We start from the raw sequence: 144,179 nt of genomic DNA on the forward strand, positions 1-144,179 counted from the left end.
GTATATTGGATAAAGCAGAGACCATTCAAAAGTGACTTAAATGTTTCTTCAACAGCTGCATGGATAGAGGTATTTTATTTTGAGATGCAGAGATTAAAAAATAGTAGTGGAAGACCATTTTAGGTATGCTAAATCTGAACTGCTTCTCTCAAGTGGGGATAAATGACAGGTAAACAGTTGACTTGTCTATGTCTGTATGAGACTGTAGCTCTGTTAATCAATATTGAGTAATTACCAGGTATCAAATACTGAACAAGGAATGGTTGAGGAAAGTAGAATTTTTAATGTGCAGTGGACTGGGATGGGAAAGGAGGGTATGATATCTGAATGATTACCAAGTGCAGAAGTTGCAGTCTAATGTGTCTCTACAGAAGGCAGACTCTAGAACAGAAATTGGAGAGATTATGATTATAATTAGACAGATTGTAATTTAGTGTAAAGCTTTCCAATAATTAAAACTATTTAAGTGATATACATTAGTTTTAAATTCAGAGTTAGTCACAAAAGAGTAAATTCCCTTCCTTAGATCCCTTCAAGTGCAAGACTCTGGGATGTAGTATTTGCATTAGTAGAGAGGCAAAAGAGATCCACATTTCCTTGCAAATCTCTGTGTCTGTAATTATGTGTTTTAAACAGCAGGATTGTGAAGAAAAGGAGTAATTTTACTCTTTATCAAAAATGTACTAAACATTTATAGGCACTGTCATAGTCCTTTCCAGTTGCTTGTAATTATATAATGAACACGTGAGAGAGGATAATTGATAACAGAAAGATATTTATTTTGGATCATGGTTCTGAAGGTTGGAATTCCAAGATCATAGCATCAACATCTGTTGGCTTCTGGGGAGGGACTCATGATGTTTCAACTCATGACAAAAAATGGATAAAAAGCCAGGTGCATGTAGAAGAGAAGCAAGAGAAAATCAAAGAAGCTGAACTCATTTTTTTTTTTTTTCAACAAACTACACTCCTGGTAATTAATCCAGACCCTCAAGAGCAGGAACTCACTCACCTGAGAAAAGCATTAATCAGTTTGTGAGGGCTCCACCTCCATGACCCAAATAATTCTCATCAGGCCCTACCTCTCAACATTACTGCACTTGGGACCAAGCTTGAGTGTTTATTGTCTAATCATTCTTATATCAATTCTCTGAAGTACAATTGTTCAAGTTTTATAGATGATGATTGTACATAAAACAACTAAGCAATACCTACAGTATTCAGGTAGAAATCTAAACATCTGTAAGCTCTTATGCAGTTTCTTCTATATTAGAGACTATGAATTCTTCCCAGGGCCAAAAGCATTTTTCAATACTTCCATCAAGATCTCACTGACATCTAGAAAATCCACCCAAAAGAGAGTCTAATTCTGCAAGCAGACACTTATCTGGACATAAATAAAGGGGAAATCTTACTTTTTGAGCCAAATGGGCTCCAGAAGCAGTGAGAGAGGATGATGGGTCTCCAGATCTGCCTTTATAACACGTGCTTAGGGGCCACTGCTGTGGCGTAGCAGGTGGAGCCTCCGCCTGTGGTGCCGGCATCCCATATGGGCGCCAGTTGGAGTCCTGGCTGCTCCACTTCCCATTCAACTCTCTGCTATGGCCTAGGAAAGTAGTAGAAGATGGCCCAAGTCCTTGGGGCCCTGTATCCGTGTGGGAAACCAGAAGGAAGTGTCTGGGTCCTAGCTTCAGATGGGTGCAGCTCCGGCTGTTGCAGCCAATTGGGGAGTGAACCATTGGATGGAAGACCTCACTCTCTGCCTCTCCTCTCTCTGTGTAACTCTGACTTTCAAATAAATAAATAAATCTTTTAAAAAAAAAAGAACATGTGCTTAATGCATGAATGTAGGGACAGAACAGAGTACATCCTGCCCCTAAAATAAACAATACCAATGGCTCTATCTGGTAATGATCAGATAAAATAACTCCTATTTTATAGAAAAGAGTGAGCAAAGGAGGAAGAGAGGCCACAAGTGTTAGTCTTGGAGCCATCCCTTAAAGGAAATATAGGAGTGATTGTCTCTGAATATTGGGATTTCCTTTTCCCTGTTTTTCTAAAAAAAAATATGTATTTATTTATTTATTTGAAAGGGCAGAGTTACAGAGAAAGGAACACATACACATACAGAGAGAGAAAGAGAGAGAGAGAGAGAGAGAGAGAGAGAGAGATATCTCCAACAGCTGGTTCGCTCCCCAAATAGCTGTAGGGCTAGTGTTGGGCCAGGCCAAAGCCAGGAGCCAGGAGCTCCTTCTGGATCTCCCATGTGGATGGCCGGGGCCCAAGCACTTGGGCCATCTCCTGCTACTCTTCCCAGGCCATTAGCAGGGAGCCAGGTTGTATATGAAGCATTCAGGACTCAAACCAGTTCTCATATGGGACACCAGTGTCACGGGCATCTGCTTTACCTGCTACTCCGCAATGCTGGCCCTGAATGCATTTTCCTGTATGCATATGTCTAACTATTAAAGTGGACAATAGTATCATGCTTGTATTTTGTCTTTCAACATCTTTTTGTGTGTTCTTTCTTCTGCTTAGAAAATCTGTTATGTCCCTGTCCACCTAGCTACCACAAAGCACCAATATTTATAATTCAGACCTTAACTGAACTAGCACATTATCTTACCCTAGCTTCACCTCAGATTTTATGCTTCTATTGACACCATGGGGCTCAATCCTTGACTGTGTACTTTCAGAGAGGATAGAGCCTCTCTGGCGCTGCTTCTTCGCCTTCTTGTTCTCTTCATGCTTGTTGAGCCAGGGACATGTGGCGTGAGTCTTCTTGGGCTGCAGGTCCATGGGCTTGTGCTTCTTGCCCTTGTAGAATTTCCTGAGGTCTTCTTTCTGGGTGTGTTTAATAATGGTAAGAACATGGGAGATAAATTTGAAGCCAATTTACATCTTGAAGAGCCTGGACACACCTCCTGTTACTTGGTGATATGCAGCTGGGACAATTCCATCTTCAGGTTGTCCAGCTGTTTCAGCAGCTCCTCTTTCTTCTTGCCAGGAAGCTCCTGAGCCTTGAGCTTGGCCAAGACTGTGCAAGTCATGCTGCCTGCCGCTCCTCAGCTGTTACTTGGGGCTGGTACTGTGGCAAAGCAGGTAAAGCCGACGCCTGCAGTGCCAGCATCTCGTATGGGTGCTGGTTCGAGACCTGGCTGCTTCACTTCCAATCCAGCTCTCTGCTATGGCCTGGAAAAGTAGAAGATGGCCCAAGTCCTTGGGCCCCTGCACTGCCTGGGAGACCTGGTACAAACTCCTGGCTCCTGACTTTGGATAGGCACAGCTCCAGCCATTGTGGCCAACTGGGGAGTGAACCAGCGGAGGGAAGACCTCTCCTCTCTGCCTCTCCCCTCTCTGTGTAACTCTTTCAAATGAATAAATAAATCTTTAAAAAAATTATACCCTACTTCCCATAAAGCTATAACTGTATCTACTATACTAATTGCCTATTTATGTATACAGTAAAATTCACCTTGTTAGAGGACTTGGTCTCCTTCATTTTGTATCTGAAGAACACAAATAGTGCCAGGACACAGTAGTAATTCAACATATTTCTATTGAATTTGATCGACTGTTGTTCCCAGGCACGTGCCAATGGGTTGATGAGCAAGGAAGTGAGCCACATCATGGACTCAAGACTCATCTAATCCCACAATGCTTTGGCCCAGTGCCATGACAAATACTGTTGATTCAAATGGCTTTCCTTTTACTCGAATTTGGAGAAAGGCACCATCCTAAACATTTCCAGGAACTACTAGATAACTGTTGGTTCAGAGAACAGAACTTGTCTCCTGATGAAACTTTACTATGACTTTTCCTTCTAGTCTTTGTCTTTCAAACAAAGCTTCTTTCAAGACACAACTCTCTGCTCTCTGAAAGTGTAGAGGCAAGGGCACTCCCTTCTGTGTTGGTGTACTTTTTAATTAGAGCATTGCGATATATACTTTTCCTACACTAAATCACCCAACAGGGCTAAGAGTTTCACATTCTCTTCTTAACTTAGAAGTGCACCTTCTTAATACTTCAGTAAAATTTTATTTGGTCACTTTAAAGGGAAAACTTCTTGTTAAATAGTTGCAGGTTGCTTGCCTCTTTTGGTAAAGAGCATGGTTTTTATTAAAGATTTATTTATTTTTGAAAGAGAGGGAAAGATAGAGAGAGAGAGGTTTTCCATCGGGTGGTTCACTTTTCAAATGACTGCAATGACCAGGGCTTGTTCAGACGGAAGCCAGGAACCAGAAGTTTCTTCCTGGTATCTCACAAATGTGCAGGGCCCAAGGACAAGGACTGTCCTCTGCTGCTTTTCCCAGGCCATTAGCAGGGAGCTGAATAGAAGTGGAGCAACCAGGACAAGAACCTGTGCCCATATTGGATGCCAGAGTCAAGATGGCAGCCTTACCTGCCATGCCACAATGCCAGTCACAAACAGCATGTTTTTGAGGAGGTAGTATGCCTTCTGGGTTTTTAGATATTGAGACATAGCCAAATTTCCCAATAGGAGGTCTGGTTTCTGATTGTGAGCTGTGTTGCCTAATTGTGAGCAAGTTGTTTGATCCCTCTGACACTCGCTTCATTCATCTGTAAAATAAACCCATCTAATATCCTTACAGTGGGATTAACTATTAAGTATTTTAAAAAGCAATTGAGAATAAAATTAAATCAGTTATCAACAGAAAGTAGGTCCTTCTCAGTGTCTGTGTTTCTGTCTTTATAAAGCTATCATGATTGAATCATGGGGTTCCACCTTCACAACCTAATCCAATCCAGTCACTTCCCCAAAAGCGCTGCCTTCAGACACCAGGTTTGGATCAAGCCTCTGCCTTAATCCACCAACCATTTGCTTTAATCCACTAACTGTTAACATAAAACTTTGGGGTTTAAACATCGACATGAGTTTTGGTAGTCAAACTTTGTTTAGTCCATTATAATGGGAATATTCATTCTCAATACCACCAAGAGTTATCATGAGAACCATAGATGCAGATGCCAGTGTTGACAAACAACTGATTTGAGACTGGACAGAACTGATTTTTTTCATAGAATATTTATCAGTTTAAAGAAACACATCATTTAAAATGTTATATGATGATTGTCATGGGACTGAGGAGAACCATGATCTATTGAGTGTGTAGTTATCAACTCTGTACCTTCATTCTCCAGGTCTGTGTGCTGAATCCACAATGAAGCATCTGCTGCTATGAGGAATTGCCTTTAAATTTTGAAATTCTGGGACTTTACATACATGGATCATTCTGATAATGACCTGTCCCTTCAGTCTTTACTTGGTATTCATTCTTTGGGACCACATAAAGTAGTATCTCTGGAGTCTCTTTGCCAGACTCCTTGGGCGAACTGGGCTCTTCTATTGTGTCCCATATGCTGGTTATTAGACGGTCTCATCTTTACTTGAGATGCACCTGTTTCTATTATTGAGTAGAGAATACTTTGATGATTAAATATCCAATTTAATTTGCCTTAGAATTCTCAGTACCTAGGATTCTCTGCAACTTAGAATGTGTTTAAATTATGTTTGCTGAAGAGAGAGAGAGAGAGAAGGACAGAGGGGAAGATAGAAAGATTGGGAGAGGGAAGGAGAAAGAGGAATTCTCAAAACTTAAAGTCATTTTTGAGATACATTCATTTTGCCATTATGAGTAAGAGCATGAATATTGGAGCTAAATGCACGACTGGAACGCCAGCTCAATTCCCTCTTAGTTGTAAACCCTGAACTAGATGCTTGCCTTTGCTGTTCCGAAGACTCCTCATCTGTAAAATAAATATGTTACTAGCTACTTCTTAGGGTTTTATGTTAAATGCATAAGTTGTTCATACAAGCAACTTAGAACATTGCCTAGACTGTAGTGATCACTCAATAAATGTTAGCTGGGACAAGGCTTATGGCACAGCAGGTCAAGTCATCACCTGTGGCACTGGCATCTTGTATGAGCAGCAGTTTGAATGCCAGCTGTTTCTGCTTCCAGTCCAACTTCCTGCTGATGTGCCTAGGAATGCAGTGGAAGACACCCCAAGTGCTTGGGCCCCTACTAACCTATGGGAGACCTGGCTTTCACCTGGTCCAGCCCTGGCTATTGGGGAGTGGTCCAGTGAGTGGAAGATCGATCTCTCTCTCTGCCTATCCTTCCCTCTTTGTAACAATGTCTTGAAAATAAATAAATAAACACACAAATAATTTAAAAAATAAATTTTAGCCATTGATATTAATATTAATACATCTCTCAGATTCCAAAACAAATAATAATGGCTAATTACAATTTCAGAGGCTATTGATTTGTCAGTGGGCATCTTTGAAGTATTTCTCATTCATGTCTTTTTTTTAACTTTTATTTAATAAATATAAATTTCCAAAATACAACTTTTGGATTATAGAGGCTTTTTCTTCCCATAATCTCCCTCCCACCCACAACCATCCCATCTCCCGCTCCCACTCCCATCCCATTCATATCAAGATTCATTTTCAATTATCTTTATATATAGAGGATCAATTTAGTATATACTAAGTGAATATTTCAACAGTTTGCACCCACACAGAAACACAAAGTATAAAGTACTGTTTGAGTACTAGTTATACCATTAATTCACATTGTACAACACATTAAGGACAGAGATCCTACATGGGGAGTAAGTGCATAGTGACTCCTGTTGTTGATTTAACAATTGACACTCTTATTTATGGTGTCAGTAATCACCCTAGGCTCTTGTCATGAGCTGCCAAGGCTATGGAAGCCTCTTGAATTTGCCAACTCTTATCTTATTTAGACAAGGTCATAGTCAAAGTGGAAGTTCTCTTCTCCCTTCAGAGAAAGGTACCTCCTTCTTTGATGGCCCATTCTTTCCACTGGGATCTCACTCACAGATATCTTACATTTAGGTCTTTCTTTTCTTTTCTTTTTTTTTTTTTTTTTTGCCAGAGTGTCTTGGCTTTCCATGCCTGAAATACTCTCATGGGAATTTTAGCTGGATCCAAATGCCTTAAGGGCTGATTCTGAGGCCAGAATGCTGTTTAGGACTTCTGCCATTCTGAGTCTGCTGTGTATCCCGCTTCCCATGTTGGATCGTTCTATCCTTTTTAATTCTATCAGTTAGTATTAGCAGACACTAGTCTTGTATATGTGATCCCTTTGACTCTTAATCATATTGTTATGATCAATTATGAACTGAAACTGATCACTGGGACTAGTGAGATGGCATTGGTTCATGCCACCTTGATGGGATTGAATTGGAATCCCCTGGCACATTTCTAACTCTACCGTTAGGGGCAAGTCCGATTGAGCATGTGCCGAACTGTACATTTCCTCCCTCTCTTATTCCCACTCTTATATTTAACAGGGATCACTTTTCAGTTAAATTTAAACACCTAAGAGTAATTGTGTGTTAATTACAGAGTTCAACCAATAGTATTAAGTAGAACTAAAAAATACTAAAAGGAATAAAATAGTAAGTTGTTCCTCGACAGTCAGGAAAAGGGCTGATCAACTCATTGTTTCTCATAGTGTCCATTTCACTTCAACAGGTTTCCTCTTGGGTGCTCGCTTAGTTGTCACCGATCAGGGAGAGCATATGATATTTGTCCCTTTGGGACTGGCTTAATTCACTCAGCATAATGTTTTCCAGATTCCTCCATTTTGTTGCAAATGACTGGATTTCTTTTTTTTTTTTTTTACTGCTGTATAGTATTCTATAGAGTACATATCCCATTATTTCTTTATCTAGTCTACTGTTGATGGGCATTTAGGTTAATTCCAGGTCTTAGCTATTGTGAATTGAGCTGCAATAAACATTGAGACGCAGACAGCTCTTTTATTTGTCAATTTAATTTCCTTTGGGTAAATTCCAAGGAGTGATATGGCTGGGTTGTATGGTAGGGTTATATTCAGGTTTCTGAGGAATCTCCAAACTGTCATGTCTATTTTGATCAGTTAGCAAGTCAAAAGAAAGTTGTAGAGAATATGACCATGAATTTTTGGAAAGGGCTCCTATGTAGATAATTTATTAGTGCCTATCACTGAATCAGGTGTTCCAAGTTTACTTTCATTTTTGCTATGGGTTATAATCTCTTGGAAAATATAACTTTCTGGAATGAAAACAGCAAGATGGGAAAGCAAAATCTCCCCATTTTTACCAAGATTTCTTGGGGATCACTGTATCAGTACATATAATACCAAACTATGAGTCAGATATTTAGTTTGCCTAAATCCTTCTGATAGTAAAATTTAATGAAATTTCCAGGATTTACCAAATCCACAAGAATATATAGAGTCCTAGAACACAGGACCCTAGATTCTTAGGTTCTCAATACCAAATTAAATAGGTCAGTTGCCAATATTGCATTTTTCCTTCTAGTACCGAACTATTATCAATTCACTACTTTTTAAGGTTTATTTTTTTGAAAAGCAGAATGATAGGGACACACACATACAGAATAAGAGAGAGAGAGAGAGGAGAGAGATCTTCTATCCACTGATTCAGTCTCCGTCATCCCCTGCCTTCCCAGGCACTTTAGCATGGAGCTAGATTAGAGGCAGAGCAGCTGGGACTCGAACCAGTACTGCAATGTCAGATGCCAGCCTCACAAACAGTGGCTTAACCTACTGTGACACAATGCCAACCTCTCACTTTACTACAAAATATACTCTGTTTCAGTTTCAGGCAAAATATTTTGAATACTCAATTTAAAGTTAAAGGAAATTTAAAAATTAGATGTCACATTGAATCTATTTTATTTTGATTCCTGTCTATTTTCTCCCAGGCACAGGATAACTCACAGACTGATGTCCGAGGATACTTAAGTTTTGTTTTAAGAAGCAATGCTGGGGGCCAGTGCTGTGGTGTAGCAGGTGAAGTTACCGCCTGCAGTGCTAGCATCCCTTATGGGCACCAGTTCAAGTCCGGGCTACTCCACTTCCCATCCAACTCTCTGCTATGGCCTGAGAAAACAGTAGAAGAGGGCCCAAATCCTTGGGCCCCTGCACCCATGTGGGAGATTCAGAAGAGGCTCCTAGCTCTTGTTTTTGGATAGGCTTAACTCCAGCCATTGTGGCGGTCTGGGGAGTGAACCAGTGGATACAAAACATTCTGTCTCTCATATGCCTCTGCCTCTCTGTAACTCTTTCAAATAAATAAAATAAATAAATCTTAAAAAAAAAGCAATGCTGCTCTCTCACTACTGCAATCTTGATGTCATATCAGAAAGCTGTATCACTGAATTTTAACTAGCTGTAAATGTTCATCTTCCAATTGGTCTGGCATTGACTTGTGATCTTGTCGCCATAAGTCTGTCATCCCCTGATGGATATTCCAGGCTGCTCAGATTCCACATGGGGACCTGAGGTAGAAGGTAAAATGTGCTCCATGACACTGTGACATTGTCTGCAGAAGGATGTGCATTCTTTGTGAACATTCCCACGGAGAAACCTGACCTCTGTTCATCACAAACAGGAACTTATTTTTTTTTTAAACCGGAAGGTAAAGTGAGAGAGGAAACATTGTTGGTTTCTGGGAGAAATGGTATTGGAAGTCCCATTTGCTGGCTCTGGGAACAATTATGGGAAGCCCCACAGAGCATGTCCTTTTTACTCTGAATAATAGAAAGCACTTCCACTCCTCTGCGGAAACAGCAGTTCAAAGACAGGACACAGAGTCCCTGAGCTCTGCTGAGCTCTGGCAGTTTTGAAATAGTGTTGTGGGTGGGATTTTTGTTGTTTTTCTGTTTTTTTTTTTTTTTCCCCTTCTAGAAACTGAAAGAGGACTTTCCATGTAGGTGAATTGTGAGATGTGGGTCTCATTCATTTCCCACGTGCTAACTGCCTTTGTAGTTCACCCATTGGTCTATCTGGTAGACACTCTGTCTGCACTGAGCTGGGCAGTGCAGACATAAAAACAAGTGAGACACTTTCCCTGCCTTCAAGAAATGCATAATCCAGACAAATATGTGAATCAAAAAGCAGACCATTCTGGAGAGCAATTTGGCAATATGAGCAAGCAATCTTTCTCCTGGTATTATGCCAGAGAAATTCTCCCTCACCTAAGTTCTTCAGGGTGCAAGTACTGAGGCCTTTAGCTCTGCTATTAAGTTTGCAACGTGTTGGAGACAATATACAGTCTGTTGTCCTGGAAGCACACTGTATAATGCTGTGCCACACTTAAAATAACTTGAATGTATTTTAAATATACATAGTACTGAGCAAATTAAAAAGAAGAGGGGTGAGTATTTGGCCTAGCCATTAAGACCTCCATGCTCCATAATGGACAGAGCACCTGAGTCCAAGTCTTGGTTCAACCTGCCATTCACAGGTTCCTGCCAATGTAGACCCTCGGAGGCAGCAGTGATGGATCAAGTGGCTGGATCCCTACCACCCAGCTGGTTTGAGTTCCTGGATCCAGCTCCCGGCTTTGGGAGACTGTCTCTGTCTCTCTTTCCTTCTCTCTCTCCCAGCCCTCCCTCCCTCCTTATTTATCAAATGAATTAATTTTAATTAATAAAATTAAGAATAATCTAGAATACCATATAAATACTATATAATAATATGTAATATTGATAACCTATAACAATACCATATACCACTAGTATATAAATTAAAATGTATGCACACAAAGAAACAATGCCCAAGTATCATAAAAATAAAAGAATGCATGGAAACACATTAAAATGACATCCTAGTGTATGAAGGGTCATGGGAGTGGAGACTGTTCATAAAAACAATTAGATAAATAAAGAAGATGAGAGAAGGATCTGTGTAGATCACTGATGATTACATGACACAATCTGAAGAATGGGGGTCATTCAATTCTCAACCAAATTCCTAACATGGATAACGGGAGCTAATTACGGTATATGTCTGTGAACATGAATTCAACACTATTGCTAATAAATTTATCTCTAGTAATTTAAAAAGTCATCTTCCTCAATAATGTTGGTGACAACTCTTTTTATTCATTCTAAAGTAGAGTAAGGTACTATTGCAGATTAGAAAACAGAAACTCAAAGAGTAGCTGCCCTTAAATTTCCAGCAGGATTTACAGAGCTGAGACACAGCACACCATAACCAGTCTCCTTATACCATGGTAGCTCCTGTCTCAGTCAGAGATTTATACTCTAAGGTATAAATCCATCCTGATCACCCCTTTATGATTTTGTGCCCTAGCATCAGCACATAAACTTGCACTGTTTTGTCTTTATTCATTTGTCTATAAGACACTACCTTGTATTTTCCTTCTAACGGTTAAATCCCTAGGTTACACCCCAGGGTCTAGCCACATGAAACCCACTACTTCATTTCTTTGTCTCTCTGAAATTGTATACTACCTGGTTCTAACCAGAAGTCTTAGGAACTGGAATGTTGCCATGTGCCTAATGCTGTACCTTGGAGAGATCCACCTATTCTGTTTCGCTAGACTGCTCTCTCACTTGCCCTCTTATCTTTTAGCACTGACCAAAAGGATGCCTTCTTTCACAATTGTCCTGAGAGGTTTCTCTGCCAGTCTGGCCGCTACTTGGTACTGTAATGTTGGAAATGCCCCTAGTGTACCTGATGCAGGCTGGTTGGAGTGGGTTATAAAGCCCTTGGTTTCAAATTATGATGTTCAATTCACTCACTGCAGAAGCATAAGCAGGTTGTCTAACTTCAGTGCTTGTGGGATGGGGAGGGAAATATTATAATCTTAAAATTTAAGGATTTTATAAACATGTAAAGGACTTAGATGTGCAAGTCTTTATAGCAATAACTGGTGTAAAGCAAGTGTTCTAGTAATACCATCCATGCTGTTACTTTCAGCAGGCTTTAACCTCTCTCCATCCCAGGCTGCTTGTCTCATTCCTAACAGTTCTGAGCCTGGGAACTACCACCATGGATGGAAAAGTATCTCTCTCTCATTCGCTCTCTCTCTCATTCTCTCTCTCATTCTCTTTCTCTCCTAAAAAGAATTGTTTTGTAGTGACAAAAAGTAGTGTAATGGAAACAGTCCAGAATCTGATGCCAGATGACCTGGGTCAGTGTCACAGCTGTCCCTTCCTCACTATGTGGTGCTGGGAAGTTTATCTGTCTTGGCTCATTTCCCTTTTTAGGGAATGGAAATAATAATGACCTCTGCATCCCAGGAGAGTTGTGAGCATTCAGCACCAGGTAAAACTTGTGAAAACCCTTTTCAAAATCGTATTAGCCTAATATTTGTCACTGTTATCATTTCTGTCTATCATTTGTTTCATGTCATTTGGAATAATTGCCGAGTTAATGAGTGATAACCTCAGCTCAATATTCTAGGAATGAATTTGATCTATTATGATGGTTAAGTCTTATGTCTTGAATTAACTAGTACAATTCAATATGAACCTAGAGGAAAAAAGTCAGTGTGTAAAGTTAGGTCCATCACTAATACATATAATGTTTTAAATATATGAAGCAAGTACTATATACCCTCACAAATTTCATGTTCAATTACAACTGATTTCACCAGTTTGTAGAATCAAATAACATATCAATTCAGAAAAATCATGACATTTGTAGAATACACCAGCTACATCATTTCATGATTACAATAATCCTGGGAATTGAGTGCCACAGTATTTTTTTAAACTTTTATTTAATGAATATAAATTTCCAAAGTACAGCTTTATGTATTACAATGGCTTCCCCCCCATAACGTCCCTCCCACCCGCAACCCTCCCCTTTCCCACTCCCTCTCCCCTTCCATTCACATCTAGATTCATTTTTGATTCTCTTTATATACAGAAGATCAGTTTAGCATATATTAAGTAAAGATTTCAACAGTTTGCACCCACATAGAAACACAAAGTGAAAAATACTGTTTGAGTACTAGTTATAGCCTGTAGGATCTCTGTCCTTAATGTGCTGTACATTGTGACACAGTATTTTATCTTTTTTAGATAAGAATAAGAAGAGTTGAGAATTTCTATCACTGTCATCTGATGAATGTTGGATTGAGGGCTACAACCCAAGCATCTAGACTTTTATTTCATACTGAGAAGACACCCTAGAATTCTTTTTACATAAAAATAAAAGAACATTTATTATCCAATATCTTTCTTTTCAAAAATTTATCTCCCTTTTATTTGAAAAGCAGAGAGAAAGATGGACAGAGAGAATGAATGAGAGAGAGAGAGGGAGATGAAATGAAGCCAGGTAGGAATCCTAAATGAAAGATGGCAACTTCCAAGAGATAATGATATCTAAAGAGATAATGATAGCTAAAGAGAACAGGAACAGTAACTCTTAAAGTCCTTTCCATTTGCTAATTTTTCTCACTAAAGAAGCACTCTTTTAACCTTGTTCTTGCTTTTAACTTTATAAGCTCTAGGTGGATTACTTCCCACTGCATCAATTCCTATAAATTTATAGAATTGAGTATGTCATTAACATTTTGCAAACCCAGAGTCATAGTGATCTGGATCATAGTAGAAGTTTGAAAGGACCCACATGTATACCTGTGTGTCTCTGTGTTTTAAATTTAAAAAAAAAAAAAAGTGCCACTTTCAGTTCTTAAGCTAACTGGTCACATCTTTCTGGAGAAGTATCTTAATTTTTCTTAGTTCTTTAAAGTGAGATTATGTCAGAGATTCTTTCACATTCTAAAATTTTATTATATTATGAAAGTGAAATAAAAATATTTGTAAACATACTGAGGCTAAAAGTGCTGTATGGGGTTAAATAAGTGCAAATGTCTTTTTGTGTAGATAAACCAGTATTAACATGTTCCAAGTACACAAATCAATCTAACACAAAATGGAGATTTCTACTTTAATATATTTTATTTTAAAAATTTGAAAATCCCATTAACTTATTCATAAATATACTAAAAGGAAGTATTAATGAAGGAACAACAGAACAATATTGGCAAGTGGAGAGGCTGTGAGCATGGAGAGCGATTCGAGTGCTCTTTTCCTATATTTATTTGAAGGACAACTGTATTTTCATTAGAGTGAAACTTGCACTTGGAAAGGGAGGTTTAGGGATACTGAGCTTCCACATTTTTTAGGGTACAGTCATTAATTTAATAGGATATCAGGAAAAATGATCCCTAAAACACCTAGGCTTGATAACTATCTTCTTTCGGAAGAGGCTACAAATACCAAAGAATGCATAACATTTTTTGTTTATCTTTAACAGAAAGGAGATAAATTGTAGGAGTTATAAAATTCTCTGATAAAAATAAATGAAGTTTCCACTAGACTTTCCAATTAAGATAGGGTTCATCACAAAAAAAATGGGTTTTCGCCAAACCACAATGAAATTTCAGATGTAAAAAATGTTTGTCTTATTTTATGATCAAGTCCAAAAAATATATTAATGATTATTCAATTTGATACATTATTGTTAGCTATTGTTACCCTCAAACCAAAAGCAACCTACTTCAGAGGAACAAAGTTGAGTTAAAGGTATTTGTTTGTATTTTCAAAGTATTACACTAATGACATTGAAGAATACTAAAGAACTTGGAGACAAGGTCTTTGATGCCAAAGAGGACACATAGACAGCAAACAGACAACATTAGCAAGGCCATGATAACATACCTTTCACCTTTCTGCAAGTGCCAAGGAATACAAAGCTGGGGGTGGTCTCAGAGAAGTCGGTCTGGGAAATCATTTAGAATAGGAGCCTTCAGCAAGATCTTGGAGGAAGTAAGCTCAGGTCATACAGCTGAGGAATGAAGGCCTTCCAGGCAGAGCAGTAACCTAGAAAAATATACCCAGAAATAGTGTTGAGCCAGATGTGTGCAAAAAGTGGTAGCAGCTTGATTAAAGTGAAGGGACTCTGAGATGTGATTTGGCAAAAGATGGGAATGGCAGGCATTCATTTGGAAAGATCCTTGTATAGTGTTAGCATTTAGTTCAAGCAGTGAGTGAGAGCCAGAGTCAATACAATAAACTTTTCATATCTGTACTCTCATACTCAGGAATGTATAATGAGTTCCCAAATGGATTTTATTGCAAATTTCTATTCCTTAGTTTAGCCTTAAAAGTTCCCCAGGAGTCTTAACTCCTATTCTAGCATGCAAGACCCTTACCAATATGGTTCCAACTTATTGTTCCAGTTCAATGCCCTTCTCTCCTGTATAAACTTCCTGAATAGCCATATTGAAATCGGATGTGACTGGGGATATTTTTTCATATTCTTTCACACAAGAGAGGATGCTTTTTAATAATTTCTATCATTGCTTCCAATTTTCATTTCTGCCTATAATAACTTCCTCACTCCTATCACTCTGGGTCCCCAAAGTACTTCATGATCTACCTGTATCTTCCAGGAAGTCTTCCCAACATCTCTAAACCACAATGGTTCCTCCACTGAATACATTATTTATTGTGATTATTTTATTTTTTAAAATATTTTTATTCATGTACTTATTTGCGAGGTAGAATTACAGACAGTGAGAGCAAGAGACAGAGAGAAAGGTCTTCCATTGGTGGTTCACTCCCAAAGTGGCTGCAATGGCTGAGCTGGGCCTATCTGAAACCAGGAGCCAGGAGTTTCTTCTGGGTCTCCTAGGTGGTGCAAGGGCCCAAGCACTTGGGCCATCTTCTACTGCTTCTCCCAGGCCATAGCAGAGAGCTGGATCAGAAGAGGAACAGCCCAGACTAGAACCAGTGCCCATATGGGATTCTGGTGCCGCAAGGATTAAGCTACTGCACCACAGCACTGGCCCCATGCTTATTGTTTGTAACATCCATTTACCACTGAAATGTTGACTTGTATATAGTTCTCTTTACATATACAATTTATGTTTACAGTCATATTTATAACTATAAATAGCTAATAACCAACTGAAGTATACAGATTTTTCTTACATTTTTCATATTTCAACAATTCCTCGTACATTTTAAGTGTTCAGTGAAAATTAATATGTTGACTTCTTAGAGCACACGAGGGAAGAATTCTTCCTGTCTTTTAGTATTGTATTCTATACTTTGTTAAGGTCCTAATATGTTATATTTTCATTCCACATAAATAGTTTGCATGAACAAATGGTAATAGAGTAAAATGGAAGAAGTCTATGTCCAAATCTAGCTGTGGCCTCTACAAGTTGTGTGACAACCTTGGCCATATTCTCATCCTCCCTGAACTTTATTTTCCTCCACTACCAATGATGTAATAAGTATCTAACCTGCAATATTGTTGTAATATAGCATATGTAAATCTCAGGCATTCAATTCATGCTACCTATTATTAAAATATTTCACATGAAATTTCATATAGCCCTTTCTAAGAAATCAAGACATCTTTTTTTTTCCTTCTTCTGTTCATTTATTTATTTATAGGGCAGAGAGAGAAAGACTGAAAGAGAGAGCTCTTTTCTGCTGGTTCCTTCTCCCAAATAGAGGGAGCCAAACTGGAAAACAAAACTGAAATCCCAGAACTCAATCCAGAGCTCCCATCTGGATCACAGAGACCCATGATGTGAACCATTACCACCATCCCCCAGAATCTGCATTAGCAAGAAACTGTAGTCAGCACTGAGACTTGACACAAAGGTTCATCTTCTTCCCCAGTGAATAAATTAATGGACAAGTCTCTAAGTATTAAAAACAATTAACACCAAGTGACAAATTTTTAGAACAAGATGATACTAATTCATCAGGATTTAAATGATTTCAGAAATTCCTCTCAGATTTTCATTTAAAAGACAGTTCTTAAGTGTTTATCATCAGAAAACCATGTCCTTGTTTCCCCTTAGCCATTTATGGAAGAGAAATTTTAGATTTTTGCTTTTGTTGTTCATAGCAATAATGTGTGTGTATGTGTTGTGTGTATAGCTCACATGAACAGATGCTTTACAATAAATCCTCCCACTTTAGATTTTTAGTTGGCTTTTATGGGATGTATACTGACAAACTATAAGAGTTTGACTCTTTCACAGAGTAGCTCTCTGGAAAACCACGGAAATTCACTTTGTTTTTAGCTACTGATACTATAATAGTGCTAAAGTATCTGCTTTGATTAATATGCTCCCCAGAAGAGAAATATCTTTCATTCACTGGTTCACTCTCCAAATGGCTGCAAGGGCAGGAGCTGGGCCAATCTGAAGGCAGCAGCCAGGAGCTTCTTCCAGGTCAACTAAATGGTGCAAGGGTCCATCATCTGCTGCTTGTCCCAGGCCATTAGCAAGGACCTGAATGGGAACTGGAGCCAGTTGGGATACGAACTGGTGTCTATATGGGATGTTGGCATTGCAGGTGGAGGCTTTACCCACTAGGCCACAATTCTAGCCCCCCAAAAGTTGGATTTTCTGACTTAACTTAACTTAACTTAACTTAACTTAACTAACTTAAAATTTCTTGGGATATTGAAAAGCCAAGGTTAGACATCAATATTCAAGGGCCAACGCTGTAATGTAGCAGGTAAAGTCACCGCTTCCAGCACAAGCATCCCATATGGGCATCGGTTCCTGTCCCAGCTGTTCCACTTTATATTCAGTTCCCTGCTAATGTGCCAAGGAAAGCAGCAGAGGATGGCTCTAGTGCTTGGGCCCTTGCATCCACATGGGAGACCTGGAAGACATTTCAGGCTCATGGCTTGGGCCTGGCCCAGCCCTGGTCATTGTGGCCATTTGGGGAGCAAACTAATGTATGGAAGACTCTCTCTCTCTCTCTGACTTCATATAAATAAGTAAATATTTTAAAAAAATAAATATTCAATTATCAGAAACATATCATGGAAATAAGTTCAGGGTTGAGGGTTTGACTACTAAAAAGAAGTAAAATTGTCTCTTTCTGTCTTTCTGCCTCATTTCCTCTTCCTTTGCAACTTTTTTTAAAAAAAAGTTTATTCATTGATTTTTATATACTTTAAAGACAGACAAATATGCACACACACACACACACACACACAGATCTTCTATCAGATGGTTCACTCCTCAAATGCCAGAACAACCAGGATTGGACCAGTTCAAAGACAGGAGCCCAGAACCTCATCTGTGTCTCTCCAGCGTGAACTAGCAGGGGCCCAAGCTCTTGAGGCATTATCTTCTGTCTCCTGCGATGCAGTAGCTGACATGGAAGAGGAGCAGCTGGGACTCAAATCAGCACTCTAATATGGAGTGGAGGTATCACAAGCAGTGGTATAACCCTCTGCGCCAAAACACCCACCCCCTTCCCACCTCTTAATGTAAATATCAATTCTTTCCTCAGATTTAAAAACCAGGTCACAGTCATGTGAGAATACCCATGCTAGCCCATGCTCTCAGTGAGTAAAAGGGGTTAATGGAAACATTAAAGCACTTTGGTGAAGATACTCAGTGGCAAAAAGTTTTTCCCGTCCTTTTAAATGTGGAAATATATTTTGACACATCCATATTCCTTTATAAAGTTCAGCTAAACCATATTGCCTCACAATTACTGAAAAGTGCATACAGTGTATCTATTTTGACAGACTAAGGTATTTTCTTGCCTACAAATACATACCATCACTAAAATTTCACATGTTTATAAGACATCAATTATGCCCTTGAAGACTTCAGAGCTACCATGCTTAGGAAGAGAGAAAATATATCCAAGAAGAGAAATAGTAACACAAGATGAAGCAGTGTTGTGGGATGATGAGGATAATCTCAGTCTTGCCAGTGCTGGTTCTTTTATACAGAAAGTGGCTCTCTCTGATTGGCCCCTTTCTAAACAGTGAGTACAGATTTAACCAATCAGGAGGCCAGAATAACAAGCACTCAGCAAAGCAGGGATTAGTAAGAATGTTTTAGCCTGTCTTCACTCAGCCCTCCTACAATCCTGGATGGGCTCCCAGATAAGTATAATAATAATAAAAATAAAATAATAAAAATAAATAAATAAATAATAAATAAATAAAATAAATAAAAAATAATAAAAATAAAAGTATATATAATTGCCAGTTATGGAGACAGTGTTGCAAGGTCTTTTCTCTGGAAGATGTGGCAGATTCTTGCCAGATTCTTCCGGGGCAGCACAGCTCTCACTTTACAACTCTCCATGTTATATCTTTGTGCTGTAGCTTTCCGTGCTACAGCTGTCTCCTCTCTGCTGCATCGCAGTTTCTCTTCCCTGCCGCCACTACCTGGATTACAGCTTCTCTTCTCTGCCGATTCTCTTGAGGAGTGCTGCCGCTTTCTGGGTTGCTGCTTCTCTCCTGTCCTGGGTTCGTTGTCTCTTGACCACAAAGAATGAAGCACACAGACAAGAAAGGAGTAAGTGAAGCTCTCCAGCAGCAGCAACTAGGAGGGCCTTCCCCAAAGGACTGAATGCCCTACAGGGCTGCCTGGGCTGGGCTGCTTCTCAAGCCTGCCTGACTCAGACTTTTGTATGTTTCTAAAGCAGAGAGTTCTCCCTGTTTGGTAAATGTGTATGCTAATGAGGCACGCTATGTGAACCAATCAGGAAACTGAGGTTATGGTAGCCTGTCTTGGACAGAAGTGTGCAGAGTGCTCACTCAGTCAAATCTTTTCAGCAGGCTCAGCAGCGTTTGACGATTCTATCGCACGTTTTTCTCCCATCTCCTGCTCCCTCAAGGCTCATGGAGAGTTATGAGTTTTTTCTTTCCTATGTTTTTCTTTCTTTTCCAGAAGCCCCTAAAGTCTCTGTCAGTGTGATACAGACTCCTTACCAACAGTGTGTCATACAGGCTGTGGAGTGAGCATTGATAACTAGGTGGTAATATATACACATACTGGGGCTGGAGCTGTGGCGTAGTGGGTAAAGTCGCTGCCTGCATTGGAGCATCCCATATGGGCACAGTCCCGGCTGCTCCGCTTCCAATCCAGCTCTCTGATATGGCCTGGGATAGCAGTAGAAGATGGCTGAAGTCCTTGGGCCCCTGTACCTGCGTGGGAGACCTGGAAAATGTATATCATAAGGAACTATGGATTTTGAAAAATATTTTGCAACAAAATAACATACTTTGAATTCTATCTTTTAAGTTCTTATGGATCACATAATCTACATATCATGTTTATAATGTATGCAATATATGATGTGTTTTACATCAATTCTAATTAACAAAATTTTATCAAGGGGCCTAGTTGAATGCTGAGTTTATAAGTTCATTTTCATGAAGATCTAGTACATAGCCTTTCTTTAAAAATTCTATAACTACCCTGAGCCCAGGGTGCATGAATATGAAAATGGAAATGCAGCCTTTCTTCAAGAAATTTGTTTAAAATTTTCCCATCAATACATTAATGGAAATTTATTTCATTTAGCTTATAGAAGGAAAAGAACATTTCAGGAAACAGTCTGTAAGTCATGTGTAAGTTTCTGTGAGGAATAAAACAGTTTTCAGAAAAAAATATTCAGTTAGTTAGGTCTCTTGAGTATATGTACACATCTAAGGTCTTGATTTTGTATAAAATGCATGAGGATGCTAAGCCTCAAATTTATCATCTCCGGGTACTTAGAAACAAAGTTATTTTCATTTCAAGGTCACTCTGTTCATTCAGCACTGCTGTACTTTGGACTAATTTTTAATTAGATGAGAACCTCTCAACTTGTTCCCAAAAGGTATTGAATTTGTTGGAATGATACAGTGTTTGACATTTAAGCTTCCTCATATAAATCCACATGGCAGGGCTGGTGTTGTGGCACAGCAGGTTAAGCCTCTACCTTCAGCATTGGCATCCCATAATGTATGCAGCTCAAGTTCCAGCTGCTCCTCTTCCAATCCAGCTCCAGACTAATGCACCTGGGAAACAGAAGATGGCCCAAGTGCTTCATCCCCTGAACCCACATAGGAGATCTGGAAGAAGCTCCTGGCTTCTGGCTTTGACCTTGCCCAACCACAGCCATTGTGACCATTTCGGGAATGAACCAATAGATGGAAGACCTCTCTCTGTCTCTCTCTGTAATTATGACTTTCAAATAAATAAAACTTAAAAAAATACATAAAATTAGAAAAAAAAGGAAGACAAAATCCACATGTCAAAGTGGTGCTTGCTTATTTCAAGTAATCAGATTGCCTGTAACAACTCTGGAAACAACCAATTATTAATACTAATGAATCCTCAGTTCCAGCCTTGTGAATCCATCTTTGTGTGTCATATTCCTGATGAATTGTCATCTTCATTCTTTTTTAAAGAAATTTTTACTCATTTGAAAAGCGGAGATACCTTGGGGAATAGACAGACAAGTTTCTTTCATCTTCTAGTTCACTCTCCAAATGCTCAAAAAGCCATGGCTGGGTAAGGCCGAAGCCAGGAGCCACAAATCAGTTTATGTCCACCGTGCAGGTATCAGGAATCCAAGGACTTGACGCATCACCTGTTGCCTCTCAGTGTGCACAGTAGCAGGAAGTAGGAATTGGGAGCGAGTCAGGACTTGAACACAGGCACTCTGATATGGGACATGATTGTCCCAAGTGGCATCTTAACTCTGTGCCAAATGCCCAACCCGTGCATTCATTCTGGTATTCTTCAAAATGCATTTTAACCTAGACCAGACTAGATGGAGCTGCTCCTCATTCTCCCTGTTTATTCTACTTCCAGAAAAATTGCTTAATTTTCATATTCAAGATAAACACTTACAACAGTGTTAGGCAACCCAGACAGATGCTGTTATTTGGCTTAAATGAAAAATTATTCCATTTTTAGTCATCCAAAATCCCTTGTACACCTGCTTAGTGTTTTGCTTTAAAATCTCTTCTGAAGACAAAAGGGCCTAAATCTTCCTTCACATCTAACTAAAGGCAGCACAAATTACAGTTCCCATCAAGGAGGATGTAAATGGAGATGGCTCCTTACTCAGTCTTTCTTTGTGGATGTTACCACAGAAATCTCCCAGGGCCAAATTTAAAGCACATTTATTTTCCTGTTGCCAAGTTGAGTATTATTTTGCACTTTTAGTGCTTTTTTATTTCTATGTAAAAGTGTTTTTTCTGTCTTCACTCTGCTCCTCAAAGCCTTTTTCTTCTTTCTGTCTCTAATATCTATTTTCAGCAAATCTGTCTTTTTTTTAAAAAAAAAAAAAAAAGGGAATTTGAAGTGGTTCTGCTTTTGTTTGGAAAACATTATGATTCTTTCGGTAAAAACTAATCAAAAGTTTCCTGTGTTGTTACCCATATTACCCTATTTTTATGGACATAGTATATATTGTTTATGGAACTATTGTAACCATCCTGAAAAATGAATCAAATAATAATTGGTGGTTGGAAACACATTTCCCTCCATGTTTATGTGAAGTGAATACAGTAATTTTGCACTTGCTGACCCAGCACTATCCAAAATCTGTCATTAAAGACAACATAACACTCCTTTGGGATTATATTGTCTCCTCAAAGGATTAGTAGTGCTTTCATATTTATTGCTTCATTTCATTAATTGGATTCTTTATTTAAAAGACCAGCAAATGTAAAATACTCTTAAATATATAGGACACACCCTGTAGCCTGGCCCAGTGAATGCTGGAGTCAAGTGACTTACACTCCTGAACACACAAGTGGGGGATGCCAGTGTGCCAGCAACCTGAAAGTACACACTTTCATGTTAAAATGCATTTCATATCAGACCTCAGGAATTCTTAGCCCTGGTCCAGGAAGTTTTGCTCAAGTGAAGTCTATCAGAGCGCACTGTGCAAAAGATGATCAATGATCCATGCCTGGAATAAAGGCTCACCCAACAGTTTCATTTATAAAATTTCTTTAGCAACTCATGCAAAGAAAATCTGACAGCTGTCATCAAGCTATGATCAAATTCTCAGAACGATGTTCCCCATCCATGTATACAAGTAAAAATGATAGGAAATCTATGATTTTGTTATGACAGTGGCTTCATATAAACTGTTAACAATGGCCTAGTATTATGCTGAGATCTTCGCATATGTTGTTTCCTTTGACTATCTCAACAGCTCTGAGTGGTGAGTGTTGCAGTCCCTATCTCACAGGTTTTAGAGACCTTATGGGAAGGTTTAATATGGTTTTTTTTCACACATTCCATCATGTTCACAAAGAGTTCACAAATTCTTCTTAAAGTTTTTCTCACCTAGGCAACGGAGAAAATAATACTACCTTACAAATTTTAGAATAGTGTTCCTATCTGTCAGGAAACATTAACCCAAAGATTGGCATAGAAGAGGCCAAAAGAAAATGGGAATACTGCTGGCGCCGCCGCTCACTAGGCTAATCCTCCACCTTGCGGCGCCAGCACACCGGGTTCTAGTCCTGGTTGGGGCACCGGATTCTGTCCCGGTTGCCCCTCTTCCAGGCCAGCTCTCTGCTGTGGCCAGGGAAGGCAGTGGAGGATGGCCCAAGTGCTTGGGCCCTGCACCCCATGGGAGACCAGGAGAAGTACCTGGCTCCTGCCATCGGATCAGCGTGGTGTGCCGGCCGCAGCGCGCCGACCGCGGCGGCCATTGGAGGGTAAACCAACGGCAAAGGAAGACCTTTCTCTCTGTCTCTCTCTCTCTCACTGTCCACTCTGCCTGTCAAAAAAAAAAAAAATGGGAATACAAGTCAGGTTTTTTCATGGCTTTATAGAAATTTATTTCAGCATATCAGCATATAAATTAAGCCATGTATTTTAAAACAGGATATTATTGTCCAAGCTATTCTTTAAGATCAAGCCTTATTATTGCCTTTCAGATTATTTTTTACAGCATTTAACAAACATCAGATTCCCATTTAAAATGTTTTCTCTGTTTAGTGAACTTGCATAGTTCATATCAACGCCACCATACTATAAAGGCTCATTCTGGAGGAACCAAAGGGTTGACAGATAGAAAAAAAAATCCTGCAAGAAATCACTGACAGGAAAGCATGCTCATCATGACCATCGGATTACATACTCATCCTCATCATGGCCTTAATCACTCAGTCTACTCAGTACTTGAGCCACCCCCTGCTGCCTCTCAGTGTGCACAGTAGCAGGAAGTAGGAATTGGGAGCAAGTCAGGACCTGAAATGAACCCAGACACTCTGATATGGGACATGAGTGTCGTAAGTGGCATCTTAACTCTGTGCCAAATGTCCAACCCATGCATTCATTGTGGTATTCCGCAAAACCCATTTTAACCTGGACCAGACTAAGTGGAGCTGCTCGTCATTCTCCCTGCTTATTCCACTATTCTTCACCTGAAAAACTGACAGGTATCTGTTCTGTCAGAAAGTTACTGACTTGAAGATGCTACTCAGAATTTCTTCAAGTTGTCTAAGTAATTTGGAGAACTGATGGGAGAGAACGTAACAGCCAGCCCACAGTGGTGAGCAGCAGTGTCATGGAGGAAGATGCTCAGTACAGAAATAAAGCCTGTGCACATGGTTTAAAAGCCTTGGTGTGGAACCTCAAAGTGACAGGGAGGAACGCATTTCAGGCTTTTCAGTTCTATTTGTGCCCTTAAGTAGTAACATCTTGAGGAGTAATACTTTGGAATTCTTACGAGGAGTAGGAAAGGATTATTTGTTATCGTAAAGAAAATATTCAAGAAAAAAAAAGTACATTGTCCTCATTTTTTTAAAATCAATGTTTAACAGTATCTTTGGTAAAGGGAAAATTCTGAATAACGTGGTATGCAGCTGTGTGGAAAAACTAAAAATGGGACTGTAATTGGATCTTAAATTAGAAACACATCTGAGTTTTGTTAACAATTTGAGAGTGATATTAATTCATTTTTTCTTCTCAAATATGTGTATCTGTGTCAGAAAGAGAAGAGGGGGGAAGAAAGGATGAGAAGAGGAGGAAGAAAAGAAGAGGGAGAATGTATAAAAGAGAGGAGGGATTAAGAGAGAGAGAAAATATATGAACATTAAACACAGATAGGAGAATATCACAGTTCTTGTGTGGATTTCATTCTAAGTACAGTTAGGCTCTTTCCTAGAAAAAGTGAATCACTGAAGTCTTTTAAATGCAACTGAAAAGGCAGCATGTTGGAAGAAATCTGTGACTTCTTGGTTGAATGAGTAATGTAATAGTGCTCTTGTCCTGCTGCTGTTTGCAGTCACCGGCAGACAAATACGCCCAATGGAAATGATTAGAATGTCCTGTGAGATAAACCACTTGGAAACTGTACTTGGATGAACTGTATAACCTAACGGTGTAGAATGGACATATTCTTATTACCTGAGCTCCAAAAATGATTACTGAATGGCCATAAGTGCTTCTCATCTACACTGTACTGATCAGTTTCCCATGCCAATTCATAGACATTCAACATAAGTCAATTTCACCATGATAATCTAAATGATTATCGTTATCACATTCTCTGGGATACATTTATTGGCACTTAGGTCACACAAATCCTGAAAGTAAGAAATCAAGGAATACACTGACCTTTGTCAAATTTTAGATATTATCAATGTGACTCTTAAATGACTTCCAAAGTCCTGAGGATTTCAAGCTGACTCATTTTTGTTACACATCTGAATTGCAGGATTGTGTTACAGTAAATTTCTAGCATTAGTCTGCATAAGAATAACTCAGGAGACTGTCCACAAGGATAGGTCCTTACCCTTATCCATATGATTCTTATTTTTTTAATGAATATAAATTTCCAAAGTACAGCTTATGGATTACAATGGCTTCCCCCCCCATAACGTCCCTCCCACCCGCAACCCTCCCCTTTCCCACTCCCTCTCCCCTTCCATTCACATCTAGATTCATTTTCGATTCTCTTTATATACAGAAGATCAGTTTAGCATACATTAAGTAAAGATTTCAACAGTTTGCTCCCACACAGAAACATAATTCAGTAGATCTGAGCTGACATTCAGGAATATGTATTTTTAATGAGTGCTCTAGAGCCTAGAATGTAGAAAAGGTCATAGAATACATTGCTAGAAATGCTGTCTGCTTCATTTCTAAGGTTCCTTCTAGCTATACAATGTTTAGGCCCTGCAGAATAGAAAGTGGTAAAGAGAGGATAGAATGTGAATGAAAATGTAAAGAATGGACACATTATAACGATAAGTTATCATTCACCTACATATATACCAATGTATGTAGACATAGCCACATGTACATATACATACACTATATGTAACTGATAACGAGGAATGACAGGAAGCTCCTACTTTGCTGAAGGTAATAGAGTAACAACTAATTATGACAGTAACGCAAATGCAATAATGTAAATGTGTCCTTATAGAGGGGGAGAACTGAGACGTGATCGGCTCCATCAGGGAGCAAAAATAGGTAGGATTTAAAAAGGATGAGGATGAAAGTGGATCTAAAAGAGCTGGTGTTTTGGCATGGTGGGTTAAGCCACCATTTGTGATGTTAGCATCCTATATCAGTGTGCTGGTTCGAAACCTTGATGCTCTACTTCTGATCAAGGTTCCTGCTAATGTGCCTAAGTACCTGGCCCCTTCCACCCATGTGAGAGACTAGGATGAAGCTCCTGGCTTCTGGCTTCAGCTTGGCCCAGTCCTACCCATTAAGACCATTTAGGAAGTAAACAAGCAAATGAAAAATAACACACTCTCTCTGTCACTTTCTCTCTGTCATTCAGCCTTTTAAAAAAAAAAGTGAATTTTTTTTAAGAAAGGATGTAGACTAAAAAATAGGGAAATAGAGAAAGGAAAAATAGAAACAGCAGATAGAATAAAAAATGGAAAAGCAGGAAGACAACCTGGAAACCAATAGATTCCATGAGAAACTGACAAATACTGAATTTTGCTCCAGTTCTATCAATTCAATGAGCCTCTAAGGCTTTCATCTGTTTTTTGCCTTTGTTTCAATCTTTTTCCTATCAAAATTTCTACCAGTTTCTACTTGTGTTCTTTAGACTAATGGACATGTATTCCATTTTGTTAAGCTAGATTACTAGTGTGTCTAGGTGACTAAATCATTATATTTCTAGCACACTTTTCTGTACTTATTGGCTCCAAATGTTGAAATTTATTGGTCAGTCTGAATTCTTTGGAATCTGTTTACTATTTTCATTGTTATTTTCTTGTTAGATGCTCGAAAACAGAATTTTTTGGACAGTTGCTGAACCCTTGAAAATTACTTCAACGGGCTCCACTCATTTTTCCTGCAAACTAAATTTAAAGCAAAATTGGGCCCTTAGTATAGAGTATGTATAGGAGGTGAACATGTATGGGTATGTGTTTGTAAAGCAATTGCAAAAGGTTCAAGGATAAATGGAATTAAAAGATTTATTTTGCAAAAAATTTGTTTAAATGTATGCATGTCTTCGGAATAATACACATTTTTCCTAAACGTTCCATGGACTGCTCATGTATATGTGTATTTGTGTGTTTTTTTTTTTTTGTGGGTTTGAAAAGGGTAGGTGATTATTATATCCATACATGGGAGCAGTTTAATGTCCTAAAATTTGTAATAACTTTGGAATAAAAATGCTGCTTGATTGTTGAAAATTTTGCTTCAGCTGCTCTTGTTTTTATCGTTCTTTCTCCAAAGAAAAGTAACACTTCAGTTCTATTAACCAAATTTAGAAGAAGAATCTTATGAAAAAGTAAGAGGAATTTTCTTTTTCTTTGTAATTTTAAATTTAATTTCTTTTTAGATGATTCAAACTTATGTAGCTTAAATATCTGTGTCTACATAGATGGACAAACATGATCACATCCATGTTTATTTTTAAATGAATATACTTTTATTTTTGTATCTTTTAGGTTTCCCTTTCCCACTTTCCTCTTCCTTATTAGATTACTGTATTGCAATATTTCCCTCTTTGATGACCCATTTCAAAGTCTAGCATCATTGCCCATGGATTTTTTCTTAGTCATAGACTTTTATGAGTATATAACCACATTGACAGACATACACATCAATGTGTTTTTTTCATTATCATATTGCAGCAAACAAACTCCAATGTGGTCCCCATTGCTCACTTCTTATCATATTGTGGCCCCATCTCCTGATATTTTCATCATTATATAATTCCTTCACTTTGAATAGGAATAGGGTCTGTGACTTGCTTCTGATAAACTGAGTGAAGCAAAGATAATTTCTCACATGATTCAATGTATGTGCTTATGTTTTTTGTAAGATTGCAATGCCCATCTTGCTGAAAGATTTTCCTTGCTTTGTTGCTTTGGGGAAGCAAGTGGTTTGTGGGAAACATCCACATGACCTGAGGACAAGCCCCAGCTGACAGCAAGCAAGAAAGTTCTATCTTCAGTCCAACAACTCACAAGAAACAGAATGCTTCCAGCAATTGCAAATTTGCAAGAGCATACTTTCCCAGTTAACCCCCAGTGAACATCTTTATTGCAGCATGGAGAGGCTCTGAAGAGAAGACCCAGTACACCTCATTCACAGCAACTGTGAAATAATAGTGTGATGTTTTAAGCATCTACACTTTTGAGATATTGTTATATAGAAATAAATAACTAATGTACATGTAAAATGGGCTTATATAAAGCACACTAAAAGGTAACACTGTTTAATTTTGCCTGAGGCATGATTACTATATCATAAGACAGAATATGCAAAGTAGAAGTTTGATAATGAAATTTCATACCATTTCCTAAATGGGATGTATAAGTGTGGAGATTTACAAGGCCAGAATTGAAGACTGGAGAGAGAATTTCACTGGGGAGAGGCATTAAAAACTCAAGAATGCCAACCATTGTTTCTGTGGGAGATGAAGTGGGAAAGCTTATTTCTTACCTCAGGGCAGTGAAGGAGACTTTCAAAAATACCAGTTATAGAGTCTGATGGATGGCCCCAGGGCTGATAGGGTAACAGGTGAGAAAATTGCTGAAGGAGACTGGGTCAGAAGAATACAGGTTTGTTGTTGGGAATAAACAATGGTCTGTCAACAGGGGACACAAGGGTTATCCTTCCTGCTGACAAGATACAGGCCATAGAAGAGACAGTTGCCTTGTATTTGGAGATCCTGTCCCAGGAGTGGTGGAGGGGCCACAGGGATGCTGGAGAGCCCTGGAAGATGCCTAGAGAATGAGAAGAAATTAGAAACCACCAGACAAGAGTTGCTTCAGCTCAGGTCAAGTAAACTGTAGGGATGCATGGCCAATAATGGGAAGTTCTCTGAAGAACCTGTGAACCACCCATTAGAGAAGAGTCAGCTTTAAACATTTGCTAAACATGGAAGGTGTCTCAGAATCCATGGTTAGTCAGTGATAGGAGGAAGGGTAAGAATGCACTCAGGCAGACAATCTTCCCTTCAATATAGACCAGAGCTAGGGAGAGGGGAAGCTTTGATTTTGAGTGAAGCCTTTAGTCATTACACTGACTGGACATATTAATTACCAAACTGGGACTTTCTAAAGCCAAAATGTTTGAAAGATGTTTTATTGTCTAATAGCAAGCAGAAATTATGAGTTTGCCCCAGATTTTATCCAACTGCAAAAGTTCTAGAACTCCACAAAATAGCTTTATAGAAATAGTTGTGTTGATGAACTGCAGATTATGATTGCATCCTATAAATGCTGTGTTTTCATTGTTTTGTGCACTTTTCTCACTCAAATTAGCATATGATAAACCCTTATGAGTTATTTTATATAACTCTAATAACATTCATTCATAATTGTTTGAATGCATAATAATACATTTGACTTGTTGGGCATATTATTTACCCTCAATGGATTTTGCATTCTGCTCCTATGAATCACATTTTCATATGAAACATGCAACAGTTAACATCCATGTAACATGGTTTTAAATATGGATGCATTGTAATTCTGTGACACATTGTCCAGAGTGAAATTTTGTGACTGAAAGATATTGATACATACATGTATTTATTAATCACTAAATACATAATTATACACATATGCACAATGTGTATAAGCATACTTTTGTTTATTTATTAATCCCTCAATTAATGAATGAGAGTGATTTTCTAACATTTTACTACTGTCTCAGCCAGCAGTATAGGTTAAAGCCTTTCTCAATTTTTTGCCAGTCAGATAGGTGTAAATTAATAATCACTGCTAGAGTGATGTGTATTTTTTTAAAGAACAATGAATTACATACTTACTTATCTGATTACTTGAGTGGCTGTGAGACAGAAGACATGGAAAAACAAGCAACAAGAGTAGGATATCTCACTGTGGTTTATATTTGTATTTCCATGATTAAGATGTTGTATATTTTTTCCTACACTTACTGGCCATATGTATGTCTTAAAGAAATGTCTATTCACATCAGCCCATTTTTTCAATCAAGTTATTTGTGTTCTTGCTATTGAGTTGTTTGAATTCCTTACATACGTTGTATATTAATTCTTTATATAAAGGCCAGCATTTTGGTACAGGGGGTTAAGCCACTTCCTAAGACACCAGAATTCCTTGTGGGTGCCAGTTTGAGTCTTGGTTGCTCAGCATGCAGCTCCCTACTAATGCATCTGGGAAGGTAGCAAATAATGGCTTGCGCCCCTGGGAGATCCAGATGGAGTTCCAAGCTCCTTGCTTTGGCCTGAACCATCATTGGTCATTGTGGCCATTAAGAGGAGTGAACAGGAAGATTGAATATGTGTTTCTCTCTATATATTTCTTGCTCTCTATGTAATGCTGCCTTTCAAAGAAGTAAAATAATTCTCTTTAAAAAAATCCTAAATCAGCAGCCAACATTGTAGCATAGTGAGTAAAGTTGCCACCTCCAATGCTGGCGTCCACTATAGGTGTCAGTTTGTGACCTGGTTGCTTCACTTCCAAGCCAACAACCTGCTAATGGCCTGGGAAAAAGCAGCAGAAGATAGCCCAAGTGTTTGGGACCCTACTACTCACATGGGAGACCTAGAAGAAGCTCCTGGCCCTGGTATCTAGCTTCAACTTTGTCCAGTTCCAGCCTTTGCAGCCATCTGCAGAGGGAACCAGCAGATGGAAGACTTTCTCTCTCTCTCTCTCTGACTTTCAAATAAAGAAATTAAAAAACATAATAATAATAATAATTCTACATCAAAAAATTAAAAAAGCAGGGTGAGAATTTGATGAAGTACTTAAAACACTGTTTGGGACATCCCATATCAGAACGTCTGTGTTCAAGTACTGGTTCAATTTCTGATTTCATCTTCCAGGTAATGTGCACCCTAGGAAGTAGCAGGTGATGGCTTAAGTAATTGATCCCCTGCTACTGCCATGAGATAACTAGACTGAGTTTTCAGCTCCTGGCTTCTGCTTGATCTAGTCCCAGCTGTTACAGACATTTGAGGAGTGAACCATTTGAGGAGTGAACTGGTAGATGGAAGATCTATCTGTCTGTCTCACTCTCTGTTTCTCTCTCTCTCTCTATTTTTCTATGTGTGTATGTGTGTCTTTCAAATACACATTTTAAATTTAAAAGCAAATTTAAAATTATCTCAAATAAAACCATAACATTGGATCTCAAACAACTAGAACAACAAGAACAAACTCAACTCAAAATTAGTAGAAGGAAAGAAATAACAAAAACAAAGCAAAAATAAATAAAATATAGACAAGAAAAATAATACAAGGAACAACGAAACAAATAGTTGGTTTTTTGAAGGAAAAAAATAAGCTTTTAGCTAAATTAAGAAAATAAGAGAAGACCCAAATAAACAAAACCAAAAATGAAAAGGGAAATATTACAATCACAGAATACAAAAAAGATCACAAGAAACCATTATGCACTATTATACACCAATACATTGGATAAACTGGAAGAATTGATTAAATTCCTGGACATACAACCCCCAAGATTGAATCATGAAGAAATAGGAAATCTGACAAAATAATAATGACTAGTAAGATCAAATCCACTAAAAAGTAACAAAAAGTCTACCATCAAAGAAAAGTCCAGGATCTGATGACTTCACTGCTGAATTATACCAAAAATTTAAAGAAAAGCTGACATCAATTCTTTTCAAATTATTCTGAAAAGTGAAATGGTGTGGAATACTTCCAAACTCCTTCTGTGAAGCCAACATTACCCTGATACCAAAACCAGACAGACACAACAACTACAAAAATGAAAACCTTCAACAAAACACTAGTAAACCAAATTCAGCAGCACATTGAAAAGAACATCCACTGAGATCAAGTGGGATTTATCCCAGAAATGCAAAGATGTTTCCAAATATGCAGAGCAATAAATGTGATACAGCATGAAGGACAAAGTACATGTGATAATTTAAATGGATGCAGAAAAAGCATTTGACAAAATTCAACATCCCTTCATGATAAAGACACTCAACAAATTAGATATAGAAAGAATGTACCTCAACAAAATAATAGGCGTTCATGACAACCCCACAGCTAATATGGTACTAAATAGGGAGAAGCTCAAACCCTTTCCTTTAAGATCTGAAACCAGACAAGCAGGCCCACTTTCTCCACTTCTATTCAACCTAGCACTGGAAGTCCTAGTTGTAAGAATTAGGCAAGAGAAAGAGAGAAAAACAAACAAGGTGATTTTTGGTAGAAAATAATCTATATCAAATATTGGAATGCAATAACACAAATGGGGTTAGTGTTAGGATATTAAATGACCCACAAAATAAGAACAAATTGTTTGCCCTTAAAACATCTTTAGAAGAATTACATTCACTCAGTACTTAAGGCATTACTTGTAAAGACCTTACTAGGTATTTAGGTAAACTTAAGAAGTCAAACTATAATCCCTGTCCCTTACTCGAGTGCTGTTTTATGATACCAATAGTATGACACTGGCTTGAAAGATGGTTAATACAGTAAAATATGACCAATTTCTTAGGTATGAAGACAATTCTGTATAAGAACAACCTATGAAAATAAATTTTAGGAATTATTAAAGAATATAAAATGCTATAATGCTAAAATTAATGTGGTATGATATTGAACAGAACAGATTTTCTATTAATCAAGTTAAAAATGTCCTTAGATACCATACAGAACTCTAAAAAATGCTTTAATACAGTATAAAAATAGGAAACAAAAAAACTCAGACTAGGGCAGGTATTTGGCATAGTAATGAAGTAGCTGCATGAGATGCCTACATATCCTATCAGGGTGCATGGTTTGAGTCTCAGCTCCTCTGCTTCCGATCCTGCTAATATGCTTGCTGGGAGGCAACAGATGATACCTCAATTACTTGAGGCCATGCCATCCACATGGGAGACTTATACTGAGTTCTGTGCTCCTGACTTTGGCTGGTGCAGCACTGGCTGTTGAAGGCATTTGGGGAGTGAACCAGTGAGTGGAAGAACTCTGTGCAACTGTTTCTCTGTCTCTGCCTTTCAGACAAAAGGAAAAAAAAAAACACTTTTTTAAAAAAAATTATTTGGAAGGCAGAATTACAGACAGAGAGAGAAATCTTCCATGCAGTGGTCCACTCCCCTAAAAGGCTACAATAGCCAAGGCTGTGCCAGGGCTGGCCAGGCTGAAGCTGGGAGCAGGGAGACTCTTCCAGGTCTCCCATGTAGGTGCAGGGGCCCATCCACTTGGGCCATCATCTGTTGCTTTCCCAGGTGCATTAGCAGTGAGCTGGACTGGAAGTGGAGCAGTTAGTCCTCGGAATTAGCACCCATATGGGATGCCAGCATCGTAGGCAGCAGCTTAACCTGCTACACCACAATGCCTGTCTCACAAACACTTATTCTAAAATTAAGACTTGAAAAATAAAAATTGTGGAACCTATAATATCATTAAATGAAACAATGGAACAATCCCACAATAGAATGGAACATCTTAGGTAGGGTAGGAAGTATCATTATGCTCTTAAAACTGTACATATGAGGCCGGCGCCGCGGCTCACTAGGCTAATCCTCCGCCTAGCGGCGCCGGCACACCGGGTTCTAGTCCCGGTCGGGGAGCCGGATTCTGTCCCGGTTGCCCCTCTTCCAGGCCAGCCCTCTGCTGTGGCCAGGGAGTGCAGTGGAGCATGGCCCAGGTGCTTGGGCCCTGCACCCCATGGGAGACCAGGAAAAGCACCTGGCTCCTGGCTCCTGCCATCGGATCAGCGCGGTGCGCCGGCCGCAGCGCGCCGGCCGCGGCGGCCATTGGAGGGTGAACCAACGGCAAAAGGAAGACCTTTCTCTCTGTCTCTCTCTCTCTCACTGTCCACTCTGCCTGTCAAAAAAAAAAAAAAAAAAAAAAAGATAAAAAAAAAACTGTACATATGAAATAATGAAATTTGTTCCCTTTTATGAATAAAAAATTAATAAAAATTTGAAAGCTAATGAAAATCAGAGAACATTTGAACTATGAAATGCAAATAAAATACAGTGTTCACCCTTATCTATCATTTCACCTTAAGCAGTTCAGTCACTTGAAGTTAACTGCAGGCCGGCGTCGTGGCTCAACAGGCTAATCCTCCGCCTTGCGGCACCGGCACACCAGGTTCTAGTCCTGGTCAGGGAGCCGGATTCTGTCCCGGTTGCCCCTCTTCCAGGCCAGCTCTCTGCTGTGGCCCGGGAGTGCAGTGGAGGATGGCCCAAGTGCTTGGGCCCTGCGCCCCATGGGAGACAAGGATAAGTACCTGGCTCCTGCCATCGGATCAGCGCGGTGCGCCGGCAGCAGCGTGCCAGCCGTGGCGGCCATTGGAGGGTGAATCGACGGCAAAGGAAGACCTTTCTCTCTGTCTCTCTCTCTCTCACTGTCCACTCTGCCAGTCAAAAAAAAAAAAAGTTAACAGAAAACTAAAAATATTAAATGGAAAATCATAGAAATAAACAATTCATTATGTAAATTGCACACCGTTCTGGGTAGCATGGTGAACTCTCATTCTGTCAAGCTCCATCCCAGCTGGGGTTGTGAATCTTGCCTTTAACAAGCATAGCTATACAGGCCTCACTACCTGCCCAGTAGTCATATAGTTTGCAGAATTTGATACTATCAGCAATTTCAGACATCCACCGAGGGTCTTAGCACAGATCTTCTATAGATCAGACTGCTGCAAATGATGTTTCACTGCACTGTGGTGCAATGTAAAAAATTTTCATCCCTTACAGTTATTTTTAAAAATAATCTTAAAAAGTGGTTTGAATCTACACATGGGAAATTTATACTTTAATTTCAAATACATAAGTGATATTTTGTACCTAGTGTGTGTAGAAAATTTTGTGTATGTTAGATAATCAAATTTCTTACTTTCAGATGATTTCAAGTATGTATGATAAATTGTTGAGTCCATAGATTACTAATAGCAGCGTTGTTAAAACATCTTGTCACTATCAGTGATAATATGTTGAGATAGAAGTGACTCAGTATGATGCTTGTTATTTTGTTAAATTAAGCAATGTCAATATTTTCTTCATTATATAATTTTTTTAAAGATTTATTTTATTTGAAAGTCAGAATTACACAGAGAGAGGAGAGGCAGAGAGAGAGAGAGAGGTCTTCCATCCACTGGTTCACTCCCCAAAAGGCCACAACTTCCAGAGCTGTGTCAATCTGAAACCAGGAGCCAGGACCTTCTTCAGGGTCTCCCACATGGGTGCAGGGGCCCAAGTACTTGGGCTATCTTCTGCTCCTTTCCCAGGCCATAGCAGAGAGCTGGATTGGAAGTGGAGCAGCCGGGTCTTGAACCGGCGCCCATATGGGATGCTAGCGCTTCAGGCCAGGGCGTTAACCCAGTGCACCACAGCGCCGGCCCCTCATTATATAATTTTAAAGATAGCTTATGTTTTCAGAAAAAAAAATTTTTCTTTCTCACTTTTGTGAACTCAAATACCAGTTAGCTGTACTGCTTAGTACTTATCATTTAATGCCTTTCATTCAGTCACTCAAAGATATCTAGAGCATTTACTATGGCTCAGGCTCCACACCATATGTCCTTTAATATCACTTATTTTATTTTTTGCTATACATTGATGGCAGTATCCAACTAAGTTTTAAATGTCATCAGAGTAGGCCGGCGCCGCGGCTCAATAGGCTAATCCTTCACCTAGCGGCGCCAGCACACCGGGTTCTAGCCCCAGTCGGGGCGCCAGATTCTTTCCCGGTTGCCTCTCTTCCAGGCCAGCTCTCTGCTGTTACCCGGGAAGGCAGTGGAGGATGGCCCAAGTGCTTGTGCCCTGCACACCATGGGAGACTAGGAGAAGCACCTGGCTCCTGCCTTCGGATCAGCGCGGTGTGCCGGCTGCAGCGCACTGGCCGTGGCGGCCATTGGAGGGTGAACCAACGGCAAAGGAAGACCTGTCTCTCTCTCTCACTGTCCACTCTGCCTGTCAAAAAAAAATGTCATCAGAGTAAGCAAAAACATGTATGTATTATGTACTTGTATTATGATTTGCTATATCTAGCATCCTCTGAAGTAAGCTATTAATTAGGTATAGTATAAAATTTGGATTAAAACTACTGTGCTTCAAATCCGTGTCCATGATTCAATATCTGAATTATTTTGACCAAATTCTTTGAACTGAGTTTAATTTTCTAATATCCCAAATTGGGATAATAAAATCCCTCATAGCACTTTGTAACGAAGAAGGTTGTAGGGCAAGATGTTCAGTTCAAAATTAGAGTTTAACATATGTCAGTTTGTAGTAGTAAAGTAAGGAGTTTGTTAAAAAGTTCTAAACCTAGGCCTTAAATCCATAATATTATAGAAATCATGGTATATTCGAAAATCCCAGTAATCAATAGGAATTTTAGGGAAAAAAATGAGTAAATCATTTATCCATTTTTGGATTTATGTTCTTATTCACAAAACATTTGGAAAGATTTATCCATTTTATTTGAAAGGCAGAAATACAGAGAGAGGGAGTGAGAGAGAGAGAGATATCCTCCATCCATTGGTTCATTCCCCCAAATGACTGCAATGGCCAGGGCTGGGCCAGGCCAAAGCAAGGAGTTACAAGCCCTGTCTGAGCTTCTCACGTGGGTGCAGGGGCCCAAGCACCAAAGCCATCTTCCACTGTACTCCCAGGCACATCAGCAGGGAGCTGGATCAGAAGTGGAGCAGCCCGGACTCAAACCAGTGGCCACACATGTGCTGACATGGCAGGCGGTTCCTTAAGCTCCTATGCCACAATGCTGGCCCCATATTCATAAAATTTAAAACATTTCTTTAAATAGATAAAATTTTCCTTGAAGTCCATTCAAATATTACTATTCTTGAGTTCTGCACCAAAGAAGAGAACTCAGAGTATTACAGCCCTTCATCACACAAGCTGTAATATCAACTCCATGTAAAAAGCATGAAAGTTATATGATAATAAATTCTTAAATTAAGCACCTCTTACCTTTGAAAACCTATTTCCTGATTCACTAACACAAAAGTACACAGTTAAATAAAATGTATGAAAGAATGAAATATAAAAACAAAGTTATTTACTACCTAAGGCAAAATATTGAATTACTGGAAAAGGCATAAGTAATCCTTTCACAATGTGATGTTATTCATTTGAGATACACTTGCTTTGAGATGCTTTCATCATAGTGAGTCAGGAAACAGTTATTGCCAAACATTTTCTAAAACACTTTAAAAAACAAAAACAAAACTGAGGAAAACAGATGTTGGCTAGTCACTTTTCTCTCTTATTCCCTCACATCTATCAATAAATCACACATCTTAACAGTCTTTAACTTTACAAGTGATTTAGCTTTTTAAGATTTTACTATAAAGAAAGGGTTATAATTTCTTATACTTCTATAATCTGTAGGAATGTTTTTCCTAATAAAATGCTTTTGAGTCATTTCTGCAAAATACATTTCTATCTCCTCATAGATAGTAAAGGACAAGAACAATGTTATCTGGATCCCATTTCAACTGATTTACTCAGCTTAATTGCAATAAATTCCATCATCCTTTCCAATTCAATTGTCTCTATCAAAAATTTTGAATCCTTTACTCTGTGCCTTGGAGGAAAACCTTGCTTATTGGCCTCAATATAATCATCAGCAGCCATCCATGAAGGACAGCACGTATTGTACAAATATTTGGACTGATCATCTATTATGCCAGAAACTTTAAAAAATCTTGCTTCTCATATGATTTGTCCTCTAAAAATAACAATAGGCACTATTAACTTGATAAGACAGGGAAAAAATAATTAGATGTGGGTGGATGAAAGGGCATAGCCAGTGTTTGAAAGACAACTTTGGACCACCATTATTTACAGGAAAATAGAAAGGGTCAGAAGAAATGAAAATGTCATAATTCAACACTTAATGAAATAAATAAAGAAAAATAAGAAGAAAAACCTCGTGATGATTCTTTTCTCTGGACATTTTTACTTTATTCTTTTTCTTCAAAAATTGATAGCAAAGAAGTAATTTCAGTGAGAATTGAAGAATGAAGCATGTTAGTTTAACCTCTCAATAGGTAACTCACAAAAAAGTGCACATTGAGCTTAGATCTTGAGTGAGCAACTTTATTGCTTTTGTTTCCTTTTTTCAACTACACGAGTGTTTTTCTAGACAGTTACCATTATGCTATGCCAACTCTAATTTCTGAGATTTGTATATGCATGGTTAACTTAACTGACATGAAACTTAGTCATCCAAACAAAAGATTAAATTAGCTATAGTAATTTCTAAATCAGCAAAACATTTATTTGGGTTTTTTAAAACTGATGTGACTTTTAGACTAATTGAAAGAATATACATGTTAGGGGCCAGCACTGTGGTGCAGTAGGTTAAAGCCCTGGCCTGAAGTGTCAGCATCCCATGTGGGCACCAGTTCAAGTCTCGGCTGCTCCACTTCCAATCCAGCTCTCTGCTAAGGCCTGGAGAAGCAGTAGAAGATGGCCCAAGTCCTTGGGTCTCTGCACCCACATGGAAGACCTGGAAGAAGCTCCTGGCTCCAGACTTCGGATCAGCTCAGCTCTGGCTGTTGTGGCCTTTTGGTGGGTGAACCAGTGGATGGAAGACCTCTCTCTCTTTCTACATTTCTCTGTAACTCTGTCTTTCAAATAAATAAAAAATAAATCTTAAAAAAAAGAATATATATGTAAAGAAGTAAACAATAGTACAGAGTCAGATATTTGGATTAAAAACAAATTTTCAAGAGAAGTGAACAAAAGTAATTGATAAGAGGATATAAAGTATTAGAATAGAATGTAATATAAAGTAATAATATAAAGTATTAAAATTTAATATGGTTAAAATGAATTGTTATTTTTTAACAAAATACAAGCACTGAACTATGAGCTCTCAATCTGTAATATCTATGTAGATAATCTATACATGAAATACATAAAAAGTTAAGAAAAATAATATAGCAATACAAACATAGTAGGTGAATGATTGCCCTAAACCTTTACACACCTTTACACACTAACACACATACACACACACACCCCTAAATGTTCCCTAAATTGAGAAGATGCTGAAAGTTTTGGATTATAAAGAGCTGCCACTATTTCTTTCGGGGGGATAGTCCTAATTGAGACCTTGAAGAATTGGTGGAATACCTATCAGAGAAAATGAATTTATATAGATTAAAACTACTAACGTTTTATTTGAAAGGCAGAGTTACAAAGAGAGAGAGAGAGATAAAATCTTCTATCTGTTAGTTTACTCCCCAAATGGCAGTAATGGCCAGGGCTAGGCCAGGCTGAAGTCAAGAATCAGGAGCTTCCTCTGGGTCTCCCACCTGGGAGCAGGAGCTCCAAAACTTGGACCATCCTCCACTGCTTTCCAAGGAGTATTAGCAGGAAACTTGATTGGAAGAGGAGCAACTGGGACTTGAACCCTTGTCCATATGGGATGTTGGCATTGTAGGTGGCAGCTTAACCCACTACGCCACTAGCCCCTTTACTACTAAATATTTTGAGTGGTAACATTGTTTATAAGATCTAGACTGCTTAAAATGGTGACAATTGTAGAGAAGTTAGGTAGAATTTGTCATGATCATTGTGAAAAACAAATTGGAGTTAGAATCTTTTATGTGAATTATAGAAAAAAATCTTATTAATGAAAGTAAATAGGCTATTTGATAGAAGTAAATCATTATGTTATTGTGAATTTTTCATAATATATAAAGGGACCTGCTTTAACAAACACATATAAAATTGATAATTTATCAACAGATGAATGGAGTTGAACATAATGAAAATTCATCTATAGATATATATTAATGTAATGAAAACACAATTTACCAATTCTATAACAAATGAAAAGTCTATTCTTAGAGAAGATGAATTTATAATTAAAAGTCTCCCAAAGAAAACTCCAAAGCAAAGTTATTTCACTGGAAAATTCTACCATATATTTAAGAAAGAAAAGAACACTAGTTTACATAACCTTATGGAAAATAGAGAAGGAATGGACATTTACTACCCTGTTTTATGATGCCGTCTTAACTGTGATACTAAAACTTGTGTCATATGCAAAAAAGCATTTTATAAGCAAAGCAAAACATTATACCAAAAAATTAAGAATCAACATTACATAATTAACATTGCCACAAATATATAAAATGCTATCAGATTGACTTTAGTAATACATAAACCATGCTGCACAGAATTATGTTTGATTCATCCAAGTAATATAAAATTTAAATAACATTCAAAATCTAATTATTATAAAAATTTATATTAACAGAATATTATCAACTTGGAAGAAAAACAGTTGACAAAAACATTTCCAAAAACATTTTCAAAAATCTAGGAATAGAAAGAAGCTCTTTCATTAAGAAACAGAGAAGTCATTTTCAAATTTATCTGTGAAAATGCACAACTATCTCTTACTTACTGGTGATTTAAAAAATCATTTTCTTGTGAATCTGGGAAGAAGGCTGTGCTATTCATTCTAACCACTCCTACTAAATATTGCGTTGGAGCTAGTAGCCAAAGCCTTAAGTCAAAACAAGGAATTGAAATGGAAAATAAAAATGAAAACTGAAGAGCTGAAATGAGTTTAATTCACAACTTCTTTTGAAGAACATACAAAGGAATCTACAAATATCTCAAAGTTAATATTCAACTCAGCAAAGTGAAAAATGCAAGATCAAAATACAAAATTGAACTAAGCAAACAACTGGAAAATTAAATTTAGAAAATTATTTTCAACACAACACATGCAAAATTATTCACAACATACCTTTAAGTTACAAAATCAATGAGATAGGGAAAAGTTTTATAATATAAATAAAAAGCATGCTAAGTAAATTTAAAAATCTAAATGAAGGCCGGCGCCTCGGCTCAATAGACTAATCCTCCGCCTGCAGCGCTGGCACACCAGATTCCAGTCCTGGTTGGGGTGCTGGATTCTGTCCCGGTTGCTCCTCTTCCAGTCCAGCTCTCTGCTGTGGCCAGGAGTGCAGTGGAGGATGGCCCGAGTCATTGGGCCCTGAACCCACATGGGTGAGCAAGAGAAGCACCTGGCTCCTGGCTTCAGATCAGCGTGGTGTGCCGGCCGCAGCGCACCAGCCGCAGCAGCCATTGTGGGGTGAACCAACGGAAAAGGAAGATCTTTCTCTCTGTCTCTGTCTCTCTCTCACTGTCCACTCTGCCTGTCAAAAAAAATTTTAAAAAATAAAATAAAAATCTAAATGAATGAATATATACCATGTTAGTGGATTACCACATCAGTTGTCTACAAATTCATCTATAGATTCAATACAATCTTGATAAAATCTTAGTGGGATTTTTCTTTTTTTTGTAAATGGCAAGTAAATTCCAGTGTTAATACAGAAATGTAAAAGATCTACAACAGACACAACAGTCTTGGAAAAGAAGAGCAAAGTTGGAGGCTTCAAGACAAACTATAAAGCTACAGCAATTAAGACAGTCTAGCATTGACATAAGAATAGAAAAATAAATAGCAACAGAATGTAGTCTGGAAAGTGATCCTCACATATGTGGCCAACTGGGGTTTGATATAAAGGTGCCATGGTAATTCACTGGTGAAAGGAAAGTCATTTCACGAAGAAGTGAGGAAAAACTGGATAAATATATGGAAAAAAAACCTTGTCTGAACACTGAAATTGACATATTAGGATCTGAACAATGGTCTAACATGCTCTTGGTTAAGAGGAAGAAAATCACTAATACTGATAGTAGATGAAAATTATTAACATTTGATGGATTCATAATTTTAAAGCTGTTCATAGGCTGTAATAAAGGATTTGACAAGTCAAATTCACTGACTGTTAATGGGAAATAATTGAAATGTTTGCTATCAAATGTTGACTTCAATGCTCTCAATATCAGAAATATTACTTTCTAAATTTTCATAAACTTAAGTCAAATGTGCTGTCAAAATTGAGATCTGGGTTATAGGCCAAATTTTAAAACTAAAGAATTGAACTAGGGCTATTCTCTTGACAGTTAATACCAGAAGTTCCTGGTACTGGCAGTCTTCCTATTCCTTATAAAGAACAGTGACAGTCAAATTTGATAGGTTGCATCATTTCTGCCTTTCACGTTGGCAAAAGTAGTCACTCAATAAATATATTTTGATAAATAAATTTTAAAGTACATAAATTTAATGAGAGAACATAAGGCAAAGAGTCAAAAGACCTAGTTTACCTGAAAAATCATATTATCTGTTATTTTTTCATACCTAAAATAAGAAAGATAATACTTGTCTATCTCACAAGAATACTATAAAAATTAGAAGAAATACTAGATGGGAAAGCAATTTAAAACTGAGGTGGAAATATAAACTAATCCTTTTGAGACTAATAGGGCAAAGAGCCATATTTTTTACTACTTTAACAAAAAATCAATGATATCTTCATTTAGTAAAAACATCAGGAAGTCCAGAGGAAATTGTTGCTTATAAAAAGTGTCCATTTGTAAAACTGAATGAATCCCCCTCTGGCATATAAGCTTCACACAGACCTTTGCTATCAGCCAGACAAAGGAAGTGACAATAGTTCCTTTATTTCTTAGATTTACTACACGAAATTAAGCAGAGTTGTTTTCTGTATCTGGAAAAGGAAGGGATTCTGCAAGAAATATGCTTTAACCAAATGGTAGAATGAACCTTGTGTTTTTATTCAAACAAGAAAAACCCAAAGCAATTGTGAAAGGAAACCAAGGAAAACAGCTCCTCTATTATCTTTATTTTAGGTCAAGCCATTTGGAAGCAAGTCCCTGCATTTTGGCCCAAGTCTAATGGTATCACCCACTGAGTTTACCAGAATGGGAAATGCTAAGGTTTGCATTCTAAATAACCACAATTCCTTTTCCTTTATGTGACCAATGATCTCTGGCCTAGAGCACAATTTGATACTAAAAGGGATGGAAATGAGCCTGGTTAATAAAATAGGTTGATACCAGCAAAGGATCTAATACAATATATTTATTTAACATGTTACAGATTCCTATGGTGAATTGATTCAATATCTGTTACCTTAAATTACTAAACTTTTGGGAAAGAACAGGACACAGAAGAAATGTAACTGAAAAACTGCCTCACCAATTCCTATATTTACCAAGATTAATATAAAAATATTTTTCTTTTGAATGCCTCACAAATTCAGCATGAGCGTATTGGGGTTTAGTTACACTTTACCTACCAATTCCCCACTATATGACATTTAATTCAAGTAGCACTTGATAAGGAAAAAGCAAGAGATAACAGGAAAAATGAACAATTAGAAGTAATGCAACATAATTCTATGTAAATCATGGAACAACAGGAAGCCATGTGGGAAATCAAGAAATACTTCTAACTGAATGTAAATGAAAGCATACATGTGAAAATCTGTGATTCAGTAGCTAAAACAATTCTGAGAGGGAAATTGTTGCACTTAGTGCAAATGTTAGAAAAGAATCTGTTCTACTTAATATGACTGGTTTAGATCTGTAATTGATGCACAGTTATTCTTAAGTGTTGAAAATTAACTGAAATGTGATCCCTGTTGAACATGGTGGTGGGAATGGGAGAGGGAAGAGATGTATAATTTGGGACATGCTCAGGCTGACTTGCCCCAAGTGGTGGAGTTGGAAGCATACCAGGGGATTCCAATTCAATCCCATCGAGGTGGCATGTACCAATGCCATCTCACTGTTCCAGGTGATCAGTTTCAGTTCACAGTTGGTCATGGTGAAGGGACTGGGAGTCAAAGGGAGCACATAGACAAGTCTAGTACCTGCTAACGCTAACTGATGGAGTAAATAAAGGGGAGAGTGATCCAACATGGGAAGTGAGATACTCAGCAGACTCATAGAATGGCAGATGTCCTAAATAGCACTCTGGCCTCAGAATCAGCCCTAAAGGCATTCGGAGCTGGCTGAAAAGCTCATGAGAGTATTTCAGGCATGGAAAGCCAAGACACTCTGGCAAAAGATCTCTGTGAGTGAGATCCCAGTGGAAAGAACAGGTCATCAAAGAAGGAGGTACCTTTCTCTGAAGGGAGGAGAGAACCTCCACTTTGATTATGACCTTGTCTAAACAAGATAAAGTCGGAGAACTCAGAGGGCTTCCATAGCCTTGGAAACTCATGACTGGAGCATAGGGAGATTACTGATGCCATAGACAGGAGTGTCAATTGGTAAAGTCAACAACAGGAGTCACTGTGCACTTACTCCTCATGTAGGATCTCTATCCTTAATGTGCTGTACATTGAGATTTAATGCTATAACGAGTACTCAAACAATATATTTCACTTTGTGTTTCTATGGGGGTGCAAACTGTTGAAATCCTTACTTAATGCATACTAAACTGATCCTCTGTAAAAAAAAAAATAAATAAAAAATAAATAAATAAATAAATTATCAATTCCCAACTTGACTCTCACTGGGATTAAACATGACAATAGGTCTGCTCTGATTTCATCATCATTTAAAAAAATCATCTATTATTTTTCACTTTATGTTTCTGTGTGGGAGCAAACTGTTGAAATCCATACTTAATGTATACTAAGCTGATCTTCTGTATATTAAGATAATCGAAAATGAATCTTGATGTGAATGGAAGGGGAGAGGGAGTGGGAAAGGGGAGGGTTGTGGGTGGGAGGGACGGTGTGGGGGGGAAGCCATTGTAATTCATAAGTCATACTTTGGAAATTTATATGCATTAAATAAAAGTTTAAAAAAAAAAAAAGAAAAGAGAGAAAGTGTCTAACAAATTATCTGAACTTCCACCTCAAGAATCAAGAGAAAGATCAAAATAAACAAAGCAAGTGCAAGGAAGGAAATAATAAAAATGAGGGCAGAAATAAATGAGTAATTGAAAACAGAAAAACAATACAAGATGAAACAAAAGCTATATTTTTGAATAAATAAAGAAAATTGACAAAGATCTAGGACTAAAAAAGAAAAAGAGAGAAGGCATGAAATGCCAATATTGGGAATGAAATAAGGGCTATCACTATATACCATGCAAATATCAAAAAGATAATGAGGGAGTGCTGTGAACAACTTTACACATCAACTTAAAACTTAAATAAAAAGGTTCGGTTACTCCAAAAATAGACTTTCACCACTTAATTGGTCTTTACGCCAATTCTATACAGTCTCTTACAAAAATTGAAGTGGAGGAAATAATTCACAGTTCATTTTATGAAGCTAGAATTACCTTGATACAAAAACCAAATATAATCCAAGAAAAATAGACAGGCTAATAAATTGTATGACTGTAGATACAAATATCCTTAAGAACATTAACAAGCAGAATTCAGCAATATATAGAAAATACTGCACACCATGACCAAATGGTATTTATACCTGCCATCCAAGTCTGGGTCAATATTTGAAGAGTGTTTAGTACAATCCATCATGTTATCAGTCTAAGAAAAATCATATTGGTATGCCAATTGATTTAGAAATAGCATTTGACAAAATTCAACTAACATTATACTTTATGGTGAAAGAATGAATGCTTTCTCCAGAACTGGGAAAATAGTTTTGTTTTCTGTTCTCCATACCCTTAAATATAATATAAAAAGAAACAAAATGCATATCAATGAGTAAATTAGAAATAAAACTGTTCCAATTCTTCTTGACTATGTGAAAAACCCACAGAATTCACCAAAAAAAAAAAATCCTGTAATTATAAGTCCATTAAGATAAGTTGATTTTAGTGCAATTTCTTTTAAATCCATGCATATGAGGAGTATTCAAAAGCTACAAGTAATGCACCTAAAGAAACTAGGCATAGAATTCAAAAATTTTTGCACCAAAATAAACTTAGCTTTTAATTTCATTTTTCATGACCTTTGTGAAGTACTATGGTAATCCTTGGGCCACTTGGAAAATTTCTGTGAACTTAAATAGTAGTTTTCCTTTTTTTTTTTTTTTTAGATTGATTTATTTATTTGCAAGTCAGAGTTACACAGAGAGAGAGGAGAGGCAGAGAGAGAGAGAGAGAGGTCTTCCATCTGATGGTTCACTCCCAAATGGCCACAATGGAGAGAGCTGTGCCAATCCGAAGCCAGGAGCCAGGAGCTTCTTCTGGGTCTCCCATGTGGGTGCAGGGGCCCAAAGACTTGGGCCATCTTCCACTGCCTTCTCAGGCCACAGCAGAGAGCTGGATTGGAAGTGGAGCAATTAGGACTTGAATTGGCACCCATTTGGGATGCAGGCACTGCAGGCAGTGGCTTTACCCGCTACACAGCGCCGGCCCCTAAATAGTAGTTTTTCTTTTTAATGAACTATGCTTTATTGAGTATCAACACTGTATAAAACTCAAAATATTGGTTTTACTATTCTTTGTTTTCTTTGATTCATTAATGGTAATATTGACATTGACAAGGCTTTAAGTCCTTTATCCAGACTCCAGAGATATTCAAAATAGGCAAATGTTGAGTTTTCACCTCACCGCAGTTAGAATGACTCTCATACAGAAGTCAACAAACAACAAATCCTGGGGAGGATGTGATGAGAAAGTAAACTAGTGTAGCTGCTGTGGAACACAGTATAAAGATATTTCAGAAATCTGAATAGAGACCTACCTACCAGTTGATCCAGCCATCCCACTCCTGGGAATTTACCCAAATGAACAGAAATCAGCATCTAAAAAAGTTACCTCTACCCCCTTGCTTATTGCAGCTCAATTCACAATAGCTATGATATGAATCAACCCAGATGTCTATCAACTGAAGACTGAATCAAGAAATTGTGGTACACCATGGGATACTACACAACAGAAAAAAAAAAAAAAAAAAAAAAAAAAAAAATCCTGTCATTTGCAACAAAATGGATAAAACTGGAAAACATTATACTTAGTGAAACAAGCCAGTCCCCAAAAGACAAATATCATCTGTTCTCCCTGATCTGTGGTAAATAATAGAGTACCTAAAAGATAATCTATAGGTATTCTATAGCAGTGAAATTGCTCCTTTGAGATCTGATGACTTTGAACAACCCTTGTCTCAACTGTTGAGGAACAGGTTTTTTTTGTTTTGTTTTGTTTTGTTTTTCATACTGTTTGTTGAATTCTTAGTGCAGGGTAAGTCTTATGTGTATAAAGATAGTTGAAAATAGATCTTAGTCGGGGCCAGCGCAGTGGCTCACTTGGTTAATCCTCTGCCTGTGGTGCCGCCAGCATCCCATATGGGCGCCAGGTTCTAATCCCAGTGGCTCCTCTTCCAGTCCAGCTCTCTGCTGTGGCCCAGGAGGGCAGTGGAGGATGGCCCAGGTGTTTGGGCCCCTGCAACTGCGTGGGAGACCAGGAGGAGGTGCCTGGCTCCTGGCTTCCGATCAGCGCAGCACTGACTGTGGCCGTCATTTGGGGAATGAACCAATGGAAGAAAGACCTTTCTCTCTCTCTCTCTCTCTCTCTCTGTCACTGTCTGCAGCTCTACCTGTTAAATAAATAAATAAATAATCTTAAAAAAAGAAAGAAAATAGATCTTCATAAAAATAATAATGGGAATACAAGAGGGAGGAGGAAGAAGAATTAGGTGTGTGAGTGGGAGGAAGGGTAGGATGGGAAGAATCATTGTTTCTAAACTCGCATATATGAAATGCATGAAGTTTGTATACTTTAAATAAAAGTTTTCTAGGTAAAAAAAGAAAGAAAGAAAACAGGCAAGTAGTTGAATCCTATATATAACATCAGATTAGCAATTACTAAATGCCTATTGTGGGAATAAAAATCAGGGGATACTATCACTTATTAATAATGCTAAGATCTAAAATAAGATTAAAACAATTACTTCCAATAACACTTAGATTTTTTTTTTTTTTGACAGGCAGAGTTAGACAGTGAGAGAGAGAGACAGAGAGAAAGATTTTACTTCCGTTGGTTCACTCCCCAAATGGCCGCCATGGCTGGTGCTGCGCTGATCCGAAGCCAGGAGCCAGGTGCTTATCCTGGTCTCCCATGCGGGTGCAGGGCCCAAGCACTTGGGCCATCCTCCACTGCCTTCCTGGGCCACAGCAGAGAGCTGGACTGGAAGAGGAGCAACCGGGACAGAATCCAGAACCCCAGCTGGGGCTAGAACCCCGGGTGCCAGCACCGCAGGCGGAGGATTAGCCTAGTGAGCTACAGCGCCGGCCTAGATGATTTAATACTAAGAAATTAATTCATATAATTTATTCCATTATAGATCAAAGAAGAATGGTCATTTTGATTAGCCAGAAGAAGCAATTTCTTATGAAGCTAATAGTAAATGTGAATAAATATTCTTTATTCATATGTTAAATAATACCCTTCTGAATTCAATTGCTAAGGTCACACTGTACAATAAAATGAAACATTAGAATATTAACATTAAATAATAAAGTATTTTAATATTAAAGAAATCTACCAACAATAGATGCTGGTGAGGATGGTGGGGAAAAAGGGACACTAACCCACTGTTGGTGGGAATGCAAACTGGTTAAGCCACTATGGAAGTCAGTCTGGAGATTCCTCAGAAACCTGAATATAAACCTACCATTCAACCCAGCCATCCCACTCCTTGGAATTTACCCAAAGGAAATTAAATTGGCAAACAAACAAGCTGTCTGCACCTTAATGTTTATTGCAGCTCAATTCACAATAGCGAAGACCTGGAACCAACCCAAATGCCATCAACAGTAGACTGGATAAAAAAATTATGGGATATGTACTCTATAGAATACTATAAAGCAGTCAAAAACAGTGAAACCCGGTCATTTGCAACAAGATGGAGGAATTTGGAAAACATCATGCTGAGTGAATTAAGCCAGTCCCAAAGGGACAAATATCATATGTTCTCCCTGATCGGCGACAACTAACTGAACACCAAAGGGGAAACTTGTTGAAGTGAAATGGACACTATGAGAAACAGTGACTTGATCAGCTCTTGTCCTGACAGTTGATGTACAATATAATACTTTATCCATTTTAGTATTTTTTTTGTTCTAGTACCATTGGTTGAACTCTGTAATTAACACACAATTATTCTTAGGTGTTTATATTTTAACTGAAAAGTGATCCCTGTTAGGAATTTGGAAAACATTATGCTGAGTGAAATAAGCCAGTCCCAAAGGCACAAATACCATATGTTCTCCCTGATCCGTGACAACTAACTGAGCACCAAAAAGGAAACCTGTTAAAGAGAAATGAACACTATGAGAAACGGTGACTTGATTAGCCCTTGCCCTGACTGTTGATGAACAACTTAATATGTTATCCCTCTTAGAATTTTTTTGTTGTTGTCCTACTTAATACTTTTGGTTGAATACTGTAATCAATACACAGTTATTCTCAAGTGTTGAAAGTTAACTGAAAAGTGATCACTGTTAAAGCAAAGAGGGGGAAACTTTGGTCTAGTAGTTAAGATACCAATTGGAAGCTCATATCCCATTCAATTCCAGGCTCTAGCTCCTGATTCCAGTTGGGTACCTGTAAATGCAGATGGTGAGAAGCAGCAAGTCATGGCTCAGATAACTGGATCCAAAGGCCTAGACTGATTCTGGCCTCCTGGCTTCAGCCTGGCCCAGCCCCAGTTGCTATAAGCATTTGGGGAGTGAACCAGCAGACAGAGCTCCATCTATCTCTGTCTCACTTGTGCTCTCTCTCCTTGTCTCTCAAATAAAAATAAATGAAGAGACACTGTTTTATATATGACTGAGATAAGTCATTTTAGGAATGCTAGTGGTAGGCAAGATATTTTAAAAAATGCATACATATATTTTCATTTCCTATGAGATTTAAGCCAATCTATGTCTATCTTAATTTTTGCTACAAATAGTTCTTAATTTTTGCTATAACTCTTGAAAATAGGAGCACAGAAATTCATGTTCAATAAACATAATAAAAAACATCTCCCATCTCTATACCTCTACCAAATAGTCATTTCCACTAAACAATTTAACAGTTTTTCTTCCTTGCCAATCAATTAATTCAATCAAGACACTGATTGTGGGGCCAGCGCCGTGGCTCACTTGGTTAATCCTCCACCTGCGGCCCAGCCAGCATCCCATATGGGCACCGGGTTCTAGTTCTGGTGGCTCCTCTTCCAGTCCAGCTCTCTGCTGTGGCCAGGGAAGGCAGTGGAGGGTGGCCCAGGTGTTTGGGCCCCTGCAACTGCATGGGAGACCAGGAGGAAGCATCTGGCTTCCGGCTTTGGATCGGTGCAGCGCTGGCCATAGCGGCCATTTGGGGAGTGAACCAATGGAAGGAAGACCTTTCTCTCTCTCTCTCTCTCTCTCTCTCACTGTCTAAATCTATCTGTCAAATAAAAAAAAAAAAGACACTGATTGAAGATTTGTGAGTATAAAATTGACCAAACATAAATTTTCTTCTCAATTATTACATGTATAAATAAATTTGCTAAACATACTACAAGTTTGTTTTAAAGTATAATCAATAGTTTTCTGCCACAATAATGCATTTTATGTCTTAGCTTTTCTTTTTGGTACTGGATTTCCAAAAAAGGTTTTAATTTTCTCATCAATAAATGCAATTTAGGTTATGTATTGGTATTATTCACTTTTATTGGATAAGAATAAAGTTCATAAATTCAACTTTCCCAAGACCACACAACTAGCAAGTTTTGTTAGAGTTGAGATCTGAACCCAAGAATTCTGATTCCAGAATTCCTTGTGTAATGACCACCTAATTGTTTTAAATCTCTCAGTATCAAGCACCATCCTAGATATTCATCACCTTTAACTGCCAATCGGTTGTCACATTACTTAAAAAGTCTACAGTGCTATTCATGATGGCCCGGAGACCCAAAATAAATATCTTATGTATTTCAAGTTAAAGGAAACGGAAGGAAGAGAGACATGAAGTTGGCAGGTCAGTCAGATAACAGAGAAGTGATTCATTAAAGGAGAAAGAACACAGTTTGCAGAAACAATGACTCATGATATCCCTGATGCAGCTGGGAAATTGACTAGGAAATAAGTCATAGATCTGAAATGAGAATGCTTTGAGATTACTATTGAGCTTTCTCTACTTAACTTCTATATTTTCTATGCAAAGTACTTGTATATATATAAATTAAGAATTCTTTTGTGGGTTTCCACCATTCTTTTGAAAGTGAAAAATTTTGCCTGCCTGATAGTCAAACTAAACTTAATGTTGGATTCTAAACCCTTCAAAAATAGCTTCCAATTCTCTTTTCTATTTTTATCTTTTTTATATATATATATACTTTATTTAAATTATACGTTTCTCTCTTTTCTATTTTAATAAAATTATGATAAAGCTCTTCTCATTAAGCGGTGTTGCTATTGTTATTTTGCTTAATTTAATGAAGTGCTTCCTTAATTCTTTATGTGTACTTCACACAGTTTGTTTAAAAAGTTTTTTAGCCACTGAGCTGGCCAAGTATGAAACCCAATTTCTATTTTATTTTAGTTCATATAATTTGGAATATGTTTTGCTAAAGGTTTATGTGTTTAGTTTATTAGTTAGATAGATTGATAGATTAGGTGGAAAAAAACTTTTTTTATCCTGACATAAAATGGGCTGTGGAAATATTTTAGTAGTTCATTAAAGAATTATGATTTGATTGCTGTACTTTAAAATAATGAAATAAAAATGTGAAAAAGTCCATGTTGGACGGTGGATTTGAATCTCAACTGCTGTGCCCCAATCCAGCTTCCTGCTCATGCATCCTGGAAGGCAGCAGATGATGGCCAAGTGCTCAGACCCCTGTAACCCACATGAGACTTGCAAATGGAGTCCTGGACTCCTGTCCCAAGCCTTAGCTGTCGCAGGCATTCTGGATATTGGAAGCGTGAACCAGTAGATGGGAGATCTTTGTCTCTCTGTTTCTCTCTCTCCCTCTCTTCTCTGTTTCTTACTCTCTGTTGCTCTGCCCTTCAAATTGATGTAAATAAATAAATAGCAACAAAAAAGAGAGAAATTATATATAAAACAACATTTGAGGGTAATAGAAATTGAAAGCAATTTCTGAGAAAATAATTCAGCATGTTTTGCTACTAGTATTTTCTATAATATAATTTGCCTAATATTCCATGTTCTATAATCAGTCAGTAGCCAAGGTTTTCTTATTAGGTAATAATTGAAGAAGTAACTATGATAATTTATGTAGGTTTCATTAGTATTACACCTTGAGCAAACAGACTTTGTGTGCAATGGATAAGTTCCAAACGAAGACTTTTGCAATATGTTTTAATTCTCAAATTCCTGCCTTGTTTTTACATAGGATATTTAGAGACAACTAATTTTTATGTAGTGTTTTTACTTGTTAATTAACTGATCAAGCCGGCACTGCAGCTCACTAGGCTAATCCTCCACCTTGCGGCGCCAGCACACCGGGTTCTAGTCCCGGTTGGGGCACCGGATTCTGTCCTGGTTGCCCCTCTTCCAGGCCAGCTCTCTGCTGTGGCCAGGGAGTGCAGTGGAGGATGGCCCAGGTGCTGGGGCCCTGCACCCCATGGGAGACCAGGAGAAGTACCTGGCTCCTGCCATCGGATCAGCGCGGTGCGCCGGCCACAGTGCGCTGGCCGCGGCGGCCATTGGAGGGTGAACCAACGGCAAAGGAAGACCTTTCTCTCTGTCTCTCTCTCTCACTGTCCACTCTGCCTGTCAAAAAATAAAATAAAAAATAAAAATAAAAAAATTAACTGATTAAAGTTTCAGTTTTAGAAGATTATGAGATTTTCCTTTTTTTCACATGAGTATATGTGAATGGGAACCTGCCTCCCCAGTAATCAAGAGGTTTGTGTTTTTTTTTTTTTTATTTTTTGTAATTTTGGAAGATTGAATTTTATTTTATTATTACTAGAAAGCTAGAAGCTGTAAATCATGAAATGTCCTTTCAATTCAATTTTTTTTCATTAAAATTATTTTGGGGGCCTGCTCTGTGGCGTTGCAGATAAAGCTTCCACCTGCAGTGCCGTCATCCCGTTTGGGCGCTGGTTGGAGTCCCAGCTGCTTCTCTTCCAATCCAGTTATCTGCTATGGCTTGGGAAAGCAGTAGAAGATGACCCAAGTCCTTGGACCCCTGTATGCCTGTGGGAGACCTGGAGGAAGTTTCTGGCTCCTGGCTTCGGATCAGCACAGCTCCAGCCACTACAGCCAGTAGGGGAGTGAACCATCAGATGGAAGACCTCTCTCTCTGCCTCTCCTTCTCTCTCTATAACTCTGACTTTCAAATAAATAAATAAATCTTTTTTTAATAAAAAGATTATTTTACACTTGATCTTAGTCAAAAGGCCGGGAAGCAATGAGAAAAAGATCATTTTAAATGCAATCCAGAGAAATGTTTTTTCTCTAGAAAGCAAGATTCCATTTTACTGCTGTTTATTTGATCTGTTGTCTACACCTACAAATCCTATAAATACCAACCACCAATCTCATATTGGAGTTTTGTTTTTGTTGTTTTGTCTTTGAAGTAGGCAAGTGATGATAAAGATGGAAAGTCTAGTCATGAAAAACTTGAAAATATTTTAAAAGAAGTTTTTTTGACCGTGAGTTGATGCTATTATTTAATAATAGTATTCATTCTCCATTTCTTCCTCTTATAGATTTGCATAAAAATGCATTGTTTTTGCCCATACTTGTGAAACAGAGAAAGAGGTACAGTGTAATCAGGTATTCAAATATATTTCCATTGTATGTGAGAAAAGAAGATGATTTCTCATTCCCTTGAAAGATCGTAGAGAGATGGTTGGTTCTCAGTGAGAGGTAAACTGTGGCTCTTCACAGTGAAAGAAACTGAGAAATACATACCTACACTAGACACTAACAGACATCAGGTTTGCATAAGAGTGACTTTGTCTCGTGTCTTGTGTTCCCAGGAGCCAAGCAACTGTTGCCTGTTTTGTTGTAGATTTTTACTCCTTGCCAATTAATTGTTTTTTAAACAATAGGTGATGCCGACCATGGGAACCTTAATAACAGTGTATTCCCTAACAGTGTTCCGGATGTCATACATATATATTTGGTGGGAAAACAAGGTGGATAAAGCAGAGTCATTGACCAGACAAATAATATTTGAAGGTACTGAATTAGTATGAGGAAGTTTATGCTAAATTAGGAAGTGTGTTTGGTTAGGATAGGAAATGCTATGTATTTGAACATGGTAGGAAAAAAATAATTTCTTCTGTCTGGAAATTTAATTGGCAAAATTCTCAGGTTTGCATGGTGTTTCTTAAACTTATTTTTCATTAAGTCTCCATCTTTCTTACCAACAGGGTTTATTTACTTAGATCATTCTAAGGGATAAGGATAAAACATTCTTTAAAAGTTCAATCCCTTTTTTATTTTATAAAAGGTAGTACTTTAACTTAACTCTATTTCATTCCAAAAATATTTTTTCAAACAAACATCAAAGAAAATTTTATTTCAATCTTATCAAATCATACAAAAAGAAAAAAAAAGAATTTGGAAAAGAGATTGTCCTTTTATAATTTTAAAGAGAAGATGCATGCAATTTTTAATATCTCTTTTGCTAAAAGAACAGTGAACAAACAGATGTATTTGACTAAAACAATGGAAGAAATTAAAATTCTTACTTAGATCTGGGAAAAAACTAAGTGACATCATGTCATATTAACTTAATGTTTCCTCATAGAAAGTAATTAAATACTTTCATAATTTAATTATACTGGTAAAATTTTCATGAGGTAACCTTCAGGGTTTAATATCTAGTGTTGCTTAAAATGAGTCCTTTATCTATTCTTTAAACTCTTTTTCATTTATTTCAAAAGCAGAGAGATAGTGACAGAGATCTCCCATTCACTAACTCCCCCAAATGCCTGAGGAAGCCTGGGCTGGGTCAGGCTGAAGGCAGGAATCAGGGACAAAATCCAGATCTTCCACAAGGATGTCAGGGACTCAAGATCTGCTGTCTTCTAGGATTTGCATGAGCTGGAAGCTGGAACTGAGAGCAGAGCCAGGACTTGAACACAGGCACTCTGATATGATATACAAGCATCCCAAGCAGCATCTTAACATAGAGCTGTGCCAAACAGCCACCCCTCTTCTTATTTTTTATATTGCCTATGGCCTCAAAATAAAAATGATATCCATTTGTATCAGTCACTTTACATTAGCATACTATGTGTTAGCAAAATAAATATATGCTAGTTGGGTTAATTTATATGATCATTGCACTAAATATCAGGAAAGCAGTTACACAATCCACCATGATTAATTTCATTCTGAAATGAAGCAGTAACTCTACTCCTTTAACTGAATCTACCTGTTATGGTTTAAATATGGTCATTCAGACAAATGTTTAGTCCCCAAAGTCTTACATTAATGATATTATGAAAGTGCAAGCTTAATCTGATTATAGTTTTCAGGGGCAGGGGTCTTTGGAAAGGATTAAATTAAGTTAGGTCAGCAGCATAAAGCCCTATGATGGAACCCAACTGGCTTAATAAGGAAGAGAGACTACATAGACATAGAAGATGCACATGCTCCCTATCTCTTGCCATTGATGCTCTATATCACCTTGAGATTCTGTCAGCAAGCAATCATTGCTAGATGAGGTCCCTTGACCTTGCACCTTCAAACCTGAACCAAAATAAATCTTTTTTCAAAATAAAGTTAGACGACCCCATGTATTTTGTAATAGTAATGAAAGACTGAGGAATACACTGCCATATCATAGTCAATTTCTTTAGATATAAGAAACAAGTTCTCTTCAGCTGAAATAATTTGGTTGTATTTGAGCAAAATTACATTTTTCAGGTAACCTGATTTATAGTTTTAAATATTTCTATCTATATTGTCTGACTCAATTGTGTATTAAAACCAAACAAGTGGCTGTTCATTTAAGTTATTGTGCAATAATTGAAAAGTGTATTAAAATACCAATATCTGCATTTTAAATATTAGAATGCTAGGATATGGGTGTGTATGCATCTAGTTCATTGTGTGTTTACAGAAGGAGTCTTAACTTTTATGGTGATTTATTTCTTCCCCATAGTTTGGCCAATTTTAACTTCTTGATTATATGAGAAGGAAGCAAAGAAAATTTTAAGCTAAATAATTCAGATTCACTGTTCTACTGAAGAACCTCAAAAAAGGTAAAATACTTCTTAAAAGTATAAGAAACATAATAATTGGGGCTGCTGTTGTGGGTCAGGGGTTTAAACCACAGCCTGCAGCACCAGCATTCTATATGGACTATAGTTTGAGTCACAGCTGTTTTCACTTCTGATCCAGCTCCCTGCTGATACACTTGGGAAAGCAGTGTAATATTGCCCAAGTGCTTGGGCCTCTACGACCCATATGGCAAACCCAGATGAAGCTCCTGGCTCCTGGCTTCATTCAGCCTGGCCCAGCCACGGCCAATGTGGTCATTTGGTGAGTCAATCAGTTGATGGAAAACTCTCTCTCTCTCTGTCTCCCCTCTCTGTAATTCTACCTTCAAAATAAATCTTCAAAAAATGAAATTATAGTCTAATTGTTGAAAAATTCAGGCTTTATTTGGCTTTGCAGGAATCTAGATAAGAATCTAGATCAGCCTATGAGAAATATGACAGGTGTGTCTAAGGAGGAGCTACCTACTTTGACTCAATATCCAACTTTAATTTACACAGTAGCATAGAAGGAAATTTTAGAAAGTTCCTAATATGTATCAAAGGATAGATGAATATAATTTTATTGGGTGTTCCCAACAAATCTCTGAGATGGACCATCACCTTCATTTTACAGTGTTGGAAATCTTACATAGCTCTGAATACATGATAGAGCAAATGAGGAAAGTTCTCATGCAGCATTCTCTTTGCTGCTGTTATTGTCAAGTTAATATAACTTTTCCTGAAAGGACTGTTTGAATCAATGGTTTCTAAGCATTTGAATTTTTTTGATACCTGTAAAAATAACTTTCAAAAAGTCAAAAAATATATCTTAGACTGATAATATTGTCAGTCTTTTATTTTGAAAACATCATTAAAGTTTTGATCCATCATAGTTTCATTAAAGAATTATTTTAATGTGAAAATTGTAAGGTTAAAATGAAAGACAGAGCTACATTGATAAATGTAGCTTTAAGAAAACTCCAGGCTGAGTGTTTGGTGCACTGGTTAAAATGCCACTTGGGGACAGCCATTGCAGTACATTGAGCTCCATAGAGACAGTGCCTGGACAAGGGAGAGCAGATTGGCAATGGGCAACTCTGCCTCACTGAGACAAAATAACTAAATACGGGCAAAGGAGATCCTAACAAGCCAAGAAACAATATGTCATCATATGCATTCCCTGTGCAAACTTGCCTGGAAGAGCACAAGAAGCAGCACTCAGATGCTTCTGTTAACTTCTGAGAGTTTTCTAAGATGTGCTGAGAGAGAGAAGACCACGTTTGCTAAAGAGAAAGGAAAAATTTGAAGACATGGCAAAGCAGATGAAGTGTGGGGAGCAATCCGGACTAGACTGAGTTACTGGAATTAAGACTTATTCTATGCATCTGCTCTCCCACAATATGGCGCTGGGAGAGAAGTAAACAGCTTCCGCACAGCTGCCTCCAGTTCAACTGATAAACTGTAGGACTTGCTCCTGATTGGAGGAGAGCAGCGTACTCGGCGTGTGGGCAGCCGAGTTGGGATTGGCGGAGGAGGACTATAAAGGAGGAGAGAGACGGCATGCACCAGGAACATCTATGGGGAACATCTAAGGGAACCCGTGCAGCCCCCGAGAAAGCCGGCCGGCGGTGTGCCGCTCCCCTGCGGAAGTGGGGAATGTGGCCAGGGGGAACTGCCCTTCCACGGAGGTGGAAGGGATAGTAGCCAACCCGGGAAGAACCAGCAGCAAACCCGGGGAGGGCCGAGCAGACGAAAGAACAGCGCAGGGTCTTGTGTCGTTCCTCCGCGAAGAGGGGGAGCGACATAATGGTGCCGTGACTCGGATAGGAAACCTAGGACAGATAGGAAACTTAGGAGGGAAGAAATGACTCGGATAGGAAACCTAGGACGGATATGAAACTTAGGAGGGAAGAAACGGGAAGAACTGGGAAAATACCGGAGAGAGAGACTAGCAAACAGCCTAGGGAAAAGCCGGACGAAAAGGGTGCCGGAAGAAGCTATTGAAAGCCTAGGCATAGATTCAGATATGGACTACGGGGGAAGCTGGGAGAAATCTCTAAGGTCAGAAGCGAAAGTGAAAGCTAGAACAAACAGACTCGGACGCGGACTGTGGGGAGAGGCCAGGAGAAATGAGGGAGGAATATCGTTGGAGGAAAGTTTGGGGAAACATACCGGGTAGAGAAAAATGTTAGGGAAATTGAAGCCGCGGGGGGCAGGCCAAGGCGGACACGAAAGCCACTTTGGGATTCTCAAGTTAGCCCGGGAATAGGGGGCGAAAAGTTGAAACCAGAAGCTGAAACGTGAGCCTGGTTGGGATCCGTCTGATTAGCCCGGGGAGCAAAGGACGGGAAGCCAAACCGTGGGGTGGAGACGTACGCTGGGTTGAATTCGCCAGGCTAGCCCGGGGAACTTAGATTGAATGCTAGTGGCGGACACGTAAGCTACGCTGTGTTACTCGCGGAAGCCGCCGCGTGCAGAGAGAGCACGGGGCGTGAATAGATAGGGAACGGGGCTGGCGAGGCCGTGGTTCAGACGCGAAAGGGTTAAGTGCGAGACCGCGGAGCGCGCGAAGCCAAGCCGCGCAGCCGGGAAGCTGCGGGGATAAGAGAAACAGAAGTTTAGAAGTAAAAGAGAAATAGGAATGCTGGAAGATAGAAGTAAAATGGGAGAAATAGGAATGCCCGGAGATAGAGAAATAGAGAAATAGAAAGGCCTCCCTACAACACTGCAATGTGAGAGCTTGGATTCGGTCTGCCTGATTAAGTGAGGCGATGAGCACGATGAGCACCTGCGGCGGCTAGCAGCTTATGCGCCACAGGTCACCGAAGACAGGCACGAATTAACATCAGTAAGGCCTCCCCACAAAAAGGCAATGAGAAGGCTTGGATTCGGTTTGCCTGATAGAGCTTGTAAGCCCCTGCAAGCAGAGTAGAGCATGCGCTGCAGGGCACCGAACACAGGCATGCATCAGTGCCTAAAAACCTCCTCACAACATGGCGAAGAGAGGACCCGGATTCGGTTTGCCTGATAGGACTTGTAAGAACCTGTGGCAACTCTAGCAAGTAGAGCAGAGTGTGTGCCATGGGGCACCGAAGACAGGCGCGTATCAACGCCAAAAATAAAAAGAAAGGGGGATCTGTGGGGAGCAATCCGGACTAGACTGAGTTACTGGAATTAAGACTTATTCTATGCATCTGCTCTCCCACAATATGGCGCTGGGAGAGAAGTAAACAGCTTCCGCACAGCTGCCTCCAGTTCAACTGATAAACTGTAGGACTTGCTCCTGATTGGAGGAGAGCAGCGTACTCGGCGTGTGGGCAGCCGAGTTGGGATTGGCGGAGGAGGACTATAAAGGAGGAGAGAGACGGCATGCACCAGGAACATCTATGGGGAACATCTAAGGGAACCCGTGCAGCCCCCGAGAAAGCCGGCCGGCGGTGTGCCGCTCCCCTGCGGAAGTGGGGAATGTGGCCAGGGGGAACTGCCCTTCCACGGAGGTGGAAGGGATAGTAGCCAACCCGGGAAGAACCAGCAGCAAACCCGGGGAGGGCCGAGCAGACGAAAGAACAGCGCAGGGTCCTGTGTCGTTCCTCCACGAAGAGGGGGAGCGACAATGAAGCTCATTATGAAAACTGATACCCCTTCTATAGGGCAAACAAGAAAGAAGGTCAAGGATCCCAGTGCAACCGAGACCTCCTTTGGGCTTTTCTTGTTCTGTTCTGAGTATCTCCCAAAAATCAAAGAACATCCCAGCCTATCGTTTGGCAGTGTTGCAAAGGAACTGGGAGAGAGATGGAACCACACTGTCGCAGAGAACAAGCAGCCTGATGAATAGAAGGTTGTTAAGCTGAAAGAAAAATAAAAAAAGGATATTGCCACATACCAAGCTAAAGGAAAATCTTATTCAGCAATAACGGGAGTCATCCAGGCTGAAAAGAGCAAGAAAAAGAAGAATGAAAAAGATGAAGAGGATGATGAGGAGAGAAAGATGAAAATGATGAATAAGTTGGTTATAGAGCAGGTTTTTTTCTTTTCTATAAAGCATTTAACTCCCTTAAACACAATGAACTCCTTTTAAAAGGAAAAACTGAAATGTAAGGCTGTATAAGATTTGTTTTTAAACTGTAGTGTCTTTTTTATATAGTTAACACATTACTGAATGTATCTTTACTTACGTCTGTCCTGGTAGTATTTTCAATAGCCACTAACCTTGACTGGTACAGCATGGAGGTTGGAAATTGACACGGAAATTTAAAGCAGGTTCCTGTGAGTGCACAGCAAAAACTGTTTGTGTACAGAGAAGATAGTTTTTCATCTTCGGTTGTCTTTGATGTAGCTTGTACAAAATAATTGTCATTCCATTAACTGAATGTCACTCAGTAATTGTGAGAAAAAAAAGTTGTACCTGTTTTGATGACATTTTGATTCTTCAAAGTAAATATATTTTTTTAATTTAAAAAAAGATGCCACTTGAAATGACCTCATTCCATACTGGAGTATCTGTATTTGAGTCCCAACCCCACTTCCAGTTCTAGGTTCCTGCTAACACAAACCTTGGGAGGCAGAGCAGTTGTGTCTCTGACACCATGTGGGAGACCTGACTGTACTTTCTGGCTCCTGATTTCAGTCTGGTCTAGCTCTTAGTTTTTATAGACATTCAGGGAGTGAACAAGCAGATGTGGGAGCTCTCTCTCTCTGTCTTTCTAATAAATGGAAATAAATATTTTTAAAAATAAAGAGAAGAGAACATGCACTATATTGTGTCACTTTTATTTTAAACTGGACTGGTGAGAATTTTCCCAGTCCTGGTCCTGAAATTGCCAACAGGAAAACACTGATTTACACTATCCCTTAGGAAAAAATTCCTGATTAGCATCCAAGATCCAAATCACTTAAGAAAATAAAGCTACTATTTTGGTGGCATAACCCTACTCTTGTACTAAATGACCATAATTTTTTTCTAAAAGCCTCATAAAAGACCAAGTTATTTTAAATCTCCAGGAATGATTTTAATCATCTTGGCCTTGAAGTGCTTAAAGGCAGATTTCCAATATTCAAGGAGAAAACCAAAGCTCTTCCCGGGCAGTGAGTGTGAGGGGCTAGAGAGAAACTCAAAGAAAATGACAGATGTGTGCCAGCCAGTGCTGTGGAGGGCGGAGCCCCAGAGGAAGCGAGAGCTCAGCCTTGAGGACTCTGAGTGAAGAGGCTGTGGCAGGGACACCGATGCTGGCACCCAACAGCCAGGCTCAGGTGCAACAAGAGCAGCCCCTGGGGCAGAGGTTAAGCTGAACCAAGGGATGGCACAAGAACCAGAGCTCTCTCTGTCAAGGCTAGCATTTTGCAAGGGAACTTGAAAAAGTTTATGGAAAATAGAATTAAAAGATAAATTAATTTTGGTACAAAGAGAAATTGAAATCCTTGCATAATTTGTTTTTCATAATATGAATTGTCTGTGAACGTTTTGAAGAGCCCCTATTACATTTGCCACCATGGAATTTGAATAACCTCAGGAGAAGGTCAGGAGCTTTTCAAATCACAGAGATCTAATATGAAATTATTTCTCAGTCAGCTGAGCACAGCAAATAAAATACTTGTCCCAGACCTGACGTTAAAACATTCTCAACATTATCAAAGACCATCCTTCACTCTCTGCCCTAAGATTCCTATCCAAAAGATGGAAAATACAAAAATAAGTGCAGTCATGAGTCCGAGAGACTTGGCCTGAAAATTGAATGTTAGGTAATGATCCATACATCACCTTAAAACTAATGACTCAGAAAGGCAATCTTTTGTTTTAGTTCATGAATCATGGCAAAGGTGGGTTGTTCTTTAGCTCTTGGTCGCACTGTCTCGTGTGTCAGAATTCAGCTGAGGATCAACTAAGGGTCAGCCTTGGGGAACTTATGCTTTATCTGATATGTTTCTTTGTCTGATACGTTTACCGCTTTGCCTTGGACAAGTGAAGTGACTTGGCTTTATTTCACTTGTTCTTTCATTAGGTTCACCTTTGCTTGTTTATATAGCAAATGCAAAAGTCCTATGAGACAAGATGAAATTATGTAAAACAGTGGCACTGCAGCTGCATTCGATGAGTCAGAGCACCAGCAGAGGAACGTCTATAAAGTCACATTTCAAAGGGTATGGAATGGAGAATTGTGGGCATTTTACCATCAACTATGCTGTCCATTTAGTATTTGGAAGTGAGGAAGATAGAGCTGTTAAGTGCTACTGCTAGTGACCAGGCACTTAATATATGCTAGGTGGATGTAAGTATGCAGTGATTTTATGAAGTAAGCCTCATTGATTCCACTTGACTAATGGGGAAATGGGAAACAGGCTGTAGAAGATGATGTCTGCATTATACCACAAATCTTGTTGAGATGTGTTTTTATGTTCAAAAATGAATCACTCATTAAAAAAAAAAAAAAAAAAAAAAAAAAAAAAAACAAAGACAGGTGCCTTTCCTTAGCCCCAAACAGAAATGCTATAAACTATCTTTGACATTCAAATAGTTCTCCTCATTTTAATAGACTATTATAAATTTGAGCACTGATAATAACACGTAAATGTCTTTCCAGCTATGTGATTAATACAGTAAATATGTCAATATACTTAATATATTCTCTAGGTTTCATGAGAACTATTTGAGTAAAGGTGAAAATGATACCTTTTTGGGGGGCGGGGCGGGGTTTGTTTTTGTAGAGTATACACACATCAATTTTTTCCCCCGAGTGCCTCCATGGTGATTGACTCACTTAGTTACAACCTCACATATAAAGGAATGAGAGAAAAGAAGGAGAAGACACATACTTATTGAAATTTGGTTCATAATCTATCAAAGTAAGAATACTGTACACTGTTGTTTAGCCATAAAATTCAAACAATAGCATGAAAAGAATTTATCACTGTATTATTTAGCAAAAAAAACAAGATTCTTCATGTTTAAAAAGGATACCTAGCTTTGCTTAAAATGTTGTAGTTTGGCAAACATGACTAATTTTATATTAGGGTTCATGGATACTAAGAATTAGGGAAATAAGTGGGAATATCTTTTACTAGAACTCAGAAGAAACTGGTAGGCTTAAACAAAAAAGAAAGGTAAGGAAATGCAATGACACATATTGCATGCTAATGAAAAAAAAATGTAAAAAACAGTGTTTTTAAAAGTCAGAGACCGTTTTGATCCCTGTTTCCCACTATACATCAAGTGATTTGATGCAAGTTAACAAATCATTCAGAATAGTTAACAAAACCATTCAGAAAAGTTAACAAATCATTCCAAATAGTTCCTTCCTTTAATGTTCCCTGCACTGCCTCCCAAATGAGTTTTTGCAAAATTGGAAGCTGATAATGTGGTGACACTGCATTTTAAACCGAAAATCACCATCCAGTTATAAGGTTCAATTGATGTGACACTGACCTCTGTGAAGCTTCCACCACTACACTGACCACGTATTACAAAAGTGTATGAAGATAACTTTTTCAAATTGACCTCATTATAATGTTCTATCATGTATATGGTGAGAAGATGGAGGAATGGATCAAACATTTATACTATTGGAAGTTAATAAAAAAATGGAGTGTCCATCTGGGTGTGACTATATAAATGGAATAGTTCTGAATCAGAATAAAGAATGCATAGCTGCTGATCTATTTTTTCTCAGCAATTCGATTAAGAGGCCTCCTTAAAATTTCATCTCCTAAGCTAAGCAGAGTATCAGAAATTTGGTAGAAGAGAATATAACACATGATAAACCTGAGAGGAGCAACCATGCGAAGACAGTCATCTGAAGTTTCAGGGATCTCACTTGGCAAAAGGGAATGTAAGTATAGCTAAGAAAAAAGATTCAGCCCAGATAATACTGACATAGCTATTATATATTGAACATGTTCTCCATGTTCCTGCTTTACCTGAAGTAGACTTGTTCTCAACATCGATATGGAGTATTATTCTCCCCTTACAAACACAATAGACTCATAAAGATCATACATTGGGGCCAACACCATACAGGGATTTAGTAGCATGCAGTGCTCAAACTCATCTCTGTCTATACAGAATCAAGGGATATTGAAAAATATCTATCATATTACTTGTACTTATCCAGCCTACTTTTACTTAGAGTTATATTTATACAGAGTTTAATGAGAAGAAAACTTCTTTTCACTTGGTGATGCTCATTGTGAAAGAAAAGTTTTGAAGCATTGAAGCCTTTTTCATATCCTTGTTAACCCTGCACAGAATTAGTAAAAAAAAAAAATTAAAATATACTTGAGTACCTATTTAGTGCCTTCACCAAGCACTATGGAAAATGGAAAAATGAATAAGTGTCACTAATACTTGAGGAAGTCACAGCTGTTGGCATGATGTACAAACAAATAACAATGCAAGACAATGTTTAGTAAAAGTTAAGAAAAGGACACTTCCAGTGAGCAGTAAGAGAAAATAAGTAGAGAAAGAAAGGATTCTGAAGGCCTGGATGTTTCCACAGCTCCACAGCTGACCCCTCAGAGATAGAGATGGGGGAAACTGTTTCAAGTATAAGGATTTGCATGAGTTGATGAGACAGTGAATTGTAAAGCCTACTCAGTCTTCAAGTGTAGGAATGGTAGGCAACAGAGATGAAGAGGTGGCAGAGATTCACAAAGGTTACGTTAGATAATTTTGATTGTATTTGTGTTTGATGAGAATTTCAAAGAATAGAGTTAAATGTCAAAGGAATTCATCTGCTAACGTGTATGAAAAAGCGGAGACTAGATATGAGTGGCCTAAAGAAGAAATTCTAGCAAGGGATCAAAAATATATTGAATAATTGGGGCTTAGACCTTTGTGTACTAATTGTAGCTGATGAACCTAGACTTAGGTGTTGCATGTAGAATTCCAAGATGAAAAGGAAACAGAGACAAAGTGAAATTTGAAATACTTGCACTTAACATAAGAGAAAAAAAGAAAAGCTCATGAAGGAGAAGAAAAGATTTTAAAAGTTTTTTAAATAGAAAAAAAACCTAGAGTCTGCATTATGAGATTGAAACAAAGCATTATATTGAGAAATAAGGCAATTGTTGTAAAGTATATTAGATGTACCATGAAAAATATGAATACAGACTGGATTCCATGCTCAGCATTGGTAACTCTGAAAAAATATTTAGAGTGGACAATCAGAGCCAGATTTGTATTTTTCAATGTTAAAGTGTGAATAGAGAGAAGAAAAGAAGGACTTTCTAGAGAAAAGAGTCAATCCAGGTAATCTGACACTCTAACTGGGGATATTTGGAAGAACTGAACTATTGGACCTGAGTTACACTTTGATGAAATGAAATGAAGGATTTCCAAGATTTTTTTTCCTTTAAACCTTTTATATGCAGTCTAAGATTGTAATAAAAATGTTTACTCTTTGAAACTTCAAATGCAAATTTGCACTCTTGAAAAATAGGAACTAAAGAATAAATAAATGAAAATGTTCCTAAATTTGACCTTTTTAATGGCGAACCATAGGGAAGGAACAAAACAAAGCCTAGGCCAGTCTTCCAAAACAAAAATAAAGATGGGAAGGAACTGTGGGGAGCAACTCGGACTAGACTGTTACTGGAATTAAGACATATTCTATGCATCTGCTCTCCCACAATATGGCGCTGGGAGAGGAGGAAACAGCTTCTACACAGCTGCCTCCAGTTCAACCAATAAACAGCAGGACCTGCTCCTGATTGGAGGAGAGCAGCGTACTCAGCGTGTGGGTAGCAGAGTTGGGATTGGTAGAAGAGGACTATAAAGGAGGAGAGAGACAACATGCACCAGAAACATCTATCTGAAGGAACACCTGTGCAGCCCCGAGAGAGCCGGCCGGCGGTGTGCAGCTCCCCCGTGGAAGTGGGGAAAGTGGCAGGGGGAACCGCCCTTCCACGGAGGTGGAAGGGACGGTAGCCAACCCGGGAAGAACCAGCAGCAAACCCGGGAAGGGCCGAGCAGACAAAAGAACAGCGCAGGGTCCTGTGTCGTTCCTCCACGAAGAGGGGGAGCGACAAGGAACTTGCTTGGTAGAGATGGGTGTTGCAGGAAGTCTACCACAGGTATTGAAGGACTTACTGGGAAAAGGCAAAGATAACAGTGTTTATTAAAGAACAAAACTATAGCATTTATATAAAATAACAAAAAATATTTTTTGAAGGAATCACCTTCGCTTATTTGAAGTGCAAAGGCGAGAGCAAATTATAGAAAATCAGAGAAATTGCATGCAGCTGCCCTCTGTGGTCTCTAGCACATTGTTGACCCACATTAAGGTGTACCTGAATGTGAGAAAATCAGCAGCTTGCCAACATTTCCTTGTTCTTTTCAGAACATCAGTGGGAGTATGGGGCACAGGTCTTAAACCTCTAAAACAGACTTACATTGTATTCAAGAATTTCACAGTGCAAAACAAAAAGTTAAGGGAGACATCAAAGGAAAAAAAAGTACCGTGCTCCAAAGTGTTATTTTGTCCAAACCTCTGCTTGTTACAAGGTTCACAAAACACATGTGACTCTTCATCTGTTTGTGCTTCCTCATCACACAGAAGGACGTCAGTGATTGAAAAACACAGACACACCTTTGTAGGTGGAAATTTCACTAAAGGTCAGATACATTATGTATATAAATAAACAAAAATATTCTTTTTGTTGAGTAGTGTCTATCAATTAAGTAACATTTCCTTGGCTGTGTCATCAGTAAGAAAAGCTAAATCCTACTGAATTTAGAGCCAGCGCTGGTATCATCAAAGCCCCATTCTTTCCCATCTCTCTGCTCTGTTCTTTGGTGATGATATTACGCTTAGGATTCAGAACTGGATCCTCTGGCAGTTTAGATTCTCGCCTTTGTGTAGGAAGTAGCATTGTTTTTCCAGTCCTGACTTGACTTCCTCACACATGGGGAAGAAAAGGAGAAATTTTCCACCCACCAGCCTTCCCAGTGTCCTCATAGCTCCTAACTCGAATTGGATCACTTGTCATCATTGTGGCTGAAATCTGGCACAAGCCAATGGCTTTACAAGGACCACTGGAAGACAGAGTGGAATAGACAGTGGAGTAAGTCTCACTATCATCACCTACATAGAGAGAGTAGAAAAGTGATTCACCAGTGCAACATTCCAATGATAGCTTACTCTCTTCTCCTCCAAATAAAAACAAAAATGAAAAAGTGGATATGAAATAAGATTTCCAGCATAATCCCTGCTAGATTCATTCATTGAGGGAGGGACTAAATAATAATTTATCCCTGATAAGAACAAATTTCCAGACCACTTAATTTATCAATAAAGACAAATATTCAATCAGAAGAAACAGAGGCAGTTTGGAAAAGAGAGTTGAGTTCTGTTTTGTTGCTATCCATCTATGGAGGAAGTTCCTACCAGCCAAGCTAAAGTCCTAGTGAGTTTATGTCTCTTATGCAGAGGAAGTTGTTCTTATCCTACCAGGTTTTCAATAATTCCACATATATAGCATATATAGCACATCAGCATAGTTTTTGGATTCATTTGAGTCTTCATTTCCAAGGTAGAAGTCCTTGATATATTCTTTCCCGTATAATTATTAAATAAGTTGTCTGAATTAGTCAGACTCAGGAAAGCTAATCAGTTTTCACAGGGCCTAGTCAACCCTTGATCATCAATAAATAAACAGAAGGTATTCCTGAATACTTGCTCTGGTATAAACTGCCCATCTGATTTTGAGATCTGCACTAAGTGAGAGGTTGCAGATTATTTATTGCGCATTGTTTATTTGTTGATTATCAAGGGTTAATTAGGCCCTGTAAAAACTTACATTGTTCAGCCTTTCCTGAGACATTCAGACAACTTATTTATAATAAAATTTTATCCCAGTTAAGCATGGGAAATTGTTGTTAACCTGAAGATTAATAAAAATTAACGTATAGAGTGTCAGAAAGAGAGGGAGAGATAGATGGAGCAAGAAAAAAAGAAACAGAAAGAGTGTCGCTCCCTTGTCCGCAAAGGAACGACATTGCTTGCAGCTAATCAGTCTTCAGTAGACTTTTATTTAAACAGGATAGAAAAAGAAACCCTTGAGCAAGGGGAGCTCTGAAAGAAAGGGGAAGCTCCCGTTACTATTCCACGAACGGCTTATATAGTATATCATTGCAGAAGCATTTGTCCATGCTACAGTCCATGAGGCGGCGCTCCAATCAGGTGCCTGATCATGCACAGTCCATGCACTCCTGTCCAACCATAAATGTGATCATGTGTCTTCATCCAATCAAGCTCCTGGTCACGTAGCAGGCGGCTCGGACGCCAGCAGAAAGCTTATCGTTGCTCCACCTGGTGTTTTCTCAACTCTTAGTCAGTGAGAAAAGAAGTATGGGAAGTCCCAAGGCCATAGTTATAGACTCTAGCCTGGGGCTATGGAACGGTCCCGATAACACAGCTCAACAGAAACCATAAACATCCACACAGCAGTAACTAATGCCAATGGTCAGCAAGCCAAGCCTTAGCATGTAGGCCCATGGCCGGCTCATGGGTCCCCACACCAGAGGAATCTTTCATTTGTTGATTCACTCCCCAAATATCTATAATAGCAAGGGGTGGGCCAACCCAGGAGCCAGGAACTCCATCTGGCTCTCCCATATTGGTGGTACAGGCCTAAGTACTTGGTCTATCTTCTGCTGTTTCTCGGGCATATTAACAGGGAACCGGGGGCCAGCGCTCTGGTGCAGTAGGTTCAAGTGCTGACCTGCAGTGTCGGCATCCCATATAGGCTGCATTTCAAGTCCTGGCTGCTCCACTTCCAATCCAGCTCCCTGCTAATGTGCCTAGGAAAGCAGCAGAAGATGGTCCAAGTCCTTGGGCCCGCGCACTCATGTGGGAAGAAGATGCTGGCCCCTGGCTTTGGATTGGCTCAGATTCGGCAGTTGCAGCAGCCATTTGGGGAGTGAACCAGTGACTGGAAGACCTCTTTCTCTGTTTCTACCTCTCTCTGTAACTTTGTGTTTCAAATAAATAAAATAAATCTTTTTTTTTTTTTTAAAAAGGGGGGGAACTGGATCAGAATCTGAGCAGATAGGACTCAAATCAGCACTCTGATATGAGATGCCTGCATTACCAAGTGGTAGTTTTAACCTCCTTGTGCCACAATGCTGGCCTTTAAAATTCTGATTTTTGATGTAACTAAATTTGTCTTATTTCTTTTGTTACTTTTTGTTCTTTTGTGTTACAGCTAAGAAAACATTGCCTAATCCATGTAAACAAAGATTTACTCCCTCTAAGTTTTCTTCCAAGAATTTTATAGTTTTACCTCTTGTGTTTTGACTTACGATTAATTTTTGAGTCAATTTTTATATATTGTTTAAGGAAAAGATCCAGTGGGGCTATGTGTCAGTTGCATCACATGAGCAATGTACCCATGGCCTTACCAGAGTGGGAAAAAATAATGACTGATTTTTTTAAACCTGGCTTCATTTCACTCCCTTTTGTTACTGATCTAGAGGGTAAACAGAAAAACCAAGAGAAGATTGCAATATTAGGACAATATGTGCAATAATTGAGGTAAGTATAATTTTACATACATGAGGTGAACCAATTGAACACAGACACATCATGTAATCCAGTTCACTGAGCTGTGTTAAAGAGCCCAAGTGATGCTGTGAATTCTAAATGCCTGGTAAGCTGCTTTCTGGCTGTCCACAAGGCCAGCTCAATTGTAGCCTTTCCTGGCACAAACACAATGGAACAAAGATTTGTTTTGTCCCACCCAGGGACTGAATATTTTAACGGTCGTGGATTTGCTTCTCACAGGTGCTAGCTTCTGACCTGTTACTGTATGTCATATTCTGGCGAGGCACAGGGTGAAAGTTTTCAAGGCTGAAAATATAGCCCAGAAAAACATGAAAACAATGTGCTGTTGTAGAGTTGGATTTCTTCTTCTGGAAAGAATTCTAACATTTCTACCACATTCCCAGCAGGAAAGACTTGTTTTTTCTTCTTTCTTTCTACTTAGTGGCATGGAATGTGAAGCATTCAGGGGAACTAATTGCCTCAATCTGCCAATTTTAGATCCACGATAATTTGAACTTTCCTTGGTTGGTAAGGTAGGACTGACTAGGATGGCAAAAGAGAAAAGAATTCCCATTGGACTTTTTGTTTTTCCAATGTGCTTTAAGAAAGCACAGGTGCAAAGCCTTTGTAGCCAGAAAAACAACAATAGCACTTATATATACCTAAAGCCAAGAACACTTTATAAATAAATGTGGCTAATCTGAAGTGTGAATTAGCTTAGACGCTTATAGAACAAAACTGAGATCTTTGTATTTTCTGGGAATCATAGCTAAGAGTCAAAAGTATTCTCATTGCTAATCCTTCCCTAATGCCTCTGCAGACAGCAGAAATATTAATTACCTATTAAATAGGGCATATGCACACCAAGAAAGCAAAGTGGGGAGATCTCTGTTTTCTCTACAGATACTTATTTATGAAGCTTATGTCTTTTGTCCAACTGAAGCTGACAATTGAAGAAGTTAAACCAAGTATGTGAAAAGATTGAATTTGGTGAATTCTAGACTTTGTCCCTAAATTTCTACTTCAGCACAGTGTTCTCTTTGTTTCTTTCCAGGTCCTGATTCTTAAAATGATCACACACCCATTCTGATTAGCTCATCTGATGAAAGAAGACCAGCTGTGTCCTAGTACAGAGGCAGAGGTCATTGCCATATTCTTTTGTGGCTCTCTTTACTTGACAGAAATTGCAGGATTTCAAGAAGATGATCTTGTTTTCATTACAACCTATGCTACGCTCTCTGTTCCTTTAGGTTGCCTGGGGCCTATCCTACCAGCACAGTCTCTAACCTATATATCACATATCTAAATTCTAATTATTGTATCTCAAGTCAGAAACAACATGCACTGCACTGTATATTTTCTGGTTTATTTCTCTCCTCTTTCCACCCTCCCCTCCTTCTTTCTTCAACTCCAAATAGGTTTCAGATTTATAAAATCATCATCCAAATTGAATATTTAACAATTCTTCATCTCATTCCTATTAAAAATCACATCTTGAATACCAAGTTTAGAAAACTCTAAGAACTCATTTCCTGAATAAGAGAATTTCATAAAACTACATAAAATGTTTACCCTCTTTTTTTTTTTTTTTTTTTTTTTTGACAGGCAGAGTGGATAGTGAGAGAGAGAGACAGAGAGAAAGGTCCTCCTTTGCCATTGGTTCACCCTCCAATGGCTGCCACGGCTGGCGCGCTGCGGCCAGTGCATTGCGCTGATCCGATGGCAGGACCCGGGTACTTATCCTGGTCTCCCATGGGGTGCTGGGCCCAAGGACTTGGGCCATCCTCCACCGCACTCCTTGGCCACAGCAGAGAGCTGGCCTGGAAGAGGGGCAACCGGGACAGAATCTTGTGCCATGACCGGGACTAGAACCCGGTGTGCCAGCACCGCAGGCAGAGGATTAGCCTGTTGAGCCACGGCGCCGGCTGTTTACCCTCTTCTTACTAATTTTCTGAATAGTGATCTTATATGACTTCTCTGCATACCTTCAAACCTGGTTGTCTGTTGTGCTAGTGAGCTCTTCATAACTACAACTAAAATACTCGAGAATAGTTTCTTAGAAACGAAGATTTGTCCTTGCCCCGACTGTTGATGAACAACTTAATATGTTATCCCTCTTAGTATTTTTTTTGTTTGTTCTACTTAATACTTTTGGTTGAATACTGTAATCAATACACAATTATTCTTAAGTGCTGAAACTTAACTGAAAAATGATCACTGTTAAATATAAGAGTGGGAATAAGAGAGGGAAGAGATATGCAATTCTGGACATGCTCAAGCTGACTTACCTCAAACAGTAGAGTTAGAAACATACCAGGGATTCCAATTCAATCCCATCAAGGTGGCATGTACCAATGCCATCTCACTAGTCCCAGTGATCAATTTCTGTTCACAATTGATCATAATGATAGGACTAAGAACCAAAGGGATCACATAAACAAGACTAGTGTCTGCAAATACTAGCTGATAGAATCAAAAAGGGAGAGAACAATCCAACATGGGAAGTGAGATACAAAGCAGACCCATAGAATGGCAGATGTCCTAAATAGCACTCTGGCCTCAGAATCAGCCCTTAAGGCATGCGGATCCGGCTGAAAAGCCCATGAGAGTATTACAGGCATGGAAAGCCAAGACACTCTGGGGAAAAAAAAAAAAAAAACCTAAATGAAAGATCTCCGCGAGTGAGATCCCATTGGAAAGAATGGGTCATCAAAGAAGGAGGTACCTTTCTCTGAAGGGAGGAGAGAACTTCCACTTTGACCATGGCCTTGTCTAAAAATGATCAGAGTCGGTGAACTCAGGGGGCTTCCATAGCCTTGGCAGCTCATGACAAGAGCCTAGGGTGATTACTGACGCCATAAACAAAGTGTCAATTTGTTAAGTCAACAACAGGAGTCACTGTGCACTTATTCCTCATGTAGGCTCTCTGTCCTTAGTGTGCTGTACATTGAGATTTAATGCTATAACCAGTACTCAAACAGTATTTTTCACTTTATGTTTCTGTGTGGGAGCAAACTGTTGAAATCTTTACTTAATGTATGCTAAACTGATCTTCTGTATATAAAGAGAAATGTGTCGCTCCCCCTCTTCATGGAGGAACGACACAGGACCCTGCGCTGTTCTCTTGTCTGCTCGGCCCTCCCCGGGTTTGCTGCTGGTTCTTCCCGGGTTGGCTGCCATCCCTTCCACCTCCGTGGAAGGGCAGTTCCCCCTAGCCACTTTCCCCACTTCCGCGGGGGAGCGGCATACCGCCGGCCGGCTCTCTCGGGGGCTGCACAGGTGTTCCTCTTAGATGTTCCCCTTAGATGTTTCTGGTGCATGTTGTCTCTCTCCTCCTTTATAGTTCTCCTCCGCCAATCCCAACTCGGCTGCCCACACGCCGAGTACACTGCTCTCCTCCAATCAGGAGCAGGTCCTACAGTTTATTGGTTGAACTGGAGGCAGTTGTGTAGAAGCTGCTTCTCCCTTCTCAGCGCCATATTGTGGGAGAGCAGATGCATAGAATAAGTCTTAATTCCAGTAACTTAGTCTAGTCCGAGTTGCTCCCCACAAAATGAAAATGAATGTTGATGTGAATGGAAAGGGAGAGGGAGTGGGAGAGGGGAGGGTTGCGGGTGGGAGGGACGTTATGGGGGGAAAGCCATTGTAATCCATATTCTGTACTTTGGAAATTTATATTCATTAAATAAAAGTTAAAAATAAAAAAAAGAAAAGAAGATTTGTGTTGGTGTACAGGTTAATGGCTCCCTGTCTAAGACTAGACAGCCTCGTTGGTTCTGGTGTCTGGTAAGGCAGAAGCATGATCACAAGGGAAGCCAGGAAACTGAGATGCACAGAGTATACTCTTAATCTCCCCTCTCTGTGGTCTCTCCTTGAAATGAAATTATGATTCCAGCAGAGGGCTCTGCTCTAGGACCCTAATCCAATCCAATCACTTCCCAAAGACCCCACCTTCAGACACCACAATTAGATCAAGCCTCCAGCCTTAATCCATCAGGCATTAATCCATTAACAGTTAACAGAAGACTTTGGCATTTAAATGTCTGCATGAGTTTGGGGAACTAAATCCCTGTTAAAACCATAACATCTGTTCACAATTTTAAAGCATGCAAGATCTCTGTGTGAGAACTGAATGAAGCACTTGTAGAGATAAACAACTGACATTATGTAGTTCAATTTTGAATTGAAATATTGATTATCGTAAGTTTATGAGTTAACATAATCATGTATATTCTTTTAATCCAAACTATAGTTATAATTGTGAATAGTATATCTGAGAGAAAAATACCTGCTGACATCATAAACAGAATAAACAGTAGATATTGTAAGAATTTTTTGATGTACTATGCCCCTCTTTGCCACCATATTAAGTGGAAAATTCAAGAAATTATTAATTCATGAAGTTTAAGATTTATTTATTTATTTGAAAGCCAGAGTTAAAGATAGAAAGAGAGAGAGAAAGAGAGAGAGAGACAGAGAGAGAGAGAGACAGAGAGAGAGAGAGACAGCTCTTTCATCTGCTGGTTCACTCCCCAAATGGCCTCAGTGGCATGTACTGGGCCAGGCAAAACCCTGAAGCCAGGAGCTTCATCTGCGTCTCCCACATGGGTGGCAGGGGCCCAAACACTTGAGCCATATTTCTCTGCTTTTCCCAGGCCATTAGCAGGGAGTTAAACTGTAAATAGAGCAGCTGGGACATGAACAGGTTCCTACTTGGGATGCCGGCATCACAGGTGGCAACATTACCCACTATGCCACAACACTGGCCCCCAATAATTCACAAGTTTTAATCTGGGTACTTCTTTGAATGGCATGAGGAAATCTTTTTTGTTTCTCATTAACTTCATTTTAATGGATCTCAAAATTCTGTGACAGTTTTAGTCAAGTTGTTTCCATTAAAAAGTGCTGTTTTTTAAAAATTAATAACTTAAAACTGCCGCACACCCACACACACCAAAAAAACAAATGGCACACAAAACATTCTCTTTTCCTTCTGAAGGCTTTACAATGCATAGCTATCATTAACCAGTCTTTTACTATTAAACTTAAATGGCCAATTGAGGCAGTTCTGAGGCCATTTCTCCACCACTGATTAAGACTGGAGTGGCAGGTGTTAGGGATAATACTCATTTAGCCTTCTGGGCAGACTTGCTGGCATTGCCAACTCTAGGGAACTTCTTGTCCACTGCTTTGATCACACCCACAGCAGCTGTCTATCTCGTGTCCTAGACAAAAAGGCAACCCAGAGGAGGATAGTCAGAGAAGCTCTCAACACACATGGCTCTCAAAAAACCACATCAATGATGACAGCATCACCAGATTTCAAAAATTTGGAGCCATCTTCCAACTTCTTTCCAGAATGATTATCAATCTTTATTAAACCATGTTGTGCCCAGGGAGAGCTTCATTCAAATCTTCACAGTGCATTTCAATGGCCTTTACTTAGGGTGTGATGTTGACTGGAGCAAAAGGTTACCACCATGCCAGGTTGAGAAAACCAGCCTTTATTCAGCCCACAGAGACAGTACCAATACCACTAATTTTGTAGACATCTTGTAGGGATAGAGACAAAGGCTTGTCAGTTGGGCTAGTTGGTGGGAGGATTGTTATCCAGGGCTTCAAGCAATGTGGTTGCATTAGCATTGCCATTTTCGCTAGTGACTTTCTGTTCTTTAAATCACAGCATATTTGCTCTTGGCTCCAGGATGTTGTCACTATTCCAACCAGAAATTGCCACAAATGCAACTGTGTCAGTGTTGTAGTCAATTTTCTTAATGTAGGTGCTGACTTCCTTAATTATTTCCTTGTATATCTTCTGCTTGTAGGGTGGCTCAGTGGAATCCATTTTGCTAAAAGCAGCAATAAGTTGTTTCACACCAGTGTGTAAGCCAGTAGGGTATGCTTGTGGGTCTGCCCATTCTTGGAGATACCAGATTCAAATTCCCCAACAGAAATAGCCATCAACAATTAGGACAGCATAGTCAGTCTGAGCTGTGCTTGTAGTCATCTTTTTTACAAATTCTCTGTGTCCTGGGGCATCAATGGTAGTCACATAATACTTGTTGGTCTCAATTTCCACAAGAAGATGCCAATGGTGATACCACATTCACACTCAGCTTTCAGTTTATCTAAGAACCAGGTATACTTGAAGAAGCCCTTTCCCATCGCAGCAGCCTCCTTGTCAAATTTTTCAATGGCCCTTTTGTCAATGCCACAACATGTATAGATCAGATGGCCATTAATGGTGGACTTGCTCGAATCTCTGGGTCCAATGAGGATGATGTTGATATGAATCTTTTTCTTTCTCATGTTGGCTTTGATGTATCAGTGGATTTCATGATACTTGTGTCTTGGTGGCAAACCCATTGCAAAACAGTGATGAACCCTTATGCTGTCCCACTCCATCATGCCTGGTACATGAATCATCTTTGTGTCCAATGTATCCACAATGTATATGTTCCCCACCTCTTGGCCACTTAGTAGCCTTCATGATTATCAGATATCCTGTCAGTTGTCATATTGTTTTGTTCAAGTAAATCTTATTTTATTTTATAATGGCCTCAAAGACCAAGAATAGTAATACTGCAAATTGGATATGCCAAAGAAAAACTATAAAGTGCTTCCTTTAAATGAAGAGGTGAAAGTTGTTGACTTATTAAAGAAGAGGGAAAATCATACATACACAGAGCTTCCTGAGATCTATGGTAATATTGAATTTTCTATTTTTGAAATTACGAGAAAGGCAAAGGAAACTCATGCTGGTTTTGCTATTTATTTGAAAATATAAAAGTTATGATCACAGTGTGTGATAAATGCTTAATTAATATGGAAAACTGATTAAATTTGTGGATTGAAAACATGAACAAAAAAATGTTCCTACTGACAGCAACATGTTGACCCAGAAAGTATTGCACAATATGAAGACTTCAGCAGGGGGTCCCCCTGAAGCAAGTAACATCAGGCCCTACACTTAAGGGATAGTTACATAGATTTAGATTGAAAAATATAAAACTTACTGGAGAGGCTGTGTATACTGTTGCAGAAGTGCTATCTCATTTCCAGCAGAGTTGAAGTTGATGAAGGAGACAGGAAATCAACAGGCAAGTCTTCAACCACAATAAAGCTGGCATCTTCTGCAAGATTTCCGATAGAACTCACCTTCACAGAAATGCAAAGGAGACATCCAGGCATAAAACCTGAAGTTAATTCTGTCATGTGATAAAACCAGGTATACTGTACAGAACAAAAAATCTACATACTGTAATAGGCAAGAACAAAACTTATTTTAGAAAGAGACCATAATTGCATAAGTTCTATTATAGAATATTATTATAATTGTCTGTTATAATTATTTATTCATCTCTTATTGCATCTAATTTATAAATCAACTTTTATCATGGTAGTGTTTCTATAGAAAAAAAAAACAACATATATAGGGTTCACTAGTATTCATGATTTCAGACGTCCAGTGAAGGCTTTGGGAACTATTCCCTGTGGAAAACAGGGGACTACTATACATTAATAGGACAGAAGGAAATAAACATAAAGAAGAAAAAATTGGAAGGGGATGCAAGAGTCCAAGAAATATGTAAATAAAATATGCCCAGCAGTTTTTATGCAATGAACTATCCCAGTTGTTTGCCCCCTAAAATAAAGGTAGAGCCCAGTAGAAACACTATGTCAAACAATCCTAGGCATAACAAAATTTACTTATCATTGTTTAAGTTTTAGAAAGCCAAAGTAAATATCAATGGGCATGAACCATAAAAAATATCTTGTAATTAAGGAAACTTTTACCTCAATAAGCCATGTATTCTACCCTTTCTAACCTATCCAACCCTTACTACTGAAGTACATGTACATAATATGTGTAACCATGTCAGGAATGGGTTTTGGAGTTCTTTGCCTCAAAAACATCATGCAATTTCAGCTTTTAGGTCTTTTTTTAAATATTTTAGGCTTTTTAAAAAAGATTTATTTATTATTTACTTGAAAGTCAGAGTTACACAGAGAGAGAAGGAGAGGCAGAGAGAGAAAGAGGTCTTCCATCCGATGGTTCACTCCCCAGATAGCCGCAATAGCCGGAGCTGGGTTGATCCGAAGCCAGGAGCCAGGAGCTTCTTCCAGGACTCCCACGCGGGTGCAGGGGCCCAAGGACTTGGGCCATCTTCTACTGCTTTCCCAGGCCATAGCAGAGAGCTGGATCAGAAGTGGAGCAGCTGGGACTCTAACCTGCGCCCATATGGGATGCTGGCACTGCAGGCAGCAGCTTTACCCCCTATGCCACAGGGCCGGCCCCTAGATTTTAGGTCTTAAAAATAACAAAAGTTGTTTTTTCTTTCCTTCTCCTAAGCTTATATTTGACTGTTTGTAGCTTATCTTAAGAATTCAAAGACCTTGGTAAAATTCAGAATAAAGAATGATGGTTGCCTTGGAAATGTCCATGAGCTGGCTGGGTGTCTCATTTCAGCTAATTTGATAACAGAGTAAACAGTATGGAATGCAGATGTATGAGCTGGTCTGTTTTCGTTCTCTTGCGTTTGAGATAGTGGCACTGAACACGCAAGTACAAGGAGCAGCATGTTTTTTTTCTTTCAATGAAGGTAATGAGACACTAAAGTAATTCTGAAAATGTAGTCTGTGAATTTTGAAGTTCTTTAGATATATAACCAAGTTTTGCACATTATCCAATATAAAAATAATATTTAAAACAATCATAGACATTTTAAGGCATATTTAGTGACAGAACTATTTACTTTGCCTTCCATAGATCACTGCAACATCCAGAATTAAAATGCTTGGAGAATGTATTTACTTTCCTGTGTGGAGTCATTCAGGCTCAAGCTATTAACCTTCCATGTCAGCGTTGCAAATGTAACTCCCTCTTAGGCTATGAAATGTAAGGATGCTTGTTTACTTATTACATATTTTCATCTAAATTTGAGATCATCTTTGCTGAACTGTATTTTCACAGCACATGGAGGCCTTCTGTGATCATGGCTTTGTCTCTAAAGTTGTGTGTAGTCACAGCTTAGATGCCCACAATCATTTGCTCCAGCTATTTGCACGTAATTTAGGATAGCTTATGGAATGAAAAACCATATTCTACCCAAATATGAAATTTCTCCATCTCAGTCTATCAAGAGTTGAGTCATTAATTTGACCCTGAGACAGAGAACTTTTCATCTCCAGGGCTTATGTCAGAATCACAATGTCAGTTAGGTGATTCACTCCTGTTTATCTTCTGAAGGAAATGTTTCTTATCAACCTCAGATTATCACACAACTCTGGCATTTTACCTTTACTCTAACAAATGTTAACATTTTTAAAGTAGCAGTAGTAAAAGTCTTCATTCTGTCTGGTGCCTGTTAGCTTATTGGTCAACTACTGAGGGGAACTGGAGCCATTTTTTATTAGTTGTTCACTGTTTCCATAAATCATTATAAAATAATTTTGCATTTTGGGTCAAGATTGTGTTTTTATGTAAAGCATTTAAACAATTGTAACAGAATGTCTTTTCTTAATATTTTCCTGTTAACAGAAGGTTGATAATTAATAATGATATACTGACAACTTCCACTATCAGGGAACAGAGACTACCAACAACTCTAAGACATAATCATCACTCTGGTGAAACTTAAGGTTTACATTAATAAAGTGTTGATAGATTTCTGTGACTACAGTATGCAAGTTGCTCATATATGAACAATTACGTTGCATGCCAATGGATTGGCATTAAAATTTTAACAAGAATCAGATAAGGAAGGAGAAAAGGGCTGGGATGAACTGCTGACATTTAACAGAAGAAATAGAACTCATAGCTGACCATAAAAAATATATTGCGCTTAAAAATACGAAGTGGGAGATAGGAGATAAAATTTACAACTTAGGGGTCGGCACCGTAGCTCACTTGGTTAATCCTCCACCTGAGGCACCGGCATCCCATATGGGCACTAGGTTCTATTCCCGGCTGCTCCTCTTCCAGTCCAGCTCTCTGCTGTGGCCCAGGAGGGCAGTGGAGGATGGCCCAAGTGCTTGGGCCCCTGCACCTGCAGGGGAGACCAGGAGGAAACACCTGGCTCCTGGCTTGGGATCAGTGCAGCGCCTGCCGTGGTGGCCATTTGGGGGGTGAACCAACGGAAGGAAGACTTTTCTCTCTGTCTCTCTCTCTCACTGTCTAACTCTGCCTGTCAAATAAAGAAAAAAAATATATACAACTTAAACAAAATAATGTAGGGTATATGAACCTACGGAAAAGTAGACTAATGTTTTCAGTACCTTTTTCCTTTGTTAAATTTATTTTTTAAATTTTTTGAGATAACTTTTTTTCTCAATTCTCATGCTATTGTGATGTTGATACAAAGAGAACAAATTCAATGTAGTTCATATGTAGGGTTCTAAGAATGTAATGATACTTTCCTTCCTCCTTCTTCCTTCCTTCCTCTTTCCTTCCTTCCTTCCTTTTTCCTCCTTTCTTAATTTTTGGGATAACAGTTTTATTTACATTATCATCAAAGGCTTACTGTTGAACTAAATAAAAAATTCAATAAATAAAAGTAAAAAGACCATAATAAGTACTTGTTTGAAAGGCAGAGAGATGAGGGGATGGGGAATGAGAGAGAGAGAAAGATCTTCTATCATCCAATTCATTCTCCAGATGTCCACAGTAGCTGAGGCTCAGTCGGTCTAAGCCTGGAGCCAGAAACTCCACTTTGATTTCCTGCTTGAATCTTACTTACTGCCATTCAGAGTGCACATCAGCAGGAAACTGGAATGAGAAGTGGAATAGAGATTTGAATCCAAACACTCTACAGGATGGAGGCTTCCCAAGCAGTATCCCAAGCACTACAACAAATGCCTGCCCTTCCAGTATATCTTTCAGTCAAGTATGGACTATTGTGATAAATGTGTATCTGTATGTTAAATGATAGATGAAAGAGAAACTACAGCAAATGTTGGACTGAATGCTGAAAGAGAAATATTTATTTACACTGTATTTACTCAATACACTTATAACTTATGCAAAATTTCAGCTAGCAGCATAAAAAAATATGGAGCAAACCAGTAATATTATCCTGGACAAAAATGAGTCAATAAAAATTTGAAACTGTGTTGGGTTACACGAGGCATCACTAACCCTTTGGTTAACAGAGAAAATAAACACAGAGAGAGGATGAGGGGCACTAACTATCCTTTTCCATCTCCCCCTGCAGAGATGGGAAGGGCTCAAAGCAATGGGAGAGATGAGGGAAGAACCAGGCTGAAGGACTCTGGTGACAAGGGTAGCATTGGTAGCAGTAGGAGAAAAACCTCATGCTAAGCTTGAGATAGCTTGGTGCAGCCACTGGTTGAATTTTTCTTTATGTATTACACAGTTTTGGTTGATTTCCATTCATCCTCTGTACAATTTTTTTTTATTGTTTTTATTCTTTTTAGATACATTGTATTAAAGAGAAAATATAAGTATAAATATTTAGGTTTAGAAATTACTAGGCTTTTTATTTTTAAAAAGAGAATAAACTGAAGGCACAGCAAAAATATATATTTAGATATAAGTAAACTATCACAGAACTTACAGTAAGTATTTATTTTCACCATATTATGTGAAAAAAGGAAGTGTTTCCAGAAGAAAAATGATCCCAGGAGGAAAGTGTCAAATGTTTTCATCAATAGCCCAAATCTATGGAGAAATAATGCTCTTGTCTTGGAAAAATTAAACTTTGAATTCCCAGAGTTAAGAAAAAAACCATAAATAATTTCATTTTCCCCAATACATTTAAAAGCTCGTAAATGTTCATTGGCTGAATGAAAATGCAAAACAGAATGAAAAATAAAGTGCAAATGTACTTTGAAATAGTAGCATCAAAGACTGAAGGGGAAAAAATGGCTCCTTTCCTTTTGGCTCTCCTCCCCATACATTTTCATTTGTCATACTGAAATAAATAAGAGGCAAGGGTTTCTTTCTCCCACAGTACTGTTTGTGGTTAAGGAAACAATAAAGGATATTGTTACAAATAGGTAGGCAATATAATGAGAAAAAGAAGTGGCCTGTGGTCACAGTTGCAGCTGTGCAGCAAGACATAAAGTTTTCAAGGGTGTAAGGAAGGAGCTAGGAATACCCATTAAAGTATAAAGAGGTTTTTGACTGCTGTGTACAATAAGATTATTTGGAACATATTAGCTACCTCTAAACTTAAAGTTCTGGCCCTGGTCTTTAAAATTTATGAGCAATTTTTTATTTACCTGTTCTGGAGAGCTTTTACTTTAGCATGTTTCTCTTCTCTGCATATTTTTTTAATCCTTTGCAGAAACTATGCATTTTATCCAAACAGATTGGCTGAGAAAGCATGAAAATGTGACCTTTGTACAGACCTGGCCAACACAGAATGTGGTAGAATATGTACCAGTACAGGAAGTGCTATAGTTTGAACCGGATAGAGCTCCTAAATCTATGCTGATAGTTAAATCCCAAAATCATAAATTGACGACACTAAAAGTGTGGAAACTTAATCCAATCATGGTGTCTGGGAGGTGGGTCTGGTGGGAGGTCCTTGAGTCACTAGGGGTGTGCTCTGGGCAGGTAGTTCTTGTAATAGGGTTGGGTATTTAAAAAGCTAAGTTGAGTCTAAACAGTATCTCTACTTCCAGGGTTACCACGTGGTCCTTTTTCTGTACACACATCACCATTGCCATTCTCTAGCCTCATCAGCTGGATAGACCATTGGGACCTGCCCAATCTTGGACTGTGAACTTCAAAAATGGTGGGCCAAAATAAAGCTCCTTCTTTTATAAGCAACCTGTTATAGGAATTTACTTATGGTGATGAAAAGCCTAGCAAAGAAGGCTAGTACAGTGGCTTTCCTTATAACTCCTGAAAAAAACTACAGAATTAACATCTGGGATTCAGGGATTTAAGTCATGATCATGGGAACCATTTGAAATATATCCAATTCAGAGCTGTAGTCATGATATTAGTTGATTGTGTAGTGTTCTAAAACCAGGAAATGAGTAGTGTTAAGTACAGCCTTGTTAGGAAACACCATTGTAACAGTAAATGAACACCCATGATCTCATTGTGAGAGTCTCAGAAGATACAATCACCTCCTGAGTTGTGGTTAAATGCATATTTCTTTAAAAAAAGTTTATTTATCTATTTGAAAGTCAGAGTTACAGAGAGAGAGAGAGAAGGAAAGAAAGAGACAGAGAAATCTTCTACCCACTGGTTCACTATCCAGGTGACAGCAATCAATGGTCAGGGCTGGGCCAGGCCAAAGCCAAAAGCCAAGCATTTCATCAAGTCTTCCACATGGGTGGTAGGAGCCCAGACATTTGGCCCATCTTCCTCTGCTTTTCCCAGGCCATTCAGCAGGGAGCTGAATTGGAAGTGGAACAGCTAGGACACAAACCAGTTCCCAAATGGGATATTAGCATCTCAGGCCAGGGATCTATCTGCTACACCACAAAGCTGGCCTCTTAAGGAATACATCTTCCTTAAGAAAGTCCATAAGAGCATTTCAGGCATGGAAAGTCAAGACACTGTGGCAAAAAATGACCTACACGAAAGATCTCTGTGAGTGAGATCCCCGTGGAAAGAAGGGGCCATCAAAAAAAGGAGGTACCTTTCTCTGAAGGGAGGAGAGAACTTCCACTTTTTTTTTAAAGATTTATTTATTTTACTTAAAGTCACAGTTACACAGAGAAAAAAGGAGAGGGAGGGAGAGAGAGAGAGAGAGAGAGAGTGTCTTCCATCCAGTGTTTCACTCCCCAATTGGCTACAACAGCCAGAGCTGTGCTGATCCAAAGCCAGGAGCCAGGAGCCTTCTCTGGGTCTCCCATGTGCATGCAGGGGCCCAAGGACTTGGGCCATTCTCCACTGCTTTCCCAGACCACAGCAGAGAGCTGGATCGGAAGTGGAGCAGCAGGGTCTTGAATTGATGCCCATATGGGATGCTGGCACTGCAGGCGGCAGCCCTACCTGCTACATCGCAACAGCGGCCCCAGAGAACTTCCACTTTGATTATGACCCTGTCTAAATAATGTCGGAGTTTGTGGACTCAAGAGGCTTCCATAGCCCTGGCAGCTCATGACAAGAGCCTTGGGGGATCACTGATGTCATAAATAAGAGTGTCAATTGAGCACAACTGAGCTAGCTAGCAGCGAGTGGGAGATTAGAAGCCTCAGCTCAGCACCCAGGTCCTTAGCATCCAAGTCCCCAGTGCTCATGCCCTTGACAAGCTGGCCCAACATAATTAAGGTATAGCTGAATGTCAGGGGTCAGTTTTATTTATTTACCTTTAGAAAGCTTTTATTTAATAAATATAGATTTCATAGGTACAGCTTTTGGAACATAGTGGTTCTTTCCCCTATACCTGCACTCCCAGCCCTACTCCCTCTACCATCCCATTCTTCATTAAGATTCATTTTTAATTATCTTTATATACAGAAGATCAACTCTATACTAAGTAAAGATTTCAATAGTTTACACCCACACAGACACACAAAGTATAAAGTATTGTTTGAAGACTAGTTTTACCATTAATTCTCATAGTACAACTCATTAAGGACAGAGGTCCAACATGGAGAGCAAGTGCACAGTGACTCCTGTTGTTGATTTAACAGTTGACACTCTTATTTATGATGTCAGTGATCACCCGGAGCTCTTGTCATGAACTACCAAGGCTATGGCAGCCTTTTGAGTTCACAAAGTCCGTCATTATTTAGACAGGACCATGAGCAAAGTGGGGTGTCAGTTTTACACCACCACTCCAGACACCCTGAGAAAACTCCCAGACCTAAAGCTGACAGATGTTCTCTGGTTCAGTTTATGCCTGCAGGGATGTGAAGGGTTGCTTATTCATTGATCAACGTGGTATCTATTTTGGATCCATCCTGGTCTACCTGCAGTGGACAGCTGTCCACATAACACATCCCCGAGGTGTACTCTGAGGGTCAGTTCTATGAGATCAAGCCTTTGGTCAAGCCCCTGGAAGACACACCACAGATCTTTTGTGAACAGGTGGCTCGGAGGTAGTTTCTGCTACAACTGCCTGGCTACAGTGAGAATCTGGAGCTCCTGATTCTCCTGACACGTGCAAGGGCTGTGCTGCAGCATCATTCGATTGTAACCATGTATGTGACATCCTCTACACAGCATTTTGCAAAGTGGTCAGAGCCCCCATATACTCTGGAGGTGAACAATATTGTTATGATTGCACCTGGGATGCTGGAAAAGGGTGTGTGTGACCTCATGGATTGCATGCAGATGGTCCTTCAGGACCAGTAGTACTAAGTGTGCTATAGGGGCTCTCCACTTTCAGAATTCATACTTGGGCTGGCGCCGTGGCTCACTTGGCTAATCCTCCGCCTGTGGCGCCGGCACCCCGGGTTCTAGTCCCAGTTGGGGTACCGGATACTAGTCCTGGTTTTTCCTCTTCCAGTCCAGCTCTCTGCTGTGGCCCGGCAGGGCAGTGGAGGATGGCCCAAGTGCTTGGGTCCCTGCACCTGCATGGGAGACTGGGAGGAAGCACCCGGCTCCTGGCTTCGGAGGATCGGCGCAGCGCCAGCCATAGTGGCCATTAGGGGAGTGAACCAACGGAAGGAAGACCTTTCTCTCTGTCTCCCTCTCACTATCTATAACTCTCTCTCTCTCTCTCTCTCTCTCTCACTAACTCTGCCTGGCAAAAAAAAAAAAAAAGAATTCACACTTGGCCATTTCACTCTTCACCACTTCACTACCTGCCTCTTCAGCCATTGCCTTAGGTGTGATTGCTCCTTTAAATCCACTTTCACAAGGTGGTGATTCCCCGGGCCAGGGCTGTTATGGGTTTTGGTGAGGCTTAAGAAATTAAAAATTGCATTAAGAAGAAAAAGAGAGCACAACCTAGAATGAGTGCCAGTATTTTGGCATTGATAGGAGCTGTGACACTGGAGGAATAAGTTAATCTCCATGTACTTTGCTTACTTATTTGTAAAACAAACTAACAATGGTACTGATATCATAAGCTTGTTTTAAGGATTAAACAAATGAATACAGAGTTTTAATAACTTTTTATTTTGGAATAATTCTAGGTATACACAAAAGTTGCAAAAAGGGTACAGAAACCAACATTGCAATTAACTTCAGACTTTATTCACATTTCACCAGTGTCTCAACTAGTGCCCCTTCTTTATTCCAAGACTCAATCCAAGATAATGCATTGCACTTAGGAACACACATAGTTGGTTTTCAAAACATTCAGAACAGTGTCTGGCACACAACAAGTACCTGCTAAATGTCATTTAATCCTGTTAGACAATTTTCATATAGGTAAAACAGAATGTCTCTAACACTGTTATGTATTAATAAGACTTTGCTCCAAATCGCTTACACTCACTCTATTGAAAAAAATAACTAATACAAAATAAAGGACAGTTTGGTTTGCAATAAGGTCAACTATAGGTCAATTGCTCTCAAGGAAAGGAATTTACCTCTGGTATGTCTTGCACAGGCGAGAAAAACTAACCAAGTCACATTCAACTCCATTAATTGATTCATTCACTTAACAAAAATTTTTTGAGTGCCTATACTATATGAGGTAGGGTGCCACAGGGACAGACAAATCAAATCTAGCCCTGTTTTCATAGGAAATTTACATTTTTCCATCATCTTATTTAGGTATTTGCTGTGGAATCTGATTCATCCCACCATGAAGTGGAAAGGCATTGAATCTAAACACAACTTGGAATGTTACTCAGAAGTGGCAAATGGAAGAGAGGGAAACAGGCACAGCACACTTTGGCTCCTGTTGCCCAGATATGCACAATCCAAGGAGGCCTTGGATGAAGATAAGGTGCAAGGAAAACCTGTGCCTGGCTGCAGATGTGGAAATTCCAAGCACTCTGGGGGTGCCTCCTGAAGGAAGCAATCTTTTTCATGAGTATTAATAATGCTAGCTAAATGCTATCAGGTGCTTGTGCTGTGGCAGGCACTTTTGTATAGTTTACATGCATTGATGCAAGTAAATCCCACAACCACTGTATGAAGTAGATAATATTATCTTTTAATTCATATGTGAGAAAATCAGCCAGAGTGATCCAATAAAAAATGAAGGAAGACCAAAAACGTGGGTTTATATTTTTACAGCTTTCTGAATGACAAAGCAGAAATTGTCCCTGGGCATAAATAGTAAAATCAGTTTTATTTCCTTTCTATCAAGAAAAATGGAAATGAACCATTTTGACTTCTGGATTCTGAAAACTAATGCTCTTTAGAACTTAAATTGTGGGATATTTTCTAAGATGTCTCAGATACGCAGGCTCATGTCTAAATATGCAAGTAATAAATGTGTCTTCTTGTCACAACACAGTAAAACCGGTAGTGATTAAATGATCTACTTCTACCCATGCTCCTATGTGTGCTACAGGAAACACAAATGTGAGTAAGCATTCCCTTCCCTCAGAGATCTTCTGCTATAGCTATAGGCCCACTTCCTTTTATTTCACTCATGAGTAACTCCAAAAAGTGCAGAATGGAAAGGAACAGGTCTCTGTGTAGCTAAAGCGCAAAGTGGAACAAGGTGGGTATCATTAAAGGGATACAAACCAATGCCACGGAAAGAAAAAAAGATAAACAGAAGGAATTGCATCTGGTTAGGGGAGGAAGGAGGGTTTCATGCAAGATTGCAGCATTTGAAGACTAGGTGGTATTTTAACAAGTTGAACAGATGATAGGGTAGGAAATTCTTCATGAAAGGAATAGCACTGATAAAGAAAAAAATGTTAGGACATCACAGTTTGTCCTAGGAATACCAACCACTTCAGTTTGTCAGAAGTATAGCAGGCCAATATTTGGATGCACATGAATGCCAGGATGAGGATTTTACTTACTTTTTTAAAGATTTCTTTATTTATTTGAAAGGCAGAGTTACAGAGAGAGAGAGAGAGAAAGATCTTCCATCCACTGGTTCACTCTCCAGATGGCTGCAACCTTCAGGGTTGGGCCATACAGAAACCAGGGGCCAGGAGCTTCATCCAGGTCTCCCACCTTGGTGGCAGGGGCCCAAGCACTCAAGCCACTCTCTGCTGCTTTCCAAGATGGCATTAGCAGGGAACTGGATCAGAAGTGGAGCAGCTGGCACTCAAACTTGTGCTCATATGGGATGTCTGCATCACAGGCAGAAGGTTAAGCCACTGTGCCACAATGTGAGTGCAGATTTGTGCTTTATGCAGCAGAAAATAACAAACTCTTAAGGATTTGGGGGGAGAGAATTGATATAAGGTAAACTACATTTTAGGAAGATTGACTTGTTGGTGTATAGGGTAGATTTCAGAGTGGGGAGAGTCAGGAGGAAAGGATGTCATCTAAATATTATCACACTATCTAAGAGAAAAATAACTTCCTAAACCAAGGGTGAAAAAGAGGAAACTAGCAAAATGCAGTGACTGACTTGGGAACTAGAAGAAAATAACAGAGAACTGAGATGTTTACAGAGACTGACTGAGGGAATGGTTCTGGAAAATCATGAAAAGAGTCAGGATGCTTTTGATGAAGATGTGATTAATTTTTTGAACATGTTGTTTATGGTACTTATGGAAAAGTCAAAAAGACTTTCAAACAGGAAGAAATACAAAGGGTTATGTCTTAGAAGCAAAACTGGGCTAGGCAGTTGGGCTCAGAAACAATGTCAATAGATCAGCAATTGAAGTTGTTGGAGCAAAGAAGGAAGGCGCGAAGACAGAGAAGACAAAACCTGTGTTTGAAAATTCAGAAGACAATGAGGAGAAAAGAGATCATTAAAAAAAATCAAGACCAGAGAGATAGCAGGAGATCAAGGAATGCTCTATAAGAGTACTTCAAGAAGCTCATGGATGGGCTGGCACCTGTGGCGCTGGCATCCCATATGGCCGCTGATTCAAGTCTTGGCTGCTCCTTTTCCAATCCAGCTCTCCACTCAATGTGCCTGGAAAAGCAGTAGAAGATGGCCCACGTGCTTGACCCCCTGCACCCATGTGGGAGATCCAGAAGAAGCTCCCAGCTCCTGGCTTTGGATAGGCCCAGCTCCAGCCATTGCAACCATTTGGGGAGTGAACAGCGGATGAAAGATCTCTCTCTCTCTCTGGAAGTCTGACTTTCAAATAAATATATATATCTTTAAAAAATTTTTTTAAAAAGCTCATGGAAAAATGGATTTGAAGAATAAGTACATTTTGTGCAAAAAAATGAAATTATGAAGATCAAAAGAGCCAAACCTCAAGAACTTTGCAAAATTAATCCATGTTATAAGGAGTTTGTAAATATAAAAGTCAGTTTCCTCGTTGAAAATATCTACTTGTTTGCCCTTTTATCATTCGTACACTACTGGTTTGCTTAAACAGTTTGCTGGCCAAAAGTTTAAGAAACAAAATTCACTTTTGAAAATTTAGAAATAAATTCAATAAAAGACTTTCAGCCACTATGTAAAACTCTATTAAAGCAGTGATAAGATTGGAATACATATGTCACACATGTATTTGAAAGCTTCTGTTTATGATAAAACATTTTGTTGGAAAGATCATTTAGGCTCTTATGGCTTTGAAGAAAGTATGTTTGCAATTATTCCATTACGTTGCTTAGCTGCAATTTGTCTTCATCCTGAGGGCTGGAAAGAATAATTTTTGAATTAGAACTTATTTAAATTTCAGAGGGTTCTTTGTTAGTACCTTTCTATCTATTTCTCCAATTTTTAACTTTCATAATGTGAAAAGTTGCCAAATTAAGCTTCCTGCCACCAGAATGTTAATATTCAAAAGAAAATTGGAATGACTTTGAGATGATGTTCCTTCACATATTGAACAATAGCATTGAAAGACTTTGAAAGACTCCCAGCTGAGTACAAGCAATACAAACTTCAAAAAATACATTAAGCAGGAGGATGGGTAGTGGGTGAATGACAAGAAATCAAGAGTGAGACAGCTATCAGTTGAAAATGTCCTTTCAGGGACTCCACTGTGGTGAAACAAGTTTACCATAGTGGTGAAGCAAGTTCAGCTGCCACTGCGGATGTCTGCATCGAACATCCACTTCCTATCCAGCTTCCTGCTGATGCGTGGTGGGAGGCAGCAGGAAGACCTGAATGGAGGCCTGAGCTCTTGACCTCAGCCTGGCCCAACCCTGGCTGTTGTGGGCATTTGAGGAGTGAACCAGCAGACAGATCTCTCCCTGTCCTTTCTCTTTCACCTCTCTGTCACTGTGCCTTTCAGGTAGGATGAAAATAAATAAATAAATATTTAAAACTAGAAGCAGAGCACAATATGGTTAGTGCAAGCATTTTTTAAAATAATAAATTTCCTATCATAGAACAGTTTACTTGCAAATAGAAGTCTATTCAAATTTAGAATACCTAAGCAGGAACTCATCTAGCTATTTGCTTTTGTCTTACAAGTAGTGGCATGGTACACCAACACACACAGATATTTCTTCATCTTTGGTGTTTCTTGCATCTCAACCCCACCCAACCTATTGAGCAGTTGATAAGAGGTATCATACATATTCCTGTATCTCAAATTGTAACTGGGAATGCATTTTCCATGGAGCAACTATAGATCAAAGGCATTATTAATATTCCTTTCCCTGGGTACTTTGGATTAAAAAAAGATTTCAGGTACTAATTAATACTTGACAATAAAACAGAAATTATGAAATTTTATCTATGGAACAACATAACCTGAATTCAAAATGGTAGAACTACAAGGAATATTCTGAAATACAGTATATCCTTCAACTAAATACTATGAACTGACTTTATAGACATTTGTAGGTGCCTATATGTGTATATGAAAATTGGATAACTGTTTTTACATTAGAAAGTAGTATATATTCTTACATGTTTTCTTGTAGTGTTGAAATGAGTACTTATTAAATAAGTGTATTTCTGAAACTCATATAGTATGGTAGATCTCCTGGAGACCAATACATGTTCTCAAAAACTGGAAAAATTAAGAATATTAGCTTTCAGAAGACTGTAAATCTTAGAAAACAATGGATTAGTTGTAGCAATCAAGGCAAATCTGATCAATGCTCATTTGTTTTATGAACATTGAAACCAAGGAACAGAAGACTAATTTAGTTTTATTTCATATATACAGTAGCCTTAAAAAGATTAAAATAAACTTTTTCAATTGCATAAAGCTGGCTGTATTCTGAAACTTTTACCTCAGTGGCCTCCAATTCTATCTGACCCATACTTTTGTGGAGTTATTGCACTAATTCCTTTGAAGCTTTGTCTACCCCTTTTTATTAAGACATTCCTCTGAGTATACATAGCACTGGTAAATTTCATAAGTGAAAGCTCAGAGAAATAAGAACCAGGCTCCTATATTAGTGTTCTTGACATTGTAAATGATTCTGTGATGTGAGACCATTTCTCATGGAACACAAGATAGCATTTCATTAAGCAGATTTTATAAATGCTAGGATCACATTGAAAATGTGATAAAGATATAATTCTTTCTACACAACAGAACCAAACCACTTTTGGTGACCAGCAGAGATTTAACTATAAACATTTTAATGGCTTCCTGTTATTATTTACTATGCTGGCATTTAAGACAAGCAACAGAGTGATACTGATCGCAGGCTAGTAATAGAACACAGCTTAAGCAGGTAGCTGCCTCAATCATGCTATTTTCTTGATAGGGAGAGATGGAATTCATTTGTAAGGATTTTCTCAAACCACATAAATCATACTTCCTACAACCACATGCCCCTTAAAGACACACACACACACACACACACACACACTCACACCAAGGATATTCCTAAGAGTGGTATGCTTAAAATGAATTACAATTTAAAGCTACATTATGTAATCTCTACATTTATTTCATGTTTCAACCATGCCCTCCTGGTCTGTGTTCCAAAGCAGAAGTACAGTTGATGACTATGGAATCCATTAGCCTTTCTGATTCTGTGTGCTTACATTACAGATTAGCTATGGTTCTAACTTCCAGTTTTAATGGAAACTTCTGGTTTGTTCGTGTGTGTGTGTGTGTGTGCGTGCGCACGCGTGTATATAGTATTTCAGAGAAAATTGCACTAGTTCTTATTTAGGCTAACTAAAAACAGTGGAGCTTTTCCATTTGTTCATTGTCCTTTCTGTTTTCCCATATCACAGTTGTTCTGCACCACTCTAGGCCTTCCCTTTTTCCCAGGCCCCTTTGCTACCTACCATACCTCCAAATGTAATGTATCCACCATTACAAATTTAAGAAAGTTACTGCTGTCTTACTCAGTCTCTCCTATAACTTGTATGAAAAAATAAAGGAACAATTCAGAGCCATTATTCTACTATAGAGTGGCTTCTCTTTTAATCAAGCTAATTTTAATGAAAAGAATATTTATGACCAATAACCATAAAACCGAGTTTTCAAACCTCACTTTCATTTCCCTAAATTATGTGCATTCAATAATTAAAAGGAATACATGCTGGCCATTTACACTCTTTTCACAGTTGCCTATCCAAAAAGAGTTTGAAAGTTGATTCATGGGACTTCGATGGATAAGAATATAGTAAATTTATAAGCAATATACTGTAATTTGTCTTGTATTCCTTTAAGTTCTCATCTCCACAGAGATTTGTGATATGACTTAAATGCACATGCCCAAGCAGACTTTCCCTATCATTTCCTGATCACCAAAGATGAAAGCCCTATTTTACACCAGGTAGTTTGCCCACCCTGTGCAGTAAATCTATGGTAAGTCTAACAAATCACCTGCTTTGAAACATAGACATGCTTCTTTCTGCAAAATTAAACACATCTATCATCATATTTTTAAATCAAGAAATTCTCCTCCTCCAGCACTGTGGCGCATCGGGTTAAAGCCCCGGCCTGCAGTGCCAGCAACCCATGTGTGAGCTGGTTCTGGTCCCAGCTGCTCCTCTTCCCATCCAGCTCCGGGCTAATGTGTCTGGGAAAGCAGCAGGGGATGGCCCTGCAGTCACGTGGGAGACCTAAAAGAAGCTCTTGGCTCCTGGCTTTGGATAGGCTCAGCTCCAGCCATTGCTGCCATTTGGGGAGTGAACCAAAGGATTGGAGACCTCTCTCTCTCTCTCCCTCTCTGTCTCTGTTTTTCTCTAATTCTCTTTCAAATAAATAAAATAAATATTTTATAAAAAAAAGAAATGATCCTCCTGTAAATGTAAACTCCTCTCTATCATTTGTGCATTTCACTTTAGATCTTATCTTCCACATGGAGAATAAAGAATAAAAGTTCTCTCCCCTCCATCACAACCAAATGCATTGGTCAGACATAGCATGGGGTTTGGTCAGAAGAGTGGGAGGGCGGATTGGACATGAAATATTAATGGTGAAATATTCATGCTTTTGCCTTAAGAGGAAGAGTAAACTACAGGGAGAGGCTAATGAAAAACAATAGTTTAAAAACTGAAAGCCAACTGATCTCATTTTGCAGCCTCATGCATTTGCTACAACCTCTATAAAGCAGAGCCAGGGTTTTGGCTACTTGCTGAAGAAGAAACTCTCATAGGTGGAGTACGTTGGAAGTGAGCTGGGGGGAAGGGATTGAAGGGAAACTATGGATGGGAAAAATACAGCTGTCAATAATACTATAACATTGAAATATAAATATGTGAGATCAATGATGTAGACTGTGAAAATCATGTTATGATTTGATGTGCTTCACAAGAGCATGAATCTCAAACATTTTTCAGTTGGATTTTCAACCACTTTAAATTCTAGACCTTTTTTCTCACAAAACAAATTTTACTCAGAAGTATAAAAAGTAGGAGCAATCACAGATGAGGCTGCCTTAACCTAGCTAACCCCAACTGTGTCTGTATCAGTCCTCACAGTCTTGCTCGGATGCCTGTTTTTCTACGACCTTGGTATCACTTCTTCCAAGATTCAGAGTAAAAACACAGCCAAGTCCTAGTTGCGAAATATTGCTTCAAAAAGCAGAATATTAATTGTACCATCTGAAAACCTACATGATCATGTCCATCAAATCTATGCTTTCTATTTCAAGTATACCCCCACAACTAACGGGACCTCAGTGCTTTTGCCACACCAAGATTTCAGGAACAAACACTCAGAAATTCAGAATAGTCAACTAATTTGTACAGAATTAATTCAGGGGCCAGCACTGTGACGTAGTGGGCTAAGCCACCACCTGCGCCACCAGCATCCCATAACGGGAGTCAGTTTGTGTCCTGGCTGCTCCACTTCCTATCCAGCTCTCTGCTCTGGACTGCGACAGAAGTGCAAGATGGCCCAGGAGCTTGGGCCCCTGTGTCCATGTGGGAGACCCAGTAGAAGCTCCTGGTTCCTGGCTTTGGACTGGCTCAGTTCTAGCCATTGCAGCCATTTGGGGAGTGAACCAGTAGAGGGGAGACTTTTCTCTCTGTCTCTCCCTCTCACTGTCTGTAACTCTACCTCTCAAATAAATAAATAAAATCTTTAAAAAAAGAATTAGTTCAGTATTTTTTTAAAAAAAATTCTTTAATATTTATTTAGAGGAGAAGCTTTGAGTTGCATGGAGACAGGGTAGGGAAGTTTAAAGCCAGCCAGACAGACAGCTGTGAGGCCTCAGCTCAGCTCTGCACAACCTAATTAACAAATTAAAGCTCCCCCTTGAAAGTGGACCCACCCTCTGTGGGAGGCAATTTCATGACCATCTGTTTTTATTCAAAATACTCCTAGGGGGAAGGAGGCATCTCACCTCACACTCCATGCAGCTTATCAAAGTATTTCTTTCCAACCACAAACATGTTCTCTGTGAAGTGATCTGGTAAATATTTTTTTCCTCATCTTCTCAAATATCCTGGGATGGTTCAGCAACCTAATAATGGTTTATCATTCCTCATAGATACTTGCCTTGCTTGGATCCTGACCTTGATTAAGCTAATATCTAGCAGATACACATACATGACACTGAACTTAATGTTCCTGCAAAACATAAATTTTAATTTAATTTTTATTTGACACATAAAAACTGCATTTATTTATGGAGTACACAGTGATATTTAATATATGTATACTTTGTGTCAAGATAAAATCAGAGTAATTAGCATATCCATCACCTTAGAAATTTCCATTTCTTTCCTCTCTTCTAGTTATTTTAAAATATATACTACATGATGTTTAACTATACTCACTCTATTGCACATTAGAAAACCATAAAAAACCTAACTCCTTGAATACTGATTTTTAAATTCTGCAAAATAGGAATCATCATTTATAGATAAGATACTAAAGGTTAAATCATTTAATTCAAAAATTGTAAAACCTGAATTCAAATACACAGCTTCAGAAAACATGACGTGCCCTTGACTCTTCCCCAAGGTTACTTCAGGAGATGCTACATTAGAAGTTCCAATGCATAAAAGAAACAAAGGCAGTGAAAGGATGCAGAGCAAAGGGATGTGGATTGTTAAGACATAATGGTCTGTTTCCTTTACTTTTTGTTTGCTTATTTCTGTTTTTCCTAACTGGTATAGGTGTGTATTGCGTAGAGTAAAGAAAGAAGTAAACCAAGAAGAGCGAAATTAAAGTGAAAGGGTTGGGTTTTTTGAAAAGTTGAAATAGTAAGCCTTGTATTGGCCATTTGTTGCACAACCTATGAGCTAAGACTATTCCAATCACCCTTTGTTTAGGCTTCTGGCATCACATGGCAGCTAGAACTTCACATCAAATATTCTTCACATCAAATACTCTTCAATGGGATCCTTAGACACAAGAGAAGTAGCTTACTGAAAACCATCATTCCAACGATTGTGGGCTTAGCATCACCTGTGAGTGCAGTTATCTGGGAAGAGGCTCCACAGTTTCTCCTGTCACTAAGAGCATCCCTGAGCCAAAATGGTGAAGAAAAGCAGAACTTCTATAGCTTCCTATTGTACTTCCAAGGAAGTTTCTCCTTTCTCACAACTACATTTACTACTTAAGCCCAAGTGCATTCTCTCTTTAGGACTTCAAATATAATCACTCAATATCTTACTGTACACCATCAACCTCCTCAAGAATGTGCAATAGCATCTCAAACTCAACATGGATGCATGCGCACACATATAAACACTCTCCTCCTACATCTCCTACCTTATTTGTAACTGCTGTCCTCTCAACCATCCTGGAAAGCTGGTATTGTCTCTCTGAATCTTTCATTTAAGTACTAACCTGCTAATTATACCTCATAAGGAACCACTGAGTCCATATCATCTTTTATGGCACTATATCCACTTTTTTACTTTTTTAAAAATTACTTATATTTTTATTTATTTGAAAGAGTTACAGAGAGAGGAAGAGAGACAGAGAGAGATATTTTCCATCCACTACTTTACTCCCCAGATGGTAGCAACAGCTGGGGATGAGCCAGACTGGAGCTAGGAGCCCAGAGCTTCTTCCAGGTGTCCCACTTGGATACAGGGGCCCAAGCACATAGGTCACCTTCTGCTGCTTTCCCAGGCACATTATACGTGAACTGGGTCAAAGTATAGGTTTGTCCCAGCACCCATATGGATGCCAGCAATGCAGGTGGAGACTTAACCTGCTACGCCACAACGCCAACCCTGACTACATCTACTTTTATATAACCTCTTCTCTGGTCTTTCTTTCTCTTTCTCTCTTTTTTGTCTTTCTCTCTCTCTCTCTCTCTCTCTCTCTCTCTCTCTTTCTTTCTTTCTTTCTTCCTCTCTTCCCCTCTTCCTTCTTCCTTTCTTTCCTTCCTTCCTTCCAAGATTTATTTATTTGTTTGAAAGATAGAGCTTAGACAGAGACAAGGGAGTCAGAGAGAAAGGTCTTCTATCTGCTGGTTCATTCCCCAAATGGCCACAATGGCCAGAGCTGGGCTGATCCAAAGCCAGGAGCCAGGAATTTCTTCTGGGTCTCCCACACAGCTGCAGGAGCCCAAGCACTTGGACAATCTTAGGCTGTTTTCCCAGGCCACAGCAGAGAGCCAGGTCAGAAGAGGAGTAGCTGGGACTGGAACCGGTGCCCATATGTGATGCCAGCACCACAAGCAGAGGCTTAGCCTACTATGCCACAGCTCTGGCCTCTTTTTAGTCTCTTTTAAATTATCCATCCATTCCATATTACTTTAAGTGGCTCATCAAAGATGTCTTTACATGGCACACAATGTCTGAAAACCACTCAGCCTCCCGTTTTCCCTTTTCCCCATTCTTTCGCCCCCACACTTTATATTTCATTTCCAGAATGACAGTTTTTATGGAAATGTCATTCCTATTTCACCGGAGTTGTGCATTCTTTGTAGCATACCCTTTCCAATATCTCTCCTCCCCTTGCCACCCTACTGACAAATTTCTATCCACACTAACTCACTCTGCGTTCTTGAAGCCCCCTTGACTTCCTAAGGGTGAATTAAAGCCCCTCCTTTGTGCTTTACTCTAGAACAATGGTTCTCAAACTTTAGTATGCTTCAGAACTCACCTGAAAGACGTGTTGAAACACAGATTGCTGATTCAGGTTTTGATTCAGCAGGTGTTGAGGTGAAGCCTGAATGGTTGACCGGGTCAGTCACCATGAAGAACTTAACCACACTCTTACTCAACTGGCTCAACTTCTGGTGATCACCTCTGGCTCATAATTCCCAGCCAACATGGTGGGTCAGCATATTACTTAGTTGCAAGTAAACTATGCCTGGGGTTCATTCTGCATTAGCCATCCATTTTAGAATAGGTTCCAGAATTAGTAGGCCTATGGAGGCATCACTACCTTTCAATCACACCTGTCCCAGAGGTGTTGCTCTCTCTTGCTCTTTTTTATTGGTATATATTAGGATTTGATCTCCTTAAGCAAATGCCGTTAGTCACGTCAATAGTTTTAATGACTTGATCTCCAAAATTCTTGATTGATTTTAGGAGAGGATTGCCAAGGTTCTTGGAGTTGTAACATTTAGGACTGGGATGATTTTGAATCTCATTTCCTGGATCAGTGTCAAACTAAATAATTATTTGATTCTGCAGATAATTTTAGGAGTGACAACAAAGAAAAGTTTAATCATTTAATCATTTGGAAAATTAATGTTATATTTGCAATGATAAAACAGTTCTTTCAAACTGCTAAGAAATATGTGTATAAAAAGAAAAGATTCAAGATTTTCACTTCCATCATAGAAGAAATACACCCAAGAGCAATAACGCAATTTATCTACTTAAAAAATAAATATGTAAGTGGGTTTCTTAACAAAAATCTCTTGCATAATGCTATCTTTACTGGGATTGTAACATAGGGTGCATTGCCTAGTTGGGTACAAACAGCAATGGAAGCCCTCTGTATCTTAATATCGGATCCTCTGCTTTGAGAATCCTTGGAAGATCATTTTCCTGAGTTAATTTAAGACATAGAAAAACATTTTTGCTGCATCTGCTTAAAAGATGACTTTTCAGTGGCCCTAGAGAAGCATAAGAACATAGTTCTTCCTCCACTTCCCCTCACTTGAAGACACTCCTTTTTGTTAGCATTTATTAAATCAAACTTTGCTTCAAAAACTGTCTTCAACATGTTTCAAATTATGTAGCATGTTTAAGACATTACCTACTTTGTTCACATGAATAAATACACACCTCTTACATGATCTGCTCAGTATCTGATGCCTAATGAATGTTAAACATTCTGGACTTGCTTCCCTCCTTTGAGTCAAAGAGGGTGCTTGTCATTTGCCCTCTCAAACATGGATTAGAAAAAGAGCTTCCACAGCCCCTTTCCCATCCGTTGGTTCTGCCAGATTTCTTTTGATCTGAACCAGAGTCCCTAATTGGCTCTCCAGATGCCTACAGGTCCTTGTAACTTTACAGGCTATGGTAACTCATTTCCTGAATCCCTTCATACATCAGGAGAACCTGAATAAGCAGGCTTTTGTGGACTTCCTGGAATTATCAATGCCTTCATAAAAATTGCCTAAAATTATACCCTGTAGCAGGACACTGATGTTTAACTTTTTTTTTTGTATAGTGCCACACACAGTTGTTTACTCAATGATTCTAATGATCAGAATCTACCTAGTAATTTACATTTTTTTCAAGCTATATTGATGCCAGAATAGATAGTTTTAACCCTTTCTTTAACTTATTGGGACACCTACCCAAGATTCTCAACAGCTCATGTTTTTAAATAAATTATTCTTCCTCCACCTCCTAACCTCTTCTCCCTGACAAGTTGGAACTCAGCACCTGATTGCAATATTCAGGGAGAGGAGGATTATCAGCAGATAAAGTCTATTATTCTCAGACTGAGGTACATCCCTGGTTTCAAAACAGCTTTATGCTATGATTGTAGTCATCAGTGAACGATTGCAAGAACGCTGGCATTTATGTAACAAAACAGGAACTCTTTCCTCTGTACACCGTCAAACTATTACTTGTTTGACAACATGCATCTTACTTACGCCAGAGCTTAAAATTACCAACATTTTCTCTTCAATTTGCTTAAAAAGTAAAATTCCTTTCTTTTTATGTGAATTACTCTTTAATGTAATTTCCCTTGAAAATTCTTTGTCTATTGTAGAAATTAAGAACTCTAAAATTAACAACAGGATGTAGAGTACTTTTCAAAAGAATACAGAAAGACACCAAGGGGCCAGCGTTGTGGCTTAGCCTGTAAAGCCGCAACCTGCAATGTCGGTATCCCATATGGGCGCCAATTCAAGTCCAGGCTGCTCCAATTCTCTGCTATGGCCTGGGAAAGCAGCGAAAGATGGCTCAAATCCTTGGACAGTTGCACCCATGTGGGAGACCCAGAAGAATCTCCTGACTCCTGCCTTTGGATCAGCCAGCTCTGGCCACTGAGACCACTTAAGGAGTGAACCAGCAGATGAAAGACCTCTGTCTCTCTGCTCTGCCTCTCTGTAACTCTACCTTTCAAATAAATAAATAAATAAATCTTTAAAAAAAAAAAAGAAAAAAAAGAAAGAAAGATACCATGTACCATGTAGGAAGCTATGAAAGACTTTTGATTATTTGACTTGATCATGATGGATATAAAATATTAGTTGTTTTCATTTAATTATATTCTTGACAATCTGCTGAATTACAGTCAAGATAAGCTATCAAGGCATTAAGATATTTCCCCCATTATCCAACATTTTATTAATATAATGTAATTAATGTCCTTACTATTTTACACTAACTACATGTAGAAGTGATAAATCATGTAGGAGTCAATTCTATAATAGTAGTGACATTGTTAACATGACGCATTCCAGGAAATAAGTATTAGACAGATATAGATATATAAAATAATAAGACATGTGGTACATAAAAGGAGATTATTTTAGAATTATTAGGTTTCTTTCTATCTTCCTTTTTCTGTTTTCAGTAAATTTAAGGTCATCCTCCTAGGACTCATTTCCTTTGGTCAAAAGTTTTGCTCTTAGTGTCACAAAGGAGCCAGTTTTCCTAAGTACAAATTTCCTGTTGATATATGTTCATAAGAAGAGAAAGCCACTGTTAGCATTTAAGGGATGTTTTTGAAAAGAAGAGTCTGGCTCCGCAGCTCACTTGGCTGATCCTCTGCCTGCAGCACCAGCACCCTGGGTTCTAGTCCTGGTTAGGGTGCCAGTTCTGTCTGGTTGCTCCTCTTCCAGTCCAGCTCTCTGCTGTGGCCCGAGAATGCAGTTCGAAGATGGACCAGGTCCTTGGGCCTTGCACCCATGTGGGAGACGAGGAAGAGGCACCTGGCTCCTGGCTTCGGATCGGCGCAGCGTGCCTGCCGTAGCGGCCACTTGAGGGGTGAACCAATGGACAAGGAAGACCTTTCTCTCTCTCTCTCTCTAACTCTGCCTGTCAAAAAAAAAAAAAAAAAAAAGGATTATTCTTTATTCTTTACAGACCAGAGAAGAGGAACAGTGTTTGTGGCTATCCTAAATTACTTCTTAGCAAAGAAGCCCTGTTTCTTCTTCTTCCCGGGCCTTTTTTTTTCTCTGTAATATAAAAGTAAAGTCAACATCTGCTGAGTCATTTCGTAGTGTTGGCTCACATCCTAGCACTGGCCACCTTGAAAGTGATATTTCCTCTCTCTGTCTTTATTGAGTGTTTTCTATATGCCTTGGTTGTTAAGTTGCTCTACTCTTAGAAATACCCTAAGGTAAATATTAATAGCCACCCATTCTCACTCCAGCAATAACTAACGAGGTAACTAAAACACAAAGAGATCCCAAGTGAAGGAGAATCCTGGGAGTTGAGTCCAGGCTTCTAAAGGTCATGATTTCTAGGTTGTAATAGGAAATAGCAAGCAGCTTCCTGTAGCTGAAAAAATACAAACTTTTGTTTTATGATTTCACATGCTGAAAATTTAAAACAAAAGAAAATACTTGCAAATTGTATCAAAGGTGTATTTGTTAGAAGTTATAGCCACTAGATAAAAATGTTCTCCCATCTGAAGGTGGCTAGACATAATACTGCTACTTACACCAAGTCAGATTGTATGTACCCATCATTCTCACCCTCCACACTTTTTCTAACCTCATGTTCCTGATCCTTTCTAGCTATATTATCATATATTTGCTGCTCATTTACCTCTACATGGTGAGAATGCTTTCTTTTCTCTTCAGTCACAAAATGGGCCTCTATATTCATACATTTATAATCACACATATTCATGAATAAAAGAATGTGAATGTAGACTGTGACTGAGATAGTCACAAAGGTTATTTTTGCTTTGTTTTTAAGAAATAGAATTCTAGGGGTCAGCGCTATGGCATAGCAGGTGAAGTCACCTCCTGCAGTGCCGGCATCCCATGTGGGAGCCAATTTGAGTCCCAGCTGCTCTACTTCAAATCCAGCTCTCTGATATGGCCTGGGAAAGCAGTAGAAAATGGCCCAAGTCCTTGGACCCTTGCACCCATGTGGGAGATCCGGAGAAGCTCCTGGCCTCAGATTGGCTCAGCTCCAGCAGCTGCGGCCATCTGGGGAGTGAACCAGAGGATGGAAGATCTCTTTCTTTCTCTCTGCCTCTACCTCTCTGTAACTCTACCTTTCAAATAAACAAACAAATCTTTAAAAAAAAAAAAAAGAAATAGAATTCCAGTGGTTGTATCCACTGTTCTGAATGATAGGAGACAGCTTTTCTTTTGCTGTCTGTACAAGAATGTAAGGACCAGTTGAGTGAAAAAGAGGGAGAGAAACTGAGTAGTAGGCAGGAATAACAGTTTGAATAGAGGGGAGTTCTTAAGAGCTCAAAGGATAAAGATGAAAGTGGAATCAGATTTTTTTTTGTAAGCAATGATAAGTGCTTAATATCACCACTTGCTTTCAGTATTACTTGACTCCTTTTAAAATCTATTTCATTGCTTGCTTCTACCATATTATTAAGAAGTAGTCTTCCAAAGAATTGATACTACTTACATGTATTTTCTAGTGAGCAATCTTTCTGCTTCCATTAGATATTCCTTTTATAGTCAACCCTGCCTTTGAGAAACCTAACTTGGTACCAACAATAATATTAGAGCTACAACCCCTTTCTCCCGCAACACTGTTGATGCTTAATCAGGTTGTCCCTTATACTTTCAAAGCACTTTTTACTGAAACAGTCTCTTTAAAACTCAGCAGAAATAGAAAAACGGAATCACAGTGATATTTTACTGTCCTGAAATAAGGGTAAACCCACAAATCTACAATAAATGTTAAAGAATGAATGATCATGTGGAAAAGTGAGAAGAACAAGGACTTATGAATCAATCAAGTGACCCTGAATTTGAATCCTATTAGAAAAAAATAGAAAGGCCCATTTAAACTTTCTGATCTCATTTTCTTCAACTGCAACAGAATGATGATAACATCAACTCCTTTATATGTGTTTGGGATTAAAAATGAATTGTCTATCAATCTACTAAGCTGAGAGTGGTGGCTTAATAAATACAAACTATTTTTATTCACTTATTTGATCCATATAGCAGCCTGGTAAAAAAAATAATAAATTGTCTTTTGTAATTTTGCCAACCAGGCACATATATTTGTTCTGGAGAATCCTAATACAATAGTGTATGGTTAATGAATGTTTGGTGAACTGGGTTGCTCTTTCAGAATGGAAAGACTGTAAAATAGCACATATCAATTTTACCTGTGCTTTGTTGTCTTTGGAAAAACAGAATTTGACATTTCAAATGTCCCCCAAGAAAGGGCTTCCCAAATCCTACTATTGAACAGATTTAGGTAAGCAAAACCTACCTCCAGTGTATGAATTTTCTGACAACTCTTGATAGATTTTAAACATTCACCTCAACAAATAGGTTTAGAGTTTCAAATTGAACTTTAGTCCTTGATCCTCAAGTCAATTTCTGATGGAAAAATGCAGCTCTGGTTTTCACTGGGGGAGGCTAAAATATTGAAATGACTTTTTGGCCATCAGCTGTTTTTTAAAAAGTTCCATGATCTCATTGTGAGTGAGTAAAACACATGTGGATTAAATTTTCTTAAAATATACAAGTTTGAAAAATCAAAGGAACTTGGTCTGATTTCGGCTGACAGAAAAGCATTTGCTACTCAATATCAACCTCCTTCTTTTGCATTTCTCCTTGACCGTTTTCTTCTTGCAAAGTGCTTTGTGCTCATGAACTCAGCATGTAAAAGTGATGTCAGAAACATGAACGACATTGAAAATCAGCCCTGGGAGAAGTTGTTTAATGAAACCTGAACCAATCACCATTTGCAACTCATGAACAACTCTTTGAGAGCCTCATACCCTCAAAGCATATTAAGCTGTTTTCACATTACTTTAAAATTGCCTTTTGAAATACTATAGCATTGACGTTTGGTTCTTATTCCTAAATATATTAGTATTTCTAGATTTATGAATTAGTTGGTTTTTAATTTTTGAGGCTAGTCATTTCACTCAGAATATGCCCTCTAAAGTTTTCTTTCAAGCATAACATACTTTCTGAGAGAGAAATAATTCTGTTCTAAGTCTCAGAAAATGTAATGAATATGCATGGTCTTCTTTAAGATGATTATATTGCCACAAGAATTGTGAACGCTGATTTGGGAAAATGGAAAGTACTCATGGTCTTGAATTCAGAGGTAAATTTATACTATATCGAATGTGTACTTTTCCTCACTGTTAGATTTTTCATTTGGCACCACTTCTTGTGAAACTGCAACTGTTCAATGATGAATTCTTAGAGATCAGTTTTCTATCACATTTCTTTTAATAGCTTAGAAATAAGTAAATGTGGAGCAGACATTTAGACTAGCAGTTAAGATGTCCACATCCCATTTCAGAGTACCTGATTTTGATACCTGGCTTTGGTTCCTGACTCCAGCTACTTATAATGCAAACCCTGGGACACAGTAGTAATGGCTCAAGTGATTGGATTATTGTCACCTACATGGGAGACCTGGGCTGAGTTCCAGGTGTCTTGCTACCAGCTTTGGCCTCTTGCCATTGTAGACATTTGGGAAATGAACCAAAAGATAGAATCTCTCTCCCTTCCTCTTTCCTCTTCTCTCTCTCTCTCTCTCTTTCTCTCTCTTTCTGTCTCTCTCTTTCCCACTCCCCCCTCCACCAAATAAAAAGTTAACTTTTTAAATTAATAAATGTGTACACTCCTTTTCACTGCCCCACCACTCAGCAATAAATAGGTAAAATGGGTACATGGAAAAACTGGGAAGATTCAGAGGGTGCCAGGATATTGTGACTATGCAAGCTCATCACTGCACTGTGGTCTGCTCTCTAAACAGACATCCTGTGGTTAGCAGAGTCAATAATGGAAGCTTCCAAAGCTTCTTCCCAAACAAAAATAATAGGCTTTAATAAAATTGTACTGACCATTGTGTAAAGAGTGAGAGAGAAAAAGACAATAAGTAGAATGGGGAGTACATTGTTAGACCCATCACCGCATTGCCATCAATAAAGTATTGAGTACCTACTTACCAGGTGAAGGGTAATATACTAGGCCCTTTGTATACAAAGTATAAGCTGCAACCCATACCTATACAGGATTCACAAATTAACTTAATTTAGTTTAGTTTCCTTTCTCTTCCCTCTCTCCTCTCCTTTCTATTTTTCTCTCTCTTTCCTGTATGCGTATGTATATACATATATATAGAGAGAAACATATACACATATAAACATTGTGCATATACAAAAAACTCATCAAAGAAAAGCAGCATTTAAGAAATTTCATGAAGGTGGTAAAACAATAATCATTCCAGAATTGTAGAGAAGGTCTGCTTCTTGTTTATTCTTAGTGGATATAGAAAAAATGCAAACAACAGAAAGAAAAGAAAAAGAAGGGAGAATTTTCCCAGAATCAAAAGTTTAAGCTGATGTCCATGTTATGGGTGATTAGAATCTGAAGCAAGATAGTGACTATGAAGACAAGCACAAAAAGGCATGGATTGTAGAGACATTTGGGAGATAGGAGTCTACAACTCTCATGACTTTTTATTGCCTTTTCCTAGACAGCTTTCCTTGGCCACCCCTCTACAGAAATGCTTCTCAAGCAGTAGTATGACCTTCTGATCCAACTCCCTACTAATGCGCCGGGGAAAGGAGAGGGGGATGGCCCAAGTCCTTGGAGACCTGCACCCACATAGGAGACACAAAAGAAGCTTCTGGCCCCTGGCTTCAGATCAGCTCAGCTCCAGCCATTGCGGCCATTTGGGGAGTGAACCAGTGGATGGAAGACCTCTGACTCTCTGTGTCTACTTCTCTCTGTAGCCCAGTCCTTAAAATAAATAAAATAAATATTTAAAAACAAAAGTTGGTAGTGTGACTAGATTTATTATTTTCCCAATCTGTTGTGGACTGATAGCTTTTAAAATACAATAAAAATGAATTAATAGAAAAATAAAATACAAAACAAATAGTTCCAATTTTTGTAATAAAAGTCATTAAACATAGGTTACATTTAGTAAATATAAGAACGAATACAAAATACAATTCAAAAAACTGTGTTGTTCATTAGAAGTGCATCTATATGCAAAAATATGGAGAATTGTGTCTGTGTTCATAACTTTTTATTTATTCATTATAACTAAACAAAAATTATTAGTGAAATAATGGCTCAAACAATAATTCTATTCACAAACTTTAAACAAGCACAATTTGTATCAATCCTTACTTTTTAACATGACAAATGAGCTTGATTTTACCTTGTTAATTCATTTCATCTATATTGAATTGATGACAACTTGCAGAGGATGAATTTATATAAATTGCTTCAATGTTTCATTTTAATTACATTCATAATTGATAAAATATTTCAAGAGGTATAATGATGGGACTAAAAAAGCCATTCGGAACATGCAGAATATTTTCTTTCTCCAAAATGAAACAGGAACACTATACCTTTACAATTTATAATTCCTTTAGCCAGCAATTTGTCCTGTAATATTAAATTTAAATTATTTTTAATGAAAGAGAGAGATATGGGATTTCTAGTTTTTTGTTTGTTTGTTTGTTTGTTTTTTGGACAGGCAGAGTTAGACAGTGAGAGAGAGAGAGACAGAGAGAAAGGTCTTCCTTTTTTCCATTGGTTCACCCCTCAATGGCCGCTGCGTCTGGCGCACTGCGTCTGGCGCGCTGCGCTGATCCGAAGCCCGGAGCCAGGCACTTCCTCCTGGTCTCCCATGTAGGTGCAGGGCCCAGGGACCTGGGCCATCCTCCATTGCACTCCCGGGCCACAGCAGAGAGCTGGACTGGAAGAGGAGCAACCGGGACAGAATCCGGTGCCCCGACGGGGACGAGAACCCCGGGGTGCCGGCGCTGCAGGCGGAGGATTAGCCTATTGAGCCACAGCGCCGGCCGAGATATGGGATTTAATACAAGAATCCTTCAAAAATGAGTAGAAATGAAATTAAAATATATTTTGATGCAAAAAATTTTAAATTCACGCATTTTTTTCATAGTACACATTTTTCATTTTCCATGAACTTTTAAAATATCTCTCATATGAATTTTTGCCCCAAACTAAATATCTTCTATTCCCATTTTCCATGAACTTTTGAAGTAACCTTCTATACATTTGGTTTACAGCTGACAAACTAAGCTTAAAACACCACCAGTTGTAACAAGTTTCTGTTGTGCATAGATTCTCCACAGCTCACACCAATGTGGCATGAGTATGGTGGTCAGTATCTTGTGTAACTAATTGTCTAACACACACTCGACTACTGCAGTCATGCCAAATGGCTAGAAAAGTTTCTGAACACCTGCTCTTGGTGTCTGTACTCTTCTTTTGGCAGATGGGGAATAAACAATCCGTAAACTGCCCTTGATGCAGAAAACCACACTCATCACAGCACCTCTTCTCTCTTTCAGATTCCTGTGTATTTCCTTCACAATTCTTGTTAAAATTTATTTTGTGGTAGTTCTTTATGTGTGAACTTTTTTGTATCCATTTTCTCTATTAAAATATACCTCCGTTGTTGCAAGAACTATGTCTGCTTTGTCACCATTGCTCTCCCAAAACCTTGTATACAAGCTTTTTAAGCACTTAAGGGCCTAAATGAATATTTGCTGAATAAATTAATTAGGAATTACTCAGAAGGTACAGACTCAGCAAACAAAAGAAGATGGTGGTCTTAGAAAAAGGGAAAAATGAGGAAAGCTAACATTGGGCCTCTATCATATGACAAGATTTATGCTAGGCATTTCATCTTATTTCATCCTCACACTGAACCTGTGAAGCAGATGTTATTATCCCTAGTTTACAGATGAGGGAACTGAAGTTCAAAGAGGTTAAGAAACTTGTACAAGGTCACATAGCTAGTAAATGATACAGTTGGCATTTAAAGCATTTTGGCTCTAACACTAACAGGATTTGCTGAATGATAACACGTGTGTAAGAGCCTGGAAAAAGGGTAATTCGTATATTAAGAGAAACGAGTAGGAAATGTAAAAGAGGAATGTCTTAGGAATGGGAAGGGGGAAAAATGAGTTCAGATTTTGACAGGCTGAATTTCTGATGAAATCATTTACAGATGAGTCCAGAATTAGGGTGAACGTTCTGAGATGAAGACGAAGACATGAGACTATAGTTGCTCTGGTGTCTATAACTGACTCTAAAACACTTCCACATATATGGTGTGATTGTGTGTGTAGAATACTTAGGTTCAGTTGCAAGCCAGGTGCTGCTTGTCTCTAATGAAGCACACACAGTCCAGGAGAAATAGCTGACTCACTACTTCAGAACCTGTAAATACAGAGGTGGCTCCTACAAGAACAGAGCTTCTGTTGTCTTGACCTGCATCAAAGATGATGCTTTGCTAATTCATGTAGTAATTATCAGAAATAGGTGTCTCTTGGTGAATTGAATACTTTTTTAATTATTACAATTAAATGTGCTTTTCATGGAAGTAAAGTTATTACAATATGTTGGAAATACTCTTCCTCTCACTATGAGTGCATGATCAAGGAATAGGAAACCAGTAAGGCTGGCAACCTATAATCATAGGGTTGATGCCACAGGTGTCAGCCATGAACTTGGAAAGACTGATTGCCAGATGCTGTTGACAGAGACGACAGAACAACACCTCTGGAATCTCGGTACTTCCTGAGACTTGCGGAACAGGTCGCACAAACTGTTTCTTTTGTGATTGCATTCTAGTAAACACTTAGATAAGAAATATTTGGGGCCTGCGCTGCGGTGTAGTAAGTTAAGCCTCTGCCTGCGGCACTGGCATCCCATATGACGTCGGTTCAGGTCCTGGCTGCTCACTTCCTATCCAGCTCCCTGCAAATGGCCTGGGAAAACTCTAGATGGGCAAAGTGCTTGAACCCTTGCACCCCTGTGGGAGACCCAGAAGAAACTCCTGGCTCCTGGCTTTGGATTGGCCCAGCTCCAGGCATTGCAGCCATTTGGGGAGTGAAGCACTGGAAGGAAGACCTCTCCCTCACTGTCTCTCCCAATCTCTGTCTGTAACTCTGCCCCTCAAATAAATAAATTAATCTTTTTTTAAAAAAAACCCAAGTGCTTGGGTTCCTACTCCCATGTGGGAGACCTGGATGAACTTACAAGCTCCTGACTTTGGCCTGACCCAACTCTGGCCATTTGGCGGGTGAAGCTGCAGCTGAAAGATATCTAACTCTTTCAAATAGACACATTTTTTTAAATCAATGCTGATTTTTAACTGTTGGTACTTTATTAATGACCTCAATGGGAGCTGAATCAGGGTAGGAGGAGATGTAAGGACTGAGGCAGATTTCAGTACATTGGGCCATGAATTGAAAGTAAGGAAATAGAAACAATGAGTGTGACTTGAATTTGGCTATTAAAAAAGAAAAAGAAGTAAGCAAAAATGGAGCACACGAAGCATAAATGGCTCATAAAAAGAGGGTGTGACTTCTATTTTCCTTTTAAGATGAGAGAATCTCAAAAGTAAGTTGAGGATGCCTTTAAAAAAATATGGATCAAGAACTGAGAGCAAAAAAGAAGATGGATCAAGAGAACAAGTGAGAACCTATTCTGAGCGAAGGCTCAGGTAGGATTGGGCTGGAGTCGAGTCGAGGATTCCATCTGATCACCATCAGCATCACCACAAAGAGAAAAGAAAAGGTGTGTGTTGAGGCAGAGTAGAGGAAAGTTCAGTGTGGTAAACTGTAGAGAAGAGGCTGAGAATAGCAAGTGTTTGGGAGACTGAAAATGAGAAAGCATTGCTTCAGCAAGGGATATTCTTTATTATCTTCCTTTGATGCACCACATGATTTTGCCCTTTAGAATAATCCATACTATAATTTACTGATTATTTTAAGAGTCCGGTAGATACAGTTTATAAAGAATATGTTTACTTCCTAAAATATGTCTTCCCTTGGATTTCCTGGGTATCTAGCTCCCAGTCAAAGGCAATTATTAATGTGCTGCTTAGTTTGTTTCTTTACAAAAATAACAAAAAACTCAGTAGGGGGCAGGTATTGTGGTACAGTGGCACCCCTTGCAAGATCAGAGTCCCATATTGGAATGCTGGTTCAAGTACTGACTGCTCCATTTCCAATCCTTCTTCTTACCAATCACCTGTGGGATTCTGCCACCCATGTGGGAGACCCAGATAGAGTTCTTGGCTCTTGGTTTTGACCTGGCCCACATCTGGCTATTGCAACCATTTGGGGAGTAAACCAGTGAAAGGAAGATCTCTCTACCTCTCTGTTGCTCTGCCTTTCAAATAAATTCATAATTTTTAGAAACTCAATGATTATATCCATAAATGCATACTAAATAATAAACATATATACTTTGCTATAATGATAGTCATATTCCTATAAAGTTAATGTACAGAAAAGCTTTGCATTTCAATTAATTAAAAAGTAATTTATATATATTATATAAAATTATAAATTCTTATTATCTTTAATCTGAAGGGAACTCAGAAATAACCAGATCAAATCTTTGTTTTCATTTTATTTTTTTAATATCATAAAATGGAGTACTTCTTTTAAAACTTAAATAGTATGTGTACTGTGCTTGGAATACTTGGAGGTTATTCTAGAATTTTATTAAAGTCTGTTGACTAGAGCAGGATACTCAGAAAATAATTTGAATAAGTTTTTAAAATAATTACTCCAGCAGAATATTGACATGAATGCCTTCAAACCTTTTCTCTCTGCAAAGAGAAGCACTCTGTCCTTAGCTATTCCTTAGCATCCTGTTTATAGCTGAGATCCTTATAAACCTGGGGGCATTGTCCTTCCCACATCACAGCCATAGACACGTGTGCATGAACTAACATCCGGTGTGGAAAGCGTCTGAGTTTCTAACATCATACACTGTGTTCTATGAATACGTGGGAGAATTCTGTCACAGCAGTTCAAACAATTGGCCATCACACCTTTTTGAAGTTCATGAAAATCATTTTGGCTTTCAAAGAGTTTCCCAATAAAGGAACAATAGAGGCCAGAATTTTCACACAATCATTTAACTGAATATTGTTAGATGTGAGCGAACATGAAAGCTATTTGCTTATAAATTAGTACTTATGCCATTTAATGGTCTTTACTGGAGATTTGAAGAGAATGAATAAAAGTAAAAGGGCAATAATCTAATTTTATTGTTCTTTGTTTTCTTCAAGCCAAGTGTTGAAATCTTTATGTTTATTTAGGAGGAGAACAAGAACAAGAAAAAGACGTAAATGTAAATGTCTTTGAAAATGTAACTTTGATAGAAATTCAGAAATAGCTCCCAAAACTACTATAGGCACAAGCTTTCCCCAGATTCCCTGCAATGATTCCCAATATAAGGAAGAATTATTCCTAAACCATACATTTGACATATAAAATAATAATAATAGTAATAATAATAATAATAATTAATTTCAATAAATGGCAACTTACGTAGAAAAGAGTCTGGGCTCCTTGAGCCGAGAGTCTAAAGTGAGATTGTGACTGACAGATAATAAAGCTCTTGTACTCCAGCCTTTTTCCCCAGTCAGTACTCGGTCCAGTTGCTACTTCTTCCCTCTCACTACTAGGTCCTAGAAAAAGAAGCCACAAACCTGCAATGAGAGGAAATAAGTCATCATCACTCTAAAATTAAAGTACCTATTCCTGCTTTACAGTTTATCAGATGTTGGATCCGGATGCTGATTGTTTTAAAACTCTGTCTAAACATAGTGTATTTCCTAAAGGAATGTTAGGAAACCAAACACTTGCTTCTAGTGACAACATCCTAAATTTCATTAACGTAGCAAAGATAAACGAGTAAACAGACACAGGGCTAGTCAGTGTATTTCTCAAGAAAGCAAAACTCATAGAAAGGTACTGTTTATGTTTTTTACTAAAAATTATTAATTATCAGTGATAACAAAGATCTGCCTAGTGTAAACTTCTTGGAAGAAAGGACAACTTTCTTTCTAATTATGAATATGAAATTACTTTTTTCCTAGATTCTCATAAGACTATGTATCAATGAACAAGACCTATAAATTTGATCAAATACCTTTCAGAATTAATTCACTCATTCTTTCAGAACTCATCCCGTTTCACTTCTTACACATATCTGTAGTTTGCTTTTCTTAGAGGAACAACTTTCAGTGATGGAAACTTGTCTAAGCCACGATGTTTATTTTCTCAAGGTTGTTTTTATGCTGTAAATTAAAAAGGAATCCACTTTTCTGGACTGAAGTTTTTGCCTTTGGTGTTTACAACAGCCTTGCTCTGTTGCTTTCTCTTTATTTTTAAATTTCCCAAACTTTCAGCATCTTCCTGAATGAAGAGTAATCATTTGACTAAAATGTATTTTCAGCATATGACCAAAAATTCTTTTGAAGAAGCTCAAAATAACACAGGAAATACTGAAGGGCTAATGGCTCAGACTCTAACAGTAATTTAGACTCACTGAAGGAAATTAAATGGATCAGTGTGTGTGGTAAGGGTTCATAAGATATTTCTTTAATGAAATAGAAATTAATTCATCCAGTAGGTAAGCACGGTGGTCTAGAACATATTTTGGTAAACTGGAGAGTTTTAATAACAAAGGTCATCAAAGCACCATTTAGTACTTAAGAGCTGTCCTGAGGAAATGGGTCTTTCAAAGCACTGATTGTGCAAGGACAGCTGAGTCACTTAGGAAATTATGAGCCCGAATCCTGTAAGATGCCATCAGGTCCAATAAATATTATGCTTTTCTTCTTCCATCTCTTTCAACACATCTGCATAGCCTACTTGGTTTGAAGGTCATCCAGCTGCTCAATGAGTAAAATCAGCATTGCTAATATTTCCAATGACTGATTTTAGTCTTCCTTTTTTTCCATGTAATTAATAATCCATGAATAATTGTGGTCTTTTGTTCACCATGGTTTACAATATGATCTGATGAGGTGGCGGTTACACAAATGACAATTGAAAAGTGTTGCTTTTCATTCCATCAGCCTGGATGCTAAAACAAGCTGTAGTGTAACGGCTACTGGAGTCAGAAGACTATTTTTTCCCTACTGGATGGTTTTTGAAGTGTTGTTGGTAGCTGGTAAGAGCCATACAAATGCTATCATCTACAGGAAAAAAAAATGCTTTTTAAATGATTGAGGCTACTGTGCTAACATGAGAAAAGGAGCCAAGTCTGAACTGTTAGAAAACCAAAGAAAATATAAACGTTTGCAGAAAGGTTAACATATACAAGAGTACTTTATAAAGTTTGAGAAAAACGAAATTAAAACATAAATTTACTTGAGTACAGTTTCTTTTTTTAAAAATATTTATGTATTTATTTGAAAATCAGAGTTAGAGAGAGAGGGAGAGACAGAGAGATCTTCTATCTGCTAGTTCCCACTCTAAATGATCACAACAGACAGTTCTGGGACCAGGCTGATGCCAGGAGCCAGGAGATTCTTTCAGGTCTCCTATGAGAGCGGCAGGGTCCCAAGCACTTGAACCATTTTCTGCTGCTTTCCCAGGCCATTATCAGGGAACTGGATTGGAAGTAGAGCTACTGGGTCTGGAACCAGTGCCCTTATGGGATGCAGGTATTGCATGTAGCAGCTTAATCCACTACGCGCCAACGCCAGCCCCTACAGTTTCGTTTTAAATCCATGCATATGAAGGGTCTTTACTAAGATCAATAAAAGTTAATATTAAGAAAAAACTAAAAAAAAAATTATAATTAAAAAAGGGCCAGCACCATGGCTCACTTGGTTAATCCTCTGCCTGCGGTGCTGGCATCTCATATGGGCACCGGATTCTGTCCCTGTTGATCCTCTTCCAGTCCAGCTCTCTGCTGTGGCCCAGGAGGGCAGTGAAGGATGGCCCAAGTGCTTGGGCCCTGCACCCGCATGGGAGACCAGGAGGAAGCACCTGGCTCCTGGCTTCGGATCGGCACAGCGCCGGCCGTAGCAGCCATTTCGGGGGTGAACCAACGGAACGAAGACCTTTCTCTCTGTCTCTCTCTCACTGTCTAACTCTGTCAGATAATAAAAAAAAAAAAAAAAAAAAAAAGGAAAGAAAAAACTGGGCATGGGTTTCAAAATTTTTGTGCGGAAATAAACTTACCTTTTAATTTCATTTTACACAACTTTTTGAAGCACACTGATAGTCTTTAAACCACTTGGAAATTGCCTGAGACCTTAAAAAGCAGTTTGTTTTAATGGTCATTTTTTATAAACTATGATTTAGGGTGAGTTCTGATACTGTATAAAACAATTCAAAAAGGTGTCTTTTTAACATTCTTTACTTTCCTTGATTCATTAATGGAAACATTGGTTCTCATCTAGAATCTGGAGATACTGCAAATAGGCTAGCAGTTGACTTTTATTTTAAAGATTTATTTATTTACATGAGAGGCAGAGTTACAGAGAGCGGGAGAGATGGAGACAGAGGCCTTCCATCTGCTGGTTCATTTCCCAAATGGCCACAATGGCTGGAGCTGGGCAGAATCCACAGCCAGGAGCCAGAAGCTTCTTCCAGGTCTCCCATGCTGGTGCAGGAACCCAAGTACTTTGGCTATCTTCCACTGCTTTCCTAAGTCAGCAGCAGGGAGCTGGATAGGAAGTGGAGCACCCAGGACTCAAACCGTCACCCATATGGGATGCCAGCACCACAGGCAGATGCTTAACCTTCTATGCCACAGCAGCTGATTCTTACACATGCCATCAAGTCATCATAAAACTGAGCAGTTATTAACTACTTATTGTGTCCCAAGGCAGTGTTAAAAAAAAACAAAAAACAAAAAACAAAAACAAAAAAAAAAACACAGGAATTCCCGAAACTCTTTACCATGAAAGAATGTCTTTATTTGCCCCTTTCTCCTGGGTAGCTCTTCAACACTGTTCAAATTTACTTCTCTTGTGCTTGGAATCTTCTGCAGGCATCTTCTGTATTTCCCACCAACACTAGGACCCAGGACTCCAACCATAACATATAAATGAATATGTCCAAAAATCTCTTAATCTGTTTCAAAACCTTGTTCAAACTTCAGAGTTGTGTTTTCCTTTGCTTTCTGGATATATCCGTGTGTATGTTTCACACACTTTTCAGAAACTTCAGGCTGGCATACATTCTGTCTCCACCCTCCCCCAACCCCACACCCCAACCCATGTCTTCCACTTTCCTTAAATGCATTAGTGAGTCACAAAATCTGGAAACTTGGAATCATCTTTCTCACCCACATCACATCATCCAGACTTGCACAATCTCCCTCAATATATCTCTCCATTGGAACATAAGGGCCTTGTGCAGATCCATCAACTTTCAATTGAACTAGGATAGTCCCGTTTACTAGCCTCATTTGTTCCTAGTATCTCCACTCTATCGTCTTCTTGAATATATCATTTGAGTTATTTCTCTAAAATTCAGTAAAGCTGCCAGTGGAATCCCTTTGGTTAAATTCTCTGGTGACTCCCATGTACTTACAACATAACCTACAAAATCTTTAACATTTTATAAAGTTCTTTTCTGACTAACAACAGCCTAAATTTCCAAATACTTGCCGCATTCTCACTTTTCCCACATGTTATCCCTGTTCCATTCTACAGAAGCTCAACTTTTGGGGGCCAGCACTGTGGCATAGCAGGTAAAACTGCCATCTGCCATGCAGATACCCCAAGTGGTTACCAGTTCGAGTCCCAGCTACTCCACTTCTGATCCAGCTCCCTGCTATTGTGTTTGAGAAAGTGGTGGAAGATGGCCCAAATCCTTGGTCCCCTGCACCAATTTGGGAGACCTGGAAGAAGCTCCTGGCTCCTTGCTTTGGACTAGCCTGGCTCCAGCTATTGTGGCCACTTCTCCGGAGAGTGAACCAGTGGATGGAAGAACTCTGTCCCTCTCTCTGTCTCTGTGACTCTGCCCTTCAAATAAGTACATAAATGTTTAAAACAATCTCAACTTCTGGAGCACTTAGAGTTATGTGGAGCTTTGTAAAAAATGCAAATTCCAGAACCCTTGAACTAGAAATTTTTTTTTTTTAAATTTTTGGACAGGCAGAGTGGACAGTGAGAGAGAGAGACAGAGAAAAAGGTCTTCCTTTGCCGTTGGTTCACCCTCCAATGGCCGCTGCAGCTGGTGCGCTGCGGCCGGTGCACCGCACTGATCTGATGGCAGGAGCCAGGTACCTATCCTGGTCTCCCATGGGGTGCAGGACCCAAGTACTTGGGCCATCCTCCACTGCACTCCCTGGCCACAGCAGAGAGCTGGCCTGGAAGAGGGGCAACCGGGACAGAATCCGGCGCCCTGACCGGGACTAGAACCCGGTGTGCCAGCACCGCAAGGTGGAGGATTAGCCTAGTGAGCCGTGGCGCCAGCCTAGAAATTTTTAATAGAGGTTAGGAACCACTCATTCTTGCTATTAACCTACCCTGGAATACTTTTTCAAGGTTCAGCCCTGACCCTTCTTTTTTTCTAGCAAATTTCCACTTATTCTTTAAGATCTTGCTCAAATATTCTTTTCTCAAGGTTTTGTTTACACACTCCATAGCGTATAAATCATTCTTTAGTCATGGCACTTTTGACACTTTAAATATTACTCAAATACAGTTTTATAAATTACTTTTGTTCAAACTATGCCTCTCATTCCTCTTTCTGTTTTGTGATAAACTATAGTATTTGTCAGCATCTGACATATCATATGCTCATTATTTATTTCTTTGTTGTATCTTCCCACTGCAATGTACACTCCAGCGAACACGTTTTTTTTTTCTAACTCTTTATTCAATGGAAAAATGTCAAACATACAAAAATGTTTAAAGAATTGTAAATGAACCATTTTATTAACCCTTATCTACTGGAGGCACCGATTTTATATCATTGCCATTATTTGCTATGTCTATTTGGTCTATCTATATCCTTTCAATTATAAAATAAATCAGTAACTTCTAACTATGTGTAATTCTATCACAAATACAACCACTTTATCATAAAGGAAAACTGATAAAAGTCTTAAAAATGTTACTTTGAGTAAATTTCTCCTTTTGAATAAGATAATTTTCCTGAATAATTTGATAATAAGTGGTTTAGATAGTGAGAATTCGAAATACTTTAATACGTTTAAGAATAATATTTTTATATAGCCACAACAATTATCACACCAAGAAAATAAAAACAATCTCTTAATATTATCTTATACCAATCCATGATCAGATTTCTCCAATTGCCAGCAGTTCCACAATTTTTATATATTTTACTTATTATTGTATCCTTAATGGCCTGAAAGTCCCTGGCACACAAGAAGCCCTCAATAAGTATTTTTTCATTTTTTATCTTTCATTAAACTGAGTTTCTTGAGTTCTGTCTTTAATCCCCAGCATGCTACCTGGAATATGGTGGTAGCTTCATTACACATTGATATAATTTAGTTGAAAGGAAGAATACGTGTTAATTACAGTTATATAAGTGAAGTGACATGGAATGAAGGCATGATCACAATCTTAATAATTCAAGAAAGAAAAGCAAAGCTGATATGTTTGAGAAGGAGCATTAGGAGCCAAGCCATAAAGGAAATGTTGTCATTCAGCATGGCACCAAGGAGATCTCTTATTCCAGAGATTTGTATAGTTTTTCTGACCATAAGCAGTTATCTCATTAATATAAAGTTTTGGCCACAAACAAAAGATAAAGAAGTCTCAAAATCTATGATCACTGTTGCTGGTAGCTACTCAAGACCATTCCATAAGACGGAAAAATAATTGACATTCTCAAAAATGAGAGATGGAAACATGTTGAGAATATTTTATACCAGATTATAAAATATATCTGAAATTAAAATATACTGTTGATTTTGCTTTTCTTTCCCTAATTGACTTATTCATCATAACCAGTCACAAGAGTTTGCTTTCTACTGTTCTTATGGGTCCTGCCCTAAACAGAAAGGCAGAATATCTAGGATCCAACTCTGGTCCACCTACAGAAAGCTGTACAAAATTCTGTCACTACTGTTCTGGGTGCTGGTTTTTTCTTTAAAATAAAGAAGCCAGTGGCTGGCACTGTGGCATAATGGGCTAAGCCTTCGCCTACGGCGCCAAGCATCCCTTATGGGCACCAGTTCATGTGCCGGTTGCTTCTCTTCCAATCCAGCTCTCTGCTGATGGCCTGGGAAAGCAGTGGAAGATGGCCCAAGCATTTGGGCCCTTGCATCTGTGAGGGAGAGCCGGAGGAAGCACCTGTCTCCTGGCTTCATAATGGCCCAGCTCTGGCCATTCTGGCCATCTGGGGAGTGAACTGGAGGATAAAGACCTTTCTGTTTCTCCTTCTATCTCTCTCTGTAACTCTGACTCTCAAATAAATAAATAAAATCTTTTTTAAAAATGAAATAAAGAATTAGAATCAATAGTGTATAAACTATATTAGTAGAACCCTTTTAATGCTGTAATTTTTGTGGTTCATACAAGAGTATTTCAAAAGATATGTGGAAAATGGAATTAAAATATGTTTGCTTTGATGCAAAAATAAAATTGTGTATTTAAAAATTATAAAAATTCAGAATTAAAGATAAACACAAATGAAAAGTCTTGCCCCATCCTTAACAATCCAGTTCCCCATTCTGAATGCACTGAGGCTCCCAGTTTCCTGAATATCTATTTAGAACTATTCTAAATGTAAGTAGGAAATATATTTATAAGATATATAAGCATATCTGCTCTTTTTCTTTTTTAGATGGTAATGAGGTATAAAGTCACATCATTCAGTACTCTCCTTTTTACACTTAATGATGTCTCTTGGAAATTCTATCAATATGTAGATTATTCATCTGCTTTTACAACTGCATGATAATTCATCATATGGATGTGTAATGATTTATTTAACCAGCTTCCTATTAGTAGACACTTAGGTTGTTTCAATCTTTTATAATTACAAACAACATTTCAATGAATAAATTTGTATATAATTATATTATGCAAGAATATTTATAGTCTAGAGTCCCTGGAGTGAAATTGCTGGATCAAAGATTATGTGCATGCATAATTTCATAGATCTTGCAAAACAGAAGCTCTGTCAATTTACGTTCTCAGTGGGGATGTATAAAAATGTACAAAAGCTAATGTTTCCTTACACTTGTGCTCATATAATACATAATGAAGCATTTTTATGTTTGCAAATTGGTAAATAAAACACGAAATGTTGCTACTGTTTTAATTGTCCTTTCATGCATAAGTGAATTGAACCTACTTATTTGTACCCATATGTATTCTTATTCAATTTCCATTTTTTATTTGAATTATCCTAAATTTATGGATTATCTCTTAATGAGAAGTGATATATTTGATGAGTCTTATTATCTAAGTATACAGTATGCTTTTTATTTGTCAATGTAGTTTTGGAATAAAGTTTTTATCATTTTGTAAGATCAAAATAATGTAAAATGTATTCCTATGTATTTAACCTTTTTATGAGATTGAGGCATACCCTTTTCTTTTTAAAGTTTGTTTACTTGTTTGTATTTATTTGAAAAACAGAGCAACAGAGGAAGAGGAAGAGAAAGATAGACCTTTCATCCACTCACTGGTCACTCCTCAAAAGCCACCACAGCTAAGGCTGGGCCAAAACAAAGCTAGGAGCCATGTAATTCCATAGGAGTCTTCCACATGAGTGGTAGGGATCCAAGTACTTGAGACATCATCTACTGCCTTCCAAGATGCACATTATCAGGAAGCTGGACAAGAAGCAGAAGCAAGACTCAATCCCAAGCACTGTGGTATGGATGCAAGCATCCTCAGTGACAACCATACCCACAATGCCACAACACTCACTGCATGAAATAGTTTTTTCTAAAATATGATTTCTAATTGACTGTTGTCCAAATACTAAACATACACATGTATTCTATGGTTTTTAGTGTTATATTGACCAGGTGTTCCTACCTTTTTAATATTTTTCTGTCAGGATGCTGTCGGCTTTAAATTATTTCAGATATTCTTTATATATTGAGAAAAGTACTTTTCTCCAATTTGTTATTTTCTTTAGACTTTCCCACAGTCCCATTTTCAAATACAGATGGACTAAACCCCCTATTGCAAGTTAGATGTTGATTAAAACAAAGACAACAGCAAAACAGGAGAAGAGAATAGCAAGCAACTATTACCATGGAAGTGTTCTCTACTGCTAATCTACCCATGGGAAATCCACAAAATGGATGTGAACTATTCTCCAGGATCCTGAAACTGCTGCTGCCAAACAAAACTCAGAGTCTCCCCACCGACATTTCAGTAGTCATGCATGACTGTCGTGAAGGGTGACAAACCACAGCCAGAACTACACATGGAGAGCATACCGGAACCACAGGACTCTTACACTGCTAATTTTACTCATTAGCCTCACAGCAATGCACGTTTAACACAGTTTAAACAATTAAATATAAACAATTGAATTTCAATAACTCATTTTTATGATAGGTTTGGCTATAGTGTGTTATGATGTTTTTAACATTTGAAACAATAATTTATTCTGATATAAACTAAGAAGTCTGCATGAATTTAACCTTTTTTACATCATGTGTTTCCGATGTCACTTATCCCTAAGAGATAATATTTTTCATTGTTTTATCATCTACATATAAAGTTTGTCTTATATATATATTTAAATATTTCTAGACTTCCTATTTTGTTCATTGATATAGCTAGTCAAGTAACTATCATACTGTTTTTATCTTTTAAATTTTTATTTATTTACTTTCATTTTATTTGAAAAATGGAGAAAGGATGAGAGAGAGAGAAAGAAAACTTCCATCCACTTGTTCACTCCTCAAATTTCTACAACGGCCAGGCCTGGACCAGGCCAAATGCAGTTTCCCAGAACTCCATCCAGTTCTCCAAGACGGGTGGCAGAAACTCAAATACTGGGGCTGGCACTGTGGTGCAGTGGGTAAAGCCTTCACCTGCGATGCCGGCATCCCATATGGGCACTGGTTCGAATCCCAGCTGCTCCACTTTCAATCCAGCTCTCTGCTATGGCCTGGGAAAGCAGTAAAAGATGGCCCAAGTCCTTAAGTCTCTGCACCTACATGGGAGACCCAGAAGAAGTTCCTGGCTCCTGGTTTTAGATGAAGATGGCCCAAGTCCTTAGGTCCCTGCACCCACATGGGAGACCTGGAAGAAGTTCCTGACTCCTGGCTTTGGATCTGCGAAGCTCTGGCCGTTACAGCCAATTGGGGAATGAACCAGCAGATGAAAGACCTCTCTCTCTTTCTGCCTCTCTATCTGTGTAACTCTGACTTTCAAATAAATAAATTAATTAAAAAAAAAAAAAAACTTGAACCAAGTAACAGTGCACCATCCCAGGGTGCACATTAGCAGGAGGTTGGAACAGAAGTAAAGTAGCTGGAGCTGGGACTTCAACCAGAAAGTCCAACAGGATGTGAGCATCTCAACGGCTAATTTAACCTCCAAGGCACTTACCCAACACTGTTTTACAGCTTTATAATATGTTCTAATATCTTGTAGAAATACTGAAAATACCAATCACCATTAATTTAATTTTTCCTGGGGGCCAGTGCTGTGGTATAGCGGGTGAAGCCACGGTCTGCAACACTGCATCCTATATAGGTGCGGGTTCAAGTTCCTACTGCTCCACTTCCAATCCAGCTCCCTGCTAATTCACCTGGGAAAGCAATGGAAGATGACCCAAGTGCTTGGGCCCCTGCACTCCCCTGGAAGACCCAGAAGAAGCTCCTGGTTCCTGACTTGGGACCCTCCTGGCTCCAGCCATTGCAGCCATTTGGGGATTGAATCAGCAGATGGAAGAGCTCACTCTTTTTCAGTCTCTCTCTCTCTCTCTCTCTCTGTCACTCTGCCTTTCAAATAAATAAATAAATAAATATTTTTTAAAAACATTCTAGGGGCTGGTACTATGGCATAGTGGGTTAAATTAAAGTCCCAGCTTGCAGCACCAGAATCTTATGTGGATGCTGGGTTCTAGTCCCAGCTGCTCCATTTCCTGTCCAGCTCCCTGCTATTGTTCCTGGGAAAGCAGTGGAAGATGGCCCAAATCCTTGGGCCTCTGCACTCACATGGAGGACCTGGAGGAAGCTCCTGGCTCCTGACTTCGGATCAGCTTAGCTCTGGCCGTTACGGCCATTTGGGGAGTGAATTGGACAATGGAAGACCTCTGTCTGTCTCTCCCTCTCTCTGTAACTCTGTCTTTCAAATAAATAAAATAAATTTTTAAAATATATTCTATTTTCCCCTCTGTTATATATATATATATATATGTATACATATATAAAATCATCTTATCTAGTTCCAAATTCAATTTTTATTTGAATCACATGAAATTTATGGATTATACCTCAACTTAAAGTGACATATTTAAAATTTAGTTTTATTCCCTAAGTACAGAATATTTTTTCCTGTTATTTAATTTTGGGGCTGGAAACATTCCTTAACACGATTTAAAATTTTCTTGATATCTGTCTTACAGTTTTCATGTCATTTTATTTCTAGATATTTAATTTTTGATGGTATTAAAATAGTTTTTAAGTATGTTTTCTAACTAGTTATTGTTCATAACAATTATTGATTTTGTTCTAGAAAACTTACTGAATATTCTTGTTTTTAAATTTTTTATTTTTTATGTTAAACAAATTTTTGAACTTTCCAATTTGACAATAAAATTATCTACAAATATTGATAACTTCATCTCCTCCTTTTCAATATTTATGATTCTAATTTCTTCCATTGTCTAATAGTCACACTATAATATCCAGTTCAGATAATGGCATTATAGTGGGCATTTCTTACTTAATGCAATCTATTTTAGTGTTTTACCTTTATGCATAATACTGGCATTGATTATGAAGCAGATATTTCCACTGTGTTATAAAAATACTCATGCATTTCTACTGAAATTTTTAAGAAATTTCTTGAGATTTATTTTATTTATTTGAAAAGCAAGTTACAGAGAGAGAGGGAGAGACAAAGAGGAGATCTTCATTGGCTGGTTCACTCCCCAGATGGCCACAACTGCCAGGGCTGGGCCAGGCTAAAGCCAGGAGCCGTATCCCATGTGGGTAGCAGGAGCATATTAGGGGGCAGCATTGTAGGTGGCAGCAGCTTAACCCACTGATCCACAGTGCCAGACTCCAAAATGCTTTTTAACTCTTCTAGGATCTGTTATGAGAAATTACATTTTCTTACCTCAAATTATCCTTTTGATCTAGATTTTTAAATTTACTTGCATAGAACTGAGAATTGAACACAATAGACTATAAGCATTTGCTTTTTCATTTGTGATTGTTTCCTGCATATTTGTTATTTGAAATGTTTTTGATTGTCCTTCTTTGCTGGTTAGCTCTCAGTGTTTCTGTCTGATCCCCACTCCACCCCCCCCCCAAAAAAAAAAAAAAAAACAGAAAAATGATTAGTTTAACAGTTTTGCCTTCTAATTTCTAATTCCTAAATCTTGTTCCTTATGTTTTCTGTGGGTTTAGTTTGCTGTTTCCCTGGACGTGTAATGCCTTTTCTCCTTTTTTTTAAAATTTTATTTATTTATTTGAGAAGTAGAGTTACAGACAGTGAGAAAAGTCTTCCATCCTTCATTCCCCAGATGGCCGCAACGGCTGGAGCTGAGCCAATCCAAAGCCAGGAGCCAGGAGCTTCTTCTGGGTCTCCCACACGATGCAGGGGCCCAAGCAGTTGGGCCATCTTCCACTGTTTTCCTAGGCCATAGCAGAGAGTTCAGTCGGAAGTGGAGCAGCTGAGACTAGAACCAGTGCCCATACGGGATGCCAACGCTGCTGGCGGATGATTAACCTACTGTGCCATAACACCTGCTCTTCTCCTTTGTTCTTTGCAGAATTTTAATCGTATTTCTGCAGTTAAGCTCAGACAGCATTTCCTCTACCCTCTTCCTCAGAGGTAGTCCTGCCTGATCTTAGCTCACAAAGCACCTTTATACACGTAATTTGCACCATCTTTTATATTTCATTTTAATTTTTCCTATAGCTATTTGAGGCCAAGGGCTATACTTTACTTCTCTAACACACTGTTTATAATAGAATTTTTAAAATGTTCATGAATGAGTCAATGATACAACGATCTCAATGAGCAAGTATAATATTAAACTTTCTTATTCATCATTTTAAGCTACATCTAGAATCTTTATTATACAGCATGAAATGCAGGGAAATGGATTCGAGCCAATCGACAGTGAAGATGACTGTTCACAGAGAAGTTGTTCATGTTATGGATCAGTTAGTGCTCAATATCTTGCTCCTTTTGAAAAAATAGAACTAAATTTAAATAATTTTATTGAAAAAATGTCAAGCTGTGGACTTTTTTATTTAAGTGGGCTGAAATTTATCAGGTTATTTCTCAACAAATGAAGTATTTATAATCACGGACTTTCTTTGGACTAATTTTATTTAAAGATATCATTTATATTTAAAGCCATTCTTTGCTGTAATCTAAATAAATATCACTACCACCTTCAAAATATGATTTTAGATGTTTCATAGAAACATCTCTGTCCCCAGTATACCTTTTTAAAAAAAGATTTATTTATTTATCTGAAAGGCAGAGTTACAGAGAGTCAGAAGCAGAGACATAGAGAGAGAGAGAGGTTTTCCATCTGCTGGTTCTCTCTCCACTTGGCCTCAACAGCCAGGACTTGGCTAGACTGAAGCCAGGAGCCAGGAGCCAGGAGATTCTTCCAGGTCTCCCACACAGGAGCAGAGGTCAAAGGACTTGGGCCATCTTCTACTGCTTTCCCAGGCCATAGCAGAGAGCTGGATTGGAAGTGGAGCAGCCGGGACTCAAACTGGCGTCCATGTGGGATGATGGTACTGCAGGTGGCAGCCACAGTGCTGCCTCCTCCCTGCCCCCCGGTATACCTTTTTATTCAGTATATCAAAGTCCCCAGATGTAGTCTGAGATACATACCTTTGACAAAGATTACTTTTATTTCTCAAAATGGGAAGCATTGGGATGATAACACTGGGTATGAAATAATCAAAATATAACAGATCATCTACTTCATGTAGGTGTTTTGAAGATGAAATTTATTGGATTATTTCCATGGAGTCTCTCATTTTCTGAGTAAATGAAAGGAAAATTAAGCAGTATAGAGAGTAAATGAGACTGGCAAAGTTAAGACTGAGGGCATGAAAGTTATCATACTCTATCGATTTGCTTACAGGTATCATTTTTAGCTCTATGGACTGACACCTATATTAATATAAGCTACAGAGCATAGTGTTTAATACTCAAATACCAATACAGCATCTATCTATTCAAGTTACCATGCATTTATTAAATGCTTAGTGTACCAGGCACTGTTTAAATTTTTTAAATGTATTAGTAAACTGAACAAATTTTGATCCCTCTATTGCTGGAGCGCATATTCTGCTGGCAAAAGTCCAATAATACACAGCAATCATAATAAATAAGCAAATTATATGGTCTTTATGAAGAGTGTTGAGAAATAGAGCAATTTAGGGAAGGATCAAGTTTGCCAAAGGTAGGGCAGCTTTGCAATTTTTAATGAGATCATCAGAGTAAGCCTCATTAAGTAGGTATATTTGAGTAATGGCTTAAGTGTCAAGGAAATTAACCATGCAAATGTCTGGAGAAAGTAGTGTTATTAGTGGAAGGAACAACCAGTACAAAGGCACTAAGCTGGAGACATGTTTCGCATGTTTAAGAAACACAAGGAAGCCACTGTAGTAGGAAAAGGGTGAACGGCGTGGGCAAGACCAGAGATAGTGGTGATGAAGGAGGCAAGGCTTAGTTTATGGGAACTGACTTTTAGTCTGGATGGGATGTAAAGCCATTGGAAAGCTTTAAGCAAAGATGGTCACACTGTGACTTACCAGTAGAACACTCGGACTTTTATTGAGAATAAACTTTTATTAAGAATAAGAGGCAAAGGTAGAAGCAAAGAGAGTGGTTAGGGAATTACTGTGAAAATCTAGGTAAAGATGGTAGGTTTTGGACTGAGCTAGAACCACAGAAAGTGATGAGCAATGGTCAGATATGTTTTAAAGCTAGAGTCAACGGAACTGACTGATGCACTAAGTATGGGGTACGAGAGAAAAAGCAGAAGAAAATATTGATTCCAAAAATATTGGCAAGAAATCATGATCAAATAATAGGGTGAAGACTGAAGGTGGAAGAGTTTGAGGGGAGAAGATGGGATGTTCCATTTAGATGTTTTAATTTAAGATGCCTATTAGCCATCCAAATGGAGGTTTTCAGTCAGCAATTCGGTATTTAAGTCTGAAGTCAGATGAAAGGAGTGAGCTAAAGATAAAAATTTGAAAATCTATGGTATAGAGATGGAATTTAAATCTGCAGTCTGGTTGGGATTGCCAAGGGAGGAGGGAATGTACGTGAAAAGAAGAAGAACTAAACTCAGAAGTGCTTCAACATTTTCTGTGGAAATGAGGAGAAACCAGTAAGAGGAAACGAAAAAGTAGCAATAAATGAAATGGGAAGAAAACCAGGAACATGTACTATCCTCAAGGTAAGGATTACTTTTAAGTACATCTAGAAGAAAGAAGTCCTTAACAGTGTCATATGCAATTGACATGCAAGCAAGATGAGTCCTGAGAACTGAGCATGGCCATTAGTAGTACGAATGTCATTGGTAACCTTAACATCATGAATGGCATGAGGGACACAAATTTAATGAGAGCAGTTTTAGGAAGTAGAGAGACAGCGTAGACAGCTGTTTCAAGGAAGTAGATAGAATTATTATGTCTGTTTTGGGAAGCCCAAAGAGGTTTTGTATTTGTCCATTTTGTATTTGTCATTGTATTCAGTAGAACTGGATTTGTTTAAATCTAAAAATCTGCTCTCTTCACCACTACCCTATACTGTCTGGGATCTGCTCTCCTCACAGACACAATTATTTAGTGAAAGGAAAAACATGGACTAGAGCAGCCATTTAGTTCTTGCCTGCTTTGTTTCTTCATCAAGAATTCAGATCATTGTTTGTATAGTATCTCACAACGTAAGTCCCCCTTCTCAATTCCCAGTGCCTTCTTTGTAGTCTCCTTCTCGACATACTTAGATAATTGTTTATCCTCACTCATCTGACTTCAACTTCTTTACAAAAGCAAAACAAATAAACAATGTATATTTGTTTCTATGTCCAATTACCCTATTCACTGTTTCCACTTCACTGCATCCATATTTTTCTTATTTACATGCCAAGGAATCTATGTCTTCCAGTCCATTCTTCTACCCAGGGGACTTTTTCTACTGAGATGTGCATTAAATCTATTGTTGATGTGACTGAGAGGTAACACTTCATGTAGTTGAATGAAGGAAAAATCTTGCTGTGCCTGCAACAGATTAGAGAGTAGGGAGAATGGCAAGCAAATAGCAAACCAGGGTGGAAGTAAAAACTCCAGAGTAAGTTAGAATTCTAGTAACATTCCTAGCAGGGTCGGCAGAAAATGGAAACAAGCAATGTGATAAAAAGAACTGAAAAAATAAAAGATTCACACTGAAAGCCTTTCATGAAATCCAAAGTGGCGACAGAGAGTGAGTCTAGTAATTACAGACGTGGGCCAATACATGGCAAGAAAGATGTTATGAGTTCAAGAGCACAGATGTCTGGGAGTGAAGTGCCCTGCTTGTACTCCTCTCCTCAAGTGACACGGTTCACCTGTGAAAGTTCCATCAAGAACCCCGCCTCAGACTGGAAATCTGCAGGTGTAAGGACAAGCTCAGTATAAGCAGAGCATCTGATTTACAATGCACTCTGTTCTGGATCACTTGAACCACTGGTTTCTTCACAGGTCCTAGTATCCTTTATTGACACGCTAGTCCGAGTCAGCAAACACATTTTCGCAACTCAGTAATCTGTCCGTGACTGATTTATGCATTTTCCCGGCTGTTTTTGCATATGCTGAGTTCTTCCGTGTGTGTCGCTGGCCATCTCTCAATGAAAGGTCATGACTCATGGTCTGTGGCTCTGAGTCATGCTCTGAAGTTATGTGAATTAGTCTTAATTTGGTGATTTCCAGTTATCAGTGTAAACCCTGCCTGCCTAGAGCTTTGTTTTGTTTTCCTTCCTAGCACTTAGAACTCCCTTAATTGGTAGTTGATAACTTCCACAGTGAGCATTTTACATGAGGGAGTGAAAGTCAGCCCAACAGCAAGCAAAACAAAGCAAAACAAATAAATTGGCACTGAATAAACATTGTGTTGTGAAAGATATTAATATCAAGAAAAGATGAGATTTTGTAGGCAAGATATTTCTTGTTTGCAATAGTAAACAACTTTATTATTTTTAAAAGATCTATTTATTTGAAAGGCAGAGCACCAGAGAGAAAGGGTGAGACAGAGAGAAATCTTCCATCTGCTGATTCACCCTGGAAATGACACCAAAAGCCAGGTCTGAGCTGGGCCAAAGTCAGGAGCCAGAAACTCCATCCAACTCTCCCACATGAGTGGCACTTGGGCCATCTTCTGCTGCCTTCCCAGGAGCATGGTAGGGAAATGGATTGGAAATCAGAACTACAAGGACTCAAACTGGCACTCTGATATAGGATGCCAGCATCACATGCTGTCGCTTAAGCCACTGCATCACAACAACAGCCCTTATAAACAAATGTAAAGCCGATAATTTCACCTTCTAATTGTAGATCACTAATAAAAATGCCAGTCATGGGGTCAGTGCTGTGGCATAGTAGGTTAAGCCTCTTTCTGTGGCACCACATCCTTTATGGGCAGTGATTTGTGTCCCAGCTGCTCCTCTTTCAATCCAGCTCTCTGCTAATGGCCTGAGAAAACAGTGGAAGATGGCCTAAGTGCTTGGGCCTCCACCCACATGGAAGACCCAGAAGAAGCTCCTGGTTCCTGCCTTTGGATCGTCCCAGCTTCAACTGTTGTGGCCATTTGGGGAGTGAACCAGCAGATGAAAGACCTCTCTCATTGTCTCTCCCTCTCTGTCTGTAACTCTGCCTCTCAAATAAATAAATAAATCTTTTAAAAAAGAAATGCCAGCCCTAGAGAACTTGATAGAAAAGGAAGATGAAGATGGGAAGATTTATTCTCTTCTCTCAAAGTCCTGACCCATAGGTATCTGAGATTAAATTGTTACACCAGAAAGGGAAATTAGATCAGTAATAGGATAACATGCAAGCACCAGGTGCTTCTACCAAATCTTGTCGCCCTAGACAAAAAGTAATCTGAGGTTATAATATCATTTTATGTCCTGACCTAGATTAGTATTTAAAAGATTTGATGAATGAATAGTATTTGAGAATCTGGGAAATGTGCCTGAAAGTGAATTGTTTGGTTGAAATACATAGACAATGGTGCAAGTAATTTACTTATATGTAGAATAAATGGTGAGGAGGACTTAGTTGTCAAAATGCCTTAGAAAGATAATCTTGAAAGTGAGACTATCATTTCCATTTTTCCTTCATCACTCTACTAAAACTTCACTGGTTTTCTATGGTCATTTTTTTCAAAAAGGAAGGTTTAATTTTACTAAATGTTTCAGAGATTTTCAGATATTTTATTAAGCTGGCCTTTAAGTCCTGGAAAATCTATAGCCTATTATTCATAACAGTTTCATGCATTGTAACATTTTATTATTCATTTTGAGTGGATAATCCAGAATTTTCATCTCATAATATGTGATATTTCTTCTCCACAAAATTCACCTGCTTTTGCCCTATATCAAGATACTCATAAAGTGGGAAACCAAATGTTATTTAGCATACAGGATAATGCCAGTCTGTGGTTCTGTGATTTTTATGTATTACAGATGTGACTATAATTCAGAAATAGATTGCACTTGATATACATTTTATTACATTTCAGTTTCACAAAAATAGATCTAGTTCTCTTTCTCTTAGTCCTCCCTCCTTTTGCTTTTTTCTCTGAAACATATTCAACAAGTCTTAACTATAGTCTAGGCAGTGTTCAAGATGTCACAGATAAAGCTGTAAACAAAAATGACAGAGATACCCCTTTGCCCTCACAGTCCTTACCATCTGGAGAGAGAAGCAGTTGCTGTAGAAGTCTATATAATTCTAGTTGTTGCTGTCATGATGGAAAAGTGTAAGGAGATAGCTGCTAATCCTAAATCAGACTTCCCTAAGGAAATGGTATCTGAAGTGTAAGAAGAACAAAACCAGATATCAGGGAGGCGATGTGGGGGTGGGTACATTCCAAGTTGAAATTTAGTACAGCAGTCAGGACGGCGCACAAGCAAGATGGCTCAGACTTTCTCGTGAGCCCCAACTGGAGATGCCACAAAATGGAATTTAATGGATGCCATAAAACCTAAATCAAAGACTGTAAAATGCCCTTGGAGAACCCGAAGGTGGGCCAGGCCCCATAGATCTTGGAGGGAAGCTTTCTAATTCTGAACTTCACTACCTCCACATTTTAGCTGCCGATTCACTATTATTCTGTTATAGCTGGTTAGAGAGGTGGGCAGAAAGCAAGCACCAATGCAGTTGGTTCCTGTCAGCTAGGATCTAAGCTGTTGTCTCTCCCTTCGGGCATATATCATGACCAAGGGTGCTGGCAGGTCTATGAATTTGAGGGGACTGCAAAAAGTTCATTTAAAATTGAATTTAAAAAAAGCTTTATTTTGGTGCAAAAAATTCAAATGCAAAATTTTTTCATAATACAATTTCCATGAGCTTTTTGAAGAACTTCATATAAGATTTCACAATTTCAAAATCTTTTAATTCCATTTTCATGGACTTTTTGAAGTACTCTCATTCTTATAGCTCAACTCTTTTTTAAAAATAGCTTTTTCTTGTATCTAATACTTTATAATTTTTAAGGTGTCTATGATGATATGCTCATCATTAAAAAATGAAAACACAAAAGTATATAGATTAAGTCAAAATTCCACTTCTTCTATCTTGTTATCCTTTTATATATTTACACATATACAAATAAATAAATGTATTTATACAATCATATATGTGTAATCATGTATTTACAGTGTGTGAATTTCAGAATTGGGAAGATAGACAAAGAATTGCACATGGATAATAATAGAGAAACCCAGGCCCAGAACTGTGATGCAGAGGGTAAACTGCCACCTGCAGTGCCAGTATCCTATATGGGCACTGGTTCTAGCTCTGGCTGCTCCACTCCCAATCCAGCTCCCTGCTATTGCACCTGGGAAAGCAGCAGAAGATAGTCCAAGTGCTTGGGCCCCCACGTACCATGTAGAAGAACCAGATGAAGCTTCTGGCTCCTGACTTTGGTCTAGCCCCATGCTGGCCATTGTGGCCAAATGGGAGGTGAACCAGCAGATGGAATCTCTCTCTCTCTCTCTCCCCCTCACTGTCTCTTCTCTCTTCATAACTATTCCTTCCAAATAAATAAATAAATCTTTAAAAAAAATAGAGATACACATTGTTTTGCATTCTACACTAGTGTATCAATTTCAATTTTTATAGTTTAAATGCAATCACTGTATAAATATATGACCCTATATTTATTTTTGACTGAATAATATTTCTTGGAAACCATCTCAGGAACCAACTTATAATATTTAAGAATTATTTAGGAAGAAGTCTCAATTTTACTATTCCAACCCAGACAGCATCTAGGAATTTTACCAGAGCCATGTGGAAAGCTATTAGGTTAAACTTTATTCCAAAGTTAAAGTCACATGTTTGATATAAAGATTTTTCTAAATAAACACATAATACATAAAGGCCTGACTGGAATAAACAGTAGAAAACTATATACAGTATTTTAGTATTCTTTTTCTTAGCTTTCATGAAGTTTATTAATATTGCATTCTAATCTCCAGGAAGTTCTTGGCCTTTCCAAATATTGTAGTTAAAACGCAGAATAGGAGCAGGTATTTGGCCTAGTGGTTAAGATGCGATTCCTACCCTCCCACATCAAAGTACCTGTGTTTGACACCTTGCTCTAGCTCCTGAGCTCAGCTTGCAGCAAATGTGATCCCTGTGGAGTAACCGAGTTTCTACACTTACATGTCAGACCAGGGTTGTGCTCATGTCTTCTGGCCTCAGTCCTTGTCCCAGCCTAGAGCATTTCAGACTTTTGGTGAGTGAATGAGTATTTGGGAACTCTCTCTCTCTCTCTCATAAACAAATTTAAAATTTTTAAATGTGTCTTCAGGACAGCCATTTGGCTCAGAAGTTAGGTCACCGCTTAAGACACTTCAATCCCATGTTCCTGGTTCCAGCTCCAACATTCCTGGTTCCAGTCCCACCTTCTCTACTTCCCACAAATGAACACCCTATGAGGCAGCAGATGATGGCTCAAGTACTTGGGTCATTGTCACCCACATGGGAGACAATGTCTCCTTGTTTCAACTTGGCCCAGCCCTGCATGTTGTAGGCATTTGTAGAGTGAACCAAGTGATGGAAGATTGATCTCTCTCTCTCTCCCTTTCAAATAAAATGAAAACAAATTGGGGCCGGCACTGTAGCTCACTTGGTTAATCCTCCGCCTGCGGCGCCAGCATCCCATATGGGCGCCGAGTTCTAGTCCCGGTTGCTCCTCTTCCAGTCCAGCTCTCTGCTGTGGCCCAGGAGGGCAGTGGAGGATGGCCCAAGTGCTTGGGCTCCTGTACCCGCATGGGAGACCAAGAAGGGGCACCTGGCTCCTGGCTTCAGATCGGCGCAGCGCCGGCCATAGCGGCCATTTGTGGGGTAAACAAACGGAGGAAAGACCTTTCTCTCTGTCTCTCTCTCACTGTCTATAACTCTACCTGTCAAATATATATATATATATATATATATATATATATATATGTATGTATATATCGTCCGGCGCCGCAGCTCACTAGGCTAATCCTCCGCCTTGCGGCGCCAGCACACCAGGTTCTAGTCCCGGTCGGGGCACCGGCGGATTCTGTCCCGGTTGCCCCTCTTCCAGGCCAGCTCTCTGCTGTGGCCAGGGAGTGCAGTGGAGGATGTCCCAAGTCCTTGGGCCCTGCACCCCATGGGAGACCAGGAGAAGCACCTGGCTCCTGCCATCGGCAGTGTGGTGCGCCGGCCTCGGCGGCCATTGGGGGGTGAACCAATGGCAAAGGAAGACCTTTCTCTCTGTCTCTCTCTCTCACTGTCCACTCTGCCTGTCAAAAAATAAAAAATAAAAATAAAAATAAAAAAAAAGAAATATATCATTTTTAAATTTATCCTCATTGGTTATACCATAATATAGATATTAGTTGTCAGCAAAACAATAAAATAAGAATGTTTTAAAAACCTAGAATGTGGCATAGCGGGGTTAAGCCTCCACATGCAATGCTGGCATTACATATGAACACCTGCTGGAAACCCAGCTGCTCCACTTTCAATCCAGTTCCTTGCTGATGCACCTGGGAAACCAGTGGAGGATGGCTGAAGTGCCTGGGCCCCTAAGTTTATATTTTATTTGTATTATGTAAAAAGATACAGTCTTTAAATGTTAAGTTAAATGCCCCAAATCTGGCAAGTGAGGTGTTCAGAATCTCACAGACGGATTTTTCATGGTAGAGTTTAGACCCTAAACTCAAATCTTCGGCTCATAGTCCATTATTCAGTCCCCTACATCTTAGGCAACCAATCTGAAATCCATATTCTATAGATTTCCCTGTAATCTTCAAATTTCTCTCCCCAATTCCCTTCCTGAAGTAAAATTTATGAATATTGTAAAACAATTAATTGAAAAATTCCTTGTAATTTGCCTATCTGTTTTCTTGCATCCTCTTAAACTAACTATAACCTTCCCTAGAAATCAAATTATACATCTAAGTGAAACAAGCAATTCCATATTAACACAGAAATAGACACTAATACAGTGTCTGTGATGTGCTATTATTCTGTGTGCTTTAATAGATTCATTTAATTCTAACCAAACCTAAAAAGACAGCATTATTATTAGTCCCATTTTACTGATGAAGACATCACACAACCAGGAAAGTTTGTACAAATTCATAGAACTATTAAATGACAGAATCAGGAAGTAAACGCTGACAGCTGAGTTTCTAATTGTGTGCTATAAGACATTGCACTACAATGCCTCTCTGCAGACACAGAAACTCGATTACACGAATTCAACAGAAGTGCACTATAGTAATTCCTGTATCTTAGGGGAAAAAGTGGTCATGTGTTTCAGTACACCCTTAGTAAGGTCATCTGTAAGGCCTGCTGTCACCAATAACTGAGTTCCTGAGCACAATTGTCTCATAGCATCATTATTTTTCAGAAAAAAAAATTGAAAAACTGGGAAATCAAGTAGGAAGTGTTGCACTAAAGCGTATTTTATAGGTTTATCCAAGAGTTATTGAAGTCTGTACTACAGAGAACATTTTTCTGTTTTACTATTTTTAAAAGTTTTTTGATATTTATTTTCATTTTGTTTGAGAGAGAGAAAAAAAATAACCAGAGAGACAGATGGAAAGGGATCTTTCAACAGAAGGTGCACACAATAATGGGGCCTGGGTGGCCAAAGCCAAAAGCCTGGAACTCAATCCAGGTCTTCTACCTGGTGGTGGAGACTCGAACACATGAACCATAATCTGTTGCCTCTGGGATGCCCATTTGCAGGAAGCTGAATTGGAAGCGGAGGAGCTAGAACATAAACCAGGCATTCTGATACAGGATGCAGGAATCCCAAGCAGCAACTTAACCGTTATACCAAATACTCACCCCAAAATATTCTTTATTACTTATTAGAACCCATACTCTATAAAGTTAAATATTACCATGAAGAATTTATCTGACAGAGGTACGCATAATTCCTGTCTGGCCGAAATTACAGCCCCAAAGGATATAGTTTTACTGAACTTTAGGATGTTAACCATATTTGTATGCAATTTAGAAACCCAACACTTTATTGTTTTATTTATATATATAATACATATTATATATATATATATATATTCAATTCCTCAAATGTTCTTTGAGCCAGTTTACCATTCTGCCCCTCTAACTAATGAGTCAAATAAGCCTTCAATTTATATGTATTATTTATGTGTATAATACTCATGGTTTTTAATGTTCTTGAAAACTATTCTTTAAAATCATCATGCTCATTCTCACTTAGCTTATGTGACTTGGTCATGAACAAAGCAACACAGAGAAGCTATTATATACAAAAATGAAAAGGGGTCACATAGTGATCACATGAATCAGCATGCCCTGATTTTTAATTCCTGTAGAACTACTATTCACAGGTTACAACTTTCCATAAAAACTAAAAGTGAAACTATCCAGCATTACACTGCCTCTGGGGAGAACTATAAATACTACCAGACTCTACTTACAGGAAAGTGGGGTAAAAGGAAAGACAAATAATGCCAACTACACAGAGACATCATTTCATCTCCCTGCTACAAGTTCAAAATGAAACACATATGACACATGGGGATTTTAAGACAAAGACCAAGAAATGACTACCACTGTGGTTTAGATATTGGCTTGGATGGTCATTGTTCCCCGAAGGACCCTGTGTTAAACATCAAATCCCCAAGGTGCTACTACTGGGAAGTGTTGGAAACTTTAGGAAGTGAGGTATCCCAGGAGGTCCTTAGGTCATTGTGGCAGGCCCTTTAAAGGTACTTCCTACAAAAAGATTGTTTGAAAAGTCTGCATTTAGACCCTGTCTTTCTTCTTGGCTCACCATAAGCTTTTTCCTCTTCATATGCTCCAAAACTGCTGTCTACCATCTTCATCAGAGTCCAAACAAATGGAGTCACGAGATGTTGGACTTGAACCTCCAAAATTGTGAGCTAATAAAGTTTTTCTCTTTATAAAACTAGTTGCCTCAGGTATCTCATTGTATTAATCAAAAGCTGACTATTACAAGTGTCCTTTTATAAATTTCCTCAGTCATCAAACCAAGAGAAAACCAACACTGATGAGAAGAAGGGCACTTCAAGTAATACTTCAAATTGTACCTTGATTCTATTTTCAGCTGTTGTCTTTCAAACTAACTGGTATTTGCTGTTTGTTGATTGGTGGTTAGTTTGCTTGAGCAAGTTTCTTGACTCTTTATATTGATTTTGGAATGATTCAGAAACATACAGGAAAACAAGAAAAGAAACAAATAACAAAACCCTCTAATAATTATTGTCAAACTTCCGTTTCCCCTAAAGATGGAAGGATTCAACATTCTTATTAATCATTGAAGCCTAGAAGCTACAATAAAACAAAAATAACTGCTGTAATTCCTTTAAATGGTTTTCTAAGCAATCTAAAAGCATTTGAAAAATGTCTTCTCTGCTTACACAAAACTAGTGCTTATATTAAGACTGTTGGGCCAGCGCTGTGGTGTAGCAGGTAAAGCTGGTGCCTGTAGTGCCAGCATGCCATAGGGCGCCAATTCATGTCCCGGTTGCTCCTCTTCCAATCCAGCTCTCTGCTATGGCCTGGGAAAGCAGTAGAAGATGGCCCAAGTCCTTGGACCCTTGCCCCTGCATAGGATACCCAGAGAAAGCTCCTGGCTCCTGGCTTCAGATAGGCACAGCTCTGGCCATTGCAGCCATCTAGGGAGCTAACCAGTAGATGGAAGACTTCTTTCTCTGGCTCTGTTTCTGCTTCTCTGTGACTCTGCCTTTCAAATAAATAAATAAACCTTTAAAAAAACGAATGCTGACTACTGGATACATTCAATTTTTTGTCATAGAATCCTATTATAAGGAAAGGTTTGTTAATACATTCATATATTTTGCAGATTCACTTTATTAGTACTAGATGGTAATTTCTTTAGTCATCAGCAATCAACTGTTAAAATAGGGTTAACAAAAAAATGTCTTATATTACATAACAAATACGAAATAATAAGTAAAATAAAAGATGAAGGAACAACAGTGAAAATCCTTATAATAGAATTCAATGACAAAACATTTGATTTTATAAGAAGTCACTATGCTCATGTTGGAGTCAGTTGTAGCACACTAAAATGAAGCAGTACTTTACATGTATAAAACTTTATAGTTCTTAAATTTATTTTAAATAATTCCATGTTACATAACATACAGGTTATGGCATTTATGGAGGGATAGTTTATATACACTGTCAATGGGTTATAGTAAATGTCAAAACATTCTCTTAAAGTATAAGTATTTAAATTTAAGTAAGTTCTTGAATTCTAGTATCATCAGTTTTGGATTTGGGAGCCCGTGGGCTATAGTAGAATGAAGGTAACAATTGTAATTATTTTAAACAGTTTGGTAGGCAAATTTGACATGTTTAAAGATGTTTACTTATATGAATCGAATATTTATATAAAAATAACTTGATGCTTTATGCACCAGGTGATTCATTACTAGCTATTTCCTGAACACTTCACTTGTTCTATGTTCCTATCTTACTTTATTCTAGCTCGTCAAAATCTGCTATATCAAAGCAGACAAATTTCTTTATAATGGTGAGAAAATGTAGAAAATATATGCATCCAGAGAAAGAGACACAACGCAGTTAAGAAATAGGTAGAGGGGCCAGCACTGTGGCAAAGCAGGTAAAACCATTGCCTGAAGCATGAGAATCCTATATGGGTGCCGATTCAAGACCCAGCTGTTCCACTTCTGATCTAGCTCTTTGCTATGGCCTGGGAAAACAGTGGAAGATGGCCCAAGTGCTTGGTCCCCTGCACCCACGTGGGAGACCTGGAAGAAACTCCTGGATCCTGGCTTTGGCCTGACTCAGCTCCAGCTATTTCAGCCACTTGGGTAGTGAACCAAGCAGATGGAAGATCTCTCTCCCCCTCTCTCTGTAACTCTGCCTTTTGGGAAAAAAAATGTTTTTAAAGAGGTAAATACAATCATATAATCATATATTGCAACCAATCCATCATGTTCTTCCGTGTGGAGTGCCACCTGCCCCTGGTAACTGTGCCAGGGCAGTAGTTCATTGACCAATGCCTCTCAGAATTAGCAGAAGGCCCTCTTAAAATACAAGTTACTGGACAGCAGCCCCTGGGTTTTGAGTAAGCAAGTATAATGATCAATGTTGGTGTCAACTTGAGAAGGACACAGGGGTGCACAGTTCAAGTGTTCTCTCTGATTGAGGTCAGTCTGTCGGCCGGCGCCGCAGCTCACTAGGCTAATCCTCCGCCTTGCGACAACAGCACACCAGGTTCTAGTCTCGGTCGGGGCACTGGATTCTGTCCCGGTTGCCCCTCTTCCAGTCCAGCTCTCTGCTGTGGCCCGGGAGTGCAGTGGAGGATGTCCCAAGTCCTTGGGCCCTGCACCCCATGGGAGACCAGGATAAGTACCTGGCTCCTGCCATCGGATCAGCGCGGTGCACCAGCCGCAGTGCTCCGGCCACGGCAGCCATTGGAGGGTGAACCAACGGCAAAGGAACACCTTTATCTCTGTCTCTCTCTAACTGTCCACTCTGCCTGTAAAAAAAAAAAAAAGAGAGAGAGAGAGAGAGAGAGAGAGATCAGTCGGTGGATTCAGCAAAGCAGATTGAACTCCTCAGCATGTTTGGTCATGGTTCAATCCACTGAGGATGTGAATAGAATAAAAGGCATGGAAGAGAGATATGGCCCCTTTTTTCTGCCTCACTGCTTGACTGAGCTGTTATCTCATCTTCTGCCCTCACACTCAGCTTTTCACCCTTGGCTCCCCTGGTGCCCAGGCCTTCACATTGAGACTAAATTACATCACCAGTGTTGCTGGCTCTTCCATGTGCAGATAGACAGTAGAAGGTGGGGGCTTCTCAGGCTCCAAAGTCCTGTGAACCAATTCCTCACAACAGGTATATCCATGTACATGTCCGCTTGGTTCTGTTTCTCTGGAGAATCGTGGCTAATGCAGCAACTCTAGTGGGGTGCCCACAGATATGCATTTCCAACAAGTTCCCAGTGGATGTTGCTGATGGTGTTGTCCCTCAGCCACACTTGAAGAACTGCTATTCTATGGCATGGAATCCTGCTGAGAATATGATAGGGGCATGGAAACACCTGCCTCTTTCATTATTCTGTATAACCCATACCTTTCTTGTTGCTACTGAAAGTCTAGGGCTGATTAGTAACCCTCCCAGATAATAATATATCAGATTTGTATTCTCATGATTGGCTTAACCATCTCTTCTGTGTTTTTTTCTATTTGTTTATTTCTCTTCAAAAGCAAATATAAAATTTTAAATCAATAAGGCAAGTGCATCTGCTCTGGGTCCCTTGCATAGGCAGAGGTCATGATAATTATTAAGGAAGACCTTTCTCCCTGTCTCTCTCTCTCACTGTCCACTCTGCCTGTCAAAAAAAAAAAAAGATAGATTAGGAAAATGACTTTTTTTAGAACAAAATATGTACTTGGTTGCAATACCCAGTAACAAAGTAAAATCAATCCATATAAATATTCTGAGAGAGAAGAAAATATTAACTATATTAAATTAAGATTTATTGTCTTTTTTGTGATTAGTATTTATTTCTTTGCCAATAACATTACAGGCATTATTTATGAAAGTTGTTTTAAAAAGTTACTGGGACATTTTAAGTTTAGTGGGAGAAGCTTTTTAAAAATTCATAAAAATGAGCAGTAGCTAATAAATCATAGAAAAACATTCAAGAAGTGTTTCAGATGTACTAATTTGGTTACTTTGTTTTTTGAAATCCTCAAATCCTCATGTTTTTCTAACATTATCTTTAAGATATGTAAATTGGAAATATGTTGACTCATTACAATATTTACTTATTTATTGAATTAATTATTGAATTAATAAATAAATGTCTTCTAATGATCTTCTTCTAAAATATTTGGGTAGGAAATATTTTGTTATACTACTCATTTTGAATTATTTGAACACAAAGCAATGTCTTTTGTTATTTTCTTTGTTTTTGGTAATCTTAAAATACTTAAAAATATCTAGACAAATTGTTTTCAACTTAGTTTTTAAAAACAAGAAAGAAAAAAACTTTCCCATGCTAAAACCTCATTGACCATGTTTTATTCCCACAGAAAATGGTAATGGCTTAGTAAAACTACCCTAAATTTACGGGTTCATTTAAATATGGAATAAAGTTAAATGTAGTGGTACAAAAAGCACCACTATGACAAATAACAGAAAATTTATCTTGATATTTTGCCCAATACATACTCATTCAATTAGAGAGAAGCAGACAAGAGAGGTTTGAATTAAAAGGGATGTACAAAACCAGGTGCTAGTATTTTCCCTTTAGTCTTCATTGCTATGCATTCATTTCTGCTATTCTTACACAGGTATAGACAATATTGTATAGAGTTTTCTTTTTCTTACTTAAAGTACAGTAACAGTTCAAGCTATATGACAAAGGAACTCAGGGTTTGGGAGGGGGAGTTGTTTTAATGCATTTATATTGTATGTGTACTATAAAATGGAAATAATTAAAGATTTCTAAATTGTCGGAAATAAAAAGCTGTAGCTTTTTTAAAAATATATTCCTGTAGAAAGCCTATTAGGAAATTTAAGTGAAATAAAAGCAGATACACATACAGTAGCTCCAAAACAATGCATAAGGGAAAAGTGAGACTAAAGGGATTTTCAGGATCCGGAACATTCAGAACTTATCTTCGGGCACAGGAAAATCAATTAAGTGCATGAGGGAGTAGTGAGCTAGATCTTAAGGCTGCCATTCAGAGAATGGTTTATAGAAGCAAGAATAAATTGGAAAGTCAACTAAAGTGTAAGGTGAGAGGAAGTGAGGATTTGGATCTGAGTATGTTTATAAAGTGAGTAACATAGGTTCTTGTGCAGAGTAAGCACTAATTTAAATGATTAATGGCAGTAAGCCCAAGTTTATATGTTCTACTATTTTTCTTATGTCATGCCCTTCCTATCATGTAAAATAGAAGTACGCGGGTTATTTAAAGCTCTTGCTATTCAAATTCATTTTATTTTATTTTTCTCAATGCCCCCCCCAAAAATCCCTCTAATGTAGGATTTTGCTACTAAGCAGGGTTAAGAAAACCCATCTAGACATAAATTCTTCAGCTTCCAAACACAAAATCTTCACATTTCCCCTAAATCTGCACTAGAAAGAAAGCTTTTCAGTACATGTTCAAAAGCATGTCTCCTTTCCAATGCTCTTCTTTCAACTTTGTATTTCAGTCCCTCCAGTGTTCTCGAGCCCTATTTGTCCTTTCTCTTGGAAGATCACCTCTCTGGTTTCCTGAACCAGTTTTTAATCTCCTGCTTCCTTCTCCCAGCACTTAATATCTCCTAATTTTCCAATATGAAAAGAATCTCTGGAACAGGCATTGTTGGGCAGTGGGTTAAGCTGCCGCTTGAGACACCCACGTCCCATACCAATCCTGCTCCTTGTGCATGTGCTAGGGCAGACAACAAATGATGGCTCAAGTACTTGGGTTCCTGACATCCATGTAGGAGATCTGGATGGAGTTCCTGACATCCATGTAGGAGATCTGGATGGAGTTTCTGGCTTCCAGCTTTGGTCTGGGTCAGCAGATGAAAATCAATCTCTCTCTCTCCCCTCCCCCCATTTTTCTCCCTCTTTTTTTTCTTTCTCTCTCTCTGCCTTCCTCCTTTTCTCTCCCTCTCCCTGTCTTTCTGCTTTTCAAATAAATAAATATTCAAAAAGAAAAAGAAGGATGAAGGGGAAGGGGAGAGGGAGTGGGAGAGGGGAGCGTTGTGGGTGGGAGGGAAGTTACGGGGGGGGGGGGGGGGAGGAAGCTATTGTAATCCATAAGCTGTACTTTGGAAATTTATGCTCATTAAATAAAAAAAAAAAGAAAGAAAAAGAAGGAAAGAATTCCCAACACTCCATTCTTCTTCACTTGGAAATTTTCTGAACTTTGAGTTCCCATCGAAACTGTTATATTATTGTCACCAACAGCTTCATTACTACCAAAAAAACTGGGTGTTTCTTAGTCTTCTCTTCCTGCCTTCTGATAAGCCTTTCACTGTTGAGCAACCTTCCATTCTTGAAGTGTTCTTTCCTTTCCTTCCATGAAATTCCCTTTTTCATTTCCTTAGGAAAATTCTCTTTCATCTCCCAGACTACGTTAGGCCCTATGGTACGTATGCTTCTGGAAACAGATTTAAGATGAGGTGTTAGCTAAATCCCTAAAATGGCACCAAAGTGAGGTGCCAAACCAGAATAGAAACTAGTAGAGTTAATATCAAAACCAGTTCATGAATTCCAAACTTCTAATTCACATTGAGAAAAGGAATCGTTGAAGATGGTTTCTTGGTGGCCGGCGCTGCGGCTCACTTAGCTAATCCTCTGCCTGTGGCACCAGCACCCCAGGTTCTAGTCCCAGTTGGGGCACTGAATTCTGTTCCAGTTGCTCCTCTTCCAGTCCAGCTCTGCTGTGCCCTAGGAAGGCAGTGGAGGATGGCCCAAGTGCTTGAGCCCTGTACCCATATGGGAGACCAGGAAGAAGCACCTGGCTCCTGGCTTCAGATAGGCGCACCGTGCCGGCTGTAGCAGCCATCTGGGGGGTGAACCAACGGAAGGAAGACCTTTCACTCTGTCTCTCTCTCTCTCTAACTCTGCCTGTCAAAAAAAAAAAAAAAAAAAAAGGTTTCTTGGAACTATCTGGGCTGTGAGACCAGTGCTCATAAACAAAGAGGATCACTTCACTCTCCATATGTGAAGTCTAGTGAAAGTGGCTTCAAGGAGACCTGTTAAAGGGCTTGATATTCATCACCTGCAGTTAGAGTGACAGGGGACTAGATCTGACATGCTATTCAGAAAATCCAGAAGAGATGACAAGAGGTCAGTATGCTAAGAGATGAGCTGAAGATCAGATGCACTCTCATTTTGATGGGGGCATAGTTGTGTGAGTGTTCCCAAGACCAGATGTGGGCCGTGTGTACCACAAAATAGTCATGGTGCTGACTTAGGTGCTGTCTGTCAGGGCCAACAGGGGGTGAGCTAGGTTGACCTCAGGAATGAGATGCTCCTCAGGGCGTGAGGAAGGCACACACAGCTTACAAGAGGTAAAGAGCACCTTATGCAAGGTGAGATGAGATGCTCAAGAAAGAACACACAAAAAACCCCTAAAAGAGTCATTTTTTGATATGGGCCAGGTTCAGAAACCAATAAACCTATGAGAAGAGTCTTAGTCCAGTAAGTTTTCTGAGGGCCGGCATTGTGGCATGGTGGGTAAAGCCACCACCTGCAACACTGGCATCCCATGTTGGCACCAGTTTGTGTCATGGATGCTCCATATCTTAACCAGATCACTGCTAGCGGCCTGGAAACAGTAATGGAAGATGGACCAAGTGTTTGGGTCCTTGCTACCTATGTGGGAGACCTGAAAGAAGCTTCCAGCCCCTGGCTTCCACCTGGCCTGGCCTTGGTCATTGAGGCGATCTGGGGAATGAACCAGTAGATGGAAGATCTCTTTGCATCTGCTTCTCTCTCTCTCTCTCTCTCTCTCTCTTTAACTGATTTTCAAATAAATAAAAAGATTTTCAGGGCTGGTACCATCGCGCAGCAGGTTAATAGCCTGGCCTGAAGCACTGGCATCCCACATGGGTGCCGGGTCAAGACCCGGTTGCTCCACTTCCGATCCAGCTCTCTGCTATGGCCTGGGAAAGCAGTAGAAGATGGCCCAAGTCCTTGGGCCCCTGCACCCATGTGGGAGACCCGGAAGAAGCTCCTGGCTGCTGGCTTCGGAGCAGCTCTGGCCATTGTGGCCATTTGGGGAGTGAACCAGCAGATGGAAGACGTCTCTGTCTCTCCTCCCTCTCAGTAACTCTGACTTTCAAATAAGAAAATAAATCTTTTATTAAAAAAAAAAAGATCTTTAAAAATTTTTTTCTCTTCTCCTTCCCTAGCTTTTCTCTTCATATTTCAATCTTTCTCCAAAAGAGTTAAAAACAACAACTAGTAAAAAAATTATTAGACACACAGAAAACCTGAGGAAGAGAATAGTATTTATGTTGAATTAGAGTTGGAAACTTACAAATAGCAAGTACTCTAATTTTTATTTAGAAAATGTTTATAAGGGAGCAGGCATTTAGCACAGAAGTAAAGACACCCACCTTTCATCTCGGAGTGCCTAGGTTTGATTGCCTACTGTAACTCCCCATTCCAGCATTGCTGCTAGTGTACAGCTTTGGCCCAAGTGATGGCCCAAGTTCTTGGACCCATACTATCTATGTATGTGGTACTTAGTGGATTGAGTTCCGGACTTTTGCCTGCCATTTGAGAAGTGAACTAGTAGAGAGGAACATTCTGGCTCTTTCTCGCTCTCAAATGATTCATTTATTTTTTTATTTTTATTTTTTGCCATGCAGAGTTAGACAGTGAGAGAGAGAAACAGAGAGAGAGAGAGAGAGTTATAGCCAGTAAGAGACAGAGAGAAAGGTCTTCCTTCCATTGGCTCACTCCTCTAATGGCTGCCACAGCCAGTGTTGCGCCAATCCGAAGCCAGGAGCCGGGTACTTCCTTCCAGTCTCCCATGCGGGTGCAGGGACCCAAGCACTTGGGCCATCCTCCACTGCCCTCCTGGGCTACAGCAGAGAACTGGACTGGAAGAGGAGAAACCGGGACAGAATCCAGCGCCCCACCGGGACTAGAACCCCAGGTGCTGGCGCTGCAGGCGGAGGATTAGACAAGTGAGCCATGGCGCCGGCCTCTTTTTTTTTTTTTTTTTTAAGTGTTTGCAACGTTAAGTGACTATAAATGAAGAATGACACTGTCAGATTGTTGATGGGAGCAAGAGAGCACCTTTCAACACATTTTAAAGAAACAATGGAAGATGCTATGTTATGAATGTCCTCCGCAAAACATGTTGAATTTAACTGCCATTGTAACAACAGACTGTGGATTATCAATATTTTCACCAGAAAACATTCTTTT

At 38.8% G+C, this 144,179-nt stretch overlaps 1 long non-coding RNA gene and 1 pseudogene across 1 annotated transcript; both read right to left on the reverse strand.

Annotated features, from left to right (window-relative positions):
• Window positions 1–2,671: 2,671 nt before the first annotated feature.
• On the reverse strand, window positions 2,672–3,175 carry LOC100344163 (large ribosomal subunit protein uL29 pseudogene; annotated as a pseudogene).
• A 34,967-nt stretch (window positions 3,176–38,142) lies between these two features.
• Window positions 38,143–111,027, reverse strand: LOC127492972 (uncharacterized). The gene is made up of 3 exons (XR_007922843.2): window positions 110,893–111,027; window positions 76,659–76,800; window positions 38,143–41,244 (listed from the first exon to the last, which is right to left on the reverse strand). It is a non-coding gene; the product is annotated as an uncharacterized lncRNA (long non-coding RNA).
• Window positions 111,028–144,179: the final 33,152 nt, after the last annotated feature.

Source organism: Oryctolagus cuniculus, chromosome 5 (assembly GCF_964237555.1).
Source record: "Oryctolagus cuniculus chromosome 5, mOryCun1.1, whole genome shotgun sequence".
Taxonomy (NCBI): Eukaryota; Metazoa; Chordata; class Mammalia; order Lagomorpha; family Leporidae; genus Oryctolagus; species Oryctolagus cuniculus.